General features: G+C 39.2%; 1 protein-coding gene across 4 annotated transcripts; it reads right to left on the minus strand.

Moving 5' to 3' along the window:
* Nucleotides 1–21,852: 21,852 nt before the first annotated feature.
* On the minus strand, nt 21,853–97,270 carry GK (glycerol kinase). Of its 4 annotated transcripts, XM_052662861.1 has the most exons (22): nt 97,040–97,270; nt 85,102–85,175; nt 82,629–82,735; nt 75,000–75,077; nt 67,488–67,571; nt 63,671–63,747; nt 61,044–61,181; nt 58,865–58,974; nt 57,921–57,987; nt 56,783–56,800; nt 55,002–55,037; nt 54,559–54,626; nt 48,376–48,418; nt 47,601–47,681; nt 33,169–33,247; nt 31,871–31,967; nt 31,009–31,093; nt 29,783–29,903; nt 29,531–29,674; nt 27,245–27,325; nt 24,180–24,266; nt 21,853–22,348 (listed from the first exon to the last, which is right to left on the minus strand). In XM_052662861.1, exons 1-22 carry the CDS (start codon nt 97,115–97,117, stop codon nt 22,338–22,340), a joined length of 1,764 nt encoding a protein of 587 aa, XP_052518821.1. In that variant the 5' UTR covers nt 97,118–97,270; the 3' UTR covers nt 21,853–22,337. The 4 variants fall into 4 exon arrangements, with proteins under 4 accessions (XP_052518821.1, XP_052518823.1, XP_052518822.1 ...); XM_052662863.1 differs by lacking the exon at nt 67,488–67,571; XM_052662862.1 differs by lacking the exon at nt 56,783–56,800.
* Nucleotides 97,271–144,179: the final 46,909 nt, after the last annotated feature.

Genomic DNA, 144,179 nt, shown 5'->3' on the forward strand with positions numbered 1-144,179 from the left:
ATTTTTCTGGGCTCCAAAATCACTGCAGTTGGTGACTGCAGCCATGAAATTAAAAGACACTTACTCCTTGGAAGGAAAGTTATGACCAACCTAGACAGCATATTAAAAAGCAGAGACATTACTTTGCCAACAAAGGTCTGTCTAGTCAAGGCTATGGTTTTTCCAGTGGTCATGTATGGATGTGAGAGTTGGACTGTGAAGAAAGCTGAGCACTGAAGAATTGATGCTTTTGAACTGGAGAAGACTCTTGAGAGTCCCTTGGACTGCAAGGAGATCCAACCAGTACATCCTAAAGGAGATCGGTCCTGGGTGTTCATTGGAAGGACTGATGCTGAAGCTGAAACTCCAATACTTTGGCCACCTGATGCAAAGAGCTGACTCATTTGAAAAGACCCTGATGCTGGGAAAGATTGAGGGCAAGAGGAGAAGAGGATGACAGAGGATGAGATGGTTGGATGGCATCACCGACTCAATGGACATGGGTTTGGGTGGACTCTGGGAGTTGGTGATGGACAGGGAGGCCTGGTGTGCTGCAGTTCATGGGGTCGCAAAGAGTCGGACCCAACTGAGCGACTGATCTGAACTAAAGAGGGTTGGTAAATTTAGGCCAGCCGCCGCAGTCAGACAATTTACCCAAATTAATAGAAATCCACTGTAAAGCTTGTCAAAGAGTACCTCAAAATAAAGTCCTAGCTATGCTACCATAAGCCAAATAAAAATAAATAATAAAATATAAAATTAAATAATAAAATAAAAATAAGTTGTAAAACTGACCTTAACATTTCTGATTACACAACAGCTAAGACCGAAACAGGGGTTAGATATCCCACTCTGTTTAGCCCTAAACCCAAATGATTCTAACAACAGAATTATTTACCAGAGTACTACTGGCAATAGCCTAAAACTCAAAGGACTTGACAGTGTTCCATACCCTTCCAGAGGAACCTGTTCTATCATCGATAAACCCCTATAAACCTCACTAACCCTTGTTAATACAGTCTATATACTGCACTCCCTAAAAGCAATAATAGTAAGTGTAATGATCAGGCATAAAAACATGGTCAAGGTGTAACCTATGGGATGGGAAGAAATGTGTTATACTTTCTACCTCAAGAACATAAAATATTTTCTAAGAAAGCTTTTATGAAATAAAAAGCCAAAGGAGGATTTAGTAGTAAATTAAGAACAGAGCACTTTATTCAATCAGGCCTAAAAGTACACACACACTGCCCTTCACCCTCTACAAACTTCAAAAACTTCTTTGAACTTATTAACAAGTATCAAACATATAAGCAGAGATTAAGTCACAAGGTAAGCATACTGAAAGTGGGCTTGGATGAATCAAAAAGTGTGGCTTAAACAAATGCACTTACTTTATACCCAGGAGACTGCATGCTGTGTGAACACTGGGAACTAAAACTAGCCCAAACTTCCCACCAAGCTCAACTATTAAAAGGAAATTAAACAAAACACTTATTCAATATCTTAAGTATAGGAGACAGAAATTTTAATTTGTTAGTTTAGAGAAAGGACTGTTAAAGGAATGACGCCAAAAAGCAGTAAAAGTGGCAAAAACCAAAGTTTACCCCTTTGACCTTTTGTACCGAATATGATGATTTAACTAGAAAACTTGAACAAAGAGAACTTCAGTTAAACCCACTAAAACCAGAAGAGCTATTTATGAACAGTTTATAAGGACAAACTCACCTAACGGACAAAACAGTGAGAAGATCTGAGAGTAGAGGCGACAAGCCTAAAAGCCTGGTGCTGGCTGCGGTAACATGATGTTGCATCCCCAGCAGTCAAGATCAGAGGGGAGAGTAACTGAACGTCCTCCTTCCACGGACTCTCTCCTTCTGGATCCACCACCATACCTCTAAAGCACTGATTCCCTAGCAAGCTCTCCAGGCCCTGCAGGATTACTTTCGGTTGGCTTTGGGATTCTTAAAGGGAAATCTTGAATTTTTTTTTGGTCTCCATTCTCTTGTATTTGACCCAAAGGGTTTCTGGGATCACTGTACATATGCTTATGTCAGCTTTCCATTGTAAAAAAAAAAATAGCCCAACAGACACAGCTATTGTACTGGTCAGTTATTAGCATGTAATTGATGAAACAAAATCTGTTGCATACAATCAACAGTGATTGTGCTCACAGGGCTGTGAGTCAGCTGCGGAGTCTGCTGATCTAAGAGCATCTGAGTCAGCTCCACATCTGTCTTATTGTCCTGAATCCACAGGGTTAGCTAATCAGGATTTTTCAATAACGACTTATCTTTTAAATCTACTGGCCACACTGAGTTCCCAGGTGGGTTGGTTTGCTTGTAGGTTTTTTCATTTGCCTCTTTCACCTTCCTTCTGCCCTTAACCCGACTCCCCTGTGTTTAAAATGTGGCTTTATAAAAGTTTTAAGACACAGTAGTTTGTTTCTCTGACTTTTAAAGCCCAATTTTTAAAAAGATTTTTTAAAAGATGACTTTTCTTTTATCTAGTACATTTATGAAATTTACAGAGACATTTTAGTTTATTATTTCTACACCTGTCAATTCCTAGAACAGGTGGGTAAGAAATCTGTTTATTATACTAAGATATCAAGGGCTCTTTTTATTACAAGTATATCAAGACATTCTTTTCTTTTCTGGTATTATTATTCAAAGAGGAAGGATCACCTTTTGTCCTTAACTTGAAAGTTCTAGCTAGACATTTATCAAACATCCAGCACTTTCAAAGGCTTCTCAGGCTATTTTGCCAGTTATCTGAGAAGGAATGATGATGAAAAGAAGTTCTGAAACCCCCCCAGAGAATCAGTGATGAAAAAATAAATTAATCCTAGAATGGATAAATCTTCTGTGGTTGATGGGATGGGAGTTTGCTAATTTAGGGTCACCTACTTAGGAATGACTTCGTATGCTTTGCGGATTAATCATAAATATTAATGGCGGAGGTTACTGAGGTAGAAAATAAAGGCTTACAAATACATATATCTGCAAATATTCATCATGGAAACTTTATTGAATGAAAATGAACCACATTTCCAGCCTGGATGGGAGGCGAATTTGGGGGAGAAACAATACAGGTATATGTAGGTCTGAGTCCTTTTGTTATCTACCTCAAACTGTTGCAATATTGTTAATTGGCTATACTCCAATACAAAATAAAAAGTTTAAAAGAAAAGAAAATGAGCCACATATCTAGGAAGCAAGCCTACATCAAAGACTAGAATATGGAATCAAAGTTCACCCAGTATAACTTCAGGGCATGTGGCTCAATTGCACATGACCTTCCACTCTTCAACCACCATTTCTTGCTAACACTTCTGAATGTGTACGTCACCCAGCTTTGGGCCCCAGAAATGCATATGGAAGGACAACAGTTAATTGTGATCTGAAGAGACTCAGTCGTGCTAAGAAGTCTGGTAGTGTGGTTCAGAGCATTGGCTCTGGAGTCTGACATACTCAAACCTGTGTCTTCCTCTTAGACTTTGGGCAAATCACTCAACACCCCTGAGCCCCTTCTAGGGATTCAGAGAGCTTGTCTCTTCTGGGGAAGATTCTAGTCCTAGGATCAGCCTTCATGAGCACCACTCCATGTGCCCCTCCCCACTCCTGCCCACCCACGAGGCCTCTGAAATTCCCTCCTGGGGTTTTTGCAGGGAGAAGAACCTGAGCCTCTCTCTGGTGGAGACTTGGGGTTCTGGGCCCTTTATTTCCTAACTCACTGTCTTTAGAAGCATTTATCTTTGCCCCTTGTACCCCACTCAGTCAAGCATAAAGCCCTCCAAGCATTAAAAGGAAAAAACCAGCAGAAAAACACTCAATAAATTATCTAGTCAGAGTTAAATAGTATTAACTAATTTTAAGGATATTGATGAGAATTCAACGTGATAATGTATGACAAAGCATATAAAGCACTTAACGTGGATATACAATAACATCTCAATATTATTATTATTATTGTCTACTGATCACCTTATAGGAGCAACATTTTATAAACCTGAGAATCAACACTTGATATTGAACCTCTTGGGCAGTTTGCCTTCCCAGGTGGCTGAGTGGTAAAGAACCTACCTACCAATGCAGGAGATGCAGAAGACATGGGTTTGATCCTTAGATGGGGATGATCCCCTGGAGTAGGAAATGACAACCCACTCCAGTATTCTTGCCTGGGAAACCCCATGGACAGAAGAGCCTGGCGGGCTACAGCCCATGGACTTGCAAGAGTCTGACACAACTGAGTGACTGAGCGCTCAAAGCACACACAAGACAGACTTAAATTCAAATTCTGGCTCCTTCTTTTTAAGGACATGCAAGGGCTTCCCTGGTGGCTCAGACAGTAAAGAATCCGCCTGCAATGCAGGAGACCTGGGTGCGACCCCTGGCTCGGGAAGATTTCCTGGAGTAGAAAATGGCAACACACTCCAGTATCCTTGCCTGGAAAATTCCACGGACAGAGAAGCCTGTCGGGCTGTCATCCATAGACTCACAAAAGAGTCGGACATAACTGAGCGCCACACACACACACACACACACACACACACACACACACACACACACCTTATCATGACTATTTTCCCTATCTACTAAAAGATAATAATAGCTAACATTTATTGAGCAGTTACTCTGTGACACCCTTGTTCTAAGCAATTTGTTTAACCCTCACAACTCTTAAGAGGTGAGGACTGTTGTTATTTTCTAGATTAGGCAACAATGCAAACAAACAACTAGACGAACAGCACACAACTAATTATTGTATGTCAAACCCAGGCAGAGCCCAAAAGCTTATCCATGTCATCCTTGTTCCCCTTAGTTTTCCTCTGATGTTTTAGAAATGTATTTTATTTTCCCTCAAGATTCTTGCAAATTGAGATTTGCTTTCTATTTGTTATCTATTAGCTGCAATTCTTACAAAACCTTTTAAAAAGTCAAACAATGGAAATGTATATACAGTAAAAGGGAAGGGACTTCCCTGGTGGTCCAGTGGGTAAGGCCTCACACTCCTCATGCAGGGAGCCTGGGTTCAACCCCTGGTCAGGGAACTTGATCCCACATGCCACAGCTAAAGATCCCACATGCTGCAACAAAGATCAAAGATCCTGCGTGCTGCAATTAAGACCTGGTGCAGCCAAATATAATAAATAAAAATAAATATTTAGAAATAAATTTTAAAAAGGGAAAGTCTCCTACTCCATACTAGGAAAAGTATGGTCCTCTTCACACACTAGGAAAGCACCATAAATTGTTCAGCGTAGACCTTTCTTAAAAATCTCAATAGCATTCTCTACTGACATTACAACGGCCACAGTAGGAGAAAACCAGTGTCATGAGTTTATAATAGCATGACTATAATACGCAGGAATTATGTCCAGAATTGCTTTCTGACTTTTGATCATTTCTGTTAAACTTTCTTCACTTTACCTCAACCTTTAAGGAGAATTTGGAAGAAGAAAAAAGGGACTCTGGAGGTAAATCCTAGGAGATAAAATGGCAACTGAGCCCTTCTTCAGACCAGACTCTGGGAAACTGAACACTGATGATATGAACACTGGTGATATGACCGATCACCATATACATGATGAAAAATTATTACCCAAGCCACCAGAAGGCCCATCATTCATAAAGCAGCATTCAAAAATGGCCATCCCTAAACCACCAGAACAGTCTTTTGCAGCTAAAGGTAAATTCTTAGAATGTGATTCATTCATTTATTCTACACATATATATTCAGCATCTACCACATGCTACACACTCCTACATAATATGACTTAAGAAACAGACTTAATTAGAAAATTAGAAAAAACTCTGTCTTCATGGAGCATATATTCTAGAGAATGGTAAGAGAAACAAACAAGCAAAGTCATTTAATAAAATACATGATGTGTCAGAAGGTAATAAATACTATGGAGGAAAAATATCAGAGTTAAAAGTATTGGATAGGCCCAAGATTTTATTCATGTTGCTTATTTCTCATTTAAGATATTTTCTTCTATGGTCTTAGCTGTGTTTTAAATTTTTTGGCTTTCCTATTGTGAGATAGAATTGACATACAGAAAAGCACATATAAATATAAATGGGCAATTATATAAAGTATATATTATTATAGGGTGAACACCATGTACCCACCAGTCCACTCATGAGATAGAATGGCCTGCTATACACTGAATATTTGCATCCCCGCAGAATTCATATTGTTGAAGCCTCATTCCCAATGTGATGGAGTTGGGAGTTGGGCCTTTGGACATGATTATGTCATGAGGGTGAAGCCCTCATGAATGGGATAAGTGCCCTTATAAGAGAGACCCCAAAGAGCTCCCTTGTCTCTTTTACCTTTTGAGGACAGAGTGTAAAAATGGTTGTCTGTGAACCAGGAAGCAGGCCCTCTCCTGACATCAAATCTGCTGGTGCCTTGCTCTTGGACTTCCCAGTCCCCAGAACTGTGAAAAATAAATGTTTGTTGTTTAAGCCACTAGTGTATGATATTTTTGTTATCACAACCCGAATGGACTAAGACATGGCCCAACCACAACACCCTCCACAGACTTTCAGAGGTATCCACTATTTTGATTTCCACATTAGTCACTCCCTTGCATTTTAATAGTGTAACTACCTATATATACCTTCCTGGGCTTCCCAGGTGGCTCTAGTGGTAAAGAACATGCTTGTCAATGCAGGAGACATAAGAGACCTGGGTTCGATCCCTTAGTTGGGAAGATCCCCTGGAGGCGGGCATGGCAACCCACTCCAGTGTTCCTGCCTGGAGAATCCCCATGGACAGAGGAGCCTGTCAGGCTACAGTCCATAGGGTCACACAGAGTTGGACACGACTGAAGTGACTTAACACACACACACATATACTTCTCTAAAAAAAGATAGTATAGCCTTTGGGATTTCCTCTGTGATGAGGTGCTTCTTCCATTTAACCATTTTTCTAAATTGGGTTGTCTCCTTTTTTCTTATTGATTTACAGAAGTTTCTTTCAATTCTGGACACAAGTGCTTGGATATATATATATATAATGCAAATATTTGTCCCTTCTCTGACTGGTGTTCTCACTTCTTACAATGTCTGTGACAGGCATGGAAGGGGCTCTGACCACCTGCGAGGAGGGAGGTTAGCTGATAGCCTTCTGCTGCTGGGTCCTCTGGGGTCCTTCTCAGTGTCTGAACTGCACTTAGGCTTTTTGGGGTGGCCACTGGCCCATGACTGAGCACATGGTGGTACTCAGGTCTGGCCATTTCTTCCTCTTTTAAAATTAAAACAAAAGTTATTTTATTTATTTACTTTTGGCTGTGCTGGGTCTTTGCTGCTGCGAGGGCTCCTCTCTAGTTGCAGCGAACGGGGGCTACTCTCTAGTTATGCTTCTCAGACTTCTCATTGTGGTGGCCTCTCTTGTTGTGGAGCATGGACTCTAGGGCCCATGGGCTCCAGTAGTTGTGGCTCAAGGACTCTAAAGCTCAGGCTCAATAGCTGTGGCATATGGGCTGTTCCATGGCATGTGGGATCTTCCTGGACCAGGGATCAAACCCGTGCATCCTGCATTGGCAGGCAGATTCTTTACCACTGAGCCACCAGAGAAGCCCCTCAGCAGGTTATTTTTCATCATGTCTTGCCTTCCAGTGGTTTCATGAACTCCAGGCTGTTAGACGCCTTAGGAAAATTATTTCTGGTGGCTTCCAATGGCCTCGGGTCGAGAGGCTTTGTGGTTTGATTAGGCCAGACACCTTGCAGGCATTTCCTGTCCAGATTTCATCAACTAAGTTCAGGGCTTGAGGGACCCAGCTCATTGGAGCTAGGAGTTCTGGGGGTACAAATTTGCATGAGACAGGCATGTGCCAACTTCTCAGGGACTCTTTTCCTTCTCTCTTCTACTCTGGCTGTGCTGAGAGCCAAGGCAGCCTTCTCTCTAGTTTCCTGGGATAGGGAATAAGGGAATGGATCCTGGAGGTGCAGTCTTCTTGGGTCCCTTCATAATGCTTCAGAATCACAAGAGACTCCCTTTTATTGTGACTGTGTCCTGCTCCTGGACATCTGGATCCCAGGTGTAAAGCTTATTCATCTTCAGTGCTCTGAGAGCTTATATCATGGACTACAGGCTACCATCCCCACGTTAAACATTAACCTGGGAGTTCATATATATATAAACTTTCTATATGTATATATAAACTTTATAAAAGTTTATATATATATAAAGAAAGTTTATATATATATATTTAGATCTTCCATAGTTTTAAGGTATTATTTCAATATTTCCAATGAAAAGGTTGATCCAAATCACCTAGTGTAATAAATATGGCCACGAATTATTTGCAGCTCTTTCTGTCAAGAGACAGGAACTATTTTCCCTTCCTCTGACTTCAGGCTGGGCATATGATCTGCTTTGATCAACAGAAAGCGGCAGAAGTGACACTGTGGGATTTCCCAAGCCGAAGCCTCAAGGGGCCCTACAACTTGCACTTCTGCTCAGTTGGAACCCAGCCACCATGAGAACAGTGAGCACCTTAGGTGCTCTGGTTAACAGCGTAAGCTAACTGTCAGATGTGTGAGTGGGGTCACCCGGGGCCAGCCAGCTCCCAGCCAACTTGTCATCTCACTGGAAGCCCATAAATGATCCAAGCAAGATCAACAAAACTGCCCTCAATGAGCCCAGGCCCAACGGATGGTCCACAGAACTGTGATCAATACAATTGTTGTTGTTTTAAACCATAAAGCTTTGAGGCAGTCTCCTATGCAGCAATAGATAACTGACACACCCAGCTCACCAGTTATTAAAAACTGCAACTACCCTAAACTGAAATTTTGATGCTAAAAACATCAGTAACTTAAAACATAGTAACTTAATATTTTGAGAAGATATTTATGCAAAATTTGTTAATAAGCTAAGGATATTCTACTTTAGGAAGCACATATTTGTGGCATAATTGGATTTTTAATCTTTTTCCTTTTGATTCCAGAAAATCTTTAAGCATACATGATTAGAATGCCCAAGTCCATTTGGATATACTAAAGCCAAAATTGATCAATAAAATATAATAAGAAAAACTCTACTTTACATTCTCTAATCCCTTCCCCAAGTGGCCTAAAAGTAGCTCCACAAAACGCAACTTTAAAAATAAAAACCACTGGACCTAGAGTTTATCATACTAAGCAAAGTAAGTCAGAAAAGGAGAGACAAATACCATAGATATCACTTGTATGTGGAATCTAAAACACAACACAAATGAACATATCTATGAAACAGAAACAGACACACGGACACAGAAAACAGACCTGTGGTTGCCAAGATTGGATGGGGGAGGGAAGGATTGGGAGTTTGGGGTTAACAGATGCAAACTAGTATGTATAGGATGGATAAACAATGAAGTCAACTGTATGGCCAGAGAACTATAGTCAATATCCTGTGATAAATCATAATGGAAAATATATGAAAAAGGATATATATGTATAACTGGATCACTTTACTGTACAGCAGAAATTAACACACTGTAAATCAACTATACTTCAATAAAATAAACAAAACTCATTCTTTAACCTAGAAACCTGAGTGTAGAGAAAGGAATAGTCTAACTCTAAGGCCATTCACTTTGTTTCAAGTTAACATCCTAGTCACATGTTTTGGATAAAATCCTTCTTAACGTCTTTCCACAGCAAAGCGCAAAATATTTTGGGGAGCAAAGAACCTTTCACTATGTCTTCCTACTTCAGTATTTGTTTTTTAGCATCTATGCATCTACAACCAAATTTCTTACTTATACTACATTGCAAAGCAGAATATCATTACTTCTCTTGGACAAAAATTAATTTGGATGACTCAGTTCTAAAGTTGTTTATGATTCTTTTTAGATTAGTACATTCAAGGAAACTTTTGAAAAATGTTTTATTTTACAGAAGAGGAATTCCATTTAAAATACAATTTATTCAAAAGATACCTAAGGAATAAATTGTTAAAACAGTTGGCTCAACAACTATTTTATGATTGAAGGAATTTAATCCTATTTGTCGCTTATTAACATCGATATGAGTCTATGATGATTTTTTTCAAAGCATACCCTTTATCTCATGTAATTTTATGTGGAAAGTATTTACAAATTATTCTATAAATTATTCATCAATTTCCAGATGAGTTGTATTTTATTAGATTTGGATGCTAAAGTGCTACAGTGGATATATGATCAAAGTGCTGATGGACTACAATAATAAAAAACATTTTCTTAGAAATTTTATAAAACTCAACATGTACAAAGCTAATGAAAATGATAATGGAGGTTTTTTCCATTTAAAAATTATAATTTTTTAATGAAAATCTTAAAGTTTATACTCCACTTACAGTGCTTACAAAATACTGGCTATATTCCCCATGCTGTACAATACATCCTTGTAGACTCTTACATACAACATTTTGTACCTCCCACTCCCCCATCCCTATGTCCCTCTTCTCCCTCCCCATGGATAACCACTAGTTTGTTCCCTATATCCATAAGTCTGCTTCTTTTTGTTATAATCATTAGTTTGTTGTATATATATTTTTTAATTGAAGGATAACTGCTTTACAGAATTTTGTTGTTTTCTACCATACATCAACATGAATCAGCCATAGGTATTCATGTCTCCTTCCTTTTGAACCTCCCTCTCATCTCCCTCCCCATCCCACACTTCTGGGTTGACAGAGAGCCCCTATTTGAGTTCCCTGAGTCATACAGCAAATTCCCATTGACTATCTATTTCACATATGGTAATTGAAGTTTCCATGTTACTCTCTCCATACATCTCACCCTCTCCTCCCCTCTCCCCATGTCCATAAGTCTGTTCTCTATGTCTGTTTTTCCATTGCTTCCCTGCAAAAAATTATATATATGCATTAGTATACAATATTTATCATTCTCTTTCTTACTTCACTCTGTATAATAGGCTCTAGGTTCATCCACCTCATTAGAACTGACTCAAATACATTCCTTTTTATGGCTGAGTAATATTCCATTGTGTATATGTACCACCACTTCTTTATCCATTCATCTGTCAATGGACATCCAGGTTGCTTCCATGTTCTAGCTATTGTAAATAGTGCTGCAATGAACAATGGGATACGTGTGTCTCTTTCAATTTTGGTTTCCTCAGGACATATGCTTAGGAATGGGATTGCGAGGTCATATGGTAGTTTTATTCCTAGTTTTTTAAGGAATCTCCATATCATCTTCCATAGTGGCTGTATCAATTTACATTCCCATCAACAGTGCAAGAGTGTTCCCTTTTCTCCACTCTCTCCAACATTTATTGTTTGTAGACATTTTGATAATGGCCATTCTGACTGGTGTAAGTTGATATCTCATTGTAGTTTTGATTTGCATTTCTCTAATAATGAGTGATGTTGAGCATATTTTCATGTGTTTGTTAGCCATCTATATGTCTTCTTTGGAGAAATGTCTGTTTAGGTCTTTTTCCACTTTTTGATTCTGTTGTTTCTTTTTCTGGCATTGAATTGCATGAGCTGCTTGTATATTTTGAAAATTAATCCTTTATCAGTTGTTTAATTTGCTATTATTTTCTCCCATTCTGGGGGTTGTCTTTTCACCTTGCTTATAGTTTTCTTTGCTGTGCAAAAGCTTTTAAGTTTAATCAGGTCCCACTTGTTTACTTTTATTTCCTTTACTCCAGGAGGTGGGACATAGAGGATCTTGCTTTGATTTATGTCATCGAGTGTTCTGCCTATGTTATCCTCTAAGAATTTTATAGTTCCTGGTCTTACATTTAGGTCTTTAATCCATTTTGAGTTTACCTTTGTGTGTGGTGTTAGGAAGTGTTCTAATTTCATTCTTTTACATGTAGCTGTCCAGTCTTCCCAGCACCATTTATTAAAGAGGCTATCTTTGCCCCATTGTATATTCTTGCCTCCTTTGTCAAATATAAGGTACCCATAGGTGTGTGGGTTTATTTCTGGGCTTTCGATCTTGTTCCATTGGTCTATATTTCTGTTTTTGTGCCAGTACCATACTGTCTTGATGACTGTTTCTTTGAAGTATAATCTGAAGTCAGGAAGGTTGATTCCTCTAGCTCCATTCTTCTTTCTCAAGACTGCTTTAGATATTTGGGGTCTTTTGTGTTTCCATATGAATTGTGAATTTTTTTGTTATAGTTCTGTGAAAAATGTCATTAGTAATTTGATAGGTATCACACTGAATCTGTTGGAGAAGGCAGTGGCACCCCACTCCAGTACTCTTGCCTGGAAAATCCCATGGACGGAGGAGCCTGGAAGGCTGCAGTCCATGGGGTCGCTGAGGGTCAGACATGACTGAGTGATTTCACTTTTCACTTTCATGCATTGGAGAAGGAAATGGCAACCCACTCCAGTGTTCTTGCCTGGAGAATCCCAGGGATGGTGGAGCCTGGTGGGCTGCCGTTTATGGGGTCGCACAGAGTTGGACACGACTGAAGTGACTTAGCAGCACACTGGATCTGTAGATTGCGTTTGGTAGTATAGTCATGTTCACAATATTGATTCTTCCTACCCAGGAACATGGAATATCTCTCCATCTGTTTATGTTGTCTTTGATTTCTTTCATCAGTGTCTTATAATTTTCTGTATACAGTTCTTTTGTCTCCTTAGGTAGGTTTATTCCTAGATATTTTATTCTTTTTTGTTGCAATGGTGAATGGGATTGATTCCTTGATTTCTCTGATTTTTAATTGTTAGTATGTAAGAATGCAAGTGATTTCTGTGTCTTGATTTTGTACCCTGTGACTTTGCTAAATTCGCTGATAACTTCTAGTAATTTTCTGATAGTATCTTTAGGGTTTTCTATATATATTATCATGTCATCTGCAAACAGTGAAAGCTTTACTTCTTTTCTAATCTGGATTACTTTTCTTTCTTTTTCTTCTCTGATTGCCATAGCTAGGACTTCCAAAACTATGTTGAATAATAGTGGTGAGAATGGCCACTCTTGTCTTGTTCCTGATCTTAGGGGGAATGCTTTTAGTTTTTTCACCATTGACAATAATGTTTGCTGTAGGCTTATCATATATGACCTTTACTGTGTTGAGGTAGGTTCCTTCTGTGCCCATTTTTTGAAGAATTTTAATCATAAATAGGTGCTGAGTTTTGTCAAAGGCTTTTCCTGCATCTATTGAGATGATCGTATGGTTTTGATCTTTCAATTTGTTAACATGGTGTATCACACTGATTGATTTGCCTATATTGAAGAATCCTTTCATCCCTACAATAAACCCAACTTGCTCATGGTGTGTGAGCTTTTTGATGTGTTGCTGAATTCTGTTTGCTAAAATTTTGTTGAGGACTTTTGCATCTATGTTCTTCAGTGATACTGGCCTGTAGTTTTCTTTTTTTGTGTTGTCTTTGTCTGGTTTTGGTATCAGGGTGATGGTGGCCTCATAGAGTTTGGAAGTGTTCCTTCCTCTGCAATTTTCTGAAAGAGTTTTAGAAGGATAGGCATTAGCTCTTCTCTAAATGTTTGATAGAATTCATCTGTGAAGCCATTTGGTCCTGGGCTTTTGTTTTTTGGGAGATTTTTCCCATAATTTCTATTTCTTCCCAGTTCAGTCTTGGAAGATTGAACATTTCTAGGAATCTGTCCATTTCTTTCAGGGTATCCATTCTATTGCCATATAGTCACTCATAATAGTCTCTTAGAATCCTTCATATTTCTTCATTGTCTGTTGTAACCTCTTTTTCATTTCTGATTTTGTTGATTTGATTCTTCTTTTTTCTTAATAAGTCTGGCTGAAAGTTTGTCAATTTTATTTCCTCAAGGTTTGTTGTATATTTTAGTTCCTCGTATAAGAGATCTCATACAGTACTTGTTTTTCTCTATCTGACTTGTTTCACTTAGCATATTGTTTTCATCTTAGTCACTAAGTTGTGTCCAACTCTTTTGCGACCCCATGGACCCCACCAGGCTTCACTGTTAATGGGATTTCCAAGGCAAGAATACTGGAATGGGTTGTCATTTCCTTCTCCAGAATAATGGAGTTTTAAGATACTTGCTTGGTATTGAGACAATAATGTTGTGATCAATATCAGGTACAATTAACACAATTTTGTCTTGATTTGGTCATATTTGTGGATTGCTATAAACAGATTCTTTATAATATTCTAGAATCGCATAAGTGAGGCAGAAACAAAATAAAGAAGAATGAAAATAATTTGGTTGGTATTAGGGGAAAGAATGGGTGCACAATTTTTCCTTGGAACTGGTTGATTCTACTATGTCATCCCAAGAGTCAACTATGAACAGAAGTGTTTTAAAAAGCTTCTTTACCGAAAATAGGCTAACTATGAAGACAGTACAATGCAAAGCAGAATATCACTACTTCTCATAGATAAAAATTAATTTGGATGACTCAATTACAAAGTTGTTTATGATTTTTATGATTCAATTTTTATGACTGAATAAGTTTAGGAGAGTTATAATGTGTAATTAGCAGAGATATTTCAGCTTTAAATTGTTAAGTGTTAAATTATAGATGATGAAGAAAATTATCTATAAATTTGAGTTTTTGCATGAGCTGAAAAGCCTAAGAAATATCAAAACAGTAGGAAAGTATAAGTGGAGTAATGGCTTCACTGAAGCCTTTGGTTTTTTATAATCCTAGCATGAAGGCAGAGAAGGCGATGGCACCCCACTCCAGTACTCTTGCCTGGAAAATCCCATAGACAGAGGAGTCTGGTAGGCTGCAGCCCATGGGGTCGCGAAGAGTCGGACACGACTGAGCGACTTCCCTTTCACTTTTCACTTTCATGCATTGGAGAAGGAAATGGCAACCCACTCCAGTGTTCTTGCCTGGAGAATCCCAGGGACGGGGGAGCCTGGTGGGCTGCCACCTATGGGGTCACACAGAGTCGGACATGAATGAAGTGACTTAGCAGCAGCATGAAGGCATCCTGGACATCATTGTAGCAATCGCACATGATCACTATAATGCTATCATGTAATTATGATTAACCAAACAAGTATACTAGCCACTTCTGCAGCACACAATGATGGAAAGGAAGGCTACCTAAGACAGAAATGCCTTGAGTGTTGAAAACAGCGCCACCTAGCCGTTGAATTTGTTTCTAACAAGCCCCCTTCTTTCTAGTCCACATGACCTTTAGCAAGCGGGCAAAAAATTTTAGACTTCAAGTGACCGACTTTGAAAACAGGGATCTTGTATGGTACACACTGTGATTGTATATCTGAGACAATTCAGTAGAAATGGCTCAGCATCCTTACATGTTATAATTACTTAATATTGCCATTACAGCTTCCAAAGTACAACTAAAGAAAAAAAAAAACACATTATATTTGAAATCCTGTCTACTATGATCAGATGAAAGAAATCCATGTTAACACTTGTGCCTTCACCAGTTCTTCCAGTTGTGGGACACAAATCCTTAAAAAATCTATTAGATAAAGCGACTAAACACCAGTCTTACCTCCCAGTGAGTAAAGAGAAGTGAAATACCCAGCCACAATGGGGAAAAGAAATCCAGCATAGGTGAACAGCTCCCAGCAATCCATCCTCTCTGCTTCTCTGGCACCCTTTCCTCAGTGCAACACCTCCTAGGTTCTTAGTGTGTATGACTTACTTCTCCAGACAGACCGCAGGGTCCTTGAAGGCAGGTCAAGCCCTCTTCTCTTGGGTGCCCTTGTGCTGCTGGCGCTGAGCTGAGCACCCGGCGATGGCTTATTGGTTGACTGATGTCATGGGGGCGCTGGAAGGGCAGGCGATTGATTCCAGCTGAGGAACCCGAGGTGCGAGGGAGGCAGGTGCAGGCTTGAAGGGAATGGGTGCCAAGAATGGAATGGTGGTGGCAGGAAGCTCAGTAGCTCTAAAGGAGTCTGTCCCCACCCCTCAAGGCTCTGACCTAGGAACTTGGGTTAAAAAAAAGGTTTACAGAAGTAATCCCAGAGGGAATAAATAAATTACTGTAACTCCTGAGATGAAATATGACAGCCACTAAAAGTTCTTTGAATATTGTGGGGATAATTGTTCAGTTTCCAAGCCCAATTTTCCCTCCACAGAAGGTGTTAATCATTTCGATTGTCACTGCACCATTTTATTTTAATCATGTCTTTGTGGTCTTTTAAACACGTTTGAAAGGAAACCAATTTCATCCAATTTTATAATTCAGTGCTTTCTTTCAACTGTAATGAACTAGAACCTGAAATAGAATAAAACAGGTCTTGTGCCCGATTTGAAATTCAGTATAATGGCAGTGCTCTTTCTCCCTTGATATTAAACCTATATCTAGAATGGAGACTTTTTGGCCCAGAAATTTTCTAGCCTTAATATGTAATTCTGAATGTGGTGGGCTGACAGTAGAACAATTCAAATTGTTGGAAGGTTCTATACTGGAAATAAGACAAATAAGTATTTTTTCTGAGTCATGGAATTCACAACAAATGGATGGTTAAGGATATAATTTCTAATATATATTATTGATTCTGAATATTGATGCTTTATATGAGGTGCTTGAAATAATTGTGCCAAGAAGGTCAGTAAGATTTCAGCCCTTTTAATTGGTAAAGGTGTCAGGATAAACAAGATTACACTAATGGACTTTGATACATATAATTCGGATGATGATACATTGTCTTTTTTTTCACCTTATCTTTTTACTGTGAAATAGTTCAAGTATACAGATAAGTAGAGGATATAGTAAAAAAAAAAAAATCCATACTATCACTCAGTCAACTCTTAAGATTTTGCTATATTTGCTTTAACTCTTTTAATTTTTAAGAAACACAGTTTTTCAGGTTCCAGTGAAGTCTCTTGCCTGATTCCATGCTCTGCCTTCCAGAGGTAACCACCATCCAAAACTTGGTTATCTATCATCCCTGTCCAAATTTCATACTTCTAGTTCAACTGTATGTGTTCACATACATGATACGCTGTGTTGTTTTGCAGGTTAAAATTTTTATACAACATTTATGAACATCCAAGATCTGTGAAAATACCACCTTAAAGTTTAGGGGAAAAATTAAAATAACCACAGGTATTATTTACGAGTCTGGATAATTTTCTACCCTTCTTTCTAACATCTTATTTTCCAATTTTTCTAAGAACAGTATTATTCATTTCCAACTAACAATTTGATCAAAAAATTAAACGGACAAGAATGCTCATTTTACAAAGAGATCCCTTGGCTGTTGAGAAACCAGTGATGTAGAGAATGAACTTGCATATATTCACTGTCATTTGAATTAGATTTACAATTATTTGAAGAGGTAGGTGGCAGACATTGTTCTCTCCTATAAACACTGTAGTAAAGAAAGAGACGTGGAGGTAAATTAATAAAAGGCTGAAGGTTTAAAATGAGCTTGAGGAGAAAGAAGATGAGATTAAACCTTCAAGAAAATTAAGACACAGCACAGTTTCTTAACTACAAGTCAAGTTACTGGTAATTATTGTAATATGTTTTACTTAATATGTTCAGAAGACTGCCTCCTCATTTACCAAGTCTTTGGGGAAAATGAGTTAGCTGTATCCTTTTGATCAGTATATTCTATTGGACAAACCATGAAAATCCCTGGCAAGCTGAATGGGAGCCCAGATCTTCTATTTCTTCATAATCTTTTATGTATTAGTGACTAAAGGATTTTTCTTATTTCCAATATTAGATACTTGAAAAAGAGTTAATGAAAGTGAAATAAAAAGGGGATACAAATATGGAGGATTTATTAACCTCCATATTTTTGAGGAGCAAACAAAATTTATTTCCTTCAGAGGGGTCATTTCAGGGATTATAAGCTCACATGCTGTCAGGGACTGGTCAAATATATTTATTTTACATAAATGCAAATTACACTTTCATTGAGGTATAATTCATATACCATAAATGCATTCCTTTAAAGTGTATGCTTTTCAGTTTTTAGTATATTCACAAAGTTGTGCAATCATTACCCTGAAAGAAACCCTGTCCATTAGCAGTCACGTCCCTTTTCCCTTCACTGCACCCCACCGGCCCCCCGACTCTGGCAGCCACTAATCCACCTTCTGTCCCTGTGGATTTGTCTATTCTGGACATTTCGTGCAATCTGAATCATACACACTATGTGGCTTTTTGTATGACTTTTTTCACTCTGTGCAATTTTCAAGATTCATTTATGTTGTAGTATGAGTGTGGTCCCTTATCATTTTTACATGTGAATAATATTCCCTTGTATGGATATCTCACCTTTCATTTACCATTCATCAGTTGATAAGACAGTTGTTTTCTCTTGCGCTATTATGAATAATGCCGTCATGAACATTCATGTACAGTGGCCTCTGAACTTAAGCTCAAAAATTTAGATTTGTAGGGGCTTCCCTAGTGGTACAGTGGTTAAGACTCTAAGCTTCTGCTGCAAGGGGCGAGATTTCAGTCCCTGCTTAGGGAACTAACATCCTGCACCACAATGTGGCATGGCCAAAAATTAATTAAAATTGATTGAGCAACCAGTTTTTAAAAACTTTGTAGAAAAAACTTATCTCATATTGGGGTATAGCCGATTAACATGAGCAACTTGTTTTTAACCTATCTTCTGCTTCTCAGAATATTTATCTTTATAGTCCCCAAATTTAAGTTAATAGGTCATTTTCACTAAATCTGATGACAGGGAAATCTTTAGAAACACTGGTGAGAGTTCTTTGTCTGTGATACTTAACACATTTTCTCCTTTAACGTAAGACCAGAGCTAAGATATGTACCTATAAAGTATAGATCAAGTAGCAATCAAGTTGGTTTTGAAACTCACTCAGTTTTCCAGCAATGCCTATTATGTGACCTGATGAATTGTTAGGTTGCAAGAACAGATCAAGTAAACTTCCTTATTTAAAAAGTACAGTTAAAACAAGCTATTACAAAGTTCTAGTTAAAAACTAATTCTTGGAACACTTTCACACTGTTGGTGGGAATGTAAAATGGTGCAGCCACTATGGAAAACAGTATGAACGATTCCTCAAAAAATTAAAAAATAGAACTACCATATGATCTAGCAATTCTACTTTTGAGTATATAGCCCAAAGAATCGAAATCAGGATATCTACACTCCCAGGTTCACTGCAGCATTATTCACAAAAGCCAAGATATAGATAGAACCCAAATGTCCATTGACAGATGAATGGATAAAGAAAATGTGGTATATACATACAATGGAATCTTGATCAGCTTTAAAAAGAAGGAAATTCTACCGTTTGCAACATCAATGTACCTGTAACACCTTATGCTAAGTGAAATAAACTGGACACAAAAAGAAATATTGTATAATCTTACTTTATGTGTGGAATCTTAAAAAGTCAAACAGAAATAGGATATTGGTGGTTAGCAGGGGGTGGGGTGAGAGGGGAAATGGGGAATTGTTCAATGGGTATGAAGTTAGTTACACAAGATGATTAAGTCCTAGAGACTGCTGTACAACTTTTAGTCCCATAGTTAACAATATGCTATTGTGCATTTAAAAATTTAAGAGGGTAGATTTCATGTTAAGCATTCTTAAACATACCAACACAAAGCAAAGGGACACAAGGAAATTTTTGGAGGTGACTGGTATGTTTATAACCTTGATTTTGGTGATGGGATAATGGGTGTATGCATTAAGTCCAAGCTCATCAAAGTAGATACATTAAATATGTACAGTTTTCTATATATCAATTATACCTTATTAAAGCTATAAAAATAGTAATTTTTGCACTTCTCTTTATCATTAGACACTATGAGGTAAAAACTACCTACTTGACTACCATTGCTGTTATAGTTTCTGTGCTATGACATCTTTTGTCTCATGATTCCTCCTAAATTGCAATCATTCTTCATTCCCACAGGATACAAAATACCTATAAGCCAAAGAACTGAGACTTAGGCATTTTAAAAGAAACACACTAAAAAAAAATTCTAAGATATTATTACAGAAGCAAAAATGCATTATTTATGTTACTGATTACCTGGAGAAGAAAAGATTGAGGTGTTGGTGATTGAGTTCAGAGAATAATGGCGTACTTGACTCCACCAACTCACCCAGGTAGAGAGGAAGTGAAGCATAGAGTGGAACCAGTAAGTCATGGTTAGCCATGACTGCAAGACCCTATTGAGAACAGCTGCTGACCTCACCGGGGCATTTTCTGGATGCTGAGATGGGACAATGTAGTCTTTTTTGACAGAACAAGTAAGGTGCTCATCATCCCAGAAACTGCTTCTTCAACTGTTGGTTAATTCTTCAGTGTGTGCCTTAGCAAGGGCTAACAGCTGAGCTGAACGTTTCCTGAACCATCTTTCTCAATTTAACTTTGATCTAAGTTCTAGTCTGGAAATGAGAAATGCAAGTAAGAATGAGGGTCAATTTATTTTAAGTAAATTTATCATTAAATATCAACGTGTATCATTTCAAACATTTATAAATATCACAATTTATAGAAAATTAATGTAATCTTAAAATTATTGGAACAATGCTTTTCACAGTTATTTACATTAACTTAAACTACCTTTGTAGAAACAAATGATGTTTAAAAGTGTCCTTGCCACAAAGTAATAATTTCATAGTACCTTTCTGTAACATTTATGTCACTAAAGTGGCAGCTGCACCAATAAAACCCAGCAGATTCAATAATTTACAAACAGCATAATCAGAACTGAATATGCAAGCTACCATTCATTCCAAACAAAACAAAACCTTTTATATTAATATATATAAATATTTTTCCATTTTCATTACTGAAGAAAATAATTAGGAGGCAGTATTTTCTTGTTTGTAGTAAAAAAATTAATCTTAAGATTATTTTAAAATTGACATTGAGAAGCTAGATTAGGTAAGTTGTTATAATGCCTCACATTAAATTTTTTGAGAATTTCTTGGTTGTGGGTGCAGCGAGAAGGAAATTCTTGGGTTTACTGGAAGCTTTTTTTATCAATTAAACCATTTTTCTGTTGTATTAATAATATGTCCATAAGCAGAGATAACTACTTGTCATCTCAAATAGAAATTTTAATTGCCTATCAGCCATTTATAACACACTTAGATGGAAAGAGATTCTTGGCTTTTTTTTTTCTACTTAAGTTTGTAAACTTTTTTTGATATCCCCTCAAAAGGATCCTAAATAGATCTAAATATATGTCAAAGGAAAAGCAAACTTTATATGGACTCAGTGCTTGTATTTGAAAACAATATATGCTATACTATTCCACAGGTTTTTTTTAGCATATAAAAGTATGGTATAAGAAATTATAGTCACAATAAAGTACATTTTCTTTTATTCACATAGAACATATACTTAAATTTTAAATGTTGGCTCTTCAAGAAAGCCTCTCCTGGTAAATAATATGTATAACCGTTGCCCAAAAATGTATACAGCTGTTTTCCCCAAAATATTTATACACATAGTGGTCCACTTAAGACCAGCCCCATTAGAATCTACTGAATACAATGTGTTCTTAATTTATAAATGGGCTACCCTCAGTATATAAAATATAAACGCATGTATGTTACACATACAAAGTAAGAAATATAAAAAGGAGAGATGAAAAGAAAAGGAAGTGTTCTTTCCTATAAGATCCTGACAGAAACTCAGTGTAATTAGTGAGAACATGTACTCTTAATTTATAAATGGGCTACCCTCATTATACAAAATATAGAGGCCTGTATGTTATACACAATGTAAAAAATATAAAAAAGAGAGATGAATGAAAAAAAAAAGGAAAGTGTCCTTCCCTATAAGATCCAGATAGCAGCAATTCAGTATAATTAGTGAGACCATGTAAAATACGTGAAGAATTTTCAGTTTTGGCAAATACTTTTTAGAAAAATGCCTAAGGAATTAGGGTACTAAATTTCTATATTAAGAATTTAGTAGAGGCTTCCATTTAAGCATTTAGTGAAGATGTTGTGGTCTCCCTAATAAGCAGAAAAGAGGACTTTGGGTAGGGGAGTCTGTTAAAAAGAAGCAAACAAAAAATCACAGATTTTTAGCCGATTAGTAATAGCCCCTTAATGAAGTGTGTGTAGTGCAGGAATCAAATCCTGGCCCATCAGAGTCTGAATATATGTGATAAAAAAATTCCAATGAACAGGATCTGAATTCTTCCTAGATCTTACAGGGAATGAGGCAGGAAATGATTGCAAAAGAGGGGGTCAGCCCCAAAGGTGGCTGGTCCAATCTTAACTAGTGCTGTTAAAAAACACACCAAATGTTTCTATAGCATTCTTTCTGCTGCATTTTCTTTATTTCAAGCCACAGGTCTACTTGGAGGATCATGCAGCAAGTGGCTTATAAATAAAATCAGTCTATGAATAGTGTCATCACATTAAGAGACAGAATCACTGGACTCTCTCCATAGGTAAAGAGCTCGCATCTTTGGAATCCATGAGCTGGTAGTATTTACGGCATACCTAAAATGGGACAAAAATCATATATGTCAATAATAATATACATGCAATTTAGGAGTTAAAGCAATGAAGATGATTCAATAATTACTGAGCTAGAAATTCCATATGGTTCCTAAATATTGCTTCACAGGTAAAATGCAACAAATACAACTGGGCCAATTTCAAAATTAGCAAATGAACACTACTGCTAACTGTTTACCAAGACAAGTCATTCCAATTTTTCTCAAATCTCAGCATATGTTACCAAGAGAGATCCTAAAGATGGCAATCATATCTATTTTGGAAGTCTAGGAATTTGGACATTTACTGTATCCTTCAGCTTAGAGATATGTTATATATCCTATTTTTTCAAAGACCAAGCTTTTTCATTCTGTACTGGTATCAAAGGGAAACAGAAGGGAAAAAAATATCAATGAAAACATTCAGCTGCAATGCTATTTTCTTTCCTTTTCCAGACCAACATAATGCAGCCAAAAACAAACAAACAAAAAAAAAAACAAAAACAAAAAAACCTCAGGATAAACAAAAAAAAACAGAATTTTTCCTAAAACAGAAGTTTTAAAAATTTAAATTACAGTTCTTCGGGGGAATACTCAGACTCTTCCACCAAACATTCCTGAGAAGCAGAAAGAAAATAAGCATCTGCTAATTCTGCACAGATTTATGTATACAGAAGCCTTTTGTAGTGTATAAAGCACTAATACCAACATAAGGAATGGGTATTATGGAAGAAAAATATTTGAACAAATTTATTATAAACATGAAGAATACAGAAAATGGTAAATCTAATTTTAAATTCTCATGCACATAACTGAAATTTTATCATGATTTAAAAGATAATTTAATGTTCTGTTAATGTAGATAATTTTTATTCCCTTTCTGCTAATGTAAATAACTTTTCATTCCATATTTATATATAGTGCTTTAGTGATGATGCCAATCTGATTAATGCTTGTCAGACTTCTAAAAACAGATGTTCTCCCATATCAATAAAAAATTTTTACATTTTAAACCCAGGTCATCTTGTAATTAATTAAGAGAAATAATTCAACTCCCTAATTAAGAAGATTTTTTAAGTGTTTCACTTTCTTGGCAACATATGAAATACGTCATTTCCATTTAGGCCACTAATTTGAAGAAAAACTGAACTATCATTAGGAACAACTTCCAAAAATGATTATTATATTTAAATTAATGCTGGTTATTCAGTGAGTTTTATAATGTACTGAGCAATTTTACTTTTATAAGAATATTCAGAATATGTGAAAATAATAATTCAGTTTGAATTTCACCAATTTATTTCAGCAATAATTTTAAAAAAATTTCAGTTCACCAATGTATTCTCTTAACTAAAATAAAAGTGACGATAACTTTTCCCCAGGTTTAGAGTTTTACAGAAACTCTGCTAACATACTCTGGCCAAAAGTCTTACCAGGATTGAAATATTAAGACTTCTGTGGCAGATTTTCATAAATATGAAAAACAACTTAGGTACATTTGAAAGACAGTTCAATTGATTTCAAATACTATACATTTCATCTACCACTCTGAACATCCTTTCATTTAAGCATGAACAGTAGTACTTGTGCTTACTGCTGCACTTGCCAGCAGAATGTAGCCCCTCAAAGAAAATCATCTACTAAAAATCAAAGAGAATAAAAGCAGAGTCACAGTCCTTAATTCTGAATTAAATAGTCTATTAACTAGACCTTTAATAGATTTTCCAGGTTCCTAAGAACAGGAAGAAGGAAAAATACTGAAAACTTTCTGTTCATTTATACACAAAGACATTAATGCTAACTCATATAATTGTCTAATTTAAAGAGGAACTGACCTGAGAGGTACCTTGCTCCGATTAACATTACCACGCTACTCACTATAAAAAAGCCCAAGGGTAGACTACAGAAGATACTAGGGTCACCTGTTGTCATCCGAGTAGGAGGGAATTCCAGTCAAGCAAACCAAAAGAAAGACACATAATTACAATATTTGTGTTAAGAATCACATGATAGCAAAAAAAGTTATAAATATAGTATATTCATAAAAGCTAGCAAAGAGTTATTACTTTAAATCAAAACCAGAATCAAAATTGAGGGCTTATGACAGTTAACAAACAATACAGATAGCATGCCACAAATAGCAAGAACATAGAGCATACAGACCAACATAAACCTTCCACTGGCAAAGCCAAAGAAAGCTGAAGGAGAACTTTCTTTTTGGGAGGCTGCTGATTTTAGCTTTCTTGGTTCTTCCCCAAAAGATACTAAGTGAGCAATCCCATTCCCCATCCAGATTAAAATTATAGATCCTTTGGCTATCAGAGAAGAGTTATATTAGTCCAACTCATTAGTTTGAAAATAAATTTCAAACCCTATTGGTTTCATTTTCTTTTTTACACACAGTTGGTATAACAAAATGAACCTGAAAATTAATGTTACTATATAATTTAAAAACTAAACTGTATTAATCTATACTTTAAAATATTGTCTGAGAACACAATTGTTTCGATATTTTCTAACCTGACTGAAAACATTTCCTTTAAAGAATAGCTAGAGAGATACAGACATAGGCTTTTCTTGAATTTAAACATTATGTATCTTGAACATTTAACACTTTTTGGAAAAAAATGTTATTTTGGTGGATTTGGAGTACAAAGTCATGAAGTCATTATTTATCACAAGCTCTCTCCAAAAAATATTAAATCCCCAATCATTCCTACATTTTAAACATATTAAATATATGTTAAAAATTATTTACAGTCCATTCAAATATAGTTACAAACAAGAAAATAAATATGAATGCTTCAAAATTGGCAATATGCTTTGGAAATTAAGCTAACATAATATTCTTCCCATAAATTAAAACTATTTAAAGAGGATAAGAGGCCAGGTAGCAATCTGAATAGATTTATGAGATCATCAAAATAGGATTCTATCTGTACTATTATTACATAGCTTACATTGCTTGAGGAACAATCAGCATTTCACTAATTGATTGAATATTGTTATCTGGATTATTATACAGTTTTAGAGACTCTCAAAATGTTGTACATGAGTGCTTTTCATAAATCTGCTACAAATTGTTTTCACACTTTGCCTTAAATACACTGCAGCCTAACTGAAACAAACACCAAGTTTGAAAAATCGAAAGCTCTCAAAAAATCAAATTATTTTATCGTCAATTCTGAAGGCAGAAACAAAAAAATCATGTAATTTTCTTTTATCCACTTTTTCTTGGCATTTTAAGTTCCCTGACAGTAAGGTAAAGCAAACAGAAAATGATCAATTGGCTTTGTGGGAACTTGGCGATCAAAATTATATCCTCAACTGCAAGTAAGGAAGAAGTATGTGTGGCATTGACATGGAGGCGGATATGGCGAGGGAGGGGAACAGGTTGAATTGTGCCATTTTATTTATTTATTTGGCCATCTAATATTTTTTTGGCCATAAAATAAATAAAATACATTTTATTTATTTATTTTTTGGGAGCATGCGGGATCTTGTTCACTGACCAGAGATGAACCTGTGCCCCATGCATTGGAAGTGTGGAGTCTCAACCACTGGACTTCCAGGGAAGTTTCTGTGCATTTAAAAAAATATAACTAGTCAAAGAAATCAGAGAACTCATTTTCATCAGCTTTTAATTGAGGGTAACCAGAAAATAAATCAGGGTGCACAGCTGCTGCGTCCTTCAAAGCAACTAGCACTGTGCTACAAAAAATACCTATGATTGAGAAGTTTAACTATAAAAGGTCTCAAAACTGCAAACAGTCTTAGCAAGAAAGGCTTTGTCACCATCTTAGAAAGAAACGTGGGTCTCAGAACAAAGGATTTGAAGACAATGGATATTAAGCCTAAAGCTTATTTAGGAGAATAAACAAAAGCTTCAAGTAGAAACAGGATGATCCCAGAAGCTTCTCTGAAAAACTAGATACATTAAAAGTGGTTCTTGGGACTTCCCTGGTGATCCAGTGGCTAAGACTCTGGGCTCCTAATGAAGGGAGCCTAGGTTTGACCCCTAGACAGGGAACTAGATCTCCCATGCTGCAACTAAGCACCGGTGCAGCCAATAAATAAATAATTTTTTTAAAGTGGTTCTATACTCACTTTGGGGTTGGAAGGCAGGCTATATTTCATTTATAAACTCTTCTCTCTTAAACTATATGCTTCAAAATATTATTGGCCATTGTTTCATTCATTAAATTCCAAATCTTATATTTAGCAAAGGATTACAATATCAAGCCACATTAAAGGTATGTTAAAGGCTGTTTCAATATTTAAGGCAGCTCACAGCTGTTTACAACTAAATATTTTATTTATGGTAGATACCTTCCCATCTAAGCGATTAAAAACAAAAATTCTCTAATTTCTGCCAAGAGCATTTCCCAATTATGACATTTCTAATTTACTATGTTTGGTACATTTCTTCCTCTGATTTCAATGAATTCTTGCAACATACACTCACTAAGGACTTGGGAGCAGTCCAGGAAGTAATGAAATGTATTCTGAAATCAATATAGCTTTTGGTCAGTTCAGGTCATGAAGACAGCCCCCCAAAAAGGCAAAGTCAGTCACGAAGAGGATAAAAAAAGTTTAGTTGATTCTTTTTTTCATTAGGAAGAAACTAGAAATACTTTTACTTTTAGAAAACTAAGTTATCAATCAAAGTACCAGAAATAAACTAATAAGGAAAGGTATGGCAGGACAGAGTTAAGCACATATATCAATCTGATAATTTACATTTTATGTTTAGAACTTTAAAGTGTTTTCAAAATGTTAGAAACTATGAGCATATGATAATGCTATTCTTCAGAGCAGCCTTGCTAAGTATAAACAGATACTTAAAGAAGCTATTTAACATACTAGGACAAAGTGGCAATAACAATAAAAACATTTTTACCACTTTCTGAAGACTGAGTTGTAACCCAACCCATTGATTTCATCACAGCTTTCTTCCATGTAGAATAACGAATTTCACTTTCTAGAAATAGAAGGTAGGAAAACCATACATAAGAAAGGCAGTTTACTCAATGTTATGTGGCAGACTGGATGGGAGGGGAGTCTGGGGGAGAATGGATCCATGTACATGTATGGAATAATCTACCAGGAGACCCCAGTTCGATTAATAATCTACCAGGAGACCCCAGTTCGATTCCTGGACTGGGAAGATCCACTGAAGAAGGGATAGGCCACCCACTCCAGTATTATTGGACTTCCCTGGTGGCTCAGACGGTAAAGAATCCACCTGCAATGTGGGACACCTGGGTTTGATCCCTGGGTTGGGAAGATCCCCTGGAGAAGGGAACGGCTACCCACTCCAGTGTTCTGGCCTGGAGAATTCCATGGACTACAGTCCATGTGGTCGCAAAGAGTTGGACACGACTGAGTGACTTTCACTTTCACATGTATGGCTGAGTCACTTTGCTGTACACCTGAAACTATCAATAACAACTGTTAGTTACTATACTCCAACACAAAATAAAAAGTTTTTTAAAAAAGAAAGACAGTTTACTAAGATGTTCTAAGTACTATACTTATATTCACTCATCATTCTTGATAAATTGTTTCACTTATTAAACTGACGCTTGTCACACTGTATTTAACTGACATGGAGCTTTACCAGGACTCAGATCCCGGTATGGTTGCCAAAGACTGCCAGTGACTGCAGAGAGAAGCTTGTGTGGAAGTTGGAGGGAAATTCAGCCTGGTCTGCAAAATGAAAGGAGATGCGGAGACAGGCTATCTGCTAAGACCAGGTCATTTATAAGCAGGTGGTGATGAATTAGATAGGAGAATCCTATTTGATCTGCTTTCTCTTTGGGGGAGGGCAGAGGACCTTGGAAAGTGAAAGTCGCTCAGTTGTGTCTGACTCTTTGTGACCCCATGCACTGTAGCCTGCCAGGCTCCTCTGTCCATGGAATTCTCCAGGCAAGAATACTGGAGTGTGTAGCTGTTCCCTTCTCCAGGGGATCTTCCCAGCCCAGGGATCAAACCCAGGTGTCCCTCATTGCAGGCAGATTCTTTACCATCTGAACCACCACAAAATCCACTATGATGCCATTTTTTAACATATAAATTTATTAATTTTAATTGGAGGCTAATTACTTTACAATATTGTATTGGTTTTGCCATACATCAACATAACCCTGTACGAGAGACAGCAAAAGAGACAGAGATGTATAGAACAGTCTTTTGGACTCTATGATGCCATTTAATACACAGCTTTTTAAAAAGGTTTAAAACCAAATTGAATATATAAAACCTGACTTTTGTACACAAACTTAGTTACAGGTATTGGGGCTTCCCAGGTAGCACAGTGGTAAAGAATCTGCCTGCCAATGCAGGAGATGCAAGAGACACGGATTTGATCCCTGGGTCTGGAAGATCCCCTGGAGGAGGAACTGACAACCCACTCCAGTATTCTTGCCTGGAATAGTTCACAGACAGAGGAGCCTGGCGGGCTACAGTTTATTGGTCTGGCTTGTGGCTTAGTTTTGTTTGTTACAACAGTGAGTCAAATATTTAATGCTCATTGATTTAAATTGTTGCTGCTTTTGTCAGGCTAGCCCTGCTGTGCTTAAAAGTTACCAGAATGGTCCTTAGCCAAGTAAATCCTGTCCTAAAACTGGTCATTGGCACTAAAGATGACCCAATGCAGACACAATGGGTCAGTGGTCTATATATCTCCCTTGTCACTGTCAGAAAAGGTTACACTAACAGGCTATTAATAAAACTGATAATGTGGCAGTGTTCTCCTCGTACATGAAGAGACTATAAACAGTAGAAGTGAACGGTAAAAAAGTGATTATAGAAATTTGTTTTTTTTTTAAATAGGGAACTATTTCTCTTATTCACATTCATTCAAATATGAAGCCAAATATGTTTAGCAGCTGAATATGAAATTACCTTCGCATTTGCAATCTTATTTCATTTCTTGATTTGTGACTAAACCACCAAACTCTCTCTCCCTTTTCACAGTACACCAATCTTCAGTCTTTACGAGTACCCTCACTGAAAAAGATAACTGTAGAGCACAGGGAACTATACTCAATATTATGTAATAACCTATACGGGAAAAGAATCTGAAAAACATAGTATATATAACTGAATCACTTTGCTGTACTGCTGGAACTAACACAACATTGTGTTAGAAATCAACTCCAATAAAAAAAATAAATAAAAGTACCCTCAGCGTTGATCTGAGGTTCAAATCGCTCCATTGTGACAGCCGACAAGTCCTCAGGCTCCAGACTCCAGACGCCAACCCCTTCTGCAGCCCCTGCAGCCATGGCAGCTCCCAGGGCAGTTGTCTCGGGCATGGATGGCTTCACTGAGGGGAGCGAACAACATCACTCTCTTAGCAGTGACATATGCCTGAAAAATCAGTTCTCCAAAGAAACATGACTATTGGGGTTTGAAGGAATGAGGGCTTACTGACCTACTGGAATATACAGAATGTCTGCTTGTAACTGCATAAGGATTTTGTTGTTGGTCATTCCACCGTCTACCTGCAAATGGCTGAGTGGAATTCCACAGTCACGGTTCATGGCGTCCAAAATCTGAAAAAAAAAAAAATGCAATGAACATCATCAAAGTACCACACAGTAATATCCAGAAAATAGTCATCTTCTACTTAAAAATACACAAAAGCTCCCCAAAGCCTACAGAAGAAAAAAAGAGATTTCTTCTAGGTCCTCCTTGATTTGGTTACCACCAACCTTTTCTCTGGGGAACTTCCCTGGTGGCTCAGACGGTAAAGCATCTGCCTGCAATGTGGGAGACCTGGGTTCAATCCCTGGGTCAGGAAGATCCCCTGGAGAAGGAAATGGCAACCCACTCCAGTACTCTTGCCTGGAAAATTCCATGGATGGAGAGGCCTGGTAGGCTACAGTCCATGGGGTTGCAAATGGTCGGACGCGACTGAGCGACTTCACTTATAACCTCTTCTCTTACCACTCCTCTGCACTCACCTCTATATCCAGGCAAGCCAGACAACTCTATTTTGCACCCTGATTTCCTGCCATGGTGTCTATGTTTGTGCTACTATTCAAATCCTTTACCTAATATGTGTTGCTCAACATCCCCTCAACTGCAAAATGCCCAGTGCCCAGCAGCTAACAGGAACTTAAAGAGTAATGACAGCTGGGAAAAGAAAACAAACTTGCATTTATTACATTACTGTTTAGGCAGGCTTAATTAAATTTTTTTTTCTTTTGGCCTTACTGTGCAGCCCATAGGATCTTAGTTCCCTGACCTAGGATGGAACCCAGGCCCACTGCAGTGGAAACATGAAGTCTTAATCACTGGACTGCTAGGGAAGTCCCCAGGCTTAATTTCTGATTATGCTGGGAAGATTGAAGGCAAGAGCAGAAGGGGGCGGCAGAGGATGAGATGGTTGGATGGCATCACTGACTCAGTGGACATGAGTTTGAGCAAACTCTGGAGATGGTGAAGGATAGGGAAGCCTGGCGTGCTGCAGTCCATGGGGTCACAAAGAGTCGGACACGACTTAGTGATTGAACAACAAGAACAAGCTTATTAAATTTTCATAAATTTCTGGCATATATAAATATATATATATATATATATACATATATATATATATAATTTGTATAGGAATAATAAAGGTGGATTAAGTACAGGAAAAAGGCCCATATTGATTACCTCTCGAGTTTGGAAACAAACAGCTTCTAATGCAGCAAAAGCAATATGGCATTTATTGGTGAACTGAGTGAGCCCACAGATGATCCTAAAAATATACACAAAGATTTTTAAGATTAGAGCAGAATAAATGAGTCATTAATCGGGAATGTTCTAAATATGGGAAGGTTGAATTTGGTACATAGAAGTATATGGGGGGGAAAAGACATTAAAAAGCCAAAACTGGACACAAACATTAAGTAGCTGGCAAAATCCTTATAGTCTACAATGTTGCATCCACATATGAAAAAGTTCATGATCTATCTGAATAGATGACAATAATATAACACCAAATCAATACTCATCTAGATGATGGCCTTTTGATATATAACTTACAGGTGCCTTGATAAAAGATAATAATACTAACATGAATAGGAATATAGCCGGGGCTTATTGTCAGATGACATAACTTCATGGAATTTTTTCTAATATTTATTTATTGATTTGGCTGAACCAGGTCTTAGTTGTGGCAGGTGGGATCTAGAATCCAGGTGCCCTGAACTGGGAGGGAGGGCAGAGTTCCAGCCACTGAGCCACCAGGGAAGTCCCTGGCGTTCTTGTTTATGTCATGCCAAGGGGCATGCAGCGCAGTATCTTAGTTCCGCAACCAGGGATCAAATCCATGCCCCCTGCAGTGGAAGCGTGGAATCCTAGCCACTGGACAGCCAGGAATTCCCAACTTCTAAAATTATACTTCCCAAGTATAAAAGGTTTCCTCCATACTTCAAAATCATTTGAAAATAGAAAACTATTAACCAATAAGTTCTTAGCTAATATAGTAAATAAATCAAGACTGACAAAAGCATACCTTACTTTCAATTCTTACCCTCTTGCACTAGGCTCCCAATAAGGTGCATACAGCCCCGAAAATGCTGGGACGAAATAGCAGCCATAAGAAGTACCTACTTCTTTAGCAAGTTTTTCTAATGTTGAAAACAAACAGCAAAAACAAAAAAAAAACACACACAAAAAAATCATTCCAATATATACTACTTCTTTTCAAAAACAAGCACACATGTTTAAAAAATTAGGACAGGACTTTTGGTTTCCTAATATGCAGTACAGCAAAATGTTGCTAATTGTAGCAGAATACGAGGAGCAACAAAAGCAAATTTCTCCACAAAATATAACCCAATCTGCATGTACACCCGCGGTGGATTCATGTCAATGTATGGCAAAACCAATACAGTATTGTAAAGTAAAATAAAGTAAAAATAATAATTAAAAAAAATATATATATAACCCAATCCAAGAATGAAAGGAATTGGATTAGTTTTGTTAAGGTATTGTAGTTCATTTCCACTATTTTTTAAAAAAAATATTTAATTTATTTTCTGATGTGCTGGGTTTTTGTTGCTGTGCACAAGCTTTCTCTAGTTGCAATGAGTGGGAGCTACTCTCTAGACATGGGGCACAGGTTTCTCATAGCAGTGGCTTCTTTTTTTGTGGAGCACAAACTCTAGGGCATGTGGCCTCAGTAGGAGTGGTGTAGGGGCTTAGATGCCCCACAGCATGTGAGATCTTAGTTCCTGGACCAAAGATTGATCCTGTGTCCCCTGCATTGGCAGGCGGATTCTTAACTACTGGACCATCAGGGAAGTCCCCATTTCCACTATTTTTAAGGTTGCTGACTAGCAGATGAAGAAGTGGCCTTCACTGCATTCCTAATCAGAAATGTGTCCCTGATTGTCTCACCTTCAGGTGAAATGAAACAAGCAGAAGGAGAGTGGGTAGGGAGTTCAAAATAATTACCTATCGTTTGAAAATAGCCATAGTAATACTTAAATTACAGGTACTGGAGTTTTAATTCTCACTCTAATAAGAGTTAAAGCTCTTTCTTATCAGATAAATTTAACTGCAGATTCTGGCAATCTTCGGTGTTCAATTTTACACTTGGGTAGTTTTTATGCCCTACCGTGCCTATTTATGAATAAGCACCACTAATTATGTCAATTTGTTGTTTTACAAATCTTCACAAAGAGTCTTTTATATATATATCAAACTCATAATAGGGATCCATATAGTTTAATGTCAAATACAGGGCAAAGCATTAACAGACTGCAAGGGTAAAATATTTACAATTTTCATTATTTAGATTCCAGCCCTTTGTTAGAACATACTCACCAATTTCCTCAGAGCTTTTTATAATTCCAAGATTGTCTCTAAGCCAGCGAATAACAGCACCAGCTATAGCTACTGAACCCTATGGGAAATAAGGAATCCAAGAGAGAATATATTAAATATGTTATCAGTATATAAAGTTTTTATTGAGCATATTCTCTGTGTATGATTCTACCAGATGGATACGATTCAAAAATTTCAACTTTGGGACTTCTACAAACGTCATAAACCAGGTCTTTCAATATAAACATGGTTTTATCTAAGTCATTGTAGAAATTTTTCATGAGGCAGAGAAGCGAGCCCTCCAGCAGACCTTGGACCTGTTCCCATAGATGGACATAACTGTGGTGAGCAATCTGTTTCTTGTACAATTGTCCTGTTGCTAAATGACAAAGGTATATTATCACCCAGAATACATTCCCATTGTAGCTACAGAGTTATTGGGAAATGTTATGCGAAGAGTTGACTCATTGGGAAAGACTCTGATGCTGGGAGGGATTGGGGGCAGGAGGAGAAAGGGACGACAGAGGATGAGACGGCTGGATGGCATCACGGACTCAATGGACATGAGTCTGAGTGGACTCCGGGAGTTGGTGATGGACAGGGAGGCCTGGCGTGCTGCGATTCATGGGGTCGCAAAGAGTTCGACACGACTGAGCGACTGAATTGAATTGAACTGAACCCTGAAAGTTTTTTAAGCCCATTTCCCAAATTAAACAGTATATTAAATCTAGCAACCACACACAAAACTAGTCAGCAAAGAAGGCTAACTGCAAAGTAATTATTCTTAGATAACTAATGAGGACCTAACTGTATAGCACAAGGAACTCTACTCAATGCTCTGTAGTGACCTAAATGAGAAGGACATTTTTAAAAGAGTGGCTATACGTACAACTGATTAACCTTGCTATACAGCAGAAACTAGCACAGCATTGTAAAGCAATTATACTCCAATAAAAATTAATTTAAAAATAATTATTCTTTATAACAAAATCACCAAGGGATGGAGTGGAGGGGGAATGTATGGCTGTGGCAATAAGGAAGAAAACATACAATTTGTAGTCAGATGAACCAGGTTTAAGGCTGAATTCTATTTTTTAATAGATACGTAATTTTAGGTAAATTAGTTGGGCTTTCCAAGACTCCATTTATTCGCCTATATAAGGGTAATGACTATAATAATAGTTACCTAAAGAAATTACAAGGAGGCTTAACACAGGAAGTATACAGGAATATACAGGAAAGTTATTACTGAATGTAAATATTAGTTTCACTAGTTAGGTGTTAAAAAAGCATATCAGCCAAATTCCATTGACCGATGTATGGATAAAGGTAGTAAACCTACACACTGGAAAATTATTTGACCATGAAAAAACATGAAATTCTGCTACAACATGGGTGAATGTTGAAAATGTTATGCTAAATGAAAGATCATATATTGTATAACTCAATTTATATGAAATGTCCACAATACACACATCCATAGGCACAAAGAGTTGATTAGTGCTTGCCTAGGGTTGAGGTGATAGAGTTAGTCTTTGGGGAAATAAAAATGTTCTCAATTTAGACTGCGGTGATGACTGCAAAACTCTGTGAACATACTAAAAACCACTGAATCATACACTTTATTTATTTATTTATTTTTTTACTCTATTTTACTTTACAATACTGTATTGGTTTTGCCATACATTGACATGAATCCACCACGGGTGTACATGCGTTCCCAAACATGAACCCCCCTCCCACCTCCCTCCCCATAACATCTCTCTGGGTCATCACCGTGCACCAGCCCCAAGCATGCTATATCCTGCGTCGGACATAGACTGGCGATTCGATTCTTACATGATAGTATACATGTTACAATGCCATTCTCCCAAATCATCCCACCCTTGAATCATACACTTTAAAAGAGTGAATTGTGTGATATGGGAAGAACATCTCCATAAAGCTGTTCATAAAAACAAAAAAAAAAAGATTCTGAGGCCAAAGGAAGTATTAGCACAAACCATTAGGAGTTCCAAAAAAGGTTTTTTGGTTCTGATGTTTCATTCATACACATTTGTTCATCTTCCGTGTTTTTTTTTTCCATATAGATTATTAATGTAAATTACTTGATAGAGTCACTCCAAACCAAAACATCAGGTAATATAGTTAAGTATAGGAAACAGAATTTTTTTTATACGTTGCTTGCCTCTCTATCCCCAGTAAATAGAATTGCAAATGGTTATCCCTTCTTGCCATCAGTTTTCAGGATGTAAACAAACTAGACGCTGAACATGTTGCTATTAATACATTCTACCATTCACGGCTGCTATGAGAACAAGTCACTATATTCTACTGAAAAGCTGGCAAAACACCAGTCGCTCTTTTTATACAGTGAATTTTCAGCTATAAAATTTATTTGAGGAACTGATTCGACATCTCTGTGAAGATAGAACCAGATTTTAAAAGTGGGACAACGACAATTTAGCAAACACCTGACAAGGGACCCTAACCCAATGCCTCTCCTCAAAGAATACACTTCCTAACTTTGATATATTATATACTTAGGTAGAGAGTAGGACTATTAAGGAGAACTAAGTACATTTTTTGCTTTTGGAGACAATTCAACTCTGAAACATCCTTTGGAAGCAAACAATTTAGATATACTAGTTGCCAAAGACTAGAAAACACATAAGATTCTCTAGACCAGTGCTGTTAACAGAAATATAATGTGAGTTGCAGATATAATTTAACTTTTTTAGTTACCATAGTTAAAAGGTTAGATTAATTGTAATATATTTTGTTTAACTCAATATATTAAAAATATTATCATTGCAACATTGAGATATGTTTATATATATATATAATTTACTAAGTCTTTGAAATCAGGTATATATTTTCCACTTACAGCACATTTCAATTTGGACTAGCCACATTTCAAATGTTCAATAGTCAGGTGTGGCTAGTGGCTACCATACTGGACAGCACAGTTCTAGATCTACATGGAAAAACAGATGTTCTTTCTCCTTATACACTCAAAAAGACACTGGTCCTACATGGCACCTAACCAAGAAATGTGTATGTTTCCAATGGTTTTAGGTGAGTAAACAACAAATTTTAAAAAGCCATTGAGCTGGAAGTCTAGTGGAGTGGTCTTATGGCTATCAGCTAGTGGAACTTCATATTTTGGGAAATCAAATGTTGGTGTACCTCCTTTCCACTGATGAGGGCAATATGTTACATGCTCAGATAATTTTTTTTCAGAGGAAGCAATGTAGTTGTAATAAAAGGAAAATCAAGATTTTTCATTAAAGGTAACTGATTGAGAACATTATTGAGGACATTATTTAAAGCCACTGTCAAGCTTCCAGAAGAAAATTATTTTAAATTTGGTCATCAAGAGTATACAGGAGTGTTCTATTGTTGAACAAAGAAGTAGGTTTAATATGAAAAACACTTATCTGAAATAAGTATATAATTTTGGTATCATGATATAATACTTGGTATAGCTCTTTACAAATTAATAAAAATAAGAGAAACCTCCAAATTCACAAAAGATGTAGTCTGAATCCAAAGGCAGGAGATAAACTGGAAGGTGGTATAATGCTTTGAAGATGGGCAGGGAAAAGAGTACAGGAATGGAAACCCAAAATGATAGATAGAAGGTGACTGTCTACTTGTGATCAAATAAGTTACTGTCAATTATATCACAAATATAAAGATTCAATACTTCAGCTCATCAACTACAAACATGAATCAACCCTTATTCTAAGTCACGATCCACTGGGAAAGCTACACAGAAGCCTAACTGAGGTTTTCTAAGAAAAACAAAAACATAATAGAAAGGAGAGGGCTTCTCCAGTGGCTCAGCGGTAAAGAATCCACCTGAAATGCCGGAGACATGGGTTCAATCCCTGGGTCGGGAAGATCCCCTAGAGAAGTAAATGGCAACTCACTCCAGTATTCTTGCCTGGGAAAACCAATGGACAGAGAAGCCTAGCAGGCTAAGGTTCATAGGGTTGCAAAGAGTCAGATACAACTGAGTGATTGAGCATGCACAAAGAAAAACATAATAGAAATGAGCGGTAAAAAGAAGAAGTTCAATGATAACTGGACAAGAGAAATAAATTACTAAAAACTAGACAAACAGCCTGGAAAGTGAAAAGGTAAGGAAAAGGCTATGTGAAGATTAGATTTAAAAAAATCAAGTAGCTCTGATATAATGTCATAGCAGGCAAACATACGTTCCCTCAAAAGTTCCTTGAGATGAATGTTACTGCCATGAACAGTATTATAAAGTAGATTATTTTAGGGTGTAGGATGTGTCTTACAATGCAATTATGGTTAAAATCAGTACATGTGGAGAAAAATTATGTAAAATTTAGGTTATCCTTAAATTGCTCAAAATCAACCATTAGGCACAGGAAACAGTTTTGTGTATGCTACAGTAATATACAACACTATATAATTTATACTGTACTTAATTTATATATGATTACAAATGCAAAAATCTAAATACAGCATTTTTAATTGCAAAGAGAAGACAACAGGAGCAGAGAGGTGAATTGGGGAAGCATTTTTGAAATGTAACCTGTATCATTAATACTTTGGTAACCAGTCAGAGAATTAAAATTAAAAGCACTCATTTGTCAGAAAGTATACACCCGTGGCGGATTCATGTTGATGTATGGCAAAGCCAATACAATATTGTAAAGTAATTAGCCTCCAATTAAAATAAATACATTTATATATATATATATATATAGAAAATATATATACATTTATATATATATACACATTTATATATATACATAAAATACATATATATATATATTAAGAAAGTACATTAGAAAAGTCCATCAACAATGTTTATAGGCCCCCATGATCCTCAACTCCTGCTATTCATACTCTTCCATGATCCTTTCCCTTTAAGTAAGGTGGGATCTATGACTTTCTTTTAACCAACAGGGCCTGTCAAAGGTGACAGGATGTATGTGGCAATATGTATGTGATTACGTTGCATAAGATTATCACACCTGTTTTCTGGACTCTCTCCCCGCCTTGGTGGTGTTAAGTCCTCACATAGGAAGGAACTGCAGGTGGCCTCTAGGAGCTGAGGGCAGCCTCTTGCTGACTGCTGGTAAGAAACTGAAACCTCCAGTTCTACAACCACAAGAAACTAAATTTGGTCAATAACCTGAGCGAACCTAGAAACAGATGGAGTCTCAGATGAGACTGCAACCTCAGTCTACACCTTGTGCAATCTCAGTCTAAATCTTGACTGCAGCCCAGTAAGACCCTGAGTAGAAGATCCAGCTAAGCTTTGCACGGAATCCTGACCCATGAAAACTGTAAGATAATAAATGGGTATGGTTTTAAGCTACTTGCATCAGTGGTAGGATTGTTATGCAGCAACAGTTAACTAATAAATAAGGCTTATACCTAAAATGAATATCTGGCTCAAGAGAGATGAAAAACTCCAAAAAAAGAAAAATTTGACACCAAAATCACAAATCACATCAAAGAGATGAGAAAAAGGACATTTAAAGAAAACAACGGGTGGGGGGTGTTAGCCCCTATGGAAGATGGTATGGAGATTCCTTTAAAAACTAGGAATAAAACCATCATATGACCCAGCAATCCCACTCCTAGGTATACGTCCTGAGTAAACTAAAACTGAAAAGGACACACATATCCCATTGTTCATTGTAGCACTATTTACAATAGCTAGAACATGGAAGCAACTTAGATATCCATTGACAGATGAATGGATAAAGAAGTTATGGTACATATACACAATGGAATATTACTCAGCCATAAAAAGGAACACATTTGAGTCAGTTTTAATGAGATGGATGAACCTAGAGCCTATTATACAGAGTGAAGTAAGTCAGAAAGAGAAAGATAAATATCATATACTAACACATATACATATGGAATCTAGAAAGATGGTCTTGAAGCATTTATTTGCAAGGCAATAATGGAGAAACAGACATAGAGAACAGACTTATGGACACGGGGAGAGGGGAGGAGAGGGTGAGCTGTATGGAGAGAGTAACATGGAAACTTATAGATAGCCAATGGGAATTTGCTGTATATCTCATGGAACTCAAACAGGGGCTCTGTGTCAACCTAGAGGGGTGGGAAGGGGAAGGAAATGGGAGGGTGGTTCAAGAGGGAGGGGACATATGTACACCTATGGCTGATTCATGTTGAGGTTTGACAGAAAACAACAAAATTCGGTAAAGCAATTATCCTTGATAAATTAAAAAAAACAATGGGGGTGTTATAAGGAATCCTCTTTGGAGCTCATGTTTAAATAGGCAAAAATGGCATAATACAGGATTTGGTATATAAACAATACCTATTGAGTGTCTACTATATGCCAGACTCTGGGATAGAGTGGTGAACAAGACAGGTAAGTCTTCTGACTGCAGGGAACTTATATCCTAGTGACAAAATACAGAACATGGAAGTCTCAAACCCATAGTATGCTCAAGTTCATAATCAGATCAAAGCTCCCCAAGAGCATTTTGTTTTGGGAAATAACATTTAGAAAAAGAAGATGAACGAGGAAGGGAGAAGCACAGCTTGGGGAAGATGGCACACAGATGGCAGAGGGAAGGCAGAACTACTCACTCTATTTTGGTAATTCTTGCTCAATTTTGTTTCAGTATCTTCCACCACTAAGGAAAATTTCCAACTAGCAACAGTAGGACAAATTTAAGCAGTTTAATATGAGTTTAAAGTCTCAAAACAACTGAAGGATCATGTGTCCCACTTCCTTTTTACTAACAATGAAATAGGGACCCAGAGATGTTAACATTCTTAGTGATAAAATCCTATCAACAGAGATGGTTGAGTTTGCACTTTAAAAAATCACCTGTGTCCGTAACAGAGGATAACAGGCAAAATATAAAAAGAGAAAAACAAAACAACACATGATAACTCAAGAAGAAAATAGCATCATTGTGGACAGAAACAGAAATGCACAGCCAAATAGGGTTTGAGGCCACAGGCATGAAGGATTCTGGTTCATTGTTCTGTATGTGTCAGGCAGCAGGAGGGGCTGGAACTGGCTCCTGCAGAGGCAAAGAATTCAGAGTGCTTCATGTAAGACCAGGAGGACTGTCAGTGCTTGAAGCCAGGGGCTCGGTGGTGCTCTCCTGCTTGTGTAGGGGTGTTGTAAAACAAGCAGTTGTCTACCTGCTGACTCAGGCTATTGGCTTAATGGAAAATGAGACCAGAAGGGAAAACTTCAAAATACATGAAGAAATTCAGTATTAAAACATCAGACATAGTGTTCAGAAAACAGAACACCTACATGCAAAAGAATCAAACCAGACTACTTTCTCACACCATATATGAAAATAAACTCCAAACAGATTTAAAATTTAAATGCAAGATCTGAAAGTATAAAACTTCTAGAAGAAAACACAGGCTGTATGCTCTTTGACCTCAGCAATATTCTTTTTGTACTGTCTTCTCAGGCGAGGGAAACAAAAGCAAAAATAAACTGAAAAGCTTTTGCACAATGAAGGAAGCTATCGACAAAATGAAAAGGCAGCCCACTGAATGGGGGAGAATATTTGCAAATGGGGTTAGTATACAAAATATACAAAGAACTCATATAACTCAATGTCAAAAACTATCTGATTAAAACATTGACAGAGGACCTAAATAGACATTTTTCCAAAGGAGACATAAGATAGTAAATAGCCCCATGGAAAGGTGCTCAACATCACGAATCATCAGGGAAATGAAAATCAAAATCACAATGCAATCTCCTCACACCTGTCATAATGGCTATTATCAATAAGACAAGAAATAACAAGTGTTGCGAAGGATATGGGGAAAAGGGAACCCTTGAGCCCTGATGTCCACTTCTGAGTAATTTTTCAAAGAAAACAAAAACACTAGTTAGAAAAGATATATGCACCAGCACGTTCATTGCAGCATTATTTACAATAGCCAAGATATGAAAGCAACCTGAATATCTCTCGATAGATGAATAAAATGGATAATTTTATAATATATAATGGAATATTACTCAGCCATAAAAAGGGGTGACATCTCGTGATCTGTGAAAATATGGGTGGACCTAGAGGGTACTTGCTAAGTGAAATAAGTCAGAGAAAGAAAATATAGCATGGTATCACTTGTATGTGGAATCCAAAAAATAAAACAAATGAACAAACAGAATAGAAATAGGCTCACAGAAACAGAGAACAAAATGTTGGTTGCCAGAGGGGAAGAGGGTAGGAGGATGAGTGAAAGAGATGAGGGAGATTAAGAGGTACAAGCTTCCAGCCATAAAATAAACAAGGCGTGGGACATCCCTGGTGGTCCAGTGGTTAAGACTCCATGCTTCTAGTGCAGGGGGTATAGGTTTGATCCCTGATTGAGAAGCTAAGATCCCACAAGTGGTGTGGCCAATAAATAAATTAATTAAAAAATAAACAATCACAGGGATATAATATACAGCACTGGGAATATAGTCAATATATTATAATAATTTTGCATGGTGACAGATGCTAACTAGGCTTATTGTGGTGATCATTTTGTAATGTATAAAAATACTGAGTCACTATGTTGTACACTTAAAACTAAGTTAAGTGTAAATTAATTATACTTCTATTAAAATTTTATTAAATTAAAATATACAGACTTTTTAGTAAATTAGATATTACTGCACATCATATGCTAGCTTAGAAGCATCACTTCTAGTAAAAATGTATGGAAGGGGAAGAAATGACATCAGTCAACAAAACTTAACAGTTGGAACAGAATTCATTTCAGTCTGAGAAGTAAGTCTTTAAAATAAGTATGTGCTAAATGTATTCAAAGGAGTGCATTAGAAGACTTCCCTGGTGGTCCAGGTTAGGACTCTGAGCTTCCACTACAGGGGTACAGGTTCAATTCCTGGTTGGGAAACTAAGATCCCGCATGCCATGTAGCATGGCCAAAAAAGAAAAAAAGAAACAAAAGCCAAAGAGGTAAATTAAGGTATGATTTCCACAAAAATAAAATGAATTACAAACCGAAAGAAAGAGGGAAATAAAACAAAACCAGGTGAAAACTAACCAATTAAAGATTCTAGAAATGAAAGTACTGAGTGAGATTTAAAAAGGTAGTAGTTGAGATAAACCATAGAACAGACAAGAGAGACCAGGTAAATTATTGTTCTTATACACTGCTGGTGGTATTTACATATGGTTATGAAAAAGAATGAAATAATAGCGGTGAATCTCACAAAGCGAATGTTGAGTGAAAGGGACCAAAGTTTGCATACTGTATTACTCAGTCTCACTCTTTTGTATTATTAACATATAAACTATTAAAAACATGCAAAACTAACTCTGGTGTTCAGGGTTGCACATTTAAGTGTTAGAACTATAAAGAAAATAAGAAAGTGGTTATAATAAAAGCCAAGGCAGTGTTACCTTAGGGGAAAGGAAAGAAGCTGTGATTGGGAGTGGCACATAGTGGGTTCCTGGCAGTTCTCTGTTTTTTGACCCGGGTGAGGTTACACGGGTCTTCATCTTTAATATTTCTTTTTTCTGGCTGCACAGCATATGAAAACTTAGTTCCCTGACCAGGGATCAAACCCAAGCCCCTTGCAGTTAAAGTGTGGAGTCTTAATCACTGGACTGCCAGGGAAGTCCCACATGGGTCTTCTTTAATAATACCGTGTTAAGCTGTACATTGATGGTTTATGTATTTTTCTCTACATATTTTACATTTCACAATTAAAATGTTTTTGTTTTGTTTGTTTTAAAGAGAAAATCTTGAAATGTAGATACTGAGAAACTCACCAGGGATAAAGCACAGAGAAACAAAGAGATTAAAAACATATAAAATGGCAGTTAAGAGACATGGAGGGTGGGTTGGAAAGTTCCAATATCCAGACAATAGCAAATCTAGAAGAGGATGGAGGCAATGGTAGAGAAGCAATATTTGAAGAGATAATTGCTGAGAATGTTTCAGAACTGAAGACAGACTTGTATCCAAGTACCTAACAGAATAAGTAAAAATAAATCTAAACTAAGGCATATCATAGTAAAACTATGGAATGTCAATGATAAGGATATAAAGTTTAAAAACTTTTATATCAGGGCAGCCAAGGTCTGATTGGCAGCAAAAAAATGGCCAAAAGGGATGTAGCTACAAAAACTGAGATTTTTTTTATATCCACTCCAAAGAGAGGGCACAATAAAGAGAAACCTGTAAAGAATAGGCTTACTACCCCAGATTCTATGAACTTTCAAAGGTTGTCCCTCAGCAAGAAAATCCTGGGGGTGGTGAATGGGGACATAAAAGGTCTGGGACCAAAGAAATGATACTGGACACAGAAATTGATAAATACATCAATTAATATGATTTATGATTGACTGAAAATAGTATCAATTACTGTATGTTTAAGAAAAGGGGGAAATGAAAATTGTAAATTCCATAACATGACTGCTGGTGGAGGTGGTAAGTATAAAGCATTCAAGGTCCTCATCGTGGTTGGATGGTTATTAAAAATATTAAACAATTATAAACACTCTTGGAAAAATATATAACTATTATTTTGAAAGTACTACTAAAAAACCCTCAAACAACAATTAGAAATGTCTTATGTTGCTTCCTAGTCAGCAGAGGCATAATGAAAGAAGACTAAAATCTAAGAGGGGTAGGCATAGTTTCTGTTTTCAAAGAAGGTACTTTTAAAAAAATTTTATTTATTTATTTATTTTGGCCTCACCAGGTGGCTTGTGGGATCTTTGTTCCCTGACCGGGGATTAAAACTCTGCCCCTGGCAGTGAAAGCATGGAGTCCCAACCACTGGACCACCAGGGAATTCCCCACAGAGAGTACTTTTGAAAGTAAAGAAAGTTACTTTTTGACACCTCAGATTGCAAAGCCTAGCCAAAGTCTGTCAAATTACAGAAATGAGTATTAAATACCTGCTTTATAAGCACTTTCCCCAAAAATGAAGCAGGGCAACTAGGTGGAATTTGCATGAATTCACTGAGAAAAAGTTATACCAACCTGGCTTGATTCTCTGCATTCTTTTTTGATTTTTAAAAAAAATTTTACAAAATTTTTGTGAAAAGAATTAGAAAACATGGAAAAGAAATTGTGCTGTTAACAAACTAGTGTGTGTGTGTTATGGCTGAGTTGCTAGGTTAGCAGAAGGGTGTGACATATGGGGGATGCAGGGAGAAGAACACTAGACTGAGGAGACTGAAGCCCTGACTATTCAGATACATAAGGAAGGAGATGGTCCAATGGGGCAGCCCAGGCATCTAGACTCTGATGTCCAATAATGTGGATTTGCATCAAACTACCTTGGCCAAATGACTCCAGTTTCACTTGCCTTCTTCACGCATGAAACAAGGGGATAGCAGGGTGTAGCGAAGCCTGTTGTCATCTAATCCACTGCTTCCCTCAGCTTTAAAATTCTATGAAACTAAAAAAAATTACATGAATCAAAACAAAATCATATGGTAATATATATGCTGGTGCTCTGTGACAACACAGAGGGATACAGTGGGGAAGGAGGTGGGTTCAGGATGGAGGAGATGCATGTATACCTATGGCTGATTCATAGTGATGTATGGCAAAACCCATCACAGTATTGTAAAGTCATTATCCTCCAATTAAAATAAATAAATTAAAAAAAATCATAAAGCTAATGTGTTAAGTCTCCAGAAAAGACAAAACTGGAAGAGTAAGGGTGAAGAATGAAAAAGCATTCAGACTTGTGTCAGAATTGGCTGAAATCACTATCATGAAATTTAATAGGAAGAAACAAAGACCTCAATTTAGAGGAACAAAAGATTGTCTCTGCAAATATTAATACAAAATGGCATAGATGTGGCTTGATAATTCATTCAAAAAGAGCTAGATATTTTAATATATGCTCTTGGAGCCAATGATATGGTGGGATGATTAGACTAAATGAATGAACTCTCAGGCTAGAGTAGCAGAAACAGTGTTTATGGTCATGGAGGCACAAATCCCACAGTGGGCATATTTCATTTTATTATTTTTTAAACACTTATTTGTTTGGCTGCACAGGGTCTTAGCTGCAGCATGTGGGATCTAGTTCCCTGACCAGAGATTAAACCTGGGCCTCCGGCATTGGAGCCTGGAGTCTTAACCACTGGACAACCAGGGAAGTCCCAGGAATACCTCATTTTACTGTGCTTCCCAGATACTAGGTTTGTTTGTTTGTTTCCCCCACAAACTGAAGGTTTGTGGCAACCCTGCACAGAGCAAGTCTACTGGTACCATTTTTCTAACATTTGCTCACTTTGTATCTCTGTGTCACATTTTGGTAATTCTAGAAATATTTCAAATTTTATTATTATATTTGTTAAGGTGATCTGTGATTAGTGATTTTTGGTGTTACTACTGTAATTGTTCTGGGGTGCCACAAATTGTTCCTATATAAGACGGCAAACTTATAAATGTATATGTTCTAACAGCTTCACCAACTGGCCATTCCCCATTTCTCTACTTCTCCTCAGACCTCCCTATTCCCCGAGATGTAACAATATTGAAATTAGGCGAATTAATAACCTTACAATGACCTCTAAATGCTCAAGTGAAAGAAGTGTCCCATGTCTCACTTTAAACCAAAAACTCAATAGAAATAATTAAACTAATGACGAAATAATATCTAAAGCTGAGACAGGCTGAAAGCTAGGCCTCTGGCACCAAATGGTTAGCCAAGTTGTGAATGCAAAGGAAAACCTGAAGTAAAGTAAAAGTGCTATTCCAGTGAACACATGAATGATAAAGAAGTGAAACAACTTTACTGCTGATATGGAGCAAGTCTGAGTGATCTGGATAGGAGATCAAATGAACCACAACATTCCCCTAAGCCAGAGCAAGGCCCTAACTCTCTTTAATTTTATGAAGGCTGGAAGAGGAGAGGAAGCTTCAGAAAAAAATCTGGAGCTAGCAGAGGTTGGTTCATGTAGTTTAAGGAAAGAAATTGTCTCTGTAACATAAAAGTGCAAGGTGAAGCAGCAAGTGGTGATGTAGAAGCCACAGCAAGTTATTCGGAAGATCTAGCTAAGGCCATTAATGAAGGTGGCTACTAAACAACACATTTTCAATGTAGATGAAATAGCCTTATATTGGAAGGAAAGACATCGGAGACTTTCACAGCTGGAGAGAAGAAGTCAATGTCTAAATTCAAAGCTTCAGAGAACAGGCTGTCTCTCTTGTTACGGGCTAATGTAGCTGGTGACCTTAAGTTGAAGCCAATGTTTATTTACCACTCTGAAAATCCTAGGGTCCTTAAGAATTACAGTAAATCTATGCTGTCTGTGCTCTATAAATGAAACAAGAAAGCTTAGATGACAACACATCTGTTCACAACATGAAGTGCTGAATATTTTAAACCAGCTATGGAAACATAATGCTCAGAAGAGGATTCCCTTCAAAATATGAAGGGAACTGACAATGTATCTGGTCACACAAGAGCTCTGATGGAGATCTACAGTGAGATTCATGTTGTTTTCCTGCCTACTAATGCAACGTATGGGCTTCCCTGATGGCTCACGGATAAAGAATCTGCCTGCCAATGCAAGAGATGTGTATTCGATCCCTGGGTTGGGAAGATACCCTGGAGAAGGACACGGCAACCCACTCCAGTATTCTTGCCTGGAGAATCCCATGGAGAGAGGAGTCTGGTGGGCTACAGTCCATGGGGTCATGAAGAATTGGACATGACTGAGCGACTAAACAACAACAACGTGTATACATTCTGCAGCCCATGAATCAAGGAGTAATTTTGAATTTCAACTCCCACTGTTTTAAGAAAGACAACTTGTATGGCTATAGTTGCCATAGACAGTGATTTCTCTGATGAATCTATCCTGGGCAAACTATAATGAAAACCTACTAGAAAGGATTTAGCATTCTAGATGCCAAAAGAACATTTGTAATTCATGTGAAGAGGTCAAAATTACATTAACCAGTCCAACCAGAGTTTAGAAGAAGTTCACTCTATCCCTGATGGATGACTTTGAGAAGTTCAACACTATTTCTAGGAAGTAACTAAAAATAATTAGAACTAGAATTGGAAATGGAGCTTTTTTGTGACTGAATTGTTGCAATGTCATGATAAAACTATAGCGACTGAGAAGTTGCTTCTCATTCTTACAGATAACTCTGTGATTTTCATTAGCTTTGAATGTCTGCTTCCCTGGTGGCTCAGACGGTAAAGTGTTTGCCTGCAATGTGGGAGACCCAGGTTTCATTCCTGGGTCAGGAAGATCCCCTGGAGAAGGAAATGGCAATCCATTCCAGCACTCTTGCCTGGAAAATCCCATGGACAGAGGAACCTGATAGGCTACAGTCCATGGGGTCACAAAGAGTCAGACACAACTGAGCGACTTCACTTTCACTTTGAATGTCTGTCATATTATCTATACTGATTGAAATGTACTTACTTCTAATGCATAATATACAGGTTTATCTCTGCCGAGTTTATAAGCCACTGTGGTCAGAAGGCCATGTTCAGAAAATACACACTGTAGAAAAGAGAAAAAGAGTTTATAGCCAGGAAAACAAAAAGACAGCATAAGATTTCTAAAGCAAAAATGATCTAGTTATAACTCAATAAACATGACAATTTAGAAAATATATCTTAAAAATCAATATTACCAGTTTTAAGAACAATACACTTGGCAGACTGGGATACACTACTATATATAAAACAGATAACTAATAAGGATAACTAATAGCACAGGAAACTCTACTCAACACTCTGGGTTGGGAAGATCTACATGGAATGACCTACATGGAAAAAGATCTTAAAAAAGTGGGCATTCTTTGCTGTACACCTGAAACTACCACAACATTATAAATCAACTATTAACTCCAATAAAAATTATTTTAAAAAGAACAATACACTCAAATAGTACAAAAAGTTTATCCCTTGTTGGAAATTGGACTTGAATTAAGAATCTGACAAGCTCCTAGTGAGATATTCTACTAACACAATTAAAAACACACATATAAAAGTTAAAGAACCTAAAATGGTTCTTACAAGAATGCTTAAAATGTAATACTCATCATTTTTATTGAGCTCTAAATTAAACCCTGATAAAAAATTTTTAAAAAGCTGCTGACTCAAAAGTTACTTAATAGCAAATTATGTTGAAGTATTATTTATATGAAGTTAAAGAAGACTTCCATGAATCTTTTAATTTGAAAAACACCAACCTTACGGCCTGTGTTACATAGTAAGAAGCAGCCTGTTCCATACCTACAGTTAGGGGAAGAATGAACAGTAGGACAATTTTATTAAAAGTAAATGCTGAAACGTTAATAATACAACATTGACATTTAACATAGAACAATAAAAGAAATGAAATTTTTAGAAAAGTTTCAAAAGTTAACAAATATCACATACACTCTTGGAATAATGTTTTAAAGAACAGTCTAGGGATTTCCCTGGTGGCCCAGTGGTAAAGAATTCTCCTGCCAATGCAGAGAACACTGGTTTGATCCCTGGTCTGGGAAGACCCCACATGCCACAGGGCAACAAAGCCCATGTGCTACAACTACTTAGCCCACATGCCTCAAAGCCTGTGCTCTGCAACAAGAGAAGCCACCACCATGAGAAGCCCAAGCACCACTAGAATGTAGCCCCCACTTGCCACAACTAGAGGAAGCCTGCACAGCAACCAAGACCCAGCATGGCCAAAAATTAACAAACAAATATTTTAAAAATATGTGCTTCCTTAAAAAAAAAAAGTCTAGAAGAAAATGTACTTAGTGGAATCCTAATGGAAAAACTCAACATTCAAAACACTAAGATCATGGCATCCAGTCCCATCACTTCATAGCAAATAGATGGGGAAAAAATGGAAACAGGGACAGACTTTATTTTCTTGGGCTCCAAAATCACTGCAGATGGTGACTGCAGCCATGAAATTACAAGATGCTTGCTCCTTGGAAGAAAAGCTATGACAAATCTAGACAGCGTATTGAAAAGCAGAGATATCACTTTGCCTACAAAGGTCCATATGGTCAAAGCTGTGGTTTTTCCAGTAGTCATGTAGGGATGTGAGAGTTGGACCATAAAGAAGGCTGAGGGCCAAAGAATTGATGCTTTCAAACTGTGGTGCTGGAGAAGACTCTTGAGAGTCCCTTGGACTGCAAGAAGAGCAAACCAGTTAATCCTAAAGGAAATCAACTCTGAATATTCATTGGAAGGACCAATGCTAAAGCTGAGGCTCCAATACTTTGGCCATCTGATGCAAAGAGCTGACTCATTGGAAAAGACCCTGATGCTGGGAAAGATTGAGGGCAGGAGGATGGGGCGGCAGAGGATGAGATGGTTGAATGGCATCACCAACTCAATGGACATAAGTTTGAGCAAGCTCCAGGAGTTGGTGATGGAAAGGGAAGCCTGACGTGCTGCAGTCCATGGAGTCACAAAGAGTCGGACATGACTGAGTGACTGAACAACAATGAAAAAATGCAAGTATAGTATTTGGAGTTTAGTCGTAACCCAGGTTCCTGTTTATATTAATAAAATAGCACTGAGTTACAATAAATCCTAAATTCTCTCACAGTTACATCTCTACTAATCCACATATAGTGAAACATCATGGCTAATAGCCATTCAGCAATGGGGCAGGCCGGCCTAGCTCCATCATTAGGCAGCCATAAACCTCTGGCATGGAGAGGGTGTAGGTCCAGCGTGGGGGAAAAGTGTAGCTGGACTTTGGCACAGGAGTAGCTAGGAGGGAAGAGCTATTGCTGGTCTATCTTCTCCCTTCCCTGTGCAGGATAGGGTGTTCTAACAGTGCTCAGAGAGTCAGAGCCAGCATGTAGCACAGCTGCCAGGCAAGAACTGAATTTACTTTGTGGTGGCCTTATCAGCAAAAGCTTTGGACTCTGCAACAAATCTGGCACTTGGACATGCATGAGTGGTTCTGAATTGTGCCAAGCAGATAAGTGGTTCAAGCTGATAGCAGCAAGGGTCTCATGGCAACACTTTTCAAATGAGTTGGCTGTCATCCCTGGCTCACCACAGCTGTCCTAACCTGCCTGGGATTCCCTCCCCACAGGCCTTGCTGCTGTGCTCTGTGACTTTCATTAGCCCAGGTGGGAGAACGGGGAGGGCTCAGCCCAGGGGTGCACAGACAGATCCCAGCAGATGCTGCTATTTATATCAGTCAGTGCTAAGCCAACAGACCCCTCTGACTGTGTTTGTCTTATGGAGCAAACAGAAAGGGGGCAATTTTTTTTTTTTGAAAAACATCTTTCCAGGAACCACTGATGTGAAGAAGAATTCACCCAAGACCATCCATCTCTTTTGCTTGATTCAAGCATGATTGTGGGCTGCTTGATGACCAGCCAGCACATTCAGGGAGCACGGCATCCATCAGTATCTACCTCAGTTTTCAAAGATACCAGTCAAATAACACTAGGTTCAGGTAATAATACATTTATGAAGTCAAAACACATAAATCTCTATACCTTTTTACTTCTGTGATGCTGAAAAAGCTACATATTTTAAGTCAGTCTCCATGAACAAATATTCATAAAAGTGGAAGTTAATTATCTGTTCCACACTTTATAAAGGAGAAATCTGTACTGATTTAGTCCCCAGATAAACACTATGTATACTGAACAGTAGTGTACAAGTCCTAAATTATGAAATTGACACAGAGGCTCAAGGTACTTCATAGAAGTAAATTCTTAAGTTCATGTACACTTAATAAGTAATTAATGAGCATTATCAACACATGAAGAGACTTCTTTGCTACATTTAGGCCACAGCAATTTTTTTTGTGTGGTCGAACAGTATGTGGGATCTTAGTTCCCCAACCAAGGATAGAACCCATGCAGTAGAAACTCGGAGTCTTAACCACTGGACCACCAGGGAAGTCCCTAGGCTACTGCTTTCAAAGCCATATATAGGCAATTATTTTCTTCTTAAATTTTATTTATTTTTTTCTTCCCAGTCATCAAAAATGTATGGGTTTTTCAGCACTTATATGGTCTACCAATCCTTTCTCAAGATTCTACTGTGTTCAGACAGTGGGGGTGGTGGGGTGGGAGTGTGTGAGTGGTCCTAGTTGAATCTGTGGAAGAGGCAGGAGGCCTCTGCTACTACACTTAGAGCCTCTGGGAGAGAGGAGGCACGTAAAACACAAGCTTAAATTAAAAACACAAACGAACAAAATTTCCCAAAGTTGGAAAGATCCTATTAATCTAACAAACTGTCTACTTCACTCCTCCTTCCTGGATGGTTGCCTGTTTGCATAGCACATTCTGTCCTGCTGTCTCTATCTTCTACTTACCTGCATCTCTTCTGACCATTTGTAACCTGGCTTCCATCTTGAGCATTGTATTAAAGCTTCATTCTTGGAGGTCACCACTGAAGACCTGATTTCTATGTCCTTTTTGTTCTATTTTGCACTGCTGACCAGGCCCCTCTCTTAAAGAGAGACCCTGGTAGAGTCTTAAATAGAGACCCTGAATCTCCACATTAATGACTCACTACATTCTATTTGTCTGAATTCTCCATCCAGTCATTGCTTCCTTCTTCTAAATATCTCCTCTACCTATATACTTTTTCTTGGTAATTTCATCAATTCTTATTGCTTCAAAAATCACCTCTAAATATGGGAAACTCAAAATCTATACTTTTATACTACATTCATTCCCCATGACCATGTATGTATAATGTATAGCCTACCAGTATCACCAACGTATCCCAAACACAAAGTCTTGAACCCATTCCATACTTTGGCTACGTCTAACCACTGGGACCAGGTGACTAGACTCCATAACTGCTTCCTGTCTCGTGTTCCTCTGCAGTGCCATGGACATCCACCCATACCTCCATCTCAGTCCTCCTCATCCTTCTTAGTCTTTGTTGCTGTTACTGAGTTGCTGTAGCCGCCTCCATGTCCTCTCTGCCTCTAGTTTTTCCTTGCTTTATTTTTTTTAATTTAGTTGTTTATTTTTGGCTATGCTGGGTCTTCACTGCTGAGCGGGCTTTATCTAGTTGCGGCAAGTGGGGGCTACTCTCTAGTTACAGTGCTAGGGCTTCTCATGGTGGTGGCTGCTCTTGTTGTAGAGCACAGGTCTAGGTGCGGGAGCTTCAGTAGTTGCAGTATGTGGGCTCAGTAGCTGTGGCTCCTCGGCGCTAGAGCACAAGCTCAGTAGCTGTGGCACAGGGGCTTAGTTGCTATGCGGCATGTGGGATCTTCTGGGATCAAGGATCGAACCGTGACTCCTGCACCGGCAGGCAGATTCTTTACCACAGAGCCACCAGGGAAGCCCTCTCCTCACTTTAACCCAGGACTGCCATATCATTAATGAACAGCTCCAGTCATCTCTGAACAGCAGCCCCCAAACCTTCAGGAAGTATCCCATTGCCTTCCAGAAAAAAAACAAAAACAAAAACAAAAACAAAAACTCCTTACTCTGGAATTTAGGGTGTCACACCACCTTAGCCTTATTTCCCCACAATCACTTCACTACCCAACTGTTCTCTACATTCTCTAAATAAAGTTTTCCATTTCCTTATTTGCATCTTAGTTCAGTGTTCCACGTATTCACCAATACTGCTCAGTCTTCAAAACGTCTCACTACTAACAATCTTTGTGATTTTTCTTCCCTCCCTTTGAAACCCAACAGCAGTACTTCCAAGTTTCTTATGGCACATAAGTTCTGATCTATACTATGATGAACTGTATATCTGTGATCTTTTCCTTCAGGAAGAGAAACATGAGCCAAAGATCTTACAATTCTTCCCCTCTTTCAACCTGCAGGGGCTGCTGAGGTACTCAGACTGCCCTCCCTAACTTAAATCCTGCATTTCCAGAATTGGCTGATAATGCTTAAGAGGGAGGGGAGCATAAACAGAAACAAAATCAACTTTGTGCAACTTTACTGGGCACCTCCCATGTGCTTTACAGTGTCAGGTACTTGCCAAAGAGAGATAGCATCTGCTTTACTAGCTTTAGGGTGCCAGGCAGAGGAGGAAAGAAGAGGGCAGTGGGGATAGCCTACTTTTCTATCATTTCTCTGACTCCTGACTTAGCTACCTGGAATCCAGAATTCAAAGAATATGTTTCTAGACCCACAGGATACCATGACCTGAGAAGAATTTTCCTATCTCTCCTCTCAGAAAAACTGTCACCCAAATGTCACACTTTTGCATGAGGACTTCTGACCCTACTAGAGTATAAGAACACTACATCTAAAATATAGAGACATTCCGTTACTGACAAAAAGGAGAATGTAAGCACTGAAGTTAACATTAATGAGAGAATTAGAAAATGCTCAACAGGACTTCCCTGGCAGTCTGGAGGTTAAGACTCCACACTGTCACTGCAGGGGGTGTGGGTTTGACCCCTGGTCGGGGAACTAAGATCCCACATACTGTGGGGTGTGGCCAAAAAAAGAATCCTCAAGATAAAAACCATTAAAGGTAGACAGCCTGCTGCCAGAGCTATGGAAATCTTTTCCACACAGGGGACAGTAAAGTATATAAAGGTCAAGTGCCCTATATTGAATCAGCTGGATTCGGATGCAAAGACTGCCTTCCTCACTTACTAGCTTAACTTCTCTGAGTATCTGTTTTTCTCATCCTAAATTGGGAGTCATCTTAACACTCTTAAATATGGGGCTTGTTATAGACTACATGTGTGACTATTAAGAAGATGAGATGAGAAGAAAAATGCACAAAATCTCTACTTCTGTCATTCCTTCTGCTTTGTGTTGAAGCAGAAACTTCAAATGACGGGGAGAAAGCATAGTGCCAGAGAAATAACTTTGAAAAATCCCACAAAAATATGACTTTGAAATTAGTGAGAAAGTCTTGTGCAGGAACAATATGTTGAAAATTAGAGTTTCATCATGGCTTTCTTCCCTCTGCTCAGCCTCCCTCCAACAACCTCTGCAAAGGGCAAGAATACTTCATTTTTTATTATTTAAATTTAAAAAAAAAATTATATTCATTTTGGCTGCCTGTATGGCATGTGGGATTGTCACATTCCCTGACTAGGGATCGAACCCATGCCTCCTACATTGGACGTGTAGAGTCTTAACCACTGGACCACCAGGGAAGTCCGTCCCAAGGCAAAAGTACTTTAAACCAGCATTTAGTTTCTGTATGGGAAAGGTTTTGAATTTTATAAATTAAGATTTTCACAAGCTTCATCAGTATGTTTACATATGCCATGGTTTGATTTACGTGAAGGAGATGAAGAAAAACAAATGGCAAAAAGTGTAAACATATATAATTGTATTGGCACTCTTGAACTATTAATTTTCAGTCTGGAGAAACTTCAAAAGCTTTTCCTCATTCCAAACACCAAAGGGAAAAACAAACAAACAAGACCCCGTTGGTTTGCAGGTCTGTTTCTTAAAACTCACGTGTTTTTGGCTTGTCCATCTTGGAAGCACATTTGTCCCACCAATGCAGCAGACTGGTCTCCCAAACACTGAAAGGATATATGACAATAAAGAGTAATAAGATAATATTATCCATTTTCTTTTTAGGAAAGCCATAAGATTTATTTTTCCTTCTTCATTTAAGAAGGAGCGAACTGTCTTATATTCTTTGCATTACCTCCATTTGGCCATTGCCCTATGTGTTAATGCTCCAAACAGGGATAGGAAGGGAGAGTTAGAATTAATTTACTCAACAAAATTCTTAATAGCCCACACTGCATCCCGTCAAAACAAGAATTAGCCAATCCTTCTGCTCTTACTTATTTTCCATAGTTAAAGGAGGAACAGATTGATTAAGGTAAGCCAGAACATGAAAGGGGGTGGGGTAGGGAGGTGGTAGGGAGATGTTTGGTGATGAAACTTACCCCAGATATTGGCACACCTTCCAAGGCCCCAGCTTTCTAATGAAATTTTAAAAAAGGATTATGAATAATCACAAATTTGGCTCTAATAACATAACTGTAATAGAAATGAACACAAATAGCAACATGCCAGAGCATGTGGGCAGACAAGACAAAGCAAGTGTTTCAACTACATGAGTGGTTCAGAGAGAGAGATACTAGCAATATTCCTTGAAGAGACATGGACATGAAACACTGGACAGGGAGCCAGGAGTTGCAGGATCTACTCCTGGTTAGTTAGTTAGTTAGTCACCGAGCAGGCTGCTGAAACTTCTCTATACCTCAATTTATTCATCTCTAAAATCGGCCTGAGCTTATATGAATGCCACAGACCATTAGTTCTTTGCTATTATTGCTGTTACTATGAACAGACTAACACATCCTTCATAATGAACACAGAGCTATCAAACTAGCATGGAACATGTTTATTTTGGAAGGCTGAACTTTACGAACTGTTCTTCCTACCCAAACTGCTCTTGATAAATAAGAAACAAGAGAGAGGTTCAGGTATGGGGCATTATTTGTTCATAGCCAACATCATTCTTCACGTTTTGATAAGCAAGAGTTAATTTGTGTCATGAATAGTGGTTTTGATTTTGAACCAGTATGGCTAGCACTCTAAGGAAAAAATGAGATTTAAGTGACTGACTGTGAACTTTACCAAATTTAATTTTGAAAAAAATACTTACACTAATACAAACCAACATGTATTGATATCAAGGAATTAGGGGAAAGGAATATGATCCCCAAAGTACCTGTGATGTATTGGATTGGCTTAAAAGTTCATTCGGGTTTTTCCATACCATCTTACAGAAAAACCTGAACAAACATTATGATGAACCTGATATTAGGAAGAGGACCAAACAAAAGCTTTCATCTGACCTTTCAGTCTGCCATTTCTCTGGGAGCTTTGGGTTCCCCCTCTGTGATAGTGAGGGGAAAAAGAGAAGCCACCTCACACAGCTATGGTTAGGAAATAAGAGCATGCATGTGGAAATCATTCACAAAATAGAAAATACCCACTAGATAGTGGGGCAATATTTTATTTCTTTTATGCTTTTGGGTTAATCCAAGACCTTTTATTTACTGTATATATTCTTGGACAATCTGAACCTGGCTTATAAGTGAAGTGAATCAGGAAACCTAGAGACTGGATATGTAAGGTATTCAGATACTGGAAGAAGTCTTTGCTTACACTATTCAAGTTATTATCAAACTACCAGCAGAATCTACTATGTGCGGTCAGGCACGGAAAGCGCTCTTTTTTCTTTACAGGGAGGGGGTCCCTGAAGGATTCCTGGGAATATTCTCTGGTGAAGCATGCAGAAAAAGTGACAGTGCATTTCCAACTAACTGGTCTGAAAGGTCGGGCAAGATGTCATTTAAGAGACGTAGAGAACATCTAAAAACTATACCTCATTTTCCTATTATGCTACAGCCCAAAAGCACATCACAACTGTACTTTGTAATAGGGACTATCACAATTTCTCATTTCAGAAAACTATCTTAGTCTTTTATTTTGAAACATCACTCCTAGTTTTATGGAGGACTTAAAAAGAAACAAATAAGATTATGTTTTAATAATAACTAAAGCTTCATTAGAGCTTATAATAATTTGCAGGGTCATGGAAGAGTCTGGATTAATTTGCTGAGTAAATGGATTTCTGCTTATCTAAAACTAAATGGAAATGCACTGTATCTTTTCCAAATGAATGGGTAGCATCATTGGTGGGCAACCTACTCACCGGGCTATGAGAGATTTTCTATAGTCAGCAAGGGGGAGAGAGGGGGACAGAAGGATAATATTTTAAATGCAAGAGAAAACTAGGCCAGTTAAATGTTTTTTCAACCATTCTCTGAAACTGTTTCTCAAGAACAGTTTTTTTTTCCTCTGACCCAAGTCAGTTTATAGGTAGCTATGAAATTATCAAAGCACTTTTAAACTGTAGATAAGCAATGATTATGCTTCCCTTAAAAAATGCCATGTTGCCTTAAAAGGCTTTATTATAAATGAAACACTTAAGACTTCTTGCTTAAGTTTTAACCAGAACACTCGGGTATTCTAGTGTATTAAGTCTATAAGTAGACTAATACTTTTTATGAAATGTCCAAACATTATTTTTTGGTAATTAATCTTAGACTTTTCTTAATTTTTACCATACATTCTAGATTTTTGAGCTTAAACACCAGTTCAAATCATCCTAGAGGTTTTCATTCCTGGTGTGTAATCAGAAATACTCAGCGATGCTATGTGTAATTTGTGCTTAGACTACTTCTTCTGTGGGTTTCAATGAAAGCAACAGTAAAAATGCCTATGATGAAAACCAGTTTAATTAACAATCACAAATTAGAACAGACTCTTTGCTTTCAGCTTCCCTGCTAAAGTTGTGTTCAGGCTGACAAAGAATCTAATATGAGACATGGTCTGGCCATTAAAGGAGATTCAACAGGAAAAAGAATGCCACTAAAATGTGAAGAGACCTTCCTATAAATTAAAAGCAGGCAATGCAACTACTAAACAGTTATTTGGATTAAAAGAAGAAACTGGCTCAAATATTCCCTTATCACCTACCACAGTTAGATTATCTCATCAATACTTCAAAATACTCAAAGAAAAGCCAATAAAGTTCATAACATATAAAATTTTATATGTAGTTTTATATAAAGTATACATAAAACATAAATTGGCAAGAAGGACTCAAGAATTTGAAGTTATAAAACTATTTAGACAATACTAAATTCTTATTTTACATACTGCCAACATTCATAAAAAATTCATGGGTCTCAAAATATAAAACATAACACAACTGACTTTTGAATTCTGAATAGTAAGGTTTTTATTAAGATAAAAATTAAATTTAAAAAATTTCTTTTTCTTTTTACCATTAGGCCATAGATCTCTGAAGAACTCCGGACATTTGGAAGAATTTTCATTGGAATTTCAAAAAATCTAAAAAAAAAAACAGTAAAATAAGATTGGGTATATAATGCTATTTTAACTAAATATCTAGAAACATTTATATGAATTTAAAGGCATGCAAACAAAAATTAAAAACAGGCATATTTGAGAGTTGAGTTAAATGGGAAGAAATAAATAAGCCAGCAGTAGGCAACTCCGGTACTCTTGCCTGGAAAATCCCATGGACGGAGGAGCCTGGTGGGCTCCAGTCCATGGAGTCGCTAAGAGTCGGGCACGACTGAGCGACTTCACTTTCACTTTTCACTTTCATGCATTGGAGAAGGAAATGGCAACCCACTCCAGTGTTCTTGCCTGGAGAATCCCAGGGACGGGGGAACCTTGTGGGCTGCCGTCTATGGGGTCACACAGAGTCGGACACTACTGAAGTGACTTAGCAGCAGCAGCAGGCTTAGATATTTAACACTAACTTTACATAAAGAAATCAATACAAAAGCAAAAGTACACAAAAAACAAAGTACTTTTATAAAGGAACCTAATTTTCCTTGAAGAATCATTGAGACAATTACTTAATTTGGCCTATTTATTATATATGCAGTAATAGTCTCTTACAGGGAGCCCAGTCTTGTGCTCTGTGATGACCCAGAGGGGCAGGATGTGGTAGGGGAGGGAGGCTCAAGAGGGAAGGTGTATATATACATATTCACATTGTTGTATGCCAGAAACCAACACAACATTGTAAAGCGATTATCCTCCAATTAGAAAAAAAGAGTATACAACATAGACTTGTATATTGTAGTTAAATATCACCAAAGTTTGGTGCTCCACTGACAATCTGAAAATAATTCAGATTTAGGTTATAGACAGGCAACAAATTGGAAAACTATCATGAGGGCAAAACACAACTCACTCGCAGAGCTCTTTATCCCATTCCAAAGAATGGATGTTGAAAAGCATCGTCCTGCTTGCATTTGTTACATCTGTACAATGGACACCTCCACTGGCTCCTCCTGTCAAGCTCTGGACAGAAGAACATGACATGTTAAATCTGTACTTATTTGCAATTTAATTTCTACTTTGTCAAGAGCCAGAATCTGTTGCAGAGCCCATACAGCAAGAGAATGGAACGTTTTAACCTTTCAATTACTTCATCTTCTAGTGTTCCTTGGTGTCCAACAGAAATACAATGTAACAGAACCACATTGACCCACACATGTAATTGGATATTTTCTAGTTGCTACAATTAAAAAGCATAAAGAAGCAGGTGAAATGAATAATACTGTAAGTTTTATTTAACTTAATATATTCAAAATATCCTTTCAACATATGAAATTATTAATAAGACATTTTACCTTTTTTTGTATTAACTCTTTGAAATGCAGTGTATATTTTACACTCATGCACATCTCAATTCAGACCTGCCACATTTCAAGTGCTCCATGGCCATATGTGGTCAAGTGGCTATCATAGTAGACAGCAGTTCTAGTTAATGGTTAATGAAAACAAAAAAATCAGCTTTGCTTTCATCCTTTTATCTTTGGAAGATGCAGAGTCTTATTAAATTTGATGTGCCTACCTCGTGGGATGTTATTGACCTGTGTTGCTCCTGTTCTTGCTGTATGCGTGCATATGTGTGTGTGTGTGTGTGTGTGTGTGTGCCTGTTTTGAAGTAACAATTCTCACCGGGCTGCACTGCACTGACCCAAGCTCTGAAAGCAGAGCTTTAAACTCTCTAATGTTAATACCCTTGGACCTGAACTACAAGGACTGCTGCTTTCTTTTATGTAGAAGCAGCGAGGAGTAAGAAAGGAACAGAAGTGCAGTAATGGCATCATGTGGGAACAGGGGAGGAAGGGGACAGCTCAATGTGCTCCCTCGAGTGTCCTGCAGCTCCTAGTTCAACATACTGCCTTACTCTGGCTCCAGGCAATGGTGAGAACTATTGTCCGAATTATTTCAACTGTGACTAAAACATATGAAAACTGCTGGCCATGAACACAAAGCATAACGTGCCCTGGCCAAGACAGGGAGGGCTGGGGAAGGCGCCACTTCCTGATAGAGGGTTTTGTCTGATCTGCTGTGTGGATCTGGCAAGCGACAAGAGGGGCAATGTTCCTTTAACATTCCCCTGAATGTTGGAAAAAAAATAATAATCCCACACTTACAGAAGTGTTTGCAAATGAAATTATATGTCTGGGATTTGCTTTAAAATTATCCATGGGGAGAAGGAGTGAGTATAGTGGGGACAAGTTTGGCCATAGCCAATGACTGTAGCTGACTCATTATTTTAGAGGTTCATGACACTATTCCCTCCACGTTTTGGGTTTATTTGAAAATACCCTTGAAAATAACTGAGAATAAGAAAGGCAGAGAGATAAGGAGAGGGAGGGAAGAGAAGATATGTATGTATCTGGGAAATGTTTGCTTCTACTCATTCATGTTCAGTTTAGGCAAGAAGATTATACATCAGAAATTTCCACTATGATTTTTCATATTGTGGCCTAACTAAGTAATAGACACCTATGCGATGTTGAAAGTAAATGCTAAAAAGTAGTCCCAGGTGTATTACCATGTTAAATAGTAGAAAATAGAAGAGATAATTTCTTCTAAGAAATGGCTAGTGGAAAAGAAATAGAGTTAACCCTTGTGCAACACAGGTTCAAACTGTGCTTCTATGTAGATTTTTAAAATAAAAACTATAGTATCACACAATCCGTAGATACAGACTGCTAACTATCTCTGGTGGGTCCTAGAGCCAGTCCCCTGCACGTACCAAAGGAGTGAATAATAGGCAAGGGATACAGGCGACTGAAATTTACTACTTGATAATTACCTAAATTAGTTATGCTAAAGGTAACAGACATGAGATATGGTTTTGGCAATCATCCTTCATTTTTACTGAAATAAGGCAAGAAAAAAATCAAAAGGAGGTAGCCAAAATTGCCTCTCAAATGGCAGCTGAAATTTTCTGCTGTTTTGTGAGTGGCTTTTCTTAATGATGCTGCCAACTAAAAAGTTTGAAACTCTCCACAGAAAAAAGATAAGCAATTTAAAAATGTTTTCCATACATACATGATTTTTAAACATACCCAAATAAGCCATGAATCAATGGTCCCAAAAAGAGCTCTATCTTCTTCAACAGCCTTTTGAACTTTTCTCACATTGTCAAGGAGCCAACGAAGCTTCACCGCACTGAAATAAGTGCTAAGTGGAAGGCCTGTCTTGGACTAAATACAGTTATGACATTCAGCCAGGAAATGAAATTCTTAACAGCTTAAAATAAAACACCAAATCAAAAAGGTCAACAAATTACAAAATATGCAATGACCCTAAAGGCAATCTCAAAGTATTATGGATAAAAAACACTTTTCCTATCTCATGGCACAGGAAAGCATGTTCATGAACAAAAATCAGAGTGATATGTTTGCAGTTCAAAGAGCATCCATGGAGCAAGATAAAGAGAAAATTAAATGACACATACCCTGAAACCTAGATAGCTCAGCCACAGATGTTAACTTTTGTGATAAGCTAGTATTACACACAGAACCTAGCCCAAAACCCTGCCTTTTATTTTATATTCAGTGAAATTAATATTTAAAACTATTGAAAATCAGAGAGTGCAAGTTTATCAATTCATAAACTAATCACCACAATCAGAAGATTGTTTTAAGATAGATAAGACTTAACAAAAACAATATGTTTGTGTGCTAAAAATATAAGAAATACACAGTCAAACACACATACATATTTAAATAACATAAAATTGGTGGACAATAGAGCTCAAAGACACGCCAGATGAAAGCAACCCAAAGTTGTTCTATTTAAGAAAGTAGTTGCCAGTTGAAACAGTGTTGTACACATGAAACTTATATGATTTTACAAACCAGTGTCACTTCAATTAATTTAAATAGTGTATGTGTGTGAGTTTGCATAAATTCCACAAATACATTCAACAAAGGGAGGGTTAACTGAATAAAGGATAGAGGGTAAAAATGAAACACAGGTTTCCTTGAGAATGGATCCAGTCCACTCATTTTAGTTAGCATATTAAACACTATATTTAGAAGGGCTGGTGAAAGTGATTAAAAAACATACATCAAAATAATGCAACTATCTTTTCCTTCTTGATCCCCATTCTCATTTAGCACCTCACCTAACTGCAGGAAGTGATCCCTTTTCCTTCTCACCTCCCATGGATACGCATAGTAAAAAAATCTCTAACTGTTTAACACTGTAATGCAACCTTGTAAGTTAAGAATCTTAGCTCACAGTTTACTGTGAAAAGATCCATGCTCAAAAATTATAATAGAAATGACATATGGGCTTTAGAAATAATAGAAATAACATATGCTTCTTTCATTTGAGGAACCAAGGGTCATCCCACAAACCAAAGAGTATGGTAGCATATTAAAAAGCAGAGACATTACTTTGCCAACAAAGATCTGTCTAGTCAAAGCTATGGTTTTTCCAGTAGTCATGTAAGGATGTGAAAGTTGGACTATAAAGAAAGCTGAGCGCTGAAGAATCGATGCTTTTGAACTGTGGTGTTGGAGAAGATTCTTGAGAGTCCCTTGGACTGCAAGGAGATCCAACCAGTCCATCCTAAAGGAGATAAGTCCTGGGTGTTCATTGGTAGGACTGATGTTGAAGTTGAAACCCCAATACTTTGGCCACCTGATGCAAAGAGCTGACTCATTTGAAAAGACCCTGATAATGGAAAAGATTGAAGGCAGGAGGAGAAGGGGACAACAGAGGATGAGATGGTTGGATGGCATCACCGACTCAACAGACGTGAGTTTGGGTGGACTCTGAGAGTTGGTGATGGACGGGGAGGCCTGGCGTGCTGTGGTTCATGGGGTCGCAAAGAGTCGGACATGACCGAGTGACTGAACTGAACTGAACTGTGGTTCAGCCAGTAAAAAATCTGCCTGCAATGCAGGAGACCTGGGTTCCAGTATTGTGGTCTGGAGAATTCCACAGACTGTATTAGTCCATGGGGTTGCAAAGAGTCAGACATGACTGAGTGACTTTCACTTTCACACTTTCACTTTCAGAATCAACAACCACAAGAAACTACCATTTAAGAGTCCCACTGACAAATATAAAGGGAATAAACCAAAAGCCCCAAACAAACAAACAAACCAAAAATCAAACAAACAAAAAACTCTGGAATTTCCTTTTGGATACTAGGAGAGCTTGACCTTGCTAACAAAAGTACCTCACCTGTTTTAAAATTTTTCTCCCCATTTGTCTGAAGAGAGATCTATATAAGGACTGAAAACCAGGCAATTTTTTGGCATCTTCATATGAAGAAAATTAGAAGAGGAATTCACGTAAAGGCTGGAGTGTCTTCTACTTTCGCTCCCTGAGTCCAAATGTCTAAAACCTCAAAAGCACCCAGAACTTTCTTTGATGGATGGTGAAAAAGCAAGAGAGAAGGATTTGGAAAGCATGTGGAATTACAGAAGCACTCCCTAGGAAGTATGGTTTAAGCCCACTGGGACACTTTATCATCCCCTCCAGCCTATTTATCTTGGAACGTTATTTCTCCAATTCACCACAGGGCAAGGAAGACAGGTAATTATCTGTAGAGAAATATTCTATAAATTGTATCAAATAACAATTGTGCAATAAGACAGAAAGCCTGGTGAAATCTCCAAGCTTTTTTTCTGTTAAATGAGCATTTTAATAGCATATTTTTGAAGAGATCTCTTACCTTGACAAAGTTATTATTTCCTGGGATTCTTTTACTAAGACTCTCAACAGTAGACTGGGTTCTTAGGTCAAGCCACACTATAGATCAAAACACAATAATAAATATGAAAAGCTTGATTTAAAAAAAATCAGACCTTAATGAAATCACTATCAAGGATAGGAGACCGATTAGTTTCTATAAGCAATTAAAATGCTGTAGCTTACCAAAGACAGATATTAGAAAATTAGAAATGAATGGGCATATTGTTAGAAGAGAGGATAAATTTATGAGGGAGAATTTAAAGCTTTTATGCAAAATTATAGACCAAGTTAGGAGAATAATACATACCTTAGGGTGCTGATTTTGTATCCTTTTTATAGAAAAAGATGAAAAAAACTGTTTTGGATATGGACTTTCTATGCATACACGAGTGCAGAAAAAAATATAAATGCAAGGCAGGCTAGTTGCCAGGGCAAAATGCACAGCTCAGGATGACTGTACTAGGTATAAAAGGCTGTACCTTGGAAAAACTGGGTAGCAATTTGTGACAAAGTAGAGAGCCTGACACTATTATAGAGGGAAAAAATTAGATTCATTTGCTTATGTACAGAATGCTTATTTATATTAAACTCTTTCAAAGTAGACTAGAATCCAGAATCATTACACGAATCATTTAAAGGTCACCATTCTTTCTCCTTGCTAGATTATAAAGTAAACTCTCCATTTTAACAGATCAACCTTGTTTTTACTGAGTAACTATCACTCTCTTTCTGATCTCCCTAGTAGGAAGTTGTGTTCTGCTTTACGACAGCAGGCTTGAGAAAGAGAACGCATTAAAGGGTATACAAACCAACTGTGAAAGATAAACAATAGTATCAGCTGAGCTTTATTTGTCAGATTTCAGTTCTGAACCAAACTTTTGTAACTTTGAATATGTGAGTGCTCACTCGATATTTTTAGGCACTGACTATGCTCAGACGGCTCCTGAAAACAGTCTATTTAAAGGGCACCAGGAAGATCATGCATGCTTGTCTGCTACCCATGTGAGTGCTGGCCGCTACTGTCTAGTTTGGTTCACCCTTAACTATACTATGCCTTTGTCTTCATTTAAAAACCAGTTACTTCCTGTTGTGGATTTTAATCAATTCTTTTTAATTACTTAAAGCATTATTTCCCTTGAGGGCAGTCTGTGCTTGATTTTGATGGTGGCTACTTTGCAGGAGAATTGAATCAGGGACTTCAGGATACTATACTGCTGTGGTCCCCAATCTTTTTGGCACCAAGGACTGGTTTCGTGGAAGACAATTTGTTCCAGGACCAGGGAGGGGGAGAGGGGTGATGATTCAAGTGCAGTAGAGTTTGAGCTCTTACGAGAATCTAATGCTGTTGTTGATCTGACGGAGGCAGTAATGTGAGGGATGAAGAGTGGCTGTAAATACAGGTGAAGCTTTGCTTGCTTGCTTGCCCTCCATTCACCTCCTGTTGTGTGGCCCAGTTCCTAACTGGTCACGGACTGTCACCAGTACTGATCCATGGCCTGGGGGTTGGGGACCCCTGCTATACTGGTTTCCAAAGTAAAAAACAAGGCTCTTCATCACCAAGGAAACAGGAGGCAAAGAGGAAGCCCATGGAAATACACAGCCAAGCAATGACCCCTGCTCTTTGCTGCCAGGCATCCATTCTTCCTGCTGCTGGGAGCTGTAGCTCTGATTCTCTTTAGGAAACCACCTCTCCTTCAACCTCAGCTTGAGATTCCACCCTACCCTCGGCTCTAGAATCTTGTCCCCAATGATTGGTTCAGGTGTAGTCAGATTAGCCTGCCTGAGATTTTTGTGCTTAGTCCGCAACAGTCCCTGTTCTCAGCTCAGCTTGGGAGTGTGCAGCTGGGACCTGCTGTGCCCTGGAAGAGAGCTGAATCGGCCACACCTGGAGTGAACCTCAAAGAGACAGACTGGTGGGGGACCCAGGTGATACTGTCTGACTCAGGAATCAAACAGCACCTGAACAAAACTACTCAAAGAATTCCTGTTTTTTTCCCCTTATAACTTCATTTTAGTTGGGGCTGACTTTTCTATGACTTGCCCTGGGATGGATACAAGCCATTAGCAGAAGCATCATGGAGTCTCCAAGGTCTCCTGTGTCCAGGGAACACAGCAATCTATCCACTTTGTCCACAGAGGCAGTAGTGTGTGACTGTGACCCAAGGGGACCTTCCTCATAGGCAAGCAACCCTAGCAGGTGTTAACGGCTGGACCAGAGTAGTTGGGCAAAGTAGAGGCATTCTAGAGAAAGGTTTCAAATCTGTGACAGGTAGAATCCACAAACACATCTCAATCCTCCATGTTTCAAACTACAGTGGGCTAGGGGTTTAAAAATCAATGTAACTTTGATTACCTATGAAAAAAAAAATGAAATAAGATGGGTTAGGATGGAAAATGTCAACATTCACTGAACTCAGCAGGATAAATATTGACTTGTGAAACTTTGTTTTAGTTATGCTGGTTTGCTGAATCATGAGGTAAAATTTATTTTTTATCAAGGGACACTGCTAGGCTTTAGGCTTTTTTTGCTTACTGATCCAAAGCCTTCCAGATCAGCATTTTTCTATATTTTAATGGACATAAAAATTACTAGGGAGTTTAAAGATAAATCCCACTGCCAGAAATTCTAGGACAATAGGTCTAGGGAGGGGGCCCAGAAATTACACCTTTTAAATAGATGTCCTCTTTTTAAGAAACACTGCAAGATTCAACAGCAGTGGTTCTGATCCAGAAAGCACAGCTGAACCACCTGGAAAACTTGAAATCACACATCCTGGTCCCTACATCAGAGGATTCTTATTTTATTTTTTTCCTTTTGTGGCCATGCTGCATGGCATGTGAGATCTCAGTTCCCCAACCAGGCAAACGAACCCACAGCCCTGCAGTGGAAGTGTGGAGTCTTAACCACCAGGTAAGTCCCTGCATTGTAGGAATCTGGTTGCGAGTCCAGGCAAGAAGAGACTGAGTCCTCCCACCTGTGTTATTCAACGGTCTGCTCAAGCTTGAGAACCTCTTTTTTAGGGCACGTTCTTTAGGACACTGAATCTGTTCCAATTGTTAATTTCAAAACAAAACTAGACACACACTGATGATCAAGTGGCTCTGTGATTCTATTGCTCTTGGACAAGGACTACTTAAGTTAACGGAGCACCATGCTCCTCACTTAAAAGCTTCAAAGTACCCACAGTACTGGTATCTGGTACCAGTATCTGGTATCCACAGAATGAATCCCTCACCGAAGAGAGTCAAAACACTGGAGGTGAAATCTACATTTTTGACTTTGCCGCCAACAAGCTATGTGACTCAAGCAAGTCTCATTTCCCTTTAGGGCCTGGGTTTTCAGAATATAAAATAAGGCAGTTTAGACTAGATGGTCTCAGAAATCCCTCTCCTTCCATTATCCCATGATCACGGAAGGCTGGCAGAATTTTTGTTTTTATAACTCGAGTCTAAAGTGATTAGAATACATGGCATGAATTAGTAAAACTGCCAAAGAGGAAAATGTCAGTGGTCGGTACACTACCAAGCAATACATAAATGCTTGAAATTAATTGAATTAAGAACAAAGGAAAATTAGAAAACTCATTAAAGGAGCTACGATGGCAGAATTACATGAGCAGAATAAGAGACCAAAAGCCAAAGAGAAGATCCCGAGCAGGAGGACTAAGCCCCATGTAGAGGTAATTTCTGGGAACAATCAGAAGAGGTGCTAGATCCAGAACCAACAGCAGCAGTCAATTTTCCCCAACACATCTGAGTTGGAAGCTGGGGGCGAGCAAGAGCCAGAGCACCAATACCTGAGCAAGTGCCAGCAGCTGGAACTGAAGAGCCAGAGGGAACAACGGCAGCTGGATCTGAAGGACCAGGAGAAACTGGAGCAGCTGGAGCATTAGGAGAAATAATGGCAATTCATGCTAGAAATGGTCAGGTTCAAGATTTGTGTTCTCTTCCTGACCATTTAGGACATGGTGGCTCACATGGGCAAGTTCATCAATGAACAGTTTTCTACCCATTTGAGTGTAGAAAAAGATAAGGAAGAGACGTGGAGCAGAAGGGTAACACGCTGTCCAGTCAGTCTCTGGTTCGATAGCATTTCCGGCTGGACAAAGATCAGGTCAATTCCTGCTTCTCGTTCAGATGACTCTTCCCTACCTGGCCACACAGTCTGTGTCCCAGTTAGGAAAGTGGCTCAGTTGGTTATTGACTGCTGACCTGACCGCAGAACTGAAATGCTGTGTGATGCAGTGAGTGCATCACTAGGGGATGTATGAGTGGAATGTTAAGGGAACTGCTAGTCTCTGCAGAAGTGGGCAGGGCACCCATAGGAAGACAAGTGGCTTTGGGAAGGCAGTGCCCCAGGAAAGCACTTCCCTGGAAGGGTGGCCGGAGGTACAGTCCACAGAAAGCAACAGCATGTCTAGAGGGAACAGGGAATTGCTCAGTCCCAAAGTGATTCAGAAAAACATTGGAAGGAAAACAGAGTCCAGAACACCATACAGCCTGTTTCTAGAAAACACGTCCCTTACTTAGACTAAATAAACTGGATTTAAATGGTTCCCACCACCAAACGAATAGGTTCCAAAAACCCAACTTGGGTGACCTGGAATTTGTCTTTGTATTAAATGAAGTCATATCCAATATATGTCTCATTGATTTAGTTTGTTCTGAAAAACAAAGTTTTAAGAGTAAAGAAAAATGCAGTTGCCTCAAAGCCCATGGGTCAAGGTTAATTGAGTGATGTAGTAAAGAGTATAGGGGAAAAAATCTGTTTTAGAATATTTAGAAATTTGAATCAGTTTTAGTTAGTCATAACAATAGAAGGAAAATGTACCAAAGAGGGGGAAAAAAACCACACTAGAGATCATCTAAATTATTTTCAGTTGACTAGAAGCAAAGACAAATAATACAGCTCCTAGGGATGCATTGGAGAAGGAAATGGCAACCCACTGCAGTGTTCTTGCCTGGAGAATCCCAGGGACGGAGGAGCCTGGTGGGCTGCCGTCTATGGGGTCGCACAGAGTCGGACACGACTGAAGCGACTTAGCAGCAGCAGTAGCAGCAGCAGCAGGGGTGGTTTGCTACTGGCCTGACAGTGAGATAAGGTAAGGCCACAGGTTATGGAAGAACTAAGCAAGGACTGCTGACAGTTAGTTACACTCAATGTTACTGGGTTGCTTTCCCCACAATGGACATTAAATCTAGGAAACCAGATTTAACTGCTATGTGTTATGGTAATTAGCCAAAAGTTAAGCTATAATAATTAAGCTGGCTATGAGGTCTTTTGCAAAGGGGAAGAGACTTTCCCTCAGCTGATGACATTTTCTGAAATCAGGTGGGGGCCAAAAGAAAAATGGAGAGTTGGGGGAGGAGGCGGTGAATGAAAACATGTATGTCAAAATTTGGGGGCTGAAACCTATTTCAGCTTTTAGGTGTATAAATGTCAAGATGCCAATGGCTGACGTGAGTGCATGTGACCCCAGGTAGGCTCTGCGATTCCCGTAAGAAAGAACACCTGTTGTTTAAACCAGCCATTTCATCTGGCGTTCCTGGACTGAAAAGGTCATCAGCCAATTCAGAATAGGCATCTGTGAGACCATGTGGCCATGTTCTGAACACTTACTGAAGCCTGACAGTCTGCTAGGCATTAAGTGTCCTATGTGTATTAATTCATTGATCCTCAAGCCTATGAGGGCTGCTATAATTTCTCCAGCTTAATCACTCAGGAAACAGGCACAGAATGGCAGGCAGTAAGTGGAAAAGGCAGAATTTGAACCCAGAGTCTGAGTCCAGAATTAAATCTCTATGATATAGATGTAACCAAGAAGAAGTCATAGCTTTAAATAGAATATGAAAAAACATAGCTCCAAGTTGAATTCTAATTTTGTTTCTTTTTATTTAAACTGGCAGAGTTGAGGAATTCAAGCACCACAAAATATGGCAGTACTTCTTTACCCAGGATTGAAGGAGATGTAAGGCATTCAAAGAACAATGTAACAATAGACATGACAAAATGAAAAATAAGGGGATTGTGACAGAGTGGAATACTCCATATTTTAACAAAAAATAACAATCTGCTCCCTTCCCAAGAAAAACAATACCAAAAAAAACACCACACCTTTGTTGTTTAAGACCAAGTGTGCTTAGGAGTTTTAGGAGGTTTGCCAGCTATGGTTTTCTTTCATGTTGATATTCTGAAACATATCCCAATTCCCAAAAAGATAAAAGAATTGAGCTCAAGGTTCCTTCAGATCTCAACAGATGACTAACCAGAATTAATCATTGGCCTGGGGTGAACTAATATGCAAAAATTTTTTAAAAAGGCAAAGAGAATGACCAATGTCTAAAACTGTCACTCTCTGCATAAAAAGTCATGTGTCACAGGAAACTTTAAATCCAGTACCTTAGAAAAAATGTTTGTAATACCATTTAAAGAAGGAATAATGGCTGAGAGACACATGATTTTTATTTCTGTAATATACTACAGGGCTCACATCAGTGACTCTGGCCTCCCTGGATATTAGTCCTTACTATGAATAATATTTTGACATCAAATCATGAATTGTGTTCAACAGAAAGCTACCACGATGAGGGTCCTGTTGCACTTGGCTTGCCGTGCATACCAAGCAACTTCAGTAGTGAGTGACGAAACTTAGCCAAGAAGTGGGGAAAGAGCTGGGCCATCCGAGTCAAGCCAGAATGTTTCCCCGGCAGCATCAGTGAAATGTGTATATGAATTTGCAAAAATATCAGTTGATTCAAGCCTTCCCCCACTCAACCTCTGAACTACCTGTGGAGCTTTGTGCTTCTTTATCGGTTTAGTCTGTGGTACATTTGTCAATCTAAACTTCCTTTTCAATACTATTAAGAAGACAGCAAAGCCTTTAGACCACTAAAAAAAAAAAAAAAAGGTGGTTCTGGAAGGAAAAGGCTTAGAAAAATGGTGGGGAGAGGAGTGGAGGGAATTCTTTGGAAAATATTGATGAAGATAATGCTGAAAGGGAGAGAGAAAAGTCAGAGGGATGAGGAAAATGAAAGATAAGCGAGAGAAGGCAGAGGGCTGCTTCAGATCCAGGGCCACAAAGCTGCTGCAATCCATCTGTGAGACCATCACAGTAAATGGCTGCATCATGGCCCAGGGACTAGGAAGGAGGGATGTGTTTTATCTCCACCTTGGGTACCATACCAATGTTCACCCCGCCAATCACAGAACTAACATAGAAACGCTAAGACAATATGAAGCTTCTGAAACAGACCATCTGTGCCTCAATGGATACCTTTGCATGTTTTTCTATCTCATAAGCATACCGTTACAAAAGATGTCAAACGACAAACACACCCTAATGACAAGGAAGAACAAATAGCCTTTCTTGGTCTTCAAGGTCTTCCCCAAGCCTGTTTCATGTCCACTAACAGGACCCCGAATTTCTCCTCTCTATTATTGTACAGGGGCTGAGTGAGTAGATTACCTATCAAGGACCCCATAAAAATGGTGACATAATAAAAAGCAATTAAAAAAAGAAGACTGGCCCTCTCTTGTGCTTGCCTATAACAAATACTGTGCATCGGTTATATAATTTACTTAGTAAACAGAGAGAAAAATGAAGAAGCGCAGTACAGGCATTGAGTGAGAAAAGGTTTACAAGAGGAAGGGACAAGGAAGGAAGAAAATATATAGATAGAGAAAGAGGGGAAAAGTGAAAAACCCACTGGCCATGATATACACGAAGACAAAGAAGCTCAAAAAAAGATATGTAAAAAGCTGATTCTGTTTCATGTTGTTTCAAGATAAAGCTGCTAAAGATTTCATATTGTGTTCATATTCTCAACTGAAAATTTGCATGGACATATGCCACCTTAGTATTTCCTGGGTGGAAGAATATTAGAGGCAGCATTTATCCTTGTCATGACTTAGTGGCATCTCCTCCCAGCTAATTACTCTCTGTCCTCCTTTTCTATTCTCTTTCCTTGTCTAGCCTCCAAATTTCTCCCCCTAGCCTTCTCTGTCACCAAGGCAAGCATAGTAACTGCCTGGTTTGTCACTATCTGCCTAGGGGTCATCACAGAACCTGTCTACAGAAAGGCACTTAAACTTCAGTTGCACAAATTAATGTAACCTTCATTCTTATGGTGAATTCATCTATAATAAACTGAGACTATATTAACAACTTTTTTTTTGGATGCACCACAAAGCATGCAGTGCCTTCAAGTTCCCTGTCTTAGTTCCCTGACCAGGGGTCAAACCTGCACCCCTTGCATTGGAAGCATGGAGTCTTACCCACTGGACCACCAGGGAAGTTCCTGTTATCAACTTTTAAGTCTACATTTTGAAAGAGCTCTTTATAACAGAGCCACAATTCTAATTGTCCAGAAATGAGCTTTAATTCCAAGTCCCATATTCAGCTTGGCCAAGAGAGAAAGTCATTTTTCTCTCATGTTGGCACTCTTTAAATATTACTTAATTTCCTTCTGTTTTCTCAGGCTAAAAATCTTATAGCCCTGTTTTATTTTTGCCTCATGTTTATGCCCTATTCAATTTCCAAACATATCAGTTGTATCTTTCCTCTGAAAGGTCTGGCCAATTTGTCTCTCCAGTCTTACTGTTCTAATCCCATCAGCTCATTAGCAGTTTCAATGAACTCCTTTGCTAGATTTTACTGAAGAGAGTAATCATGTCCTTTTTAATATAATTACTTACATGGTAGGATTTCAATGCTTCCTATTTGTCCTTCCTTCCTGGTTCTATTCCTTTTTCTTTCTTTCCTGCCTTCTTTTTAAAAGTCATTCTATTTTCCCTCTTCAGTATACATTATTTACTCTTTCACTGCTTAGCCTAGAGACCACAACATGCATCCTTGACAGTACTGGGACCACAAGACACTTTAATCTCATCTACTACATATTCCTTTCATGTACTATTGTTGCCATGTAGTATTTAAAATTTTAATATATTTTGAACATCACAATACATTATTTCATACAGTCAAAATTCAGTTAGAATGACCTACGTATTTTCTCTTTCTTGGCCTCTGTATTCCTCCGTGCATTGCCTAGTTTCCACCTGAGAACATTTTTTTCCTTTTACCAGAAAAAAAACTAGTTTTTCTTTCAGTAGGGGTTTGCTTGTAATGATTTTTCTAAGTTTTGGTTTGTCGTTGCCTTTTTATATTTTACCTTCATTTCTTAAGGATATTTTCACTAAATATAGAATTCTAGGTGGATATTATTTTCTTTTAGCACTTCAAAGATTTCATTCCACTGTACTCTGTTTCCATTGAGAAATCAGCTAGAAGTTTTAGTGTTGCTCTCTTCAAAGTCACGTCCTCTGGCTACTTTAAAATTCTTTTTATCTTTAGGTCTCAGCCTATGTTTGTGTATGGCTTTCTGTGTATATATCTTGCCTGGGGATTCATAGTGCTTCATGAATTGGTGGCATATTTTTCAACAGTTTTGAAAAACTTTTCTCTCTCTCTCACTTTCCTTTTCTTCTGGGTCCCCAATTAAAAATATGTTGAACCTTCTTATCTTACTCTATATTCCTCTTAGATACTTTTCTACATTTTCTAAACCTTTGTGTGTCTGTGCCTCAGCTGTGTCTAATATGATGTAAAACTCATCAATGGAGTTTAATACCATTATAAAATTTCTATCCTTAAATTTCTAATTGTTTGCTAAGATTATCAATCTTCCCCATGAATTTCTTGAACCTGCAGGTCATGGTTAAAGTCTGATAACTCTAATATTAGGATTTCCTATGGGTCTGTTTGCAGTGTCAGTTGTTTCTTTTGGTTTTCAGTCATTCTTGTTTTGAACGCCTGCTATTTTTTAAATAGAAAATTAGAAATTGTAGAAGAAAAAGGAACGAATAAATAAGCACATCACAAAAAGTCTTCCTGGTAAAACATTTACTGAAATCCTTCACTATAAGTATAACTTCAACTAACCTAGTTGCATTATTTTAATATGACAACTCGAAGTCCAAAGCTGCAGTATTCAAAGTTTAGAGTTTAACAAGAACTTTCTGGTTTCTGTGAGTAGGCCCTTCCTTTCATGAGGGGGAAAACAAAAAGTATTACTATTCAAAGTTTAGAGTTTAACAAGAACTTTCTGGTTTCTGTGAGTAGGCCCTTCCTTTCATGAGGGGGAAAACAGAAAGTAAAACCCTATAGGGTACCCTAAAAGGTATAAAAAGTTGGCTAACATTTGTCTGTGAAAGAATACTCTCCTAGTCACTAAAATTGTAATATCCTCCTTGTATTCAAAATGAGCTGCTCATGAGAATGAGAAGAAAATAAAGATTCAAAAGAGGTACTTTGTCTAATACGACCTTTGGCTACAATTCTTTCACCTTTTCTTTGCATCTTTAGTTTTTTATCACAAGTACAGAAGACATACTAAATGTTTTCTTGTAACACCTTAATTTCTTAAACACCTTACTTTTTTTATAAAGATTCTTTCCAAAGGATTCACGCTACTCTTACAAAACACTTTTTAAGCACATTTTCTGCTTGAACGTCACTTTTTCCAATCTATACTAAAGTTAACTGCAAAGTAAAAATTGCTCACTCCATAAATCATTCCATCTCTGACAACTTCTGTCTCCACTCCCCAACCCACAACCTGTTACTTTATTGACCAAAGAATGGTGCTTTTCTATTTGTGACAGAACGATGCCTTTTAGTGATTGTATATTTAGAACAAAATCTTCCTTTTAGTAAGTGAGAGTGTCATTCAGTGCTCAATTGTCATATGCTGCTAAGAGTGAGACTAAAATATACATGGTTATTTCCACTGAATAAAGCATGATATCTAATGGTGGTATGTTTGAGATTCAGCCTTTCCACCCTGTGGACATAACCACATTTATAGCAGAAGGAGCTAAAATGATGAGATTTTTGTTTTCATAAGCTCAGTAGAGTCGATTCAAATGCCTATATGGGAAGAACAAGTACACAAGTACTTTACGGAGAGGTGGACATGGGACTGGGAACATGTGTAATCTTGAGTTTTGAGGGGAGGAGGAGGTAAAATCTCTTTTAGGTGTCAGAAACAGCAGGGATCACGAAAAGTTCTAGCCATACTGATTCATTTATCTAATACAAATTATCAGGAAGGGGAGAGCAAAAAAAAGAGTTAATTCAACATGGGAATAACTATCTGAAATTGGTAAATATATAACAACCCATTTCTTAGAAAACTCTTTGAGATTATAGGAAACATGACTACATGCTCTTTGAGCCAGATGTTTTAGCACGACCACATCTGCAAGTAGAAAAAGGCCTTGCATTTGACATCCACGCACAACAGCTTACCTACAGCATTGTAGAGAGGTTCTCCAGTTAACTTGTCCCAGACTACGGTGGTTTCCCTCTGGTTACTGACACCAATAGCTTTCAAGAGAAAATTAAACAGAAAAGAATTTAAAAAAAGAAAAAAACAAGCAAAAATCTGAGGATAGTTCTCTTTTTTTTTATATAGGCACAAGTAAACATAACAATGTGGGGGAAAAAAAGACATTTGGAACATTAGTAGTGGTATTGAGTTGATTTTCTTCAAATGGCCCCAGGAAAAACAAACCTCCAAGTTAAGCTTCTTTTTCTTTCTTACAGACTCCTTCCCTCTTTACTATCAGCACACCATGACATAGACCCAGATCAATAGTGAAAAGAAAGACTCCCAGGTTGGCTTATAAAAAGGGAATGCAATAACTTCCCCAGTTTACAACACCCTATTTATTATGCTGAGGCGACCAACAATAACCTCATTCATTTATTTACTAACTGCTACAAGAAATTTCCCTCTGTGTGCACACACACATCTGCATTTTAAAAAAACAGCCACCAATAGAATCCTTCATGCTGAGTAAACTCATATTATGTTTAGTTAGAAATTCAATTTTTTCATGTATTTTAATAATAGTTTATGAGACATAGAGTTTGAATCAGGCATAAGTACAATATGTGATGGCAATTACCTCATACTAACCTATATACAACTCAAGGGCTATAGTTACAGTAAGTTACTCTAAGTAAAATACCATTCCATACCATTTTATTCAGTTTAGCTTGATTCAGCTAAATTGGAGGTTTTCAGACTTGGCTGTACATTAGAATCAACTGCAGAGCTTTTATAGAATTCTAGTGCCCAGGGCCTGGAGCAAACATTTTCATTTAACTACCTGGGGTAGCACTGGAACATTGGTATATTTTTCTTAATACTCCCCACATGTATAGAGTTGCATATGCTGGGCTAAAGGGCTCTTTCAGAATTTAACCTTAAAGGCAATATAATCAACCTATCTTATGCTCAAATCTCTGGAATTGCCTGTTACGAGACCATTCAGACACCTTCTAGTGAAAAGATACTACCTTTCACGAGGCAAACCAATCTATGCCACACAGCTTTTCTATTTGAAAAAAATCCTTTTCCTCGTCGTTTCTGCCTGTCGATCTTTGCCACACTCTTTGGAGATACAAGAATAAGGTGACTCCTTCCACAGGTCAGCCTTTCACACTTGAAGCAGTTCTTCTGTCCCTCCAGGCTTCTTCTCTTCCCTTGCCGAGGCTGAACAATCCAATTTCAGTGCACTGCCCCGACCTCCATACGGCATGGTGTAAAGTCCCTTCACCATCTCCCCTAGGAATATGCAACTATCTGTCCAAATTACTCACACTGTACCCCAGAATAAACATACTAGCAACGTTCTGACCAACAGAGATCTGAAGGGGACCAGCAGCTCCCTTGTTTTAAATCATCTTCATCCAACGCAGAGTTACTCATTGTAACACCTTGCCTAGACGTACAAAGATGAATGAGATTCCATTACCAGGAAACTTAGAGGCACAGGGTGAAAGGAATAGATTTGGGGGTGATTTTTTTTTTTTTTAACAAAAGGAAGATAAAAATGTTTGCAGGGATACAGGAAGAGAAAGAAGAATATGGGGGTAGGGGAGGAAGGGGTCTGGAAATGAATGGGACACCGTCCTGATTCTTACAGTAACAGAGGGGATGAGATTAATACCCAGGGAGGAGCTTCACTAGGTCAGAAGCTCATTCGCTGCCCTTGTGATGGAGGGAAGGGGGCAAGAGATACAGACATTAAGAACAGGGACAGGAAGTTGAGGAATTTAGATGCCAGAACCAAGACTTTCTCTATGAAGTAGCATACAAGGCGATCTGCTAAAACGAGGATTGTGCAATTGGGCACTATTCAATAGAGCTCAGGCTCCAAAGCCAGACTGCCTCTGCTTTCTAGCAGTGTAACCCTGGGTCTCAGTTTTATCTTCTGTAAAATGGACATCACCAGTAACTCCCACCTTGAAAGTGCAAGTGTTAGTCACTCAGTCTGTCTGACTCTTGCAACCCCACGGACTGTAGCTCTCCAGGCTCTTCTGTCCATGAAACTTCCCAGGCAAGAATACTTGGAGTGGGTTGCCATTCTCTTCTCCAGGGGATTTTCCTGACCGAAGGATCGAACCTGAGTCTCCTGCATTGCAGGCGGATTCTTTACCGTCTGAGTCACCAGGCAAGCCTTACCAGGTTCCAAAAAGGGAAACTTGAATTGATGCCTATTGAAACAGTGCCTGAGAGGACACACGTATATCCATGGCCAGTTCATGTTGATATATGGCAGAAACCAGCACAATATTGTAAAGCAATTACCCTCCAATTAAAAATAAATAAATAAATTAAAAAAAACAGTGCCTGGCACACAATAACTACTCCATACATGTTACTTATGGCTGCCGTTCAGTGTCATCATTTCTATGCAGACAGTGGAGTGTCAGTCGCAAGGAATGGGACTGAACGAAGTAGGACACTCAAAGGTAAAGGAATTCCCTAGCAGCACTGTGGGCACAGCAGAGGCTAGAGACCTCAGCAGCACCTTGGCAATGGTTGTTAAGGTGAACTTCACAATGAGGACTCATCAGGAATTCATGCTCTACTAAACTCTCCTATTCTTCCCCACTGCATTAATTAGCAGTTAACTAGTTGTCTGTTTCCTGAGTTGCAATCCTGGAGTTTCTATTCTACGCCCTTCAGGCTACCCTTCTTTTTTGGTTCATTCCCTGGTGGCTCAGATGGTAAAGCATCTGCCTACAAAGCGGGAGACCCAGGTTTGATCCCTGGGTCGGGAAGATCCCCTGGAGGAGGAAATGGCAACCCACTCCAGTACTCTTGCCTGGCAAATCCCATGGTTGGAGGATCGTGGTAGGCTACAGTTCATTGGGTCGCAAAAAGTCGGACACAACTGAGCGACTTTACTTTTTACTTTCTTTCACCTGGTATTTAGAACATCTAGAACTATTGCCATCTGAGTCATCAGTCACAGGTTCCACTCTGACCACTTCTTTCCCCTCTCTCTCAATTTGGTTCCTTCGTGCCAAGCTAAAGTGCTTTTATTGCAGACAAAGTCCAGAGAACCAGCTTTCTCAGGACTCTCTTCCACACAAACACGTCTGGCACTGGTTTCTCTGATACAGGTCTCTGAACTTCTGAACTTCTTTCACAAGCTGATTACTTGCCATTTTTACCCTAAAATGCTCTAGGTGTTCTATGCTCCTGAAAGAAACTTTTATTGACTGCACAGGTACTTATCTTAATAGTTTCCAATTTTAATTCCCTCTTTTTCAGAATAACATGTTTAGGTTTCATAATTTGCCACCCTAGTCAAGCTACAATAAGAGCATATGACATACAAGTCTTTTAGCTATAGATATTGTAATCACTGGCATATATAAAACCCAATGTATAAAAAAACAAAAACAAACAAACAAATAAAACACCCAATGTATTACTCTTGTATCTGGCAGATATTTTTTTAGGATTTTGTTTTCCTCAACACTGAGTGTAGCTATAAAATTAACTAGTTAAATGCTACATTTAAAATCGGGTTAAATTTTGCTTAAGATTGCCTGTGAAAAGTTATAACTGCAGTTAAGAAAATATAATGAGGAAAAAGCCTTTGGAAATAGTCCAGAATGTTATAATTGTTGTCTTCGTAGAATTATAGATGACATGCATCCTTATTTAAAAATAAGTTATAATTTATAATTGGAACACATTTCTGAAAAAAAAAAAAAAAAAGAAAAACACACATAGTAAAAGAAAGTGGCTCCAAGGTAAAGAGTATGCCTGCCAATGCAGGAGACACTGGGTCAGGACTATCCCCTGGAGGAGAAAATGGCACCCCACTCCAGTATTCTTGACTGGAGAATCCCATGGACAGAGGAGCCTAGCGGGCTATGTCCATGGGGTCGCATAGAGTCAGACACAACTGAGCGCACACACACAAAATAATACAATCCCTAGAGGAAGGCTCTGGGACTACTGGAAGTTCCATGTAGGAAGCAGTATAAAGCTTTTTAAGAAAGTACCATCTGGAAGATGTGTGCTTATGGCAAGTTGTAACAATTTCAAATGATAGCTGGCAACTGCTGAGAAGTGCTTTGGGACAAAGAATACCTTTTCTGAGAGGCGATTTCCTTGTTTTGCAAGGGTGTGAGAACTACTATCTAATCATTTAGGATTTGATGCTCTCAACTTTGTAACAGTGTATTTTGTGTTCTGTTTGTACCTCCTGACAGAGGATGAATGAGAGAGATTATCTGGTTTTGTCACTCTGTATACTTTTTATTTACATTTTTTATTGGGGTATAGCCAGTTAACAATGTTGAGCTAAGTTTCAGGTGAACAGCAAAGGGACTCAGCCATAGATTTACCTGTATGCATTCTCCCCCAAACTCCCCTCCCCTCCAGGCTGTCACAGAACATTGAGCAGAGTTCCCTGTGCTATAAGTAGATCCTTGTTAGTTACCTCTTTTAAATACACCAGTGTGTATATGTCCATCCCACATTCCCTAACTATCCCTTCCACCTATCCTTCCCCTTGGCAGCCATGAGTTCGTTTTCTTAGTCTGTGAGTCTCTTTCTGTTTTGCAAGGAACTCTACTTGCACCTGTTCTTTTAAGACTCCATATATAAGGGATGTCATACAATATTTCTCTTTCTCTGTCTTACTTCCTTCACTATGACAATCTCTATGTCCACCCATGTTGCTGCAAATGGCATTATTTCAGTCTTTCTAATGGCTAGTCAGTCTGCATACTTTGTATTTCCTTCAGTCCAGTGACAGGCAAACAGAGCTGCCCAGCTCTCTAAGCCAAGAAGGAAAGCAGCAGCCTATTTGCTTGTCTTGGGCTTCTGTGAGCTGTTAAACTGGAAAGTGAACTCTGATTTTAGAGACCTTGTTTGTAGGGACCTGAAATCAACACACTTCGGCTGATGAGGACGACTAAAACCAATGAAACTGGAGTTTGTAAAAGAAATACAACCAGCTATGATGAACTCAGTGATTACCAGGTAAGTGATCAATGAGTCACTCTTTAGTAGGGAAAAAAAAATCATTTATTTGCTACACTAGAACTCAAAACTCAAGCCATTTTGAGGTTAACATCTGTGTGGCTCAGGAAAGAGAGGACTGGACCAGGAGACAGGGCGGCTGAGCATGCATGTTATCCACCACTAAAGAGCTCCACAACCTGTGATGGCTTCCTGTCCCCTCATCCGCAACTAGGTTCAGGTGATGGAAAATCCTTTACATCACGAGGCCTCTGTGACCTAGAGCTCTAGCCAAAGCTTGGCCCTTGACAGTGCCCATTCAAGAAATTATCTGGGAAAAAAAATTTTTTTAGCACAATTGGCCTGATATGGATGGGCTTGTGGAATGTTCTCTTCCTCGGCCATAGGCTGAGAGTTGTTGAGAAGGAAGTGCTCGGTCACTTTGGTTAGGGTATAAGTTTCACACTGGCCAGACACGGAGGAGCAGAGAGCAGGGAGCTATGTGTTCAGTGCTCTTGAAGACAGTGCAAGTGGAAGACAAGTTACTTGGACTGCAGTTATGTGTCATCTTCAGGAACACCACAAAAACAAGAGAAAAAAGAACCACCTGAGTAGGTCCAGAAGGCTAACACACTGAAGCCTACCTCACCTGTACAGGAGGTAGAATGAGGTCAAAATCATGGCCAGTGGCTCTGGAGTCTACATTCTGAACATGGCGTTCAGCCACCTAGATGATTAACGTCACTGGTAATGGATATTTTGACAACAGGGTGTGCTGCTGAATGCCTCATATGTTTACACTGTTTAGACTGTGAAAGCTGCGAGGACAATTCAAGAAAACTGACCAACAATCAGTTTCACATGCAACTCTTCTAAAACTTGGTGAATGCAACTCTAAAAGAAGTGTGAAGCTCTTCCCTTAGATGTAGGAATAAAATGAGGGTAGGATATTAAAAAAACTGTTAACCTATATCAAACTGCCCGTGGGTATTTCTTGTAAAAATCTGCAGTAACAGAAATATCACTGTTAACAGTATACTATGAATTTGTAATGGGATTGACATGTTTCTCCCATTTGACAGCTGTACAACCCTATTTGTGCTCCACTGTGTCCCGAGGGCACTTAGCACGTTGTAGGCATTCTGAGTTTGCTGAATGACTAGTTTTGATTGTGCTTAGTCTTTTTTTGAAATGACTTTTATTTAGGGAAATAAGAGAAACTCTGGGGGAAAAAAAATCAATGTTTCAACTTGGGAGTACGAGTCAATTTAAGAACCAAGATGACATGAATTAAGGAACCACCACCAACAACAACTAATTATTCCCTCTACCTAGAGACAAATTAGCCAAGGAAGAAACAGAATAGCCCTTGAATGATGAGCTAGAAACATTTAAACTCTAAGGAGATGGCAATAACCACATTATGCTTTCACCCTTTACACTAGCAGCACATCAATTTTAGATGTCTGGGTTATTTTTTCCTCCCTGTATGAATGGAGCAAAGTCAAACATAGGCAGATATTCTATTAAAACTACTAGGAATGCACAGAGGCATCTATAATAATCTCACACTCTCAATTATTTTAGGGCAATTTCATACATGAAGTGTTTTGATTTCAAATAATCTCTGTCCACTCCAAGCTGTTCCTATTCTTTCTCTCCTCAGTAAAGAGCATCTCTATAACCATCCAAGAGCTCCAGGAAAAGAAATCAAGTCTCATCTGTGACCCATCTCTCCCCCTCACCCCAGTACTCTCTCTGCTCCCCTGACATCCAATTCATCAGCAAGGTCTGGCCCTTTCTCCTCACTTTCACTACAACCACTGTTGATCAAGTCATCGTCCTTTCTCTCTCAGGACTTCCAGAGTGGTCTCCACACTGGTCTCTTTGAGTCCATACTTACACCTTTCCTATCCACTCTCCACGCAGCAGTCAGGGAGTTGTTTCTAAACTGCAAGTCAGACCCTGTTATCCTCTATCAGCTCACTTAAAGCCTTCTCATGGCTCCTTGTGACACTAAGAACAACATCCAAACTCCTAATTGACCAACAAGACCCTATCCACTTTCCAGATTTCAATTCCTACTGAAAGCTTTTCTCAGGTTGTAAGAAACAACACTTCTTTTACGTTGTTTTTGATATGCTGGCCTTCTTTCTGATCCAGGAATTGGCCAAGCTTATACCCACTCAGGACCTTTGCAGATGCTACTTTCTTTTCCTCAAACACTCTTCCCCCAGATATTTGTATGGCTGGCCCCTTCTGGCCTCCGAGACATCAGAAAAAGTGTCACCTCCTCAGAGAGGCCTTCTCTGGCCTTCTAATCTAAAGGAAGCCTTTCTCCATATACTCTACCATATCACTGGGTTTTATTTTCTGCATGGAACTTATCCATATCTGAAATTAGCTAATATTTCTCTGCTCTTCTTGGTGGTCTCAAACGCACCAAAAGCAAAGAGAAAAGGGACCTAATCTTCCTGTTTATTGTTATATCCTCAGTTCTTGAAGAAATGCTTGCCATTGCACAGGCAGTCGAGTATGTGCTGAATGAATGAATGAATTTAATTGAGATAATCACAGAGAGAGTAAAACATTAAAAATACCTTTTATGTTGGAAATATCAATATTGAGCTGCCCGAGTTTCTCACACGTTTTCTCTATACACTCATAGACAGACTGCAGAATTTCCTTAGGGTCCTGCTCCACCCACCTTCAAACAAAAGAAAGTATTTTGGTTAGTCCACAAACAAGCAAGACAGATATAATTTATTACTCTAGAGATGTTCACTTATGAGGGTGTGGCTGCATAAACTGAAGAAAATCAGATAAGCAAAGCATATCCAATATTCTAAAGAAAGGACTTAAAGAAGGGCCAATTTCCCTTACATTTTTATTATTCTTCATACAGTAATTAACCATTTCAAAGGAGGTAATACTAGGCCACAAACAGCAGATATTCTACCTGTTTTAAAATCATTTTTTCAAATCCAGTAAGAAATAAGTTCCCCAATTCTTTATATCTTGTAGGTCTGATGAAATCTGATAGTATTCACATTTCACTAGTCATTAGTCATTTTTAAACAGACTAAATACAGATATTATTCTTTGGACACACTGACTGATTTCCTTGCTTACATATTTGTTTGTTTATTTATTTATGAAGCACAACAAATTCTGAAGTCAAATAAGTATATTAATCACTTTTGTCATGATTTTTCCTAAAATGTTTTGTTAGAAAGTAGGGAAAAATTTTTTTAAATTCCTTCCAAGAACTATGTCATGTAGACAAGTGACTGGTCCAAGTTTTCAGACCAAATCCCAGGGCAATTGTACGTAAGGTACAAGAACCACAGAAGGATGAATGGCTCATAATAAATGAGAACAGTTTATATCTGAGAAAAACAAATGGCATACCTTATCTATGGAAAAGTAGAAATGACACAAGTTAAAAGAATCCTACGCTACAATCTGGAAGTAGCAAGGGAATGCCAAATGCCTTTCTTCTCAGCCTTCCTCCAGGTCTGCCCAGCTTTCCCCCAGGCCTGCCCAGCTTTCCCAAGCTATGAATTCTGTCTCTACATTTTCTCTTTCCAAAAACCCAATCTCCTTCCACATATTTCTAATTTCTATCCCTCCAAGACTAACTATCCTCTCTCTTAAACTGCAATGGGATCAGGTCTATGGACAGTCATTCCAATGCTAGTAACATGTCAATAACTTTTATTATTAAACAAAGGAATTCCCTGAAACAGAGGAGAACATTTTTAATGGAAAATCTGGTAAGGCACTGCTTTGTTTTCCTCTTTCTTAAATTGAAGTAAACTTTACAATATAATGAACAGATCTAAAGCACACACATTTGTTGAGTTTCAACAAATGCATATACCAATCTAACCCACATCCAGATATAGAATATTTCCATTGCACCAGAAAAGTTCTTTCATGCATTCAAGTCAATCACACACTCACAGGCAACCACTTTCGGGACTCCTATCATCCTAATCAGTTCAGCATCTTTTAAAATTTTAGATAGTCATATAGGATGTAGTCTCCTATGCCCAGCTTTTTTTCATTTTCCATGATAACAGAGATTCAACCATGTTGTTGCATGTATCAGGCCACTGTTTTAAACCTGCCGAACAGTATTCCATTGTTATTGTTTACTGATGAATAGTATATTCATTGTTTACTGATGGCAAACATTTGAGGGGTTTCCAATTTTATTATGAACAAAGCTACTATAAGCATTCATGTAGATAAGCCTTTCTATAGGCATATGCTTTCACTTCTCTTGGATGAATTCCTAAGAGTGGAATGCAGCAGATATATGATTTATTTGATAAGAAACTGCCACACAGTTTTTCAAAGTGGTTGTATCATAAATATCAATTTTTGAACACTGTACAGTACATGTATATGTACTATATAGAGCATATATATTATTAATACCACAATTACTACATATGAACATTATTTCCCAAAAGGATGATTTAGTAGCAGATGTTAAGATATATGAATTTAAAAAAAAACAAACCCGTTTCTTTATTTAAGGAAAAAACCTTCATGTGCAAATCAGGAGAGAAGCAGCTTGACAATAATGAAGACATAAAACTAAATGACTTCAAAGTCAATGTGGAATTTCTGACATCTAATATACCTTTGCTTTATTACTTTACTACTCCTTTTCTGTCCCTGAATTTCTAAGCCATCAGTCACATTTTTGCTGACCTACCAAGTTAGTGCTTCTTTTTTAATATATATATTTACTGATTTATTTATTCTTTTTGCTAAGCCAAGTCTGAGTTATGGCACATGGGCTCAGTTGCTCCTTGGCAAGTTAGATCTTAGTTCCCTGACCAGGGACAGAAACCAAGTTCCCTGCACTACAAGGCAGATTCTTAACCATTGGAGCATCTGGGAAGTCCCAAGTTACTGCTTCTTTTCTTGACTAATACCTATTCCTTGTCTTCTCAGGAGGGTGTTTGGTCAAGCTTACTTTACAGAGACATAGGGCAGGTGGGTTGAGATGGACTAATAAATATGAGGTATCTTTACATATTAAATTAGGAAACATACCCTTCTCTTGGAAACTCTTGTTTTATTTCCACTTGATGATGACTAAGTAGTTCGGCTGTTTTTGAATTGAAAACCTGAAAAATATATTGCAAGAGTAGAGTAAAAAATGCAGGTAGACAGCAAGGATGTTCAAAAGTTATTCGGCAACTGAAGTTCTTATTCACTGATAGAAAAAGCATTTCAGAGGAAATGCCTGACAATGCTCTCTTCAGATAGAATCATGCAAGTTACAAGGTAGCTTCAGAAATAACTTCTTTTTAAATAAATGAAAATCTGTTAAAGATAAAGCTGAAGAGGCAATTCTTCATTCTTTAAAAAAATGGTTCCAGATGTAGGAAATTTAATACATCAACCAGTGAATAGTATGGATTTCTTTTAGAGATTAGGAAAACCAAAAATAAAAGAGCTGGATCAGTGCTGATAGTGATAGTGTCAGGTTCTATTCTGCATCCATCTTGCATGTAGAAACAGGAATCATAGATGCCCAGGCAGGAAAGCAGCCTGTGTAAATTCTTTTGAAGGAAAGTGTAACAGTGCATCTCACTCTTACGAGAGCCAAGGAGAGTCATTATCAGGAAGGAGAGAAGAGGACCGACCGTGGCATCAAGCTGAGTGCTCTCTCTGACGTGAATTGGTGACTCTTGATTATAAAACATTAAAACTCGTGGAGGAAAGCTACCAAAAAATAAGTGCAGTACTAGCCTCTGCAATTTTAACACCATTAAAATAACGCTTCCTGAAAACCTAACAACTTCTTTTCCAAGTATTATTTTTCACCTGGGTATATCTATATTTAAGTATCACATGGCTTAGTCTTTCAGAGTTAAGAGTTCATATTTTAATTAAAATTAACTTCCCCAATCACTTTAATTGCAGCAGTAAAGTCACCTCCAATTAAGAAAATGTTTCCAGGCCTACGTTTCCTGTGGGAGAAAATTCCTCGCTGAAGACAGACTCAGAAAGACAAAGTAGTAAGGGGAAACACATGGGGAGTCTTGTTGCTGTTCACCTCCCTACTCACTACACACATCATCTTTTGGGGAGGAAGTGATAAACATAATGAAAGCAAGAAGGCAAATTCTCAAGTCCTCTGAGGAGATAAAATATCTCACAAGTCAAAGGTTAACCTGACACATCATAAATAAAAGGCATTTGGCAGAAACCGGTGTAATATACCAGTAATTTACAACTTTAGCATTAGTGTAAGTTTCTAGGATGTCCATTCCATTTGTCCCATTTTATTTTCTAAAGTTTCTCTAGGGCCTGGAATAGTGCCCGGCCTAGGGTCGGTAATTAATAAATATTTGTTGAATATCTAAAACACTGTGGTCTATCAGGTACTTATTAGGAGATACATTATTAAATAAAATGGGAAATGGTTATATGGCATAAACTCTTAATAGGAAGCCATAGTTGTATGTTTCCTCATATTACTCCGGTTCTCAAAGTCTGCTGCTGCTGCTGCTGCTGCTGCTGCTGCTAAGTCACTTCAGTTGTGTCTGACTCTGGGCGACCCCATAGACAGCAGCCCACCAGGCTCCCCCGTCCCTGGGATTCTCCAGGCAAGAACACTGGAGTGGGTTGCCATTTCCTTCTCCAATCTGTGAAAGTGAAAAGTGAAAGTGAAGTCACTCAGTCGCGTCCGACCCGTAGTGACCCCATGGACTGCAGCCTACCAGGCTCCTCCATCCATGGGATTTTCTAGGCAAGAGTACTGGAGTGGGGTGCCATTGCCTTCTCCGTCCCAAAGTCTACAAGTCCCCAAAGGACCCTGGAACAAGAAACAAGAGAGGTGGGATGGGAAGGGGGAGGGAGGCTTAAGAGGGAGGGGATACACATGTAATTATGGCTGAAATCAACACAATATTGCAAAACAATTATCCTCCAATTAAAAAATTTTTTAAAATAAGGTGTGCCTTTTTGGTGGATGGATTCATAAAAGACTTTGACAGTGGACCTCGGGAGCTATGAATGGAGTAGGCTTCCTCTTCCATCACCCCCTAGTTTTAAGTAGGCTAATGTCAGGACCCTTACGCACACACACAAAAATGGGTTTAAAGGTTGTTGAAATAGGCACAGAAAAGGGAAGTAATTTGGCAAATCCTATGTGGCATATTAGAGCGTGATGTCTGATCACAGAACATGTAGATGTAAGAGGATGAAGTCTGGACCTCTCTACTTCTTTAGAGCTCTGACTCTGAGGGGAAAATGGACATCACCTTTAGGTGTTTAGGATCTGACCCTGTGCATCACTCCCCAGTATATGGGGCACATTTTAGATTTACTATTTTAGAATCTGCAACTTGCTTCATGGATCATCATCCAACAAAAATATAATGCAAGTCACAAATGCAAGCCACATATAATTCATAACATAATTTTGTAATTTAAAATTTTCTCACAAAAAAACAGTAAAAAAAAAAGCTGGTAAAAATTAATCTTATTAACATTTTTAAACCAATATATCTAAAATCATTTCAACAGGTGATCAATACAAAATTGATTAGCTTGTCTACTTTTTTAGTACTAAGTCTTTGAAATCTGGTATAGACTTTATACTTCTGGTCCAACTCAATTCAGACTAACCACATTCAAAGTGATCGATAGCCACCTGAGACCAGTGGCTGTCATATTGGACAGTAAAGTTGTGGAGTAGTGCTTTTCTCATATACCTAGTTCATGTGAGGAACTGTAATGAAGCCTCCTGATTATCCATTTGTCTGCAGGTGGACAAGTATCCAAAGTAAGCTAAGGATGTTTCCATTAAGACTCTATGGCTGGTGGGTGAAAGTGAAGTCGCTCAGTTGTGTCCGACTCTTTGTGACCCCGTGGACAGTAGCCTGCACCAGGCTCCTCCGTCCATGGGATTTTGTAGGCAAGAGTACTGGAGTGGGTTGCCATTTCCTTCTCCAGGGAATCTTCCCAACCCAGGGATTGAACCCAGGTCTCCTGCATTGTAGACAGACACTTTACCATCTGAGCCACAAGGGAAGTAGGTAACTCCAATGACAACACATTGCTGCTGCTAAATCGCTTCAGTGGTGTCCGACTCTGTGAGATCCCATAGACAGCAGCCCACCAGGCTCCCCCGTCCCTGGGATTCTCCAGGCAAGAACACTGGAGTGGGTTGCCATTTCCTTCTCCAATGCATGAAAGTGAAAAGTGAAAGTGAAGTCGCTCAGTCGTGTCCAACTCTTCGCGATCCCATGGACTGCAGCCTACCAGGCTCCTCCATCCATGGGATTTTCCCGGCAAGAGTACTGGAGTGGGGTGCCACTGCCTTCTCCAGACAACACATTACCCAGGAGCAAAAATGCTAGTCTGTTCTTTTCAGGTAGATTTCAAAAGCCACTGTCACTGAAAGATGGCAATGGCTATACAATTTGCTTTATAAAATGAGTAGCATGGTCATTCATGTAAAAACTGTTAGATGGCAAGGGAGAAACACCCCTGAGTTACAGATGCTCCTCATCTTTTCACCCTTTTCAAGTTTGAAACTCAATTTAAAGATCAGTCCAAACTGCAGACGCACAATGACACAGAACAGAAACTCTCTTTTAAAAAATTCATGTTAAGAAAATTCATTTAAAGAAATACACAAAAGTTTATGGGATCTGGAAGAGATCTGAGCCAGTGTTCAGCGTCCTCCCCGCATCTCTAGGACCCTTCAGAAGCCGGGAGGGAGGGAGGGATAGAGTGTTTTAACTCAGTCTCTGGACCACACCCTACCTTAGATTTCATATTTTACTGACTTCAGCTTCCAGATTTAAACTCTTCTAGAAGTGCACTTAACCATGGAGTTCCAAGGCAGAAAGCAAAATGACAATACAAGCTGAGACCCATTGACCTAATGGAATGGTCTCCTACTTACCAAGTGAGCTCCGAGAGATGGGATAGGACTGACAAACAGGGCTAAGCTCTAGGTTTTCTAAATACCAGAGCTTTTCCAGTACAAAATCATACTGGGACTAATTATGATGTTTTCATCCATTAAGTGACAGCAAATATGAAGAGGTTTTCTAACATAGGGCTGCCTATACTATCAAGAGGAGGAAGGACATCCAACCCAGACCTGGGGGGAGATGGAGAAGGGCTCTCAGAAGATGTAATTTGCAGATGAAGACTGGGAACAGTGGGGAAGGTAGGCTGAGGCAGGCAAAGCAGCTGAGGATGTGTGTGTGCAGTGATCCATGTAAGATGCCTAGAGGTGTCTTGGCAGCCGTGGGTACTGAATGAAGTGCATTGCTGAGATATTCAGTTTAGGAGGTATAAGTATTTAGATGCATCAAGGGGCTTGGATAGGGAGGAATGACAAAAAAGGAGGAATATTCAAGGATGACAGGTTACAGGTTCTAAGTTAAGAGCAGGCAGTGTTTTGCTATATTCAAATGGATAACCAACAAGGACCTACTTACAGAACAGGGCACTGTGCTCAATGCTATGTGGCAGCCTGGATGAGAGGGTAGTTTGGGCCAGAGTGGATACATGTATATGTGTGGCTGAGTCCCTTTGCTGTTCACCTGAAACTACCACAACATTGTTAATTGGCTATACCTCAATATAAAATAAAAAGTTAAAAAAAAGAGTAGGCAATGTTACAGAACAAAGGTATGGGAAGGAGCAGTAATTACAGTATGGAAAGGGGTAAAGAGATTGCCAATTTCATTCTAAACAACCTCTGTTTGAGTGAAGACACCAGCAGTCAGTTGCTAATGTTTGAGGACACAGCTGAAAGAAAGAGATCCATTAAGGGCAGAAACTTGGAACTAGTAGATAAATAAGTCCTGGAGAGCTGATGCACAGTAGAGTAATTAGAGTCAATGGTAATGTACCAGAAACTTCAAAGTTGCTAAGAGACTCGATCTTAATGGTTTCCACCAAAAAAAAATGAGTGAGAATTATGTGACAAGGCAGAGCTACGGAGATAATGCTACGGTGGTAATCATATGGCAATATACAAATATATCAAACAACACAGTGTTCATCTTAAACTTATATGACCTTCTGTGTCAACCATATGTCTATTAAAAAAGAGAGAGAGTTTTAGAACTGCATGTGAACCAGAAAGGCAGTTGAGAGCATCATGCTTGATGTCATATGGAGGCAAAAAGCACAGGCCTGGAAGAGCAAGGGCTGGGGGTCAAGCTCAGCCCTGTCCATATCAGTTTTTTGGTTGTGTTTTTTTGTCTTTTTCTGGCCATGCAGCACAGCATGTGGGGTCTTCCTTGACCAAGAACAGAGACTGAACAGGTGCCCCCTGCAGTGGGAGCATGGAGTCTTAACCACTGGCGGGCGTGCTAAGTAGCTTCAGTTGTGTCAGACTCTTTGGGACCCCATGGACTGTAGCCCCTCCAGGCTCCTCTGTCTATGGGGATTCTCTGGGCAAGAATACTAGAGTGGGTTGCCATGCCCTCCTCTAGGGGATCTTCCTGACCTAGGGATAGAACCTGTGTCTCTTACGTCTCCTGCATTGGCAGGCAGGTTCTTTACCACTAGTGCCGCCTGGGAAGACCTTAACTCCTGGACCACCACGGAAGTCCCATGACAGCTATCTGACTTTAACTTTTCTAAATTGCTAATTTTTCCATCTGCAAAGGACTAAGTAATGTATGAAAAGTATTTCATACAGGGCGAGCCCATAACATGTATCCAAAAGATGTTACCACTACTGCTATCAGTGCTACTATTTTGATTACTGTTCCTATTATTACTACTACCACCAGCACAGCAGATAGGTGATAAGAGTTCAGATTAAAAAAAAACAATCACCAGTTCTGTATTCATCTCTAAGCGCAAATCACGTCTCAGTTCCAGAGTTTGTTTTTGGTGGAGGAGGGCAATGAAAACTTGAAGAAACAAGTTCAGGTAGGAAAAGAAAAGTTCAGCATAGTGCTGGCACAGAGTAGAAACCCAAAAGATGTTACCACTACTGCTGTTGCTACTACTGCTGCCACTTACTACTACTATTTCTATTATAAGCAGGAGAGTTAGAAGTCATCAGTCTATATTCACCACTGTGCCTAAATTATGATCAATTTCCAGATTTGGAAGAGGGGGACATTTAAAAACCGAAAACAAGGAAAATTACTTCTATAAGAACTATTTAAAAAGAACTTTCTGAAACAATGCCCACCTTTTCTGTCTCAGCCAAAGGGGAGTAGTGGAGACACGAAATACAGTCCTTACTAAGTAACTGTCTTTCAGGCTTGCCTCACCCACCCTGTGACTAACTCAAGCATCCCATCATAAACATGCATTCACCTCCCTCCCCACGTGATTTCCCCACTAGCCTACTCATGCCACACTCTACTGGGTAAGTAAGACATTTTTCAGGAATGCAAACTCCCTCTCTAAAACACCATGATATGTAAATCTGTAGCATCTAAAATAAAAATACTAGCTATGAACATGTTACATTGCAAACTTGACCACAAATGGCATCATGGCATCTTCCCAAAGCCAGAGAAGTAGAGAAAACATAGCAAATGGCATATTTTTCTTTAAAAAGTGAGGTTATATTCAATAGCATATATTTATACATACCTCTAATATAACTATAGTTGTTAAATCCAACTTTTCCCAAGACCCCACAAGTTTTCCCTTTCTAGTCTTTCAGTCCAAGAGTTCTAGACAACACATCAAGCCCTGGAGGCCTCTCTCTGCTGGTGGTGTCTATTCAAGTAACAAGCACCTCTGTTGCTGCTGTTGTTTAGTTGCTAAATTGTGTCCAACACTTTGCAAACCTATGGACTCTATGTAGCCCACCAGGCTCCTCTGTACATGGGATTCTCTAGGCAAGAAGCCTCGAGTGGGTTGCCATTTCCTCCTCCAGGGATCTTCCTGACCCATGGATCGAACCCATGTCTCTTGTGTCTCCTGCATTGGCAGGCAGATTCTTTACCACTGAGCCACCAGGGAAGTACCAGGAACACCTACAAGATGCCAAACGTTGTATTAAGCTTTGGAGAAGGGGAAAAAAAGATACCTCTCTGCTCCTCATGGAAGTCCAAACTGAAGGCTCTAAACATTTATGTTTATGAGACAAGAGGACAAGAGAAGGTGGCAGCCCTCTGATGAGATGTTCTTACCATTTCTGTAATGTGATGGGCAAGAAAACCAACTGAGTGGGGGCTGGAAAACACAGTTACATTTATTATAAGAGGGGTCTCATTCCAGCTGTGGGCCAAATTCATTTTACCAAATTCACTGTTCATTAGTTCCTGTCCCCTAATGGGTGATTAATATTTATGCATTGAATACATAAACGAAAGAAAGCGGAAACCCATCCCTTAACCTTGAGATCTCTAAGTATGATGAGACAACCGGGGCCAAGGCAATGTTTCCTGCCAAAATAAGCATGGAGCTACAATTCAAGTCATTCTTCACAGATGCTGGCTATTGGAACAAAATGGTTACACAACCATTATCCACGGTGACTACACCTAAGCCCTGCCCAGGCCCCACTTAATCTGAGTCACAAGATGATCAAAACCAGCAGTACTTATTCAAAGGCAACCTTTTTTAAAAAAAAACAGTGAAACCAGTGTGTAAGTCTGTTTTACTTGGGGAAGATTCATCTGTGACCATAATCAGAACTGGTAAGTGCCCAGCCTCCTATCTTCCCTCCACAGTCAGTCTTCCACATCCATGGTTCCGTTTCTACAGATGTGAGCAACTGCAGATCCAAAGTGTTTTCTAAAAAAAATTCCAGAAAGTTCCAAAAAGCAAAACATGAAGTTACCCTGTGCCTGTCTCCTATGTGCATGACTACTACACTGTATTTACAACTCCTTACACAGTATTTACATTGTGTTAGGTGTAAGCATCTAGAGACGATTTAAAGCATAAGGGGGGATATGCCTAGATTATATGCAAGTGATATGCTATTTCATTACATAAGGGATATGAGCATCCTATGATTTTAGTATCCATGGGGGACCTGGAACCAATCCCCTGGATACGGAGAAACAACTGTACCCAGAAAACTGGGGAACTTACTGAAGGCAGGAGGATTTAGGACGATAGGCTTCTGACTGGGAGAGACCTGGATTTGAATCCCAGTTCCATCAGTCACTCTACAACCTTGGGCACATTCCCCAACATGTTCTAATAACCTGTGTAAAGGAGCTCAATAATACTACCTACATCACAGATGTTATGAGGATTAAATGAGATAATGCTGGGAAAGTCCTCAATAAGTACCTGACACATCACAGGTACAACACAATCCAAGCCTTTGTTTTTTTAATGTATTTTCAATTGGAGGATAATTGCTTTACAATGTTGTGTTGGTTTCTGCCATAGATCAACACCAATCAGCCATCAATATACACACATCCCCTGCCTCTTGAGCTACCCTCCCACCTCCTACCCCATTTTACTCTTCTAGGTGCAGTCTTTTTTTAATAGTCAATCTAATGGGGAAACAACAAAGCTACCAAATTAAAGAAGGAAGTTGACTGTTTCAGCTGAAGCTTTTGTCTTATAAAGAAATGGCCCCTCCTTTAAACCTGTTACACTAATTCTCTTTCCAAGAAGTTCCTACTCTGCAATCTGGGTAAACCCTTGCCAAGCCCAGCTCACTTTCCCATCAGACAAGTTGGAAATTTTCTTTTGGTGCAAAACATATGCCTAGGTTCCCCAGGTTAAGTCTTTGACTACTAGAGGAAGAAATGAACACATTCTAAGTTTGCAGCTCTACTACTAAAAGAGAAGCAATTAAGTAATCAGACATACGCGAGTCAGAGAGCTTTAAGATTTTTTGACAAGATAAAAAGTAGAATCCGAATTCAAATTCAGTTGACCTATAAAAATCTTTTCAAGAAATATGTGTAAAGCACTCCCTGTAGAGAAGACAGGTGTTCATTTGTCATGTTGACCAAGATATTTTAAGGAATACAAAGATGAACAAGTCTCCAAAAGGAGGTTCCTGCTTTAAGTCAGCAGATATATAACACCACAAAGTAAAGCTGATAAGAGCTATTAACAGAGACATAAAAAGAATGCTCTAGGAAGGGGGAGAAATTCTGAGTAAGGGTTTGAGCAAAGACTTCCACCAAGAGATGGTAACTGAGCCACTATTTGGAGGTAGAACAGAATTTCAAGGAGCAGATATGGGAAAATGGGGGGGGGGAGGCATTTCCCTTGGATGAGAGAACGTGAATAAACACATCTTGTGTCCTTTATGGGAGAAAAAATGTAACCGGCATAGAAAAAGGGACAGGGAAGCTCAGTGAGGTGATTGGTCCTGTGAACACTGGATGAGACACACAAATACAATGAATAATGGCCAGGAAACTATTTTAATACTTTTCACTTTATAAGCTTCCTTATGACAGTTCTTATTTGTTGTATTCTTTCCTGAGAAGAAGATAAGCAATTATTTCTGAGTCATAATTACGACATGGAACAATATGACTGGTACAACCCCTGGGGATCACTTTGTGACTGCAGCACTTGTTCAGCAAATCTATTATCTGAATTTTGCAGACAGTGGTTTAGCAACTTCTTTCCTTATAACCAAGGGAGAAAAAAAAATCCCTTTCTAAACCATTGCCAGATTTTTCTCTACTTCACCCAGAATCTCTTTACACAGGTAGTCTTCTATCTACCTCTGAAGCTTTCTTGAAGAGTTGTTTCTCAAGGAGCAGGAAACTTTACTGATCAACTTTTAAACATCACTCTGTAAGCAGGATGGGAGCCTTTTGAATGTGCACCTTAGCTTACTCATTGATATCAAGCCACAGTAAACAGCAGCTGACTTCTTAAAGGCTCCTGCTATTCATGTCAATTGCTGAACAATCGACTGTGATAATATAAAGTTGATTCATTCCTTCCCCACCAATGCGGAAAGACAATCCTCGGGCAACAGAATCTGAGCGGCCAGGAACAACCTGCAGTAGATAAAGAAGACTGCTGGGCTACATGCATGGCAACGGTGTTAGTCGCTAAGTTGTGTCCGACTCTGCAACCCCATGGACTGTAGCACTTACCAGCCTCCTCCATCCATGGGATTCTCCAGGCAAGAATACATTCCCTTCTCCAGGGGATCTCCCCGACCCAGGGATTGAACCTGGGTCTCCCACATTGCAGGCAGACTCTTTACCATCTGAGCCTCCAGGGAAGCCCCATGTACAGCAACACTGACAAGTCAAAAGGAAGACCAGCACGGTCAGGCTGGCAACTCAAAAGGCAGCCTACAGAGTTAGGAAATATTTTACCCACTTTCAGAGAGGGCAAAGGCTGTATAAACTTGGGAACAACTGCCATGTTTGGTTTGGCCCCTACAGTCCGTTAGCAGCTAGTTGCCAACGTTTAAGGACAGGAAGATTTCACTGAAAACGCTTGACTACCAATTTTTCTTAAAGAATCTGAAGCTTGGGCAACATGAGGCGAGTGTTCCTGCCAGGCAGCTAGAGGCTGTCCCTTTAGCCTGAGTCCGATCTCCAGCCTTCCTCCTCCCTCTACCTGTCTGTCCCCTGCAGCCAATTGTGCGGACAAATCTTGAATGTGGCTTCAAAACTCAACCCACAGTTAGTCAACACACATGTCTTAATAGTCTTTCTTAATTTGGGAAGATGGTAGTGATGACTGCATACTTTATTAATCAAATCTAGTTAGGTGAACTTTCTTATGATTCAGGGTTACTTTATAAATATTTATATGAAAATAAGACAAAGTAAAACCTGCCCTGTCTGATCAAAAGATAAACAATGTAAGAAACAGGAGAATTAGGTCTTGGCAGCTCAAACCAGTGTAAGTCACTAAATAAGAACCAAGCTAAAACTGGACTGAAAGCTTCTGACTTTAGACAAGAGAGATGAATATCAAAAAGAAGGTAGAGATGCAGGTTTTAGTCAAGTGGTCAACTAGAGTTCTGAAAAAAATATATAAAAGGTATATACAATGTATACATACATATACATACTAAAGAAGACATGAAAACACGAATTGAGAGAAAGAAGTGAAGAGGGAGCAAAGCAATCATTAAATATTCATATCAACTTGCCAGGTTAGTCAAATGTCCATTGAAAGAATGAGCTCTTAACCAACAACAGTTTATTTCAATTACTTTTAAATGATCTTACTGAACTCAGTACTAGCAGTACCAGATTACTTTAAGAGCAAGTTTCCTAATGGCCCCAAACAAATCAATCAGCAGAGAGTCACTTAAATAGCACTCCATTATGGCAAAACTCTGCTGTCACACATGGCAAATAAAAAGAGAAACAATTTCCCTGTCACTTTATGTTGTGAAGTGCCGAGAGGACAGTCATCTTTGTAACAGGCAAAGTATCGGAACTGAAATTTACAAAGCTTCGAAACGAAATCAGGATTCCGCTGAAAGCAGTGTAGTGTGACTTTTCCCTAACGTGTTATGCCACTCGCCAGCCCCTGAGCATTCTACCTTCTGCAATGTCTGTGGGAGACGATGACACGGCATCATCACGCAAATACTATATTTGTTTGCTCCACAGACTCTGTGTTAGGCTCCCACAGCCGTGACACAGCTTCCCCCCATCCAAGGACGTCCTGAGCCGGGCAGGCCAAATGCTTCTGGGGAAGACTGCAGCAGCGGTCAGTGTGGCCACCTGTCCCCGGCGGCAGGCGGGCCGCTCTGCACGGATGCTCGATGAGTCCTAGCTCCCTTCGGGGGAGGAATCCCCCCATCAGTAGGCGGCCGCGCTCCACCACCGAGGCCAGGGGGCTACTCAGCTCAGCCGCGGGGGTCGCGAGAGGCCGCGTTCCCCCAGGCCCGGGCGGGGCGGCTCCAGCGTGGCAAGTCCCACTACGGAGCTCTTGGCCTCCTCCTCTTGCCCCGTAGCCGGGGCCCCGGGCCGTGGGAAGAACGGGATGGGGACGCGACACCCAGCCCTGGCGTTCCAAGGCTCTCGCCCCGGTTCAGCACCTTCTCAAGTGGCACCCACCCCGGGCTCACCAGAAAGCGCGTCGAGCTGGTGCCCTGGTCCACTGCTCCCACCAAGGGCCCCAAAACTGCTTTCTTCGAGGATGCCATGAAACCAGCTTTGGGTCGGCAGGCGGTCTGGACCCGTTTCCCTGGTGACGGCGACGGGCGGGGAAGGGGCGTGCGGCTAGCCTGGAGGGCCTGCAGGCTGGCGGCAGTAGATGGCTCGGACCGCGCTTCGAGCGGCCCCTTTACCGGCGCGGAGCCTTCTCGCCCCGCCCCTCCGGCCCAGGCCCCGCCCGCACCCGCGTTCCCCACGACTTCGGGGGCGGAGCGAAGTGGGGGGGCGCTGTCTGCCAGGCCGGCCAATGACCGAAAGCGGAAAGAGAAGGAACGTTCAGACAGTCTGAGGGAGTGTGACGTCATGGGGCGGGGCCTGGGCGCGGCGGAGGCGGTGTCCCGCGCGGCAGGTCACGTGGGCCCGGCGAGCCGGCCGCCGAGCCCGCTGGCAGCAGGGCCGCAGGGGGAAGCTGGTGCTGCCCATTGCAGGGAGCATCACTGGCCCGCAGAAAGGGCACAGGCCCACCTACGCCCCGGAGCTTCGGCTCGCGGATGGGTTACAAAATGCGGAACTGCTTGCTCCTCTGGTGGGCTGTGCAGAGCACGGCGTGAGTCACTCTTTGGACTGACCCCGCCGGGCCTTCCCGCGCTTCCGATGCCCCGCCCACTTACCCGTTCCTCGTCCCACTTAAGAATAATCTCCTTCACTGGGGCTGACCCTAGGTAGTGTCACCTTCAGGGGCAGCGCGAATCCTTCGCCTCTGGAGGTTTTTTAGGGATAAGGAACTCAGAAGTTCTTTCGGTTTAGCGTTTAAGGAAAGCGCTCACAAATCAACCTCCTCAGGTCCTCAATTGACTATGCAGAAAGTCCCGGGGCCCCTCCCTGTCCTGATGCGCCCTTGTTCCTCGCTTGACCTCCCTCTGGTGTCCTCTCCCTTACCCGCTATTTCCTCTCCCTCCGTTAAATGCTGTGGACAGCAAAAGGAGAGAAAAGGGGCCTGCTCATTTGACCTTGAATTTACTTTGCCGGGTTCTTTGGGATACTGTTTTTCAGGAATTTTCAAACTCTGGACCGAGACCTACTATGAGAAATAGCTAACAAAACAACCCCAGGCATATGTTGGAGTGTGTGTGTGTGCACACGCACGTGCATCTATATTTATATAGTTACATGTTGTATATATTTTATATATCGTTACATATATTCTAAATGTTTCCAAAACAATATTTATCTTTCTATGCATTCTGTATATTTGTTATTCTATTGCATATCATCTTGCTAAAATGCTGGTTGAAAACATCACTAAATTGATTTTGTAAACCAGCATGCTCTATCAATTTCAAAAGCATTGTACTATTCCCACTCTCACATTTTTTTCCACCCCATTTCCTCAGGGTTCCTCTCAGTGTTCTGAAACATCATTTCTGTTTTTTCCCCTTTTGCCTTACTCTCCACCACATCACTTATTAATCTCCTGTGTTTACAGTTTTCTCACTCTTGCTCTGGAAGCAAATTTTCCTATACTCTGTTTAGAAATCAAATTCTAGTGTTCCAGATGAGGCCTACTTCTGGAGATGCTGGACTTGGTAAGTACTGATAAACTGACTTGCTTTAGGAGTGCAGATGAAACAGTATTTCTGAATTTCCTGGAAGAGGAAAAGACACAGACAGGCATACCGGCAAATGTAAAGGAATTAAGCCAACTTGCCCCAGATGGAAAACCCTGAAAAATGTTAATTGACTGATACAGATAAAGATTTCCTTGACTCTAACAGGCAGTAAAAAGAAAGTCACCAAACCTACCACATTGATCCATTAAAGAAAAATCCCTGAGCATGTGTGAACTTTCACACACTTTTGACTCTCAGGTTCTAACAGGACAGCAAATCATTTGTTCAGCAGTATCGTGTGATCAGAATTCAGACGTTTCAGAAAAAGTAGGACTAGATGTACTCGAGAGATTCTGAAACTTATTGATCTTGTGGTTCCCATGATAGTCTGTGTGTTCCACATTGTCATTCCTTTACCAAAACAGAACTTATGTCTTTGAGGAAAAGTGACTTATGCATGTCTTATCCTGGATAGAATCTAAACTTTGAACCCTTCTTATCTTTAACATAGGCATTCAGAACATCTGCCAGTGTTCCAGAAACTCAAGATACTTATCGAACCCTTACTGTAACGTAACTCACGATTCCTTAAAGACAAATATCCCCATTCTTATGTTGGTTCAATTGTAATTCTTGAACCACCTTGTGGCTTTTGCCTGTATAAGCCCTTTACTCTTTCTCTTCCCCAGAAGAGAACCTGAATCTGTGTCTCTGGAAATGAAATTCCTAAGACTCCAACAAAGCTCTTTGTTTTGCAGGCCTTGATATTGATGATTGATACCAAGGGTATCAGTGAGTCTTAATTGGGAGAATCCATCTCAGCCTTATCTCAATGGCACACATTAAATATTTACTCTGACTCTCAGAAACTTATTTATTCTCATCTTTTTGAAATCATCCCTGTTTGCATACTGTTTCTTATCCCTTTAAACCCCAGCTACAGTCTGGAAACTTAAATCTATTATGAAAGTGAAAGTGAAGTCACTCAGTCACATCCGACTCTTTGCGACCCCATGGACTGTAGCCTACCAGGCTCCTCTCTCCATGGGATTCTCCAGGCAAGAATACTGGAGTGGGTTGCCATTTCCTTCTCCAGGGGATTGAACCCGGGTCTCCCGCATGGCAGGCAGACGCTTTAACCTCTGAGCCACCAGGGAATAGATTTATATATAAATATAGATTTATATATAGATTTTTACTATAGATTTATACATAAATCTATTATATATAAATCTAAAAATCAACCAATATATATTCTGATTCCATTTTTCATACTATGAGAAAAAGTTGGAAATAACTGGTGATGAAAAATTAATTAAGGGACTTCCCAGGCAGTTCAGCAGTTAAGACTATGCGCCTAGTGCAGGGGGTGCAGGTTCAATCCCAGGGGGTGCAGGTTCAATCCCTGGTCAGGGAACTAAGATCCCACATGCCATGCAGCGTGCCCCCTCCCCAAAAAAGAAACTAACCAAAAGTCGATTTAAGAAAGAAATGAAAAAATTTTTTGAGCCAACCTGAGGATTATAGCCAAGGAGACCATCTTTTAGAAAGCTCTAAGGACTGTCAGAAGACAGAGCAAAGTTATGTTTTTGAGACTAAAGGTGATATGTCAAATGATATATTGACATGTCTACACAATCCAGATCTGCATGTAGAAAGGGTCATCTAGTAGTGGGTCATCCTGACTGTTTACAAAGTTAGGAAGGAATGATATCTCCTAAGGAGGTCTGTGATGCAGATGCACAATACACACTAAAGGGGACAGAGGAAAACAAAACAGGCAGAGAATAATATCATGTTTAAATTTTTCTTTTCTTGCCATAAAATGCCACAAAATGAATTTAATCTCATCATAACAGTGGTCCACGTGAGGCCCAGAGTGCATAAGTGACTTGTCTGAGACCTTCAGTGGCAGAACCAAGGCCAGAATTTCCACCTCCTGACACAAGCGGAGTGCCCTTTGATGGCAACCTGAGGAAAATTAGGAAGAGAAATGGATAAAAAGGAAGAAGATAGGATGCTGGTCCACCTTGATCTCCCCAACACCCACTGAGATTTGTAGGCAAAGTGATAGAAGAAACACTGGTTTGGAAAACTAAGGACCTTGGTTTGAAGTTGACCCTGGCATTTAACACTTAATCTTCCTGAACTTGAGTATCTCATTGCCTCCCATGGCTTTCTTTTGCTTATCTGTAAAATGGGGAAAATATCTCTGACATGGGTAGGTTAATGTGAGACTTAAGTAACACAGTATCTGTGAAAACACTCTACAAGTAGCACATTTAGTACACACTAAAGGGGACAGAGGAAACCCAAATGGGCAGAGAATAATATCATGTTTAAATTTTTCTTGTCTTGCCATAAAATGCCATAAAATGAATTTAATCTCATCATAACAGTTTACAGTTCATCATGAAAGGCAAGATGGAAGCTTAGTAGTAGGTGTATTTCTATCAAAGAAATCCAGAGGTAAAGACCAAGGTCCCTCATGCGAATGGTTTAAGTAGCTTGAGTCATCGAAAGCTCATTGTGAAATATCTCTGACTGGTACAGCAAGGAATCAGTGTTAACTCCACCCCTCCCCCCAAGAGTTTCTGGGTGTTTCACTTATATTTCTCCTTTAGTTTTTCTTGTTCTTATTAATTTACAAAAAATTTATATAAGCAGAAAGGCCACATTTCCTTAGAGAATTTTTTTCTTTTTGTCCAGTAACACTTCTTGGTCTTTTCATATTTGCCCGACTTACTTTTCTAGTCTAGTCTATTATTTTTTGTTTGTTTCTCACTGCCTCTTTGATCAGGTCTTTATTCAAAATCAGCTGTCCAAAATGATTTGATAGTCTAGTCTATTTGGAAAGTTAGCTTTTCCTTAATCTCTCCTGGTTATTCTAATGATTACTTGGATATGGATTGACAGATATATAAAAAAATAAGTATAACCTGGAAAGGATTATAATTAATAGGAGCAGTCCTCCTATATTTTATGAGACTGGAACGATTTAGGCAGATACATGAGGTGCTGTGCCCAAGGTAGCAAAGGAAGTTAAAGATAGATTCAAAATTTAAATATACTTGATAATAACAGCCAGATTGAGGGCCTTCCCCTCCTGCTATGTGAACTGGACAATCTCCTCGCAGGCATGTTAACAATCTAAGTATAACATCACTTTGCCGACAAAGATCCGAATAGTCAAAGCCGTGTTTTTTTCCAGTAGTCGTGTATGGATGTGAGAGTTGGACCATAAAGAAGGCTGAACATTGAAGAATTGATGCTTTCGAACTCTGGTGCTGGAGAAGACTACTGAAAGTTCCTTGGATAGCAAGGAGATCAAACCAGTCATCCTAAAGGAAATCAACCCTGAATATTCATTCGAAAGACTGATGGTGAAGTTCCAATACTTGGGCTACCTGATTTGAAGAGCTGACTCATTGGAAAAGACCCTGATGCCGGGAAAGATTGAGGGCAGGAGGAGAAGGGGGTGACAGACGATGGATGGTTGGATGGCATCATCGACTCAATGCATGTGAGTTTCAGCAGACTCCAGGAGATAGTGAAAGACAGGGAAGCCTGGCATACTGCCGTCCATGGGGTCACAAAGAGCCGGACAAAACTGAGTGATTGAACAACAACAAACTCCCTAGCGTTATATATCATTTCATGCAATGTTACCGTTATAATAGATATGGTGATCATTCTCAAACTTTACCTACATTAGAACCACCTAGCAGCGGTCCCCAACCTTTCTGGCACCAGGGACTGGTTTCATGAATGATAATTTTTCCACAGACCGGGATGGGATTTGGTTTCAGGATGATTCAAGCCCATTACATTTATTGTGCACTTTCCTCCTTTTATTATTACATCAGCTCCACCTCAGATCATCAGGCATTAGATCCCAGAGGTTGGGGATCCCTGATATAGGGGACTTGTTAAAACCTGGGCCCATAACCTCAAAATTCCTGGTTTAGTAGATGAGGTCTGAAAATCTGCATTTCTAACAAGCTCCTGAGTGATGCTCCTACTGCTGGTACAAGGACCACACTTTGAGAGCCACTGTGCCATGCATATGCTAGAATATCTATTCTTCTGGGATTTGGCAAAACTGTGAGATATGAGAAATTTGTCTTCTGACTTGTATAGAACTCTTCTGTCCCAAATCTTAGTTCTCTGTTAACAATCAAATAATCCACTTAGAATACTGGTAGTAAAGGTCAGAGGCAGAGATTCTCAAATATTAGTCTGTGTCAGAATCACCTAGGGCACTTATTAAGGATGCAGATTCCTGACTCCCTCAAATGCAATGTACAAGGCTCCCTGGTACCAGGGATTTTCTCCTGATCATTATTATATCCCTAGGGTGTGGGTGTTCTATAAGTGACTGTTGAATGAATGAATGAATCTATCAATATGATAGACTGTTAAATAAGTGGCTCCTAATGAATTGTGCCTTTTGATAATAATGTCCTTGTGTTGTACCTTCCCACATTTTGGCAGGGGAGGGGGTGGCTATTTTAAAGTTTTGTTATAGACTTTGCTACTGGATACAAATAAAGGCATACAACTGTCATGGGTGTGATGGGCAGTATGTACAAAGTCTAAGCTGTAAAAAAGCATTTTAAAATGTAGACTGGTGTTTTGGAGTACACTGTGTCAGAGGCTGCCCATATTAATGTTTTTGGTATAAAATGGTAACATTTCCCTTGATAAGCAGACAAAACCTAACCACTACCTTATAGACATTTCCATCTCCTGTAACTACTCTACTCTCACTTACCCAAATTAGTCACAACTCACTTCTGTCCCTTCACAGGTACAGAGGACACTGGGCTTGGGCCATGTGACTTTCATGATTAATGGGATGTTAGAAAACATGATGCAGGCAGAGACTTGAATAAGTCTTTGTACAAGAAACATATGCCCTCTTGAAACTGAGCCGCCATGCTGTTAAGAAAACCAAAACTAGCCAATGAGAAGCCACATGAAGGAAAACTATGGCATTTTTGTTGACCAACACCAGCTTCCAGATACATGAATGAAACCATCTTGGATATATCAGCCCCAGCAGAGATCCCAGATGATTGCAGCTGCTAAATGAGGGACCAAGCTGAATGAGTGACCTTAGCCAATATCACCCAGAGCTCATTCATAGAGAGTTATGAGAGATAATAAATGGTTGCTGTTTTTAGGCACTTGGTTTTAGAGCACCAGAGAAATGATATGATGAGTACATTTTGGTGTCATCTCTATTCCTCACAGAATTTAATTCTTGGTCTTATTTGCTTATAACCAAGACACTGGCTCTTTTGGAAAAGTCAAAATATGAACATCCAGAAACTTTCTCGTCTTCCAAAACCTTTGAACTAATGCAAGTTGAGCTGTCAATTGAAAATCTGTTTAACCTCCAATTAAAATAAATAAATTTATATTAAAAATATTAAAAAAAAAAAAAAAGAAAACCTGTTCCTGATAAGGTTCTGGACAAGGGTGATACCTGGAATGCCTTTGAAGCCTTGGTTTGATCTGTTAAACACAAGTGGTGCTTAAGGTGGGACCATGCTTTGATTTCCTTCTCCTAACATCTGTTTGGCTCTCTAGGCTCACATTCTCTTATATCCCTCATGCTTTCTCTTTCATGTGCGTGTTTGCCTTTTCCTCTGCATATGCTCACCTCCAGGCCTTCAGTGGCTAACAGAAGACAAAGATGTATGCTCCTTTTTATTTTCTGCTTTTGGCTACTATATATAAAGATGGAATTTTCCATGTGGAAAATGCTTAAAGAGATGGGAATACCTGACCTGCCTCCTGAGAAATCTGTATGCAGGTCAGGAAGCAACAGTTAGAACTGGACATGGAACAACAGACTGGTTCCAAATAGGAAAAGGAGTATGTCAAGGCTGTATATTGTCACCCTGCTTATTTAACTTATATGCAGAGGACATCATGAGAAACACTGGGCTGGAAGAAGCACAAGCTGGAATCAAGATTGCCAGGATAAATATCAATAACCTCAGATATGCAGATGACACCACCCTTATGGCAGAAAGTGAAGAAGAACTAAAAAGCCTCTTGATGAAAGTGAAAGAGGAGAGTGAAAAAGTTGGCTTAAAACTCAACATTCAGAAAACTAAGATCATGGCATCTGGTCCCATCACTTCATGGCAAATAGATTGGGAAACAGTGGAAACAGTGACAGATTTATTTTGGGGGAGCTCCAGAATTACTGCAGATGGTGACTGCAGCCATTAAATTAAAAGACAATTGCTCCTTGGGAAAAAAGCTATGACCAACCTAGACAGCATATTAAAAAGAAGAGACATTACTTTTCCAACAAACGTCCATCTAGTCAAAGCTATGGTTTTTCCAGTGGTCACGTATGGATGTGAGAGTTGGACTATAAAGAAAGCTGAGTGCCGAAGAATTGATGCTTTTGAACTGTGGTGTTGGAGAAGACTCTTGAGAGTCCCTTGGACTGCAAGGAGATCAAACCAGTCAATCCTGAAGGAAATCAGTCCTGAATATTCATTGGAAGGACTGATGTTGAAGCTGAAACTCCAATACTTTGACCACCTGATCCAAAGAACTGACTCATTGGAGAAGACCTGATGCTGGGAAAGACTGAAGGCAGGAGGAGAAGGGGACGACAGAAGATGAGATGGTTGGATGGTATCACCGACTCAATGGACATGAGTTTGAGCAAGCTCCAGGAGTTGGTGATGGACAGGGAAGCCTGGTGTGCTGCAGTTCATGGGGTCACAAACAGTCAGACATGACTGAGTGACTGAACTAAACTGATATAAAGATGGAAAAAATATGAATAATGACAAAAATGAGCTCAATGGCATATATCCACTATTGATACTATGTATAAAATAGATAACTAATGAGAACCTACTGTATAGCGCAGGGAATGCTACTCAGTGCTCTGTGGTGACCCAAATGGGAAGGAAATGCAAAAAAGAGTGGTTATATGTATATGTATGGCTGATTCACTTTGTTCTACAGTAGATACTAACATAACATTGTAAAACAGTGGCACTCTAATAAAAATTAATTTAAAAAAGTGAAGTCAGTGTAATCACAATTATGTTCAATATTGCATTCAATTATGATTAGAAATTATGCATTACATTTATGATCATGGGGCAATGGCTTTTCAAAGTGCTCCATTCACACATTCATATCAAACAAAGAAAAGAAAATCGCTTTCGTGCCTTTCTGAAAAGTCCCATAGTAGGCATGGGACTACATGTTTGGATGAAGGAATTCACCAGTCTCAGTGAGATTACAATCACTCAATTGCTGATTCTTTGACAAAAATGTGTGCTCTTGAAAAGAAAAGGTAATTTTACAGTTTGTCTAAGCTCCCTATTTAAACTTGACTAGGGAAAAAATGGAGGAAAACCTCATTTATCACTCAGTAAGGGCATGTAAGAAAAGAGGAACAATGATGTTAATTGAAGTATATTCATTGTTCTTTTAATGGGAAACTCTATTTTTGAAATATTCCACTAAAGTCATCTGTGTCTTTTGGGAAATTTATATGAAAAGAAACATATGTATGTATGTATGTATGTATTTAAACTGGTTTTGGCCTCACCCCTTAGCATGTGGGATCCTTGTTCCCTAACCAGGGATTCCTATACCCCTTGCATTAGAAGCAAGGAGACTTAACTACTGGACCACCAGGGAAGTCCCTGGATTTATTTTTTTAATTAAAGCATTGGAAATATCTTTTCAGATTATCTAGCTCAACTGAACTTATTAGAGTAGGAGAAAATAAAGGCAAGAATCTAAGTTGCTTGTCCAAAGTCACTCAAACTTATGAGGTTGGTTACCAAGTGCTGAGATGCACATGTGTGTCTTATGTGTGTCTGCTCAGTCGTGTCCGACTCTGTGTGACCCCATGGGCTAAAGCCCACCAGGCTCCTCTGTCCATGGGATTCTCCAGGCAAGAATACTGGAGTGGGCTGCTATTCCCTTCTCCAATGAATTTATTACTATTCATGAAAAAAGAACTCAGAGTATAAGCCAACCTACAAGGAATCAATAGTACTATTTTCCCAAAACACTGAAAACATATAAACATTTTATATATAAATGATTAATCGCTAAAAAAAAAAATTGTGGCCTCTCTGCAGAGTCATTCTACCATACTTTTTGTTCTCCATTCTTCCAAGGCCCCATTTATCACCATTACACAAAACTGAAGTCTTCATCTCTGTCACCAATCTCTCTACGTTATAGAATGAGAGACACCAGATGCTGGCGAGGATGTAGGGCAGTGGGAACTCTCATTCATTGCTAGTGGGACTGCAAAATAGTACAGCCACTTTGGAAGACAGAATGGCACTTTCTTACAAAACTAAACATACTCTTACCACTGGACTCAGCAATTGTACTCCTTAGTATTTACCCAGAAGAGCTGAAAACTTATATCTACACAAAAACCTGCAGCAGATGTTTATAGCAGTTTTATTCATAACTGCCAAAACTTGGAAGCCATCAAGATGTCCTTCAGTAGGTGAATGGATAAGTGAACTACGGTACACGCAGACAGGAGAATCTTATTCAGTGCTAAAAAGGAAATGAGCTATCAAGCCATGAAGAGACATGGAAGGATCATAAATGGACATTGCTAAGTGAGAGCAAGCAATATGATTTCAAGTATAGGACAATCTGGAAAAGGCAAAACTATGGAGACAGTAAAAAGATCAGTGCTGGCCAGGGGCGGGTGGGGTGGGGATGTGTGGGGATGAATAGGTAGAGTACAGATTTTTAGGTTGGTGTAACTACTGTGTATTGATACTATAATGGTAGATACATGTCATTATACATTTGTCTAAACCCACAGAATGTAAACATTAAGAGCAAACCCTACTGTAAACTATGGACTGTGGGTGATAATGATGGGCCAATGTAGGTTCATCAGTTGTAACAAATGTAGCATTCTGGTAGTGGATGTTGATAATGGGGGAGGCTGTGGGTATGGGGACAGTGGCCATATAGGAATTCTCTATCCTTCCTGTTCAATTTTGTTGTGAATGCAAAACTGCTCTAAAAAAATCTCTTTTAAAGAAACTAGAAATACTTCTAATAGATATGGATGGTTCTGTCCCTACTTACCCTCCCCAGCTGACTATACATTACTGGGCATTTATTACTTTGTTTGGGAAATCACCACCTTTTCCCTCCCATTGCCATTTCGATTCTCTGGTCTTGACCTCCTTTACTACTTTATTTATTGCTGCACCACATAGCTTGTGGGATCTTAGTTACCCAACCAAAGATTGAACCCATGCCCCTGCAGTGGGAGCTTGGAGTCCTAACCACTGGACTGCCAGGGAATTCCTTCAGTCTCCTTTACTTTCAACCACATTGCTTGCACTGGTATATTTTCTTGCTTATGATAAAATGAATTTTTTAGAATTCCCTTTAGTTGTATTTTAATGCTGTTGTTCAGTCGCTAAGTTGTGTCTGAGTCTTTTGCAACCCCATGCGCTGTAGCCTGCCAGGCTCCTCTGTCCATGGGATTTCCCAGGCAAGAATACTGTAGTGGGTTGCCATTTCCTTTTCCATGTATTTTAATAAGCTTATGAATTTAATACTTTTTTTTTTTTAAAGCTAAGGCTATTTTAAATATTTTGTGAAAACTGGCACAAGATGGAATCACTAAATTCTGGAGGACAGAGGTGTTTTTTTTCCTTCTTTTAAGAACAGTTGGTCCCGAAATCCTTGCTGTTCAGGAGAATTTCAAGAATATTTTGTACTTCCATTTTCAAATATACCTCAACTTCTCCTCTCCCCTTTATGCCCTTTCCCCCGGTTGCTGGTTCATGACACTAAAGTCCACAGATGGAAATTCTTTCTTTGTAGTTATGTCTGGCTGCCTGGAAATGATGGTGATGTCACAATCTTTGGTTAGGCAATCTAGCAAGAGGAACCTGGTTAAAGGGAAGATAACTTCTATCTGTAAATTAGTATTTGTACAATGAGAAAACCATCAGTTTCTCAGGTCAGTACTTCGTCTTCTTTTGGACAAGGAGATAGGACAGCTCTGCTCATTAAAGAGAACTTGCTTTGCTGTAATGCCAATGTCCAGATCCTTTGAAATGCCTGCCTATTCTGCAGGTGACGGAGTCCACATTGCTTCATCCTTTAGACATTGCCAGTCAACAAATCTCACAGATAGGGACACCCAGACTGGCATATGTGTTCAGAAATAGAGAACAGAGTGATCACTTCGAACTCATGATTCACAGCTACGTGGTTACAAAGTTTAAAGGAACAAGCCCCATTTCAAGTAAGGGTCTGGTGCCTTCTTCGGCACCCTCAGTGAAGTGTTTTGCAGTAGAATAGCTTTTCCTTCTATAATTGTGTTTATTATGTGGGAACCTTCTCTGCTAACAAATATAAGAGAGCTTGTGACATGGCTTGCATTCAGGAAAGACTATTTTCAATCTTTTGGTTTTCCCCATTTAATTCTACTGATACTCTTTTTTTCTAAAGAAGAAAAGGCAGATCAGATTCCAGTCAGAGTAAAAATACTCAGATACTTGCATATTTTATAACTATTTTTCTTTCTTTTTTGAAAAAATTGAGGTATAACTGACAACATATTAGTTTCAAGTGTATAACACAACTATTCGACACCTGCAGACACTGTAACATGATCTCCACAGCAAGTCTAGTCACCATCCATCACCATAAAAAGTTACTAAAATAATGTTTTTCTTGTGATGAGAACTTTCAAGATCCAGGCTCCTGGCAACCTTCAAACACGCGGAACAGTGCCACTGACTGTTGTCACCATTCTGCCCTCCATCCCCATGATCTATGCTTTTCACAACTGGCAGTCTGTACTTGAGACCCCCTTTACCCATTTCACCCACCCCCAAACCTTCCTCACTCCTGGCAACCACCATGCTGTTCTCCACATCCATGAGTTTTGTCTTGTTTCTGTTCTGTTTTACAGATACCACAAGTGAGTAACATCATATGGTATTTGTCTTTCTCTGTCTCACTTATTTCACTTAGGATAATGCCCTCAAGATTCATTCACGTTATCACAAATGGCAAGATTTCTTTTTCTTTTTTTGGCCATGCCTTGTGGGATCTTAGTTCCTTGACCAGGGGGGAAACTTGTGCCCCCTGCAATAGAAGCATGGACTCTTAACCACTGGATCTCCAGGGAAGTCTCTACATTTAATTTTTTTTCATGGCTACTTAGATGAGTGTTTCTGTGGCTTTAGAGTCACACAAGTCTCTGAGTCAAAGTCTTGTTATTCAGGACAAGTTATAGCAAATTGGAGGTTCTCTTAGACTCACCCCTTTAAAAATACCACTTTCCTGGCCTTTGGCCCTTGCTCACAGGCCCTTCTTTAGCAGTAGTCCCTTCTCCTTCCCTCCCCACTGTAGCTTGTTGTGTGTGCTGCAATAATGGCTTCCAATGTGTTCACTCCTCCCTGTCTCCAAGCCCTTGCTTAGTCTCCATCACCCTAGGTCTACACTTGACCAGGCGACTTGCTTTGGCTAAGGGCGCAATAGGAACTATGATGAGTGGACACTTAAAACAAGCTTCTTCATTTGGGCCAGGGCTCCTTTGCTTGAAACTTCTCTGGTGGTCAAGTGGTTAAGACTCCATGCTTCCAATGAGGGGGCACAGGTTCAATCCCTGGTCAGGGAACTATGATTTCACATGTCATGTGGTGCAGCCAAAAAGAAAAAAAAAGGGGGGGAGAAAGAAAAACCAGCCTAACAATCACTGGGGATGTGAATGAGGCTATCCCAGAATGTCCAGCCAGCATAGACCGCAAGAGCCATCACAAATGTCCCAGTCATCACAAATAATCCACAGAACTGTGAGCTAACTAAAATCTTTTGTTATTCTCAGCCCCTAAATTTCAAGATAGTTTGTTTTGCAGCAAAAGCTATGTGACACACAGTCTCAATCAGTTTGATTTTCTATCATGTGAGGGAATACTGATCATACAACTTGTTATTCACCTTTCCTCTTTTTCCATTTTGGACAATATCTTAGTCCAGTTCTTTAGTTCTAAGGAACAAAATCCACTTAAGTTAGCTAAAAATAAAACTCTGTATGTATATATGTGTGAGTGTGTGCACAGGTGCACAAGTAAATATGCTAAGTGGGAGATTAAGTGATGGTTTTAATGACAAAACAGACAACTTTTTATACACAAGACCTGCAGTTCAATCAGGCCTTATGTATGCTGGTGACGAGAAGCCTCTGAGAACTGAGTCTACTCTAATTTTCATTTTTTTGGCCTCTCTGTGACTCTTCTCTGAAACTCTTTGAGCATCTGCTCTGTTTTCCTCCTTAAAAATCACCTTTCTCTGTTTATTCATCAAGTGGTACAGGGCTCCAAATGACACCTCAGTCTCTATGTATAGAAGACTCCATTGCCTTTTTTTTTTTTTTAAGATTTCTTCTGATGTGGACCATTTTAAAAGTCTTTATTGAATCTGTTACAATATTGCTTCTGTTTTATGTTTTGGATTTTTGGCCAGGAGACATGTGGGATCTTAGTTCCCCAGCCAGGGATCAAACCTGCACACCCCTACACTGGAAGGCAAAGTCTTAATCACTGGACCATCAGGGAAGTCCCTCTATTGCTTACTCATTGCAATCTTTTACAAACTCTCAAAAATTTAATTGACCCTGGACTTCTGTGGTGGTCCAGTGGTTAAGAATCCACCTGCCAGTGCAGGGGACACAGGTTTGACCCCTGGCCTGGGAAGATCCCACATGTTGAGGATCAACTAAACCCATGTGCCACAACTACTGAGCCTGCCCTTTAGAGCTTGGGAACCACAACTACTGAGCCCATGTGCCCTGGAGCCCATGCTCCTCAACAAGCCAAGCCACCACAATGAGAAGCCCATGGACCACAACTGGAGAACAAGCCCTGCTCGTCACAACTAGAAAAATCCTATGGGTAGCAACAAAGACCCAGCACAACTAAAAAATCATTTTTTAATTGACTCAATTCATTTGCCTTCTGCTTATGAGTCAGCTTCCCGTTAATCAAGTCATCACCCTGATCCAGTCACTGTGGCGACAGGGGACAGATAGGTTGGGCAAGAACTCTTGTGCATCTACTGGTTGACTTGGGTTCTGCTGATCTAGGCTGGGCTGGGCTACGTGCCCCTCCTTCAGGCTGTGGTAGCCTGGGTGGCCCTTTTTTGCACTGCTGGTTGTGTATTGTGTGTGCAAAGTTGTTTCAGTCATGTCCAAGTTTTTGCAACCCTACGGACTGTAGCCTGTGGGCTCCTCTGTCCATAGGATTCTCCAGGCAAGAATACTGGAGTGGGTTACCATGCCCTTCTTCAGGGGATCTTGCCAACCCAGGGATCGAACCTGCGTCTCTTGTGTCTCTGGCATTTGCAGGCAGGTTCTTTACCACTAGCGCCACCTGGAAAGCCTGGTTGTGTATTAGATAGGCTCTATTCCACATATACTCTTTCCTTCTTTGCTTCAGTGAGATAGCTTGTTCTGAGGCATGTTTATCTCCTGGAGAGGGCCAAAGTGCAGGAGAACAAATGGAAATGTGCAAGGCTTATTAAGGCTAGGCTCAAAACTGTCACACTGGTACTTCCATCCAGATATCATTTATCAAAGCAAGTTACATGACCAAGCCCAAGGTCAAGGGGCAGGGAAATCCACTCCACTCATGATGAGACCATGACAAGTGTCTGTTTGCAGGGAGGGCTGAAGAACTGGAGTCAGCAAGGCAATCGGATACATCTTCCCCTTTCCACACCTTTGAGATGCTCATCATTGGACCAACAGAGATGGCAGCGTTGGTGACTAATGGTGAAGAGTGGGAGGACATAGGTCCAGGGGTTAGAGGAACTAGTCTATAGGAATGGCTTCTAAAATTGTTCGCAGTCAAAATGACACAGTTTAAAGGGACATGGTAGATATGGGCTTACTCTGGATCAATACTATTATCGCAGGAGATCCAATGTGTTACCATAGTTGCAATCTCCAGGCCACAGCATGACCCTACTGGAGAGGGCCAGCCAAGTTGTTCAGGGTGGAGCCCTTTTCCCTGGAATGAGAAAACTGCTGTGCACATCAGGAAAGCAACACAGATATATACAGTCATATAGCTGACTGATACAGAAGAGGTCAGAGCTGAAGTGGCAGCATGACAGCAAGCACTGGCCCAAGGCTAATAGCACAAGACTACTTCAGGCCCTGGGCTTCCCAGGTGACTCAGTGGTAAAGAATCCGCCTGCCAATGCAGCAGACATGGGTTGGATCCCTGGTCTGGGAAGATCCCCTGAAGAAGGAAATAGCAACCCACTCCAGTATCCTTGCCTGCAAAATCCACGGACAGGAGAGCCTGGCTGGCTACAGACCATGGGGTTGCAAAGAGTTGGACATGATTGAGTGACTGAGCATGCACTTCAGGCCCCAGAAGATTTACTTTGGTCAGGCTTGGCTAGCGCCAGAGATGAAGTTATTGAAGTCCCGAGGGCCTGGCAAGGAAAAAAAATGGACTAATTCTGCTAGCTCACAATGTTTTTTCTGTCTTGTAAACCCTCTGCCTCCAGTGCCCAGCCTGCTATACAGCTTGTCTAAATGATTCAGTTGGCAGGTATCATGTTCCACCTTATCTGTTTCTTACTTGTCATGTGTGGATTGTATGGAAAATCACATGACTGTTTAAAATGATAAAAATCAGAGCAGGCCTATGTCCATGTAGTTGGTTCTGATTTTTTAAGGAACAGAAATTAGGGTAACAAAGTCAGAAGACCCAGTAGGTGTAAACAGGTGGTAGGAAGAAGAGGCAATAAAAACCAGAAATCATTAGTCAGGGTTCACTCTGATAGGCCCAGAAGAGGCTCCCAATACCAGCGAGTTCCTAATGGTGAAAAGAGCCTGTGCCCTGACTATGTGTTAGGAGAAATAGGGGAGAAGCCTGTTTTGAGCCCTTAGGGGAAGAAAGGGACATTGGCCAAGCAGCAGAGGGAACTCTTTAAAACTTCCTCATCTCTGAATTCAGAGTAAGCTCCTGTTCATTTCTGCAGTCTCATTCCCCACAACTTCCCCATCTGTACTCTACCCACTGCCAATGAGCATGCTTTCTGTTTCTCAAAGATGTCCTGCTCTTTCCCTGTTCTGTGCCTCTGACTGGGCTGTTCTCACCGTCTAGGATGCTGTCTTTCCAACTTTTGCTGATCAAGTTATTCTCACCCTGTGATATCTACTATCTCTAATTCTACTTCTTCCATGAAGTGGATTCCTTAAGCAAATGTGACCCATTCTCACTTTAGCTCCCACAAGACATCTCACAGTCTGCCTTTTATTATTATTTTACTTGTACATGTTTTAGCCATCCTTTCTCTTGCCTTCCCTCTGTATTCAGTTCAGTTCAGTCGCTCAGCCATGTCCGACTCTTTGCGACTCCATGAACTGCAGCACGCCTGGCCTCCCCGTCCATCACCAACTCCCGGAGTCCACCCAAACCCATGTCTGTTGAGTCGGTGATGCCGTTCAACCATCTCATCCTCTGTCATCCCCTTCTCCTCCTCCCCTCAATCTTTCCCAGCATCAGGGTCTTTTCAGATGAGTCAGCTCTTCGCATCAGCTGGCCAGAGTACTGGAGTTTCAGCTTCAACATGAACATTCCAATGAACATTCAGGAGTGATCTCCTTTAGGATGGACTGGTTGGATCTCCTTGCAGTCCAAGGGACTCTCAAGAGTCTTCTCCAACACCACAGTTCAAAAGCATCAATTCTTCTGTGCTCAGCTTTCTTTATAGTCCAACTCTCACATCCATACATGACCACTGGAAAAACCATAGCCTTGACTAGACAGACCTTTGTTGGCAATGTCTCTGCTTTTGAATATGCTATCTAGGTTGGGCATAACTTTCCTTCCAAGGAGTAAGCGTCTTTTAATTTCATGGCTGCAATCACCATCTGCAGTGACTTTGGAGACCCCCAAAATAAAGTCAGCCACTGTTTCCCCATCTATTTGCCATGAAGTGATGGGACCAGATGTCGTGATCTTAGTTTTCTGAACGTTGAGCTTTAAGCCAACTTTTCACTCTCCTCTTTCACTTTCATCAAGAGGCTCTTTAGTTCTTCTTCACTTTCTGCTGTAAGGGTGGTGTCATCTGCATATCTGAGGTTATTGATATTTCTCCCGGCAATCTTGATTCCAGCTTGTGCTTCTTCCAGCCCAGCGTTTCTCATGATGTACTCTGCATAGAAGTTAAATAAGCAGGGTGACAATATACAGCCTTGACGTACTCCTTTTCCTATTTGGAACCAGTCTGTTGTTCCATGTCCAGTTCTAACTGTTGCTTCCTGACCTGCATACAGATTTCTCAAGAGGCAGGTCAGGTGGTCTGGTATGCCCTTCTCTTTCAGAATTTTCCACAGTTGATTGTGATCCACACAGTCAAAGGCCCTCTGTATTAGTTATCTGTTACTGTTGTTGTTGTTCAGTCACTAAGTCCTGTCCCCATGGACCACAGCATGCCAGGCTTCCTTGTTCTTCACTATCTCCCGGAGTTTGCTAAAACTTAATCCCACCGAGTCAGTGATGCCATCCAGCCATCTCATTCTCTTCTGTGCCCTCCTCCTCCTCCCTTAAATCTTTCCCAGCATCAAGGTCTTTTCTAATGAGTCAGCTCTTTGCATCAGGTGGCCAAAATACTGGAGCTTCAGCTTCAGCATCAGTCCTTCCAATGAATATTCGGGGTTGATTTCTTTTAACATTGACTGGTTTGATCTCCTTGCAGTCCAAGGGACTCTTAAGAGTCTTCTCCAGCACCATCCTCTATTTTATCAGGACCTATAAAGAGGCTTGTTCTCAAAGTCTCTGCCCTCAAAAGACTCTAGTTTGTCTAGAGGGAGATATAAACAGATGACTGGGGATTGAATATATGGTAAAGATTAAACAGAAGGGGGAGTAAGTTCTATGCATCCTGTAAGAAGGGAACACTAACCAGCCTTCAGGAGTCAGAATGCAGAGGGTAAAGGGCAGAAGTCATTCAAGCAGAGTTGGCAGCATATGCAGAGACCCTGGGATTGTTCACAAATTTCTGTAAGAAGCAGTGCATTAAATATTTATATTTAGATCTTAGGAAATTAATAACCCAAATGTATCAATTATATAAAAACTTTCTTATTTGTCACTTCTTCTGGCAACCTTCAATAAGCTATCAGTTACTGCAATTTATAAATGAGGAAACCAGGCCCAGGGTTCACATGATCAACCTGGAGTCAATCAAATTCAAAGTAGCAGAGTAAGGGTGACAACACAGATCTTCTGATGCCAGGGTCATGCTCTTTCCTCTACATTCTGCCTCTCAGATCCAGCTCCTCTTGAAAGGAGAGAACTGGGCAAAAGGTCAAGGAGAGGCTAGAGGATAAATGACATAACTTTCATGGTCTGAGCCCAAGATTAACTCTGCTTAATAAAGTATAGAAAATCCAGTGCTGGTAGTGGGTAGACCAGAGTGCCTTTTAATCTCTTCCCATGGACTCCTCTGCTTTCAATGGTTGGCACTGCTTTTCACACTGGTAATAAGAAGGATGGTGGTGAAGGATGACCTCTAACCTACTTAAAGAACTGATATGCAAGCGGTGATGGTAGCCAACAAGAATGTCAGAACATTCAAGTGTAAAGAATTACTTGGTAGTGGCACAAATCACCTGACTGAAATTCTAACGTCAGTACAAATGACATCTCAATGGTGAACTTTTTTTTTCTTAATAGGATACTACTATAACTCCAAGTTTCCACTTAAAAATATACATGTGCATATACATGTATATGTGTGTAGACATTCATAATATTTAAGTGGCGTAATATAGGTAAAATCTAAAGAGATTGCTGTAATTCCCCAAATTCTGGTCTCTACAGAGATCAGCACTGCCACCCTCTGTAAAAGGTGGAAACTGCAATTATCTAGTAATGATACTGTATCCTTAAATGTCAATTGTTTCCCTTATTAATAGCCTTGAATGATGGAATATCTGTGTTGGATAAAACCTTGGCGATCACACCTCATTTTCTACATTACAAATTAGATTCAGGGAAATTTGATGATTCTCTTGGGCAACATTTCTTTGGGATTTTCATATATGTGATGCCATTTCATCACTGAAATCTCGAAAAGTAGAACAAATGGTATTCAATTTTACAGATGGGAAAAAAGAGCTCAGAGAGTTTAAGCCTTGCTTATGAGCACAAGAGTAATAAATGACTCTGCCAGCATTTTTGTGCTTTTATCTGAAGGAAATGACAGTTAAGGCATAACATTAATTAAAAATTGGCATTTTACTGTTTTCTGATGCAAGGTAATAAGGAGGTAGAAAGTGTTCTATATTGGAATCTGAGACATTTCTAGCAGCTACTGGCCGAGTAACCTTTGGACTAACTTCTTACATGTGTTCATCTCCTAAGTCACAAGTCTGGAATTTGACCTGTCTCTCAGGGTTAGTATGAAGCTCAAATGAGCTAATTGCTGGGAAAATGCTATAAACTAGAAAATGTTAACTGATTATATGGTGATTCCTGACAGACTTGATTATATGGTGATTCCCGACAGACTTAACAGAACTTGATTATCTGTAAAGTTTTAATGGAAAAACATTCTAACCAATGTTTTCATATAAAAAAAGACAACTGTAGGATTTGCTCTGTCAAAGTTTTAAATGATTGTCACAGTTTTCTGGTGCTATCTTAAGTAGAGGAAACAGAACTATGAAGTAGAACAGATATAAAAAATAGACTAATAACATTTTAAGATGGCAATATATGGCAAGTCAAGTGACACAAAGTAATAAAAATGAATTATTAATAAGTGTGCTGAAGAAAATGGACAGCAATATGAAGAAAAATTAATTTATAGTGATATTTATATCATATCCTAAATATATTTCAAATTAGTTGGTTAAATATTAAACAGCCATCTATTAACAGAGCTAGAAGAAAATAGAATCATAAATCTTAAATTTTTTTTTCTTTTTTTTTAATTTTAAAATCTTTAATTCTTACATGTGTTCTTACTTGAACATGTTTGGGAACACATAAATCTTAAATTAATTGCAAAAGGGAGATAATTTCTTGATAATTACACTCAGAAATATCTATGATAAAATGCATTAAATAAGAAATGAATAGTTTTCCCACAACAATGAATAATAAAATGAAAACAACTGAGTGAGAAAGATATTTGTACTTGATATGCAGGAGTAAGAATTTCTGACCCAAAATATGTACATAAGAGAGATACTGATTTATAAAGGCAATAGCTACTTTTCAATGCAAGGGTCAAAGAATATGAATGTACAGTTACATAAGAGGAAATATATGTAGTAATCAAATCTTATTAATTTATTTATTTAATTTTTGGTTGCACTACATCTTTGTTGTGGCAAGTGGGCTTAGCTGCTCCGTGGCATGGGGGATCTTAGTTCCCTGACCAGGAATTGAACCAACATTCCCTGCATTGGAAAGTAGATTCTTACTCACCAGACCACCAGGGAAGTCCCTCAAACATTATTCAAAAGTTAAGCTCCCAGAAGAATTTAAAATTTTGTGAATTAGAGCAACTCTAAGGTGTCATTGTAACTATAATTCACAAAAATAAATCAATTTAAACCGGTCATTGTTTGACAGGGGTGTAGGGGAAAATGCTAATCTTATACAGTGCTGACAGAATTTAGGCAATCTTTTCCAAGGAAGTACTTCAAAAGTACATCTTTTACAAAGACATTTACGTTTACATCTCGTATTATAGTCAAAACTTGGAAGTTTCTGAAATACCACTGTGTAGAAATTACTAGGCCTATTGTGATCTGTTTGGGCAACAGATTAATAGTCCCATTAGAAATGACAAATGTTTGATCCATATAAATATATGAAAATAAATATATATAACATAATTCTGTATAAAACAAATCAACAATGTACAGACATTGATATCAGTCTTATAAAATTCACAGTATAAGCAGTAGGGTTGGAAGGGACCCTGCTGCTCAGTAACAAATAATTTTAAATGAAGTTTTCCCTTCTCATGTAATTATTTGGTTCAACTTTATTTTATACCATGTATAAACATAAAAATATGAAACTACAGTTTAAAAATCAGAGATAAATCTAATTCTTCTATGGGGCTGTGGATTATTATTATCTTAAGAATTTGGGGGACATCCTTTGCAGTCTAGTGTTTAAGACTCTGTGCTCCCAAGGCAGGGGACATGCATTTGATCCTGGGTCAGGGAACTAAGTCCCCACAATGCCATGTGGCATGGCCCCCCCATTTTTTCCCACATCTACAAATTGTGGTTTATTTACTGCCATCAGCTGAATTTTGTGTCTCCCAAAATTCATTTGTTGAAATCTAATCCCCAGTGTGACAGTGTTTGGAGGTGTGGCCTCTGGGAGATCAGGCCATGAGGGGATAGCCCTTATGAAAGTGCCTAATGAGCTCCTGTGTCCCTTCGGCTGTGTTAGGTTATAGTAAGAAGACAGCTCTAGAAACTAGGAAGCAGGCTCTGACCAGACACTGAATCTGCTGGTGCTTTAATCCTGGACTTTCCAGCCTCCAGAACTGTGAGAAACAAATATTCCCTGTTCATAAGCCACTCAGTCTATGGTATTTTGTTATAGCAGCCCACACGGACTAAGACATTTATTATTTATACTTGTGATACCCGTTGATCTTTTTTCCTTTTATCAATTCAGTTTGTAGACTTGGAACTAGATATACTCTTAAGAGATTATCTAGGTCAATCTTCTCATTTTGAGATTGAGGATATTGAGGCCCAGGGAGATTATGGGACTCCTCAAAGTGACAGAACTTGACAGTTACAAATTAATATTCAGTTTATATACAAGCATTCCTTATTTTCTCATAAACAGATTCGTCATACCTCCAAATGAGCATGTTATCTGTCAGAGTAACTCAGTGTCAAAAGTATTATTACCTCAACCTTGCACATAATTAAAGAAATGAAATTCAAAATAATAAAATGCAATGTATCTCTTATAAGATTAATCATAAATTTGAAACATATTATATTTAGTGATGGTGGGGGCTTCCCAGGAGCTCAGTGGTAAAGAACTTGCCTGCTAATGCAGGAGATACAGGTTCACTCCCTGGGCCGGGAAGATTTCCTGAAGGAGGCATAGAAGAGAAGTCAAGGTGCTGCCAAGGCTGTCCTCCGTCTGGGGGAATCCAGGGGAGAATCCTTTTTCTTGCCTTTTCCAGCTTCTCAAGATTGTTCATATTCCTTGACTCTGGCCATCTTCAAAGTCAGCAATGGCCAGTTCAGTCTTTCTCATATTGCATCACTCCTGACACTCTCCTTCTTCCATATTTGAACCCTTATGATTACACATAAGGGAAGCTATGGGCTGCCCTCAGAGCTCACTTGGTAAAGAATCTGCCTGCTATGCAGGAGACCCTGGTTCGATTTCTGGGTTGGGAAGATCCCCCGGAGAAGGGATAGGCTACCCACTTCAGTATCCTGGCCTGGAGAATTCCATGGACTGTATAGTCCATGGGGTCGCAAAGAGTCAGACAGGACTGAGCGCTTTTCACTTATGATTACACATGGGGTTCCCAGGTGGCACGGTGGTAAAAGGAAAAAATCTGCCTGTTAAGCAGGAGACACGGGAGATGAAGGTTCAATTCCTGGGTCAGAAGATCCCCTGGAGTAGGAAATGGTAACCCACTCCAGTATTCTTGCCTGGGAAATGCCACTGACAGAGGAGCCTGGTGGCTTAGAGTCCCTTGGGTCACAAAGAGTTGGACACGACTGGGCAACTAAACAGAAGCAGTATAATTACACTGGGCTCACTGAATAATCTAGGAAAAATTTCCTATCATTAGGTCAGGTGATTAGCAACCTTAATTCAATCTGCAACCATAAATCCCCTTTGCCATGAGATTAGAACATGGGATTATTCAAGGGATTAGAAAATGGACATTTAGGGGGGGACCTTTATTCAGCTTATCATAAGACATGAGGACCATGGCCACTCTGGGACTATAGAGGGATGCTCTCAACATGAGCCAGAGGGGCTGGAATGCCAATAATTTATAGAAGCTGAATGTGGTTTTATATTCTCGCACTGACAGTACCTCTGTCAAGTGTAGCCTGAAGGAAAACTTGTTATGCTAGTGTGGTACTTGAGCTGAACGTGGTAAGCTTACAGGACTGCCAAGTGTTTAATTCCTTTATTGCTTCTCTCTTCCTTTTATTTTGAGAGTATTTGTTGGCCCTATATCTGCATCCATGCTTTTGGCCTTTTGTGGAGTCCTTTACCCACCAACACAACCACATTCTATTGTGAATGTGTCCACGTTACTGTGTCCTTACCGTACTTCTGGAGAAAGTTCCACCACTCACGAAAGCCCTTGCTAAAACACACGTATCAACATCACTCTTCGTTGACAAAAGGTATGTTAGTAATATTTATTTGAGGTGCACATACATGACATGCCCACAGACACACATACACAAAATTTACTCTAGAGGTTTAGGTGGGAAAAGAAAAGGAAAATATAATTTAACTTGAAACAGAAACCCCATGTAAAATTCAGGAGTAAAAGGCAATCTGGGGATAATAAGAGAAATTGCTTCTGTAAATAGAATCATACTGTTTAGGAACATTAATTTTTTAAATTAAATTAAATTATTTTTATTGGCGTATAGTTGCTTTACACTGCTGTCAGTTTCTGCTGTATAGCAAAGTGAATCAGCCATATGTATATATTCATTGTTGTTCAGTTGCTGCGTTGTGTCCAACTAAGTCTCTAAGTTGTGTCCAACTCTTTACGACCTCATGGACTACAGCACACAGGGTTCCCATATATATATACACACACACACACACACACACACACACACACACATATGTATGTATGTGTACATATTTCCCCTCCCTTTTGGATTCCCTTCCCATGTAGGTCACCACAGAGCACTGAGTAGAGTTCCCTGTGCTATACAGTCGGTTCTCATTAGTTATTAATATCTACGTTATGCATAGTATCAATAGTGTATATATGTCAATCCCAGTTTCCCAATTCGTCTCACCCAGGAATATCAATTTCTTTTCTAAGGTCCCAGGTGCACATTTTCGTCAACAATTGTATATAATTCCGCCCCCCGTCCCAAGCTTAGTCTTTCCTTCTGATGTTGTGACATTAGTAGTATCCAACTCAGAATTTGAAAAAGAGGTTGAAAAAAACCACCATCTGAAATGGAGGCAACATGTATCAAACTGGGGGAGATTAATCACGGACAACAGTGATCTACCTAGAGAGGTGTAAGGGTTAGGAAGGTTCGGAGAGAACTAAACCGGAACTAAAGTGGACGTCTTTGAAATCTCAGTTCTGTTAAGTTTTACTCTTTAAAGTGGAGATAAGGGCGCCCCTTGTGGTGCACTGGATAAGTACCTGCCTGCCAACACAGGAAACCCAGGTTTGTACCCTGGTCTGAGAAGATCCCACATGCTGTGGGGCAACTAAGCCCGGGCGCCACAACTACTGAAGCCCGCGAGCCCTAGAGCCTGAGCTCCACAACAAGAGAAACCACCGCAGTGAGAGGCCCGCGCACCGCAGCTAGAGAGTAGCCCCCGCTCTCCACGACTAGAGAAAAGCCCACGCAGCAATGAAGCCCCCGTGCAGCCAAAAATAATAAATAAATACAATTTAAAAATAAAGTGGAGACAACATGCTGACTAGTTGCATTTCAGAGGGATGGACAAAACTTCAAGGCTGAGTGGCTGTCCAAATAGAATCCCTCATGGTTGGCAAAAGACGGGATTAGAGTCTTCTGTTTGGGAGGGCATTTCCTGAGTTTGCTCTGCCTGGTATTAGGTAAAGGTGTGGGGCTGTAGCAGCTTCTCAGCACATATTCACTTGTAATATTCTTTTCACCCTGGTATAAAAGTGAAAACTACTAGGAACCAGGTGACTGGTCTCCACAGTGGTTGGTTTCCAAGGAGATCATGTCAGGAGAATGGGGCTTGAGGAGGGGTTGGAGTGAGACGCAGAGCAGAAGTTACACATGGCTTTAGGCATGTCAATCCAGGGAAAGTCATCTGAGAGACACACAACTACTGTGTCATTTTCAAGGCAAGACATCAAGCGCTTCTTTCATCTGCATGGGGCTCTTTATGTAATGTGGCTGTGTGTGTTCTGTTGGGAGGATGAACAGGAAGCACACGCTTGCCTTTCTTCAAGCAGGCCTATGGGAACATTCTTGTCAGCCCTGCCTCTCTGCTATCTCCTCCCACTCTACCCACCAAGAGTAAAGACAAGAAGCACAAAGCCCACTTCAAACCACGCTTACTAAAAAGCCAAGTACCCTTGTGCGGTTAGCATACGTTATTTAAGTATGTTGCTGCTGCTGATGACATATCCTGAAAAGGTTATGTAAACTGCTTGTGAAACACACAGCAAAGAAAGATAATATCTTCATAATTATTATTATTTTTTTTGGCCATGCCATGTAGCATGTGGGAATCATAGTTCCCTGACTAAGGATTGAACCCATGCCCCCTGCATTGGAAGCAAGGAGTCTTAACCACTATGCCACCAGGGAAGTTCCAGAAAGGTAATATGGCAATCGTTCATAAGTTGTATATCTTTTTTCCCCCACCTCCCTACCTCAAAGACTGACTGTATATCAACTTGCCCATTGACTTTAGAATTCATAACAAGGGGCAAATCAAGTGAAAGACAAAAGAGTTTTCATTTTGCTAAAATCTAAAGAAGCTTGACCTTACGATTTTATAAAGCTTTATTTCCTGAGTTAATGGAAAAAATCTTTAGCATTAAAATTTAATGGTGCTATGCCTTTTTCTTTTCCAAAAAAAGGTTTATGTCATAGCTTATCTTTCCTGTCTGTGCATCCTTCTTCTTAGCAATTTTAAGCTTGCACTGTGCTTATCCTGACTATAGATCCTTTCAGCAAGGAACAAGACATTGAGAAATCACAAATCATTGCTTTGCTTACATTTCTAGTGTAAGAGTTGAATATTTGTTTTAAATAAGATACTATTATTTTCAGCCACCTTTTTTTTTTAAAGGCCACGCCATGTGGCATGTGGGATCTTAGTTCCCCAACCAGGGCTTGAACCCGTGCCCCATGCATTGCAAGCATGGAGTCTTAACCACTGGGCTGCCAGGGAAGTCCCTCAGTCACCTCTTTTAATGAAAGTCATTTAGTGAAGCCACTTCAAAGTTATGAGAATGAGGAATTTCTGTGCCTATTTCTTATTTCATTTAATAGCAGGAATCAAAGTTTAGTCAATGCTCTAACTTGCAAAAACCTCTAACTAATAAAGAACTAAATGTTTTGTGTATTTAGTCTTTGTCAGGCAATATTTAAAGAATTTATGAATTGTTCTTTAGAAATTAAGAGGTACAGAAGACTAAGTGGAGGGTGGGAAAGTCCAAAAACTTAGTTTTAAGGGCATAGCTTATTAACTGCCTAACCTTGAGCAATGGATTGATCTGACTTACCTCTCTGATTTGAATTATATGAACTGCACATGAATTGAGGGACTTTTAGCTGTAAAACCCTAACATGGAATGATTAGTATACTAATTAGGTCCTGAGCCCAAGGATTCTGGAATCAGACTGCCTGGGTTCAAATCCCAGCTCATTTGTCTACTGCACTGTGACCTAGAGTAAATTACTTAACCTCTCTGTGCATCACTTCATTATCTATAAAATATGGATGAAAATAACACCTACCTCATAGAGTTGTTTCGATGATTAAATGACATAGTATATGAAGATCACATAGAAAGTAGTATGTAAGTGTTAGCTATTATACTAAGGCTAGTTTTAATGTATACATTGGTTAACGATCATTCACAGAATAATCTGCCACAATACCATTCTTGAATTGGTTTGATTACCAAGAAGAAAAAGAGAAAAAGAAAAAACTCCTTATGGATGACAACCAAAACTATGTACCCACCCAGCTTACTGTCTACAATCATTAATGTGACTGTATTCCTCCATACTCCACTGTCTTCATCACCATAATTTACTATCTCAGCAGACTCTTGCCCAAGAAGGTAATATTTGCAAATAACTTTATTGCCTATTCTGGGAACTTTCTGAAAGACACACTACACACCCAGACTTTTAATTCCTTGCCCTGAAAATTCTCACCTTCCTGTGTCCACCAATCCTAAAATCATGATATTGTATACCACAATTCTTACCTAATCCTAAACCAAGACTCCTCACTGAAATGCCTTCCTTAATCCAGACTTCCAGATCTCATAAATATCCTGGTTTTCCCCTCCTCAATGACTATTCTGTCAAGTTTGCTCTCTTTTACTGCACTAAGAATAATTCAGCTACATCTTGTCAATAAGACATCTTGGTGATACTTACAGGGATCCAGTATTGCATATGATGAATTCTGGAACTGGAATCAGAAGATGTGAATTGAAGTCACAGCTCTGCCAGATGAACAAGCCACTAATTTTCAGATGCACACGTACATTAACACATATAATATTATAAAAGTGCCCACTCTAGTATATGGTAATGAATACTTGAGCTTTCCTGGTGGCTCAGTGGTAAAGAACCCATCTGCCATTGCAGAAGATGCAGGTTCCATCCCTGGGTTGGGAAGATCCCCTGGAGAAGGAAATGGCAACTCACTCTAGTATTCTTGCCTGGAAAATCCCATGGACAGAGGAGCCTGGTGGGCTACAGTCAGTGGGGTCACAAAGAGTTGGATGTGACTTAGCAACTAAACAACAACAAAGAATACTTAATGTTTTTTATGTTACTGTTCCTTTTTGATTGCCAGCAGGGAAATGACTACAGTGTTAGTCTGTTCAAGCCATCCTCTCTAGTAAATGCTCCTGGGCTGCTAGTAAACCACCTTATACATACAGCCAGTGAGAGCTGAAGAGCCTGGAGGATGAGGCCTTCTGAGTGGAAGGAACACAGAACCCAAAGCAAATACTGAACTGTTCTTACCTGCAGAGACCTAGTGCATGTGTGCATGCTCAGTCGTGTCCAACTCTTAGGAGCCTGGCAGGATACCATCCATGCAATTGCAAAGAGAGCTAGTAGCTGACTCTCAAACTTTATGGGTGGGACTTCTCTGGTAGTCCAGTGGTTAAGACTCCGCCTTGCAATGCAGGGGATGTGGATTCGATTCCTGGGTCGGGGAAGTAAGAGCCCACAAGTTGCAGAGCAATTGGCAACTACTGAGTCCACGTGCTCCAGTGCCCATGAGCCACAAATAGAGAGTCCACGTGCTGCAACTACTAAGCCCATATGCCATTAGAGAGTTGTGTGCCGCAACAAAGATCCTGCATGCTGCAACTAAGACCAATGCAGCCAAATAAATAATATATAAATTAATTAAACTATTTTAAATACCTTATGGGTGGAGGGCTGAGGAGGACTAGCCCACACAGCTTCCTGTTCCCCAGAACCTGGTGGCTCTGTGGGAGGTGTGCTGTGTGGACACTTCTTAGGCCTTCATCACCTTGCTCACAGATTCCTCTGCTCCTCCTTTCTCACTTCCTGTGCCAGTTACTGATAAACTGACTCTAAGGTCTGCCTGCTGTGGGAAAATGGGTTTGGACCTTTAAACTCTTCTTCCTTTGTCAGCTGCACAATGTTCAGCTTTGTCAGTAGAAGGTACTGGAGAGACACTGCGGCGGGGGGGACAGATTCTACATCATGGTCTGATGTGCTTGCTCAGCAAGCTCCTAAAGGATGCTGGGTGTCCCCAGTGAGGGTAACTTCTCCAGCATCCAGCACCCACAATGCACTAGAGCCAGCAGCCTTCAGGGTCCAGAAACTTCCCTTGGTGCCCACTTTGAGTGGTTTTATAGCAGAGTGCCTCCCATGAGACACCTCCCTGTTACCAGCTTCCCAGGAACCCTGGAATATAGAATTTCCCTAGCAAGTTACAGATAGAGGGTTTCTATAAAGTTCTGCTGGCGTGACCACACAATGACTTCTCTGTCATCCAGTGAGTCATGATCATGACTTCTCTGCAAGTTCTGGATTGGGTCTAGGAGTGGTAGCTGCTTCTACTTCTTTTTCTAGATTCTGTAAAGTTCTCTGTACCTTTCGCCGAGCAATCCCTCATTCCCCCAACTTCCTGTGATATTTAACGGGCCTTCTAAATTTTTTTTATTAGGCATTTTAATTTCTTACTCTCTGAAATGCCTCTTCGCATTCTTTGCTCATTAAAAAACCTATTTAAGTATGACTGACATTCAAAAAGCTGTAGATAATTAATGTATACAACTTGATGAGTCTAGAGGTTTTATACATCCATGAAATCATTATCACAATGTATTTTAAATGAATAACAACTTCAATCACATATAACATTTCTACACATTTACTCCTCTTCCTTTATGTTACTAATACCAGTATTGACTTCTTTTTATATTATATATCTACTAACAATGGGGAAAGGAAATGGCAACTGACTCCAGTATTCTTGCCTGGAGAATCACATGGACAGAGGAAACCGGTGGGTTACAGTCCATGGGGTCGCAAAGAGTTTTACACGACTGAAGCTGAAACTCCAATACTTTGGTCACCTGCTGTGAAGAACTGACTCATTGGAAAAGACCCTGATGCTGGGAAAGATTGAAGGCAGGAGGAGAAGGGAATGACAGAGGATGAGATGGTTGGATGGCATCACTGACTCAATGGATGTGAGTTTGCCACATCTATTTAAAGGCCAAGGAAAGATAAAACTTTCCAGACAAACAAAAACAGAGAATTGTTCACCACTAGACGCTTACTCCTTGGAGGAAAAGTTATGACCAACCTAGATAGCATATTCAAAGGCAGAGACATTACTTTGCCAACTAAGGTCCATCTAGTCAAAGCTATGGTTTTTCCAGTGGTCATGTATGGATGTGAGAGTTGGACTGTGAAGAAGGCTGAGCGCCGAAGAATTGATGCTTTTGAACTGTGGTGTTGGAGAAGACTCGTGAGAGTCCCTTGGACTGCAAGGAGATCCAACCAGTCCTTTCTGAAGGAGATCAGCCCTGGGATTTCTTTGGAAGGAATGATGCTAAAGCTGAAACTCCAGTACTTTGGCCACCTCATGCAAAGAGTTGACTCATTGGGAAAGACTCTGATGCTGGGAGGGATTGGGGGCAGGAGGAGAAGAGGACGACAGAGGATGAGATGGCTGGATGGCATCACGGACTCAATGGACGTGAGTCTGAGTGAACTCCGGGAGATGGTGATGGACAGGGAAGCCTGGCATGCTGTGATTCATAGGGTCACAAAGAGTCGAACACAACTGAGTGACTGAACTGAACTGAACTGAGACATGCTTTACAAGAAGTGCTAATGGGAGTTCTATAAATTGAAATGAAAGGACACTGAACAGCAACACAGAAGCATAGAAATATATACATTTCTCCTCTGTTCATGGAGTTCTCTAGGCAAGAATACTGGAGTGGGTTGCCATTTCCTTCTCCAGGGGATCTTCCTGGTCCAGGGATTGAACCCAGGTTTCCTGCATTGGAGGCAGATTCTTTACCATCTGAGCCACCAGGGAAGCCCAATAGGCAAATACATAATAATGCAATACTGTAATAGTGGTACATAGGACACATTTGACCCTGGCATAAACGTTAAAGACAAAGGCATTAAGAGTAAATATAAGCACAAAAATTTGTTAGTTTAGTTGCTCCACAGCATGTGGGATCTTCCCCAGATCAGGGATTGAACCCATGTCTCTGCACTGGCAGGCGAATTCTTTACCACTGAGCCACAGGGAAGCCTTTTCCCTGACTTTTAAAGGAGAGTTTTGCCAGGTATAGTTAATATTACTGGCTCATAGTATTTTTCTTTGAGCACTTTGAATATATCATCCCATTCTTCCCTGGACTGCAAGGTTTTTGCTGAGAAACCTGCTGCTAGTTTTATGGGGGTCCCTTTGCATGTAATGAGTCACTTTTCTCTTGCTGCTTTCAGGATTCTCATTATCTCTAACTTTTGACAATTTATAGGCATAAATTTCTAAGATATTGTGGGTTTGGTTCCAGACCACCACAATAAAGTGAATAACACAATGAAGTGAGTCACAATTGTTTTAGTTTTCCAGTAAAAGCTATGTTTACATACAAAAACTACTAGAATTGATGAATGAATTTAGCAAGATAGCAGGATACAAGATCAGCATATAGAATTCTGTTGTATTTCTTTCCACTAACAATGAAATATCAAAATGGAAATGTCAAAAACAATCCCTTTTAAAATCACATAAAGAAAGACTTAGAAATAAAACTGACCAAGGAGGTCAATGACTTATATGCTGAGAACTATAAAACACAGATAAAGGAAACTGAAGATGATTTTAAGAAAAAGGAAAGATATCCAATGCTCTTGGATTGGAAGAATTAATATTGCCCAAATAGCCATACTACCCAAAGCAATCTACAGATTTAATGTGATCACTATCAAAAACCTCCCAGACTTCTCAGTACTACAAAGCTGCAGTAATCAAAACAGTATGGTATTAGCAAAAAAAACAGACATATGGATCAATGGAATAGAATAGAAGGCCCAGAAATAAAGCCTCATCCCTTCAGTCAATTGATCTTTAACAAAGGAGATAAGAGTATATGAGAAAAGATAGTCTTGTCAGCAAGTGGTAATTGGGAAAGTTGGACTGCTGGATGTAAATCAATGAATTTAGAACATATTCTCACACCATATACAAAAATAAACCCAAAATGGCTTGAGGCCTTAAATATAAGACACGACGCCATAAAACTCCTAAAGGAGAACATAGATAAAATATTCTCCAAAAGAAATCATATCAATGTTTTCTCAGGTCAGTCTCCCAAGGCAATAAAAATAAGAGCAAAAGTAAACAAATGGGACCTAATCAAACTTCAAAGCTTTAGCACAACAAAGGAAGCCATCAACACAATGAAAAGGCAATCTATGGACTGGGAAAAAATATTTGCAAATGATGCTACCAACAAGGCCTCAATTTTCAAAATATACAAACAACTCATACAACTCAAAAAAAAAAAAAAAAACAACAAAAAAACAGGCAGAAGACCTAAATAGACATTTCTCTAAGATGACATACAGATACCCGCTAGGCACATGAAAAGATGCTCAACATTGCTAGTTATTAGAGAAATGCAAATCAAAACTACAATTAGGTATCATCTCACACCAGTCAGAATAGTCATCATTAAAAAGTCTACATATAACAAATGCTGGAGAGGGTGTGGAAAAAAGGGAACCCTCCTAGACTGTTGGGGGGATCGTAAATAGATGCAGCCACTATGGAAAAGAGTAAGGAGTTTCCTTAAAAAACTAAAAATAGAGTTACCATATGATCTAGTAATCCCACTCCTGGGCATATATCTGGAAACTCTAATTCAAAAAGATACATGCACCCCAGTACTATGTACAATAGCCAAGACATAGAAGCAACCTAAATGTCCATTGACAGATGAATGGATAAAGAAAATGGAGTTTACACACACTCACACTGGAATACTACACAGCCATAAAAAGAATGAAACGATTTCATTTACAGCAACAGGGATGGACCTAGAGATTGTCATACTAAGTGAAGTAAGTCAGAAAGAGAAAAACAAATACCATATGATATTGTTGTTGCTGTTGTTCAGTCACTGAGTCGTGTCTGACTCTTTGAGACCCCATGGACTGTAGCCTTCCAGGATCCTCTGTCCATGGGATTTCCCAGACAAGACTACTGGGGTGGGTTGCCATTTCCTTCTCCAGAGGATTTTCCTGACCCAAGGATTGAACCTAACGAATATATCATTTACATATGATATTACTTACATGTAATATCATATGTAAAATCTAAAACACGATACAAATAAACTTGTTTGCAGAACAGAAACAGACTCATAGACAGTAAACAAACTTATGGTTACCAAAGGGGAAAATGGGAAGGGATAAATTAAAAGTTTAGACAAATGGATAATAAAGTTGTGGTACATACACACAATGGAATATTACTCAGCTATTAAAAAGAACGTATTTGAATCAGTTCTAATGAGGTGGATGAAACTGGAGCCTATTATACATAGTGAAGTAAGTCAGAAAGAAAAATACCAATACAGTTTATTAATGCATATATATGGAATTTAGAAAGATGGTAATGACAACCTTATATGTGAGAGAGCAAAAGAGACACAGATATAAAGAACAGACTTTTGGACTCTGTGGGAGAAGGCAAGGGTGGGATGATTTGAGAGAACAGCATTGAAACATGTATATTACCATATGTGAAATAGATCGCCAGTCTAGGTTTGATGCATGAAACAGGGTACTCAAAGCCAGTGCACTGGGACAACCCAGAGGGATGGGGTGGGGAGGGAAGGGGGAGAGGGGTTCGGGATGGGGGACACATGTACACCCGTGGCTGATTCATGTCAATGTATGGCAAAAACCACCAAAATACTGTAAAGTAATTAGCCTCCAATTAAATTAATTTAAAAACAAACAAAAAATGTCTAGGATTAGCAGATACAAACTACTGTATATAAGATAAACAACAAGGTACTACTGTTTAGCACAGGGAACTATATTCAATCTCTTGCAACAAACCATAATAGAAAAGATCATGAAAAAGAATATCAACACATACAGAGACATATATATCTGAATCACTTTGCTGTACACTAACACAGCATTGTAAATCAGCTATACATCAATTTTAAAAAATGTTGTGAGAATTACCTGGTGGTCCAGTGGTTATGACTCTGCTTCTACTGCAGGGAGCAGGGGTTTGATCCCTGGCCAGGAACTAGATCCCACATGCTGCAACTAAGAGTTCACATGCCATGAAAGGATCTCGTGTGCTGCAATCAAGATTGAAGATCTCACATGCTGCAACCAAGACCTGGTATAGTTCAATAAATAAATAAAAATTAAGAAAAAAGGATCATTGATCAGAGATCACCATAACAAATAGTAACACAGTCTGAAATATTGTTACAATGATCAAAATGTGACACTGAGACACAAAGTGAGCAAATGCTATTGGAAAATGCACTGGTAGACATGCTCTACGCAAGGTTGTCATAAACCTTCAATTTGTCTTAAAGAAATAAAAGCAATGTCTGTAAAGTACAATGAAGCAAAGTAAATTAAAACAACGTAGGCCTGTAATGATCATGTACAGCAGTATAGACCTCTTTAGGTTCAACCTGTTTGAAGTCTTTGGGTTTCGTGAATCCAGATGTTCATTTTCCTCCCCAGATTTGGGAAGTTTTCAGTCATTATTTCTTTTAATAAGCTTTCTGCCCCTTTCTCTTTATCTTCTCTTTCTGGGATTTCCACGATGCCTGTGTTGACATGAGGGCTGAGATCTCCTATTCCACTCTCTTGCTGATGTCACTTCTTATTAGTAATTCTTTATATGGCAAACCTTCTTTGTGGACATTTTCTTTCCTGATTTGACTCAGACTAATATGCTTTCCAAAGCATTTCTCTCTCTTTATTCTTTTTTAAAAATATTTATTTTTATTCATTTATTTATCTGGCTGTGCCAAGTCTTAGCTGCAGCACGTGGGATCTAGTTCCCTGACAGGGATCAAACCCAGGCCTCCTGCATTGGGAGTACTGAGTCTTAACCAATGGACCACCATGGAAGTCCCTCTCTTTTTATTCTTTTCCTGTGGTGTAAAGGGTAGGGCAGGAGATGAAGCCTTTCCCTAAGTATTTGCCAGATTCCCCAATAGAAATAATTACATCATACCACCCATTAGTCTCTTCTGCAGCTTTGCAGATTTTGAAGCTTTAAGTACTTCTATTTTCAGTATGCCTTTCTTTTCTTTCTAGTTACCACTGCTCTAAGGCAGATATGCTCACACTCTGGTAGTCTCTATTGGGGGAAAGAGGTCCTAGAGAAGGGGAACATGAAGAATGACAAGCTCTGGTTGATCTTCTAGTAAATTTAAAATCAAACACATCCTGCCGTCACAAAAATTAATTTTCTTCCCAAAGTCTGTCTATAAGAGACAAAAGACAAAGGCCTATAAGAGAAATTCAGTTTTCTCTCTAATATACACTTGACTTTTATTTATTGGGAAGTAACATTTTGTTTTATTAGCTTAAAAGAACATTTGCCTTCTCTCAGCTCTAATTTACGTTACAAACTATGCCATATAATTTGAGATTAACTGGTCACAGTGATTGCAATCTCTTTCCTCCTTGAAATGGGTATGTGTGTTTATGTGTCTTCTAAATTTTAAATTAAAAAAAACCTTCAACTTAAGGAATAAAACAGGTTACTAACAAAATATATTTAGAAATAATTTATAAAATGAGAATGATTAGCATTTGTTTCTAAAATTGCTTCCTCTTTTCTTGGTTGGTTGAAGTTATTTTTACATTCTTTTAAGCCACAAGGCAGCTGTTCTTTGACCATGCCTCTCATTCTGTTAATTGCTTCTGAGTCTTTTGCACTGATGCCAAAGCATCAACTGTAACTGAACATCTTTTGGAATACAACAAGCTAATTTACTGCAGAAGATTTTTATATTATTTTTAATAGCGTCATGAAGCTATCACTGACATATAATGAAGTTCACATATTTAAAGTATATAGTTTGATGTGTTTTGACATATGTACACACTCATGAATTCATTACCACATGATTCATTTTTGTTACTATTGATTAATTTATATATTTTAGAGTTTTATGCAAATGGAATCATGCAGTATGTACTCAATTCTGTTTGGCTTTTTTTTTTAACACAGAAAATTACTTTGAGATTCATCAATGCTGTGTGTATCACTAGTGCGTTCCTTTTTATTGTTTACTGATACATCACAATCTTTTAATTAATTTACTTTTTTACGGACATTCAGGATATTGGGCTTTACTGGTGGCTCAGACAGTTAGGAATCCACCTGCAATTCAGGAGACCTCAGTTTGATCCCTGAGTCAGGAAGATTCCCTTGAGAAGGGAATGGCTACCCGCTCTAGTATTCTTGCCTGGAAAATCCCATGAACAGAGGAGCCTCACAGGCTCCATAGGGTTGCAAAGAGTTGGACATGACTGAGCAAATAAGCATGCACATGAGGATATTTCTAGTTTTTGGTTATTACAAGTATAACTGTAAAGTATGACATCTGTATACAAGTACTTGTGTGGATATATGCATTTATTCCTCTTTAATTAGGCAAATAACTACGAGTGGAATAGTTGGATCATATGGCTGGTATATGTTTAACTCTTTGATAAAATGTAAAAATGTCCTCTGAAATGACTGTACCATTTTACATCGCCACTAGAAATGTATGAAAGCTCGAGTTGCTCCACATCCTCACCAAAACTTGGTGTGGTCAGCCATTTTAATTTTGGACATTCTAACAAGTATTTAGTATAAGTGCATTATAATTTTAATTTGCATTTCCTTGAACTAATGATGTTGACCATCTGTTTATGTGCTTATCTGACAACAATTTATCTTCTTTGATGTAGTATTTATTCAATTTTTTGACTACTTTTTGAATATTTAAAAAATTTAATTGGAATATAATTAATTTACTATGTTGTATTGGTTTATGTCATACAACATCGTCCATCAGCCATAAGCATACATACACCTTTTTTGAATTTTAAAAAAGCTTTATTGGAATATAGTTGCTTTATAACGTTGTGTTAGCTTCTGCTATACAGAAAAGTAAATCAGCTATGTGTATATATATATCCCCTATTTTTTTGGACTTTCTTTCCATTTCTTCCCATTTTGGACTTTCTACTCAGAGCACTGAGTAGAGATTCCTGTGCTATACAGTAGTTATCTATTTTATATAGAGTATCAGTACTGTATGTATGTCAATCCCAACTTTCCAATTCATTCCATCCTCCCTTACCTCCTTGGTATCCGTAAGTTTGTTCTCTACATCTATGCCTCTATCAATCTATACTCATGAAATTAATTAATTTTTAAAATTCTATATACAAGTGAGATCATATGGTACTTACCTTTTTCTGTCTTATTTATTTCACCTAGCACAATGCCCTTAAGGTCTATCCATGCAATTACAAGTGGCAAGACCTCATTCTTTTTTATGGCTCAATAATATTCCATTGTATACACATACCACACTTTCTTTATTCATTTGTCCAATGATGGACATTTAGATAGTTTCCATATTTAGCTACTGTAAAAAATGCTGCAATGATCATAGGGGTGTATGTATCTTTTTAAATTAGTACCCAGAAGCACTTTAGACAAATACCCAGAAGTGGAATTGCTGGATCATATGGTAGTTATATTTTTAATTTTCAAAGAAAATTAGTGGCTGCATCAATTTATATTCCCACCAAGTATACAAGGCTTTGCTTTTCTTCACATCTTTGACAATATTATGTATTTTTCTTGTCTTTTTGGTAACAGCCACTCTAACAGGTGTAAGGTGATATCTCACTGTGGTTTTGATTTGCATTTTGCATAATCCTTCTTTACTGTGGAAATCATTTACTTATTCATTGAGCATATGAAAGTATAGGAAGATCTATGTCACAAATTAGATTCTGGCTGACATCTTTAAGTTTTGTAGCGCACCAAAATTTAGACAGAATAAATCTATTTGGATGGGGCATTTACCCCCACATTAAGTGTATGGGTTCAGAACTCAACATGTAAATGGCACTGCTTAAGTTGTGCAGTGTACTCAATAATATATGCAGTAAGTCTAATTTCATAAGGCCATCAATAACCTCCACATTGACTATATGAACAATCCAGAATGATCTGTGACATAAACTAGGATGCAGTTGTCAGTTCTTGAATAGTACAGTATATACAACTATAAGTAAGATAAGTCTAAACTCACAATGATCATCACGTACTTCCACATAGCATACGAGAAATCCAGAAATAGGTATGGAATTTACCAGACAGTAAATGGCAATTCTTCAGTTTCACAGTGTACTCAAATGTACAATTTGCCTTCATGTGGCCATCACTGACCTCCATATTGAGCATATGAGGAGATTAGAAAGATTCAAGGCAAAGACTAGCATACAACTACATTTTTGCAGTGCACTCAATGTACAAGGGACAATCTAACTACATATGGCAACACTTCCACATATTAACATATGAAATATATGTTTGAGCATATGAAAAATACAGAAAGACTCATGGCATAGACTGTAATATGAAGAGAATCCTTTAAGTTGTGGAGTACACCCACATTTATTTTCATGAGATCATTACTAATGCCACACTGACCACATGAGGCGTCCAGAAAGGTACACAGTATATACTGAAATTTAAATTACACCAGTTGAGTTGTGCAGTGCATCTGTGAGTACTTACCTCCATTTTGAGCATATCAGGAGTCCAGGAAGAAACCTGGCATGGACTGTGATGTGAATGGCATCCTCTGGGTGAGTAGTGTTCACAATCGAATATAGAGTAAGTCTTCTTTTCTGAGGCCATCTCTTGCCTCTACACTCAACACATGCAGTCCAGAAAGATCTATGGAATAGAGTAGAACATGAATGGCCCCTCTTCAGCTGTGCACTGCACCCAACCATACATGCAGTGTCTACTTTCACGTGGTTGTCACTTACCTTCACATTGAGTAGTAGAAATTAAGAAAGGTCCATGGCACAGACTATATGACTGGTGCCTTTTGATTAGCATTGTCCTATTAAACATACATAGGCTAAGTCTACTTTAATGTGATACTCACTAATTCACATTCACATATTGGTAGCCTGAATAATTTATGGTGGAGGCCATAATAAAAATAGCATCCTTTCAGTTGTTCACTGTAGTAATGTGTAACTGGTAGATCTCTTCCCAGTATCTATCCCATTCTTTTTTCTCCCATGAATTTCAAAATTCTGATTCCCTGAATTTTAGTCTGGTAAATAAATACCAAAATATTTCTCATCCTCCAATGTAACTAACTGTGGTTATATAATTAAATCCTATACCATGTGTATAATAGATGTGAAACTTCCCCAAAGTGTCTTTAAAGTAAAGTAGATGCTCTTTTTCTTTTTCCCCTCTTTCTGCAAACTTTAATGAAACTGTGATAGTTGAGGCTAAAGCAGTCATCATGGGACATGAGGCAGAAGCTATGTATTGAGGATGCTGCTGCTGCTACTGCTAAGTCGCTTCAGTTGTGTCCGACTCTGTGCGACCCCAGAGTTGGCAGCCCACCAGGCTCCCCCGTCCCTGGGATTCTCCAAGCAAGGACACTGGAGTGGGTTGCCATTTCCTTCTCCAATGCATGAAAGTGAAAAGTGAAAGTGAAGTCGCTCAGTCGTGTCTGACTCCTAGCGACCCCATGGACTGCAGCCTACCAGGCTCCTCTGTCCATGGGATTTGCCAGGCAAGAGTACTGGAGTGGGGTGCCATTGCCTTCTCCGATGTATTGAGGATAGAGGCGCAAAAAACTCTAATGGGATTGGACCCATAATGACTGTAGAGTCAACTCTACCAGCTTGGGACTGCTACATCTGACTGCTCACTTGAAAGCTATCTTGCTTAAATGATTGTTAATTTAGAATATGAGTCACACACAGCCGTTCAAAATCCAGTGATGGTTAATTTTATGCATCAACTGGGCTAGGCTATGGTGCCCAGTTACTTGGCCAAAACCAGTTCAGACGCTGCTATAAAGGTACTTTTCAGATATAATTATCATTTAAATAAGCAGACTTTGAGTGAAGCAGATTACTCTCCATAATGTGGCTGGGCCTTATCCAATCAGTTGAGAGCCTTAAGAGAAAAGAGTGAGGTCTACCTGAGAAGAAGGAATTCTGCCTCCAGATGACTTTTGGACTCAATATATCAAGTTTTTGCTGGATTTTTCAGCTTGTCAGGTTGCTCTGAAGATTTAGAACTTTCCAGCCCCTGCAATCATATGAGGAAATTCCTTAAAATATGAGGAAATCCTTTCTGTGTCTCTATCTGTCTCTATTTATTCTGTTTCTCTGGAGACCCCCGACTAACACACCAACAAACTAGTTTCCCATGTTTCAGTTTAGCATATACATTTTATAGGATGATGAAAAATTTAAAAATTACCAAATGTAGAAACCAGCTATAAGCCAACAGTGTGCCTTTTGGGCAAGCCACTTTATACTTCCAAAATTAGGTCCAAATATGTAATAATTAGATAATAACACTCACTCCACTTTTATCACAGAGGACAAACATTTGAGAACAAAATAGTTGTGTTTGTCTGGCAACCAAAGCATTTACAGAAGCACTCTTAAATATTGGAAATAAACATATAAAAATTGCAAACAAGTATAAGATAATTATTTCTGACACCTAAAACAAATTATTTATCAACTTCAAAATGAAACAACTTATGAAACAGTTAAAAGAACAGACTTTTCAGCTTGTAAAGAGAGATTACTCCATTTTCAAGAGCTTCAAATAAAATTTAAGATGTATGTTTGTAAAATGTCATTCATGACTAGGATATTTCATCTGGTTATTGGGTTGAGTACAATGTGAAATTGGTATCTCAGTGCTCATGCACCCAATTACCCACCATCAGGATTTTAAAGGGGTTTTAGAGGGCCTACCAAAGTTGTATACCAAGAGGCATGCCTTTCATATCTCTACCTGTGTAGCTGGATATTATTAATAGCATCAGGAATTCACTAGCTTGTGGAGTATTTCTTGTCCTGGGGCTTCCTTGGTGGCTCAGATGGTAAAGAATCTGCCTGCAATGTGGGACCCAGGTTCAATCCCTGGTCAGGGAACTAGATCCCATATGCCACAACAAAGATTTCACATATCACAATGAGGATCAAAGATCTTGCATGCTGCAAGTAAGACCAGGCACAGCCAAATAAATAGATACTAAAAACAAAACAAAAAGAGCTTCTCTTTCTTGATGTATTCCATGTACATAATGACTAATATTTGGGGTTTTGCCTTATTATCTTGGTGGTGAACTCAAACTCCTTCTGTTATGAGGATTTGATTATAATAAATCTCTGTCTCAATCCTCCCTAATACACACCAACTATTCTGTTAACCCCTCCAGTTTCTTCACAGAAAGATCTTCCTAGTTCCTAACACTCTTCCTCCCTAGGCCACTATGCCATCCCTGAACAACTGATCATGCCCTCATCACACTAAAGCTCTTATTCTCTGGTATATGTCCTTCTTTAGCACCCCTCCCGGGTCTATATATTTTTCTTACCTATACGTATAGTCAAAGCTATGGTTTTTCCAGTAGTCATGTATGGATGTGAGAGCTGGACCATAAAGAAGGCTGTGCACTGAAGAATTGATGCTTTTGAACTGTGGTGTTGGAGAAGACTTTTCAGAGTCCCTTGGACTGCAAGGAGATCAAACCAGTCAATCCTAAAGGAAATCAGTCCTGAGTGTTCATTGGAAGGACTGATGCTGAAGCTGAAGCTGAAGCTCCAATACTTTGGCCACCTAATGCGAGGAACTGACTCATTGGAAAAGACCCTGATGCTGGAAAAGATTGAAGGCAGGAGGAGAAGGGGACGACAGAGGATGAGATGGTTGGATGGCATCACTGACTCAATGGACATGAGTTTGAGCAAGCTCCAGGAGATGATGAAGGACAGAAGCCTGGTGTGCTGCAGTCCATGGGGTCGCAAAGAGTAGGACACAACTGAGTGACTGAACAACAATAATACATGTTCGTAATATCTTCTAGGCAGAATTACTTTTACAGGGGAAATCTGTGTGTGAGCTTGCTTAATTTTAGGTATAATTGTCACTTGTGTTCTTCAGGCCATTCTTGCCGTGAGAAAAAGGTCAAAGGCCATTCCTTAGAAAGTGGTATTTGGAACAAGACTGTAAGAATTTTTAAAATTAAGTTCTGGAGGGAGGAAGAGGTTATATAGAGATACTGTACAAAAGTGTAAACAATTCCCTAGGCACCTAATTCTTTTCTCTGGAGGTAACTAAAATTCCCAGTTTCACATGAATTCTTCTAGAGATGTTCTAGCATTTAACACACACACACACACACACACCCACACCCAAGCATACTGTACACACATTATATAAGCACTCTTTTTCACTTAACAATATATCTTGAAGACAGTTTTGTATCAGTACACATATAGCAGCTTCATTCTTTTAAATAGATGCATTATTCTCTATTATATTGATGAACCATATTTATACATCCAATTCCTTACTGGGGAACACTTGGCCAATTTCCCATCTCTTGCTATATTAAAAAATGCTGCAATGGATATCCTCATACATACATCATTTTACACACATGTGAAGATATCACTCTGATAAATAAGAATAAAATTGCCCAGTCAGAGGGTTTGTGCAATTACATTTTTTATAGGTATTTGTGACCATTCTTATAAAGGAAAAATGGAATCACTTTTTAGTTCCAATTTATATTTCTCTGATTAAAGTGAAGCTGAACATCTTCTCTCAGCAAATTTTACAAGGACTTCATGTCAACTGCTTCATCTGATACCCAGCTGCAGCCTGAACAAATCCGCCACTGCTCTAGGATACCCTCCTCTCGTCCATGTCCACTTAGGGAAGTGTGTAGAGGCTGGGGGCTATTAAGCTGAAGGGTCCCTGAGTAGTGAGACCCTAAATGGTACAGTATCACCACTGTTTCTGTCCTCTGCTTCTGATTTCCTCTCTTCTCATCTATTGATGTTTATCTCAGTTTTTTCCATCCAAGAACTATAGCATTTTTGGCCCCTTGTGGATGGAGGCCACTAGAAGTTCCTTCTGCTCATCTTGGCTGGCCAGGATTTTGGGGTTCTCTGTGTTGGTCGGTCAGGGAAGCAGAACGACTAGACTTTTTACATACACACAAATAGGCTTTGAAGATGAGATATAATTTGCATATTAAACATTATCTGTATATGATACATTATATATAGTCTAGATTTGTTGTAAAGATTTGGCCTCGCCCAGCTGTGGGAGCTAATTTTAAAAATCTACATGAGGCTGTTGAAGCTGGTGACTGAAGGCTTCAGTGAGGCAGTTGGGAAGGGAAAGGAAACCAACATGAAATAGGAGGGAACAAGAATAAGCTGGAAGCTGTGAGGCTGAGCTGGAACCTAGGAGAGTGGACTAGACTAACTGTCAGTCTCTACACCTTTAAGCCTCTAACTAGGATGATGGGAGTATCCCGAAGGAGAAGCTGGTACATTTTTTTTTTTTAATTGGAGTATAGTTGCTTTACGATGTTGTGTTGGTTTCTTCTACAGCAAAAACATATATATAGCTGTGTGTGTGTGTATATATATATCCCCTACCTCTTGGACCTCCCTTCCACCCCACCTCCTGCCATACATCAAGGTCATAACAGAGTACCGAGCTGCTGGGCATATACTCTGAGAAAACAATTCAAAATGACACAAGTACCTCAATGTTCACAACAGCACTATTCACAGTAGCCAAGACATGGAAGCAACCTCAATGTCCAATGACAGATGAATGGATAGAGAAGATGTACCACAATGGAAGCTGGTACCTCTTGTACAGAGTTACACACACACACGCTTGGAGAGAGACGCTGGAGGGGCATGTGACAGAGGCTGGAAGGGGTGTATACAGGAGCTGAGTCCATGTGCCACAACCACTGAAGAAGCCACTGCAATGAGAAGCCTGTGCACAGCAATGAAGAGTAGCCCTTGCTCACTGCAACTAGAGAAAAGGCCATGCAGCAACGAAGACCCAGCACAAACAAAAATAAATAAGTATGAATAAAAGAAAACCTAAAAAATCTGGGCTTCCCTGGTAGCTCAGTTAGTAAAGAATCTGCCTGCAATGTAGGAGATGCTAGTTCAATCCCTGGGTTGGGAAGATCCCCTGGAGAAGGGATAGACTACCCACTCCAGTGTTCTTGGCCTTCCCTGGTGGCTCAGATGGTAAAGAATCCACCTGCAGTGCGGGAGACCTGGGTTCTATCCCTGGATTGGGAAGATCGCCTGGAGAAGGGAACAGCTACCCAATCCACTATTCTTGCCTGGAGAATTCCATGGACAGAGGAGCCTGGAAGGCACCAGTTCATGGGGTTACAAAAAGTTGGACATGACTGAGTGACTTTCACTTTCACTTAAAAAATCTTACTCAAGGTTTTTGGCCATAACTCATTACTGTGGTAGCACTGTTTAAAATAGTCTTCCTACTAAAGTATGTATGATACTCTGACTTGAAACTCTGACTCAACCTTGGCATTCTTGAAACTAGAATCTTGGCAATGTCTACTTGAGGAGGTAGGAGCTATCTCCTACCCCTTTGCACTGGAGATGTTTAAAAAAAAAATGCATGGAATATGATCAAATGCCTGAACAGATAAAGAAGTAATGATGTAGGAGAAAGCAAGTAGGAGGTAGATGGCAATCCCATAGCTGGAGGCATGGAGAAACTATAAGTGTTGCCCTAGTTCTGGGAGTGACAAGTTATTTAAGAAGACTGAGATGGGGAGCTGTTGGGATTTCCCTGGTGGCCCAGTGGCTAAGACTCCACGTTCCCAATGCAGGGGCCTAGGTTCAGCCGCTGGTCAGGGAACTACATCCCACATGCCACAGTGAAGATCAAAGATTCCGTGTGCTGCAACTAAGACCTGGCACAGCCAAAATAAATATTTTAAAAAAGAAGGAGATCTGCTGAAATCCTTGATTTCTTGGTCAAGGTGCTTTCATCAAGGTACATTTGAGGGGAGGAGGCATGGATCCTGAAATTGGAACTTGTCCCAGTCAGGGCAGTGGGCTGATGGTATTTGTATATTAGCAACTTGGCAAGGAATGCTCGAGGTGACTCTGAACTGAGACTATGTTGAGGAGGAGGCTCTCAGGTCTTGGGTTTCTTGGAGGTTTGAGGATGTTTGGACAGATACAAAGCTGTGCCTTGTTGGTGCATATTTATAACAAATGAGGCACTCAGCATACAGTACTGAGTGGATAAATAATAGAAATAGCTCTAGCTTCAAGCTGGGCAGCTATTAGGAAGATGTACATGGAAAGGTGTATGGGATATTTCTGTAGTTTTCCCTGGCTTTCCCCATTGCTTGAATTTCTATAATTTTGTCTTCTATATATGGAAATATTCCAAACATTTTTAAAAGACTTTAAATTAATTTTATTAATTTTATTTTAATATAAATTTATTTATTTTAATTGGAGGCTAACTACTTTACAATATTGTATTGGTTTTGCCATATATCAACATGAATCCACCACGGGTGTACACGTGTTCCCCATCCTGAACAACCCTCCCCCTCCCTCCCTGTACCATCCCTCTGGGTCATCCCAGTGCACCAGCCCTGAGCATCCTGTATCTTGCATCGAACCTGGACTGGTGACTCGTTTCACATATGATATTATACATGTTTCAATGCCATTCTCCCACATCATCTCACCCTCGCCCTCTCCCACAGAGTCCAAAAGACTGTTCTATACATCTGTGTCTCTTTTGCTGTCTCGCATACAGGGTTATTGTTACCATCTTTCTAAATTCCATATATATGTGTTAGTATACTGTATTGGTGTTTTTCTTTCTGGCTTACTTCACTCTGTGTAATAGGTTCCAGTTTCATCCACCTCATTAGAACTGATTCAAATGTGTTCTTTTTAATGGTTGAGTAATACTCCATTGTGTATATGTACCACAGCTTTCTTATCCATTCGTCTGCCGATGGACATCTAGGTTGCTTCCATGTCCTAGCTATTGTAAACAGTGTTGCGATGAACATTGGGGTACACGTGTCTCTTTCAATTCTGGTTTCCTCAGTGTGTATGCCCACCAGTGGGATTGCTGGGTTGTATGGCAGTTTTATTTCCAATTTTTGAAGCAATCTCCACACTGTTCTCCATAGTGGCTGTACTAGTTTGCATTCCCACCAACAGTGTAAGAGGGTTCCCTTTTCTGCACACCCTCTCCAGCATTTATTGCTTGTAGACTTTTGGATCACTGCCATTCTGACTGGTGTGAAATGGTACCTCACTGTGGTTTTGATTTGCATTTCTCTGATAATGAGTGATGTTGAGCATCTTTTCAAGTGTTTGTTAGCCATCTGTATGTCTTCTTTGGAGAAACATCTGTTTAGTTCTTTGGCTCATTTTTTGATTGGGTCGTTTATTTTTCTGGAATTGAGCTGCAGGAGTTGTTTGTATATTTTTGAGATTAGTTGTTTGTCAGTTGCTTCATTTGCTATTGTTTTCTCCCATTCTGAAGGTTGTCTTTTCACCTTGCTTATAGTTTCCTTTGTTGTGCAGAAGCTTTTAATTTTAATTAGGTCCCAATTATTTATTTTTGCTTTTGTTTCCAATATTCTGGGAGGTGGGCCATAGAGGATCCTGCTGTGATTTATGTCAGAGAGTGTTTTGCCTATGTTCTCCTCTAGGAGTTTTATAGTTTCTGGTCTTACATTTAGATCTTTAATCCATTTTGAGTTTTTTTTGTGTGTGTGTGTGTATGGTGTTAGAAAGTGTTCTAGTTTCATTCTTTTACAA

This window comes from Budorcas taxicolor, chromosome X (assembly GCF_023091745.1).
Source record: "Budorcas taxicolor isolate Tak-1 chromosome X, Takin1.1, whole genome shotgun sequence".
Taxonomy (NCBI): domain Eukaryota; kingdom Metazoa; phylum Chordata; class Mammalia; order Artiodactyla; family Bovidae; genus Budorcas; species Budorcas taxicolor.

What these genes read in the sequence shown, in the direction of transcription:
- GK (XM_052662861.1), bottom strand. Translation starts at nt 97,117, where the DNA reads ATGGCATCCTCGAAGAAAGCAGTTTTGGGGCCCTTGGTGGGAGCAGTG. An exon ending in AAGGTGTGCCAATATCTGGG is followed by an intron (nt 54,627 to 55,001) that starts GTAAGTTTCATC and finishes ATATCCTTTCAG; the next exon opens with TGTTTGGGAGACCAGTCTGC. An exon ending in TATGTAACACAGGCCGTAAG is followed by an intron (nt 47,682 to 48,375) that starts GTTGGTGTTTTT and finishes TCTTTTCTACAG; the next exon opens with TGTGTATTTTCTGAACATGG.